This window comes from Hermetia illucens, chromosome 3 (genome assembly GCF_905115235.1).
Source record: "Hermetia illucens chromosome 3, iHerIll2.2.curated.20191125, whole genome shotgun sequence".
Lineage (NCBI taxonomy): Eukaryota > Metazoa > Arthropoda > Insecta > Diptera > Stratiomyidae > Hermetia > Hermetia illucens.
The window spans coordinates 60,385,818-60,529,996 of NC_051851.1; the positions used below are offsets into that span (position 1 = coordinate 60,385,818).

At 40.0% G+C, this 144,179-nt stretch overlaps 1 protein-coding gene across 1 annotated transcript; it reads right to left on the reverse strand.

The window, feature by feature from the left end:
• Positions 1-34,581: 34,581 nt before the first annotated feature.
• LOC119653130 lies at positions 34,582-84,801 on the reverse strand. Its single transcript, XM_038057658.1, has 6 exons — positions 84,334-84,801; positions 47,336-47,644; positions 46,835-46,926; positions 46,654-46,764; positions 46,273-46,569; positions 34,582-36,201 (listed from the first exon to the last, which is right to left on the reverse strand). The coding sequence occupies exons 2-6, from the start codon at positions 47,394-47,396 to the stop codon at positions 35,791-35,793; spliced, it is 972 nt and encodes a 323-aa protein (XP_037913586.1). The 5' UTR covers positions 47,397-47,644; positions 84,334-84,801; the 3' UTR covers positions 34,582-35,790.
• Between the last annotated feature and the right edge of the window lie 59,378 nt (positions 84,802-144,179).

The window sequence follows — 144,179 nt, forward strand, 5'->3', positions numbered from 1 at the left end:
TATAAGGACGCATTTTTCCGGTCTCGACGATCTCTCACCGAAGAAGAAGCTTTACTGATCGAATACCGCAGATTTTGTTTGTTGTTTGTTGTTCTGGAAATATATAAAGACAGTCCTGTAACATTAAACCTTACTGTCAGCAGATAATAAGAAAATTTGACATGGTGCCGATTAATTTATTATAACTAATCTCAATGTTTGTAGACATAATTGGGAACATATACGCTGCTAGTACAGTCTAATGTGAATAATCCAATCAACTGAAGTATTTGCAGCATCCAGTGGGGATTTTACTGGGACTATGAGCTTACCTGTACTGTCCCCCGGAAGATCCCTTATCTTCCGTCCGGTTGTTCTGGATATTGTCACACTTGGTGATGCAGCAATGCCCATATTCTCATTCTTAAGAAGCTTCGCCACCTTTCGCAGTGCTTTAAAACCCGTTGATTTCATCCTCATGTAGTAATGAACTGCTACAGGCTCGCCACGAAAATGTGGTGTCCGTGGCAAAGAAGAAACACCGAAATACTAATGATAGTCCCTGAAGGCGTTTTTTCTATTATTTAAATTTTGGATAAATTTCTCAGAATTAAGATCATCCCTTAGTCGTACGTAAGTTATTGTCACTAGGAAGGTAGGTGGAAGTTCTCTCAATTTCAGCAAGGATAAAGCAGTGTAAATATTAGTAATTTAATTCATTTCACGGACACACGTCATCTTATAATTTTGTGTTAGAAGTGTTATTATGGTTGCGCCGAATTCTGTTTACATTCGGATCTAGAGCCGAGAAAAATCCACAAAAAGTGCTATTTTATCATTCCATTAGCCTTTCCAAAAATGGTTTGGGTTAACTCTTTATGGTGTTTAATTAAAAAAAACCCTACCCTTCCCACTTCTAAAGTGTGTACAAGAATTTCAATTTTTCAGAAAAATATCCCTCACTTCCTATTATCCTGTGAATGTCGGGTGAAAATCTTTTCTGTCCTGAAAATTGCGGTAGAAAGGGATTGTAAATAATTTTATTTATTTAGAAAGGGGCTACGAGAGTGTCAACACATGGAGTCAAGAAGCCCTTACGGGGGAAGAGTCAAGCGAGTCGTCATCGGTAAGCTGAAGCTTCTGTTGTGATTTATCAATTTGAGTCACAAATCATGCTGTCCAGCTTTAGGTCAGCATCGTAAGAAAAACGCCGTCGCACCCTTAAAAAAGTGTTGAATGTCTTTGAGCGGTGGTTGGTTGGATGGTCTTGCCTCCATCCATTTCCCTAAATCAGACCGTAAATCAAATATTTTGTCACCGTTGTACAATTTTATCGGATTTTCTCGGGGCAGATATTTTATTTTTCGCCAGATAAATTTTACCAAGTCAGGATTTTCAAACATCGGACAGATATTGGATTGTAGTTTTAGGATTGGATTTTATTGTTATTTTTGTCCTTGGTTTTTTTTTACTCAGAGGGCATTATTGGTCAGTCTGAAATAACTTTCAGTATTCCGGGTGATTTCTCTTTTTATAGGAAAGTGTTGAGCAGGGAAGCGGATCACTGATTGAAAATTAAATTTTTAAGCGGGCCTAATTGCTTTTAAATATTTCACATGGTCAATATTAGGAGCTCTGAGCAAATCTAGATGAAAGCCGTGTTTTTCAGTCGCTCTACAAATTATCTTCTGAATTAGTTTCCGTCCCCATTGTCGAGAAATCTTTTATTCAATCTCAATATCAACATTGACCTTCACAGTCAACGTAACATCTTTTGTGAGTTGGTCCGATCCATAAATCCTCGTAATTATCCTCTTTATTTGTATTTTTCCGGAAAGGACGGACATGTTGAGACAAAAGATTTTAACACGCTATTCCTTTCCGGAAAATAAAAGGCAGGAAAAAGTCACTTCCATCAGAAATTCACTTGCAGGAAATTGACTGTAATGAAATCCATGCATGTACGCTATTCGCTATATTACGATTCCTCTGAATGATACATTTCTCGGTCGTTGTCTAAGAACAGGATTTCAATTCAGTACATTTTATGCGGATAACGGAAACGATACCTCATCGAAGCTCTTCGATTTTCCTGTCAGTTTTCATTTTAGAATTCAGGAATACATCACCAACGTCTTCTTTCGATATACATGCGTGTTTATATGTATGCCCTTTGAGTCTACGCCAGGATAGATTATCCTGAACCCTAGGATTCCTGTCAGGAGATAGAAACTCCCTAAGCTACTTTAAGGTGGAACTTTAAAAAACCCGACAGTGCTGAATGTATATTGGATTCAGATAAATAATGTACCGCCTGGGGGGTAAATTGACTTGGATTGTGATGATCTTAGTACATCATGGTTACGTTTTATGGTTATGATGCCGATAAATCTCGTCTGCATGAGATGGGAACGTAGATAAAAAATAGAATATGTACTCGTAGAACACTCAAAAGACTAAATGATTTCCAAATCAGATATTTGGAACTTCGACAGAAAACGTATGTTTCCGAACTCATATGACCTCAAGGTTAAAAATATTTGCCTTGGATATACCAGGTTGGGTCGAAGAAACTTCGTGTTGGCTTGGAATATAAAAATTATTGTTTTTTTCTACAATATATTAAATTGTTCATTTGAATTCCAAATTATGGATTTTCAACGATGTGATTTAGAAGGAAAAAATCAGATAATGTCAAGTCACTAGAAATGCTATTTAAAATTCTCAAAAAAAAATGCTAATTTACTCGTTTGTAAGGAGGTATGCAATTACATGGAATGATTCTATACAAAGGGGAATCATAAATTGTCTGTATCTTTAAGTACAGTGTCCTGTCATTTACCTTGATATACTTGAAGTTTATACTATAAGCAAGATTCATTAAAAATAAATCGGGAAATCGGAAGCTCGGCGCTTCAAACATGGAAGGTTTTGTTGATCTTTCATGTAACAATATTCGGATACACGATGGTTTCGTTCATACATAGCTCGTTATGTATATTCCTTGAATGTATCATCATCATCATCAAGGGCGCAACAACCGGTATCCGGTCTAGGCCTGCCTTAATAATGAACTCAAACACCTCGGTTTTGCGCCGAGGTCCACCAATTCGATGTCCTTAAAAGCTGTCTGAGGTCCTGATCTATGCCATCGCTCCATCTAAGGCAGGGTTTGCCTCGACTTCCTTTTCTATCATAGATATTGCCCCTATAGTTTTCCGGGCTGGATCATCCTCATCGATACGGATTAAGTGACCCGCCCACCGTAACCTGTTGAGCCGGATTTTAACCACAATCTGACGGTCATGGTATCGCTCATCGATTTCGTCGTTATGTGCGCTACGGAATCGTCCATCCTCATGTAGGGGCCAAAAATTCGTCGAAAGATTCTTCTCTCGAACTCGGCAAAGAGTGTCTTCTTGCTAAGAACCCACGCCTCCGAGGAATACATGAGGACTGGCAAGATCATTGTCTTGAACAGTAAGAGCTTTGACCCTATGGTGAGACGTTTCGAGCCTAAGAGTTTTTGTAAGCTGAGCTAGGCTCTATTGGCTGACAACAACCGTGCGCGGATTTCATCACCGTAGCTGTTATCGGTTTTGATTTTCGACCCTAGATAGAGAAATTTTCAACCCTCTCAAAGCTGTCGTCTCCTATCTTTATTGTTTTCGCTTAACCAGTGCGATTCGATGTTGTTCGTTCTTTTGGTTTTGGCGCTGACTTTGCCACCATGTTCCTCGTCTTATCTTCATTAATGTTCACCCCAAAATATCGCGCCTCCTGCTTGATCTGGATCTCGGGTTGTTCTTTTCATGATGTCAATATCGTCAGCGTAGGCCAGTAGTTGGGTGGAGTTGAAGAGGATGGTGCTTCTCTCATTTACATCGGCATCGCGAATCACTTTCTCGAGGGCTAGGTTAAAAACCTTAGCCTAAGCCTTAGACCGTTGTTGATGTTGAATGGTCTCGAGAGTGATCCTGCTGCTTTTATCTGCCCTCATACATTGGTTAGTGTCAGCCTAGTCAGTCTTACCAATTTCGTTGGTATACCGAATTCCCTAAGCGCCGTGTACAGTTTTATCATGGTTTTCCATATTCCAAGAGTTTTTCCATCACTTGCTGCAGAGAGAAAATCTGATCTGTTGCTGATTTACCAGGAGTGAAGCCTCTTTGGCATGGGCCAATGATGTTCTGGGCGTATGGGGCTATCCGGCTTAGCAAGATAGAGGAGAATATCTTATAGATGGTACTCAGCAACGTGATACCTCTATAATTGCTGCATTGTGTGATGAGACAGATAATACCTTGTTGCCAGTCGTTAGGCATTGATGCACTGCCCCATACTTTAAGCATCAGTTGATGAACCGCTTGGTGTAATTGGTCGCCTCCATATTTAAATAATTCGGCTGTAATTCAATCAGCTCCTGGCGACCTATGATTTGTAAGCCGATGAATTGCACGGACTGTTTCTTCTATGTTTGGGGGATCTCCTCCAACTCGCCGATATTTTGGGTGTTGAGTAGTTCATCAAAATACTCAACCCATCGCTCCAATATGCCCATTCTGCCGGAAATCAGATTTATCTCTTTGTCTTGGCAGGATGAGCATCGAGGTGTATAAGGCTTTTTCCTGCTGTCTTGTTGGTAAAACTTCTGCGCCTGGTGCGGTTACTCCCTGTACTTTTCTAGTTCACAGACTTGTTGGTTCTCCCAGGCTTCTTTTTTAGGTCTGTGAACTCGGTTCCCTTAAGTAATTTAGGGGAGCTGACGTATGTCTGAATACGGGCTCCGTCCTTACCTGACTGTTGAAATTTGCAAGCATGATTTTAATATCATACTTAGGACAGGCTTGGAGGGTCCACTCAACTGCTTCGTAGAAGGTATTCTTCTCCGACCCTGCAGCCTCCTCTGTAGGGGCGTGAGCGTTTATGAGGCTTATATTTCTAAACTAGCCTCGCAAACGCAGAGTGCATAGCCTTTCAGCCGATAACAGCAGGTTTCATTTATTGCTTGACTAGGGAATCTACTCCGAGCACATAGTTTACCGGCTCTTCTCCAAGAAACCGGTCCCTGTCCATCGCATCTCTTGTAACACTGTTACATCAGCCTTATATTGGGAAAGGGTACAGGAAGCGGACGTTCCATGAGAAAATGCGCAAATCGTTACTTCTTTGTCGTTGCCGGGTTCGTTGTTTTGAAATAAATTTCCCCTTTTGTAATAACCTCGTGTATGTCCTTACATTCAATTACTATTTGATTTCTACTCAGTTTGAGTTCTGTCGCTTCCTCCAGTGGCAATTCAATTTTTTTCCTAGGTCTTCTGATTTTTCGCCTGATTGAAATTGAAGCAGTAAGTCGCTTTTCTGTGGTCGGTTTATACAATTCACACTTTCATCTAGATCCGTCGATGAGGTCTTGGCGTTTTCCAGAATGCTGGTGTATGAAAAATCCCTCGTTATGGTAAGCGCATCGAGTCGACTTCTTTTCTGCAGCTTCCTACGGTGTTCGACTTCAGTCTAAGTGGAACTATCAATGCTCTTGCCGTCTTTTGCAGTGGGAACTGGTAGTCTTCCGTTGGATAACTTTTCTGCATTATCTGGAGGACTTTTTTCCATTTTTTCCTATCGGCTCCGTGAAGGAGATTTTACTTCCCCATTACACTCTTTCAGCCTTTTACGTGACATCATCTACAAGATTGCTTGAACTTCTCCTAGGTTATAGTGCTCTGGGCGTTTACTGCACCACAGCAGTTTTTGCTGATTTTCGTCTTTCTCGTCAATCCAACTCGCAGCAACCAGCCCTAATGGCACGTACCTGAGTCTTAGTCGCATGATGCACGTTATGTCGAACATTAACATACTCATTGACGCCTCAGATTCACTATTTGCATCCTTCACCGGTGCACCTTGCTTAATTTTCTGGCCGTCGTCGGCCTTAGCTGTTAGGGATCGTACTAACTTGGTGCTTTTCTTAAATGGGTCTGTCTGGACACTTTTCTCAGAAGCAGCTATACCGGCTGGCATGAAATTTGATGGGAAGTTGGAAACTGTGAACGCCCATGCGGGTGTATATTCTTCTTTTCACCGAATATAGTCATGTTGGGTGAAAGGTCTTGATTAGTACTTTTTGATGCCATGCTTAGTTTTGACATCTGTTGAAAAGGTGGGGATCGCGGCGGGTGGAAATTGATGATTTCTTTATCGGACCCATTCTCAGAAACTACCCAACCGAAAAAATCTGAAAAAAAATCATGAAGCTGCCCCTATACGGTGTCCACGCCTCAAAATACTCTCCATATTGACATTGCTCAAATAAAATACAGTCGAACCTGGATATAAGGAATTGCAAGGGAAACTCACTTAAATTCCTTATAAACAAGTTTTCCATTTATCCAGTTTTCCTTATACAGAGGCTTTCAGCAAAAAATTCCTTTTATCCAGGTTTTTAAAATCACCTGGTGTATTTAGTATTACAGCAACTTTGAGTTTTCATTTAAATACAAATAAATAATCCGCATGATAAATAAAATTAAAAAGAGTATATCAATATCAAAGATTCTTTATTTCATAAGTCGTCACTGTAATCAGTCGAATACATAAATGGAATGAGTGTCTATCTCATAGATATTAAGTTTTGAAAAAATCAAATATTTTTGTTTGTTTATCAGTGACCACATTTTCAACGTTTCTTTCAAGAGCGATAATATTTTCGAATATCTTTGGTTCGGTTTCACGCTGTTCAAAAAATTTTGTTAAAGTATGCAGTGCCTCTAACGCTTCCCTCTTCTTTACAAGTTTTATTTCAAGAGTATCGCCGTGATCTTCATCACTATCGTTTTCATTGGTGTCACACATTTGGAGGGTGCTCACAATGTCGTCGACTGTTTGCTCTCCTGTAACCTCGATATTTTCATCGACGTTTACATAATCTTCGAAGCTAGGTACCCTCTCACCGGCATTGGAAGTTAATTCAGACCACTCTTGGAATGAAGGCCGTAACTCCTCATGTGAAGAGTCCCATTCGGAATATTGGGGCTCTTGTAAACCATTTATCCTGAACCCTGCTTTCCTAAAACAGTTAGCTATAGTGGTCTGGGTTACAGATAACCATGCTTTTTTCACAAATCTCATTGCGATGAGAACGTTTATTTCCAAGCTACCGTTGCTTTCGAGATTTGTTAAAATATTGCGAACAACCTCCCGACGATAATTAATTTTAAAATTTTGAATCACTCCCTGATCTAGGGGCTGCAGCTTGCTGGTGGAGTTTGGAGGTAGGTAGACAACTTTTATGTGTTGTAGTTCATCTGAGCTGTAATGGGCAGTACAATTATCGATAAAAAGTAAAATTTTCCTATTTTCGAGGCGCATCTGAATATCGATTTTCTTAAGCCATTCCGAAAAAAGTGCTGCAGTCATCCATGCTTTGCTATTGTTTTTGTATTCAACAGGAAGAGTTATCACGCCTAAAACAGAAAAAAATCTATAGTATTTTAACTATCGACTCATAACCTTTATTCTGTTAATGTCATTTATACAGTAACAGCGAACGAAGAATCTTTTACTCACCTGCAAAACATCTGGGTTTCCTTGACTTGCCGATAAGAAAAACGGGTAATTTCTCAGTGCCAGTCATGTTCGCACATAAAAGAATAGTGACACGTTCCTTGCTGTACTTCCCACCATGACACGAAATTCCCTTAAAGGTAAAGGTCTTATCTGGCAAGCATTTAAAAAAGAGCCCTGTTTCGTCTGCATTGAAAATGTCGTTAGGAGAATAATCTCCCAGCAAAGCGGGAAGATCGTTTATCCACTGGCTACATGCGTTGATGTCTACAGCACCACTTTCACCAGAAATTTTTTTAAAAATAAGATCATTTCTTTTTTTAAAGCCATCCAACCAACCGTTGCTGGCGCAAAAACCTCCAATCGTCAACTTCCTAGCAAATTCTTCAGCTTTTTCTTTCAAAATCGGTCCATTTACAGGTACATTCTTGCTTTGGCACTGTTTCAACCACTCCACTAAACACTGTTCCAGATTCGGATATTCCGAATTACGATTTCTTTTTATTTTGCCATGTCCTTCAGAACACTCTTGTTTGATTTTGTCGCTTTCTTTTAAAATACGACACAATGTCGACAGCGGCACGAAATATTCCGCGGATATTGCATTCCGAGTTTTTCCGTTTTCAAACTCCTTTATCAATTTCAATTTCTCACTTAAACTTAAATTTTTTCTCTTGTTTTCGGACATGACAGCCTTTTATTATTAAAAGAAACAAAAGTTATAGCGGCAAAGGAACAGTAAAAGGTTTAATTTGCAAGTGAAAGAATCGTCACCACTATCACCGAGTTTCAAATTAAACTTTGAATAAACAAAAAATTTCAAAACGTGTCACAATAGAAAATTGCACGATTCTAAGAAAAAAAAAAGACCTTCCCTTTTTGTCGTTCAGGGGAAAATTCCATATATAGAGGTCATGACAACTGAATAACATAAAAATTTCCATTTATAGAGGCTCCGGAAAAAAAATGAATTCCTTATAAAGAGGTTTTCTATTCCATATATAGAAGTTCGAAAAATTGAAAAATGTTATTTTTTCTTTGAAAATTGAAGGTGCACGAAAAAATGTTCCATTTAAAGAAGTTTTCCTTATATCCAAGTTCCTTATATCCAGGTTCGACTGTAGTATATTATTATATTTTTGCGGTGGAGAGGTTTTGTTTTACACAAAACCTGAAAACCCCACTTAAATTGAAGGCAATGGGTGAAAATAGGATTCATATACGCTTGTGTGGTGGAGTGTACAAGGTCAGGGCGGTGTCAATATGTGGGCGTTTGTATAGGATTAGCCAATGTCAAGAAGATGCATATTCTCCAGTAGAAGAAGAGCGAGAGAGAGAGATTTGTAATAGATTACCACCGGCTGATTAGGGCCTTCACGTAACACCAAACTTTACATTATCTTAAAAGAAGTGTCAAAAGTTAGTGTTCTATAAGAAAACACATCTGAGACGGGTGAGGTCATAATCAACGGGAAGTGAGGGCAAAGATTAGCGCAGGTATCTTCTCCGTACTTTTTCGAAAAAGAATATCCATCTATTTTCTTCATTATGAAAAGGGGAGAAAGCAAAAATGAGGAAGGATCGGTGACAATTAAGTTCCAGGTCTGTATGGTTTGAACTTGATAGGGAAGTTCTCTCTAAAGAATTAAATATATTCCCGCTCCCCAATGGAAAAAGCAGGAATTGGTAATGTTAAGCAAAGCAAATATAGACCCAAAACATCATATTACTCTATCTGCCAACTGGATATAATGAGGAAGACGATGGAAGGACTCACTGTCAACAGGCTGATAATCGTCGTTGACAACAAAATGATCTACCTTTACGATTTTACTGATTTCTACACGCCCACACTATCGTGGATCGTGACGACGTTGGTCGAGGATTACCTTTCTGTGAGGATTCTTTGAGGCTGAATAGATGCTAGGTCCGGAGGGTACATCATTATAGCGACTATGCCACAATTTTCGGTTTGGCCGATGGAACATGCGAAGAATGCTAGATTCCAAGGAGAATTGAGAACGGTGAACTCATCGCTGGAAACGACTCGTTTAATTTTGGCGGAGGAGAAGGTGGGTGCGTCAGTGGCTGTGTATTACAAAAGAGTATTACTCAAGTAGGACGGAATTGGGGTTGCGGTTATCTAGAAACCGGCAATTAAATAGCTAAGGCTATGTTGAGTTAATTTGACTTTAAGAGAATAGATATAGAATATAATAATAATAATCGTTGGTTCGACAATCCAATTGGATCAGGCTTTTGAAGTATGTCAGAGCACTTGCTTCAACTTTTTAACGGGACAGTACAGGACTACAGTAGGAGGCAATGTGGTCAGCATTGCGCTCTCCCGTGATTTTTACCCTGATTTGATTCAGGTACTCATTCACAGCTGAGTTGACTGATATCCGAGGTCTATTCACGAAACAAATCTCACTGTCATCAGCGGAACCTTGAACATAAGTGGAGGTTAAGCAGGAGTGATGTGATGTGGTGTTGTGTAAGTTTTTAGAACGAAGAAATATAGATTTGATTTACCGTCTGATGATTGTAAGGGCTGTTAGGTCTTCTAGAAAAACACCAGAGGTGGTTGTAGCAAGCATGGTTCCAATCGACTTAACTGCTTGGAAAGTGTGTCTGAGGCATTTGGTTTGAGTTTCTTATATCATTCACTGCCGTTCTACAGAAAGAAAAGTAAAACAAGTCCGAAAACCGGAAGCTGGACGCTTCACGAATGAAAGGTTTTATATATTTCCAACATAAAAACACCCTCTTCCCCCTCCAACTCATTAGTACCTGACACGTAATATACAGGCAGGTCAGAAAATCCACTTCTTAGTCTTAGAGTTTGCATTGAAGCGTTTGTTAGTGATAGTGCGGTTTCCGGTGAACTTGGTAGAATCATGGTTTAGATTATACCCTATATTACTTCACAACTTTCGTTATTCTAGGATGAACTTATGGGAGGTTTTGAGGTCAATTACTAAAAAGTTGGGAAACTGGAAGCTCTAGGTATGGAAGGATTTGTGTGTTTCTTTTATAAAGCCAGTATCCGCGATATTGAACTTATGGGGTGTTTTGTAGGCAATTACTAAAAATTATAGTAATATAAGACCTATAGTATATGCCTTATAACTAACAACAACTCCCTTCCTCCCCTCCCCTTGGTGAAAGAAATTCCCTGACTTGAAGGCTCCCAAAGCCGGAAGAGCGGGAGGGCTAGCCCGAAGTAATGTGTCAAACAGTTCCAGGCTAGTTCTCTGATGACAGGGAGGTGTTTAGTTGGTAGTCCACCAGCGTGCTGTTGCGGGAGTCCAACACTCTGTGCGTAAACGCATTCACCTACCCTACTCCCAAAAAAAAAAAAATATGGTAATAGAAGACTATTATTAATTTATTATTAATATATTTATTTGAACAGACATCGGTATGGAGGGTATTTCGGAGCCTAGATACCATATAGTGGTAACCTTCTGATTTTTTCCGAGATTTTTCATTTGGGTAGCTTCTGAGAATGGGTCCGTAAAAGAAATGATCATTTTCGATCACCTGCACTCCCTACATTTTCAACAAATGTCAAAACTAAGACTGGCTTCGGAAATTACTAACTGAGACATTTGATTTGATATCCAATATGACTACATTTGGTGAAAAAAAAATTTACACCCTCTATTGCTGGTATACCCCCCCCCCCCCCTCCTTAATTCCGACACAGAAGAATTTACTCACTCTATGCGTGAGTGTTCACAGTTCCCACCTTTCTACCAAATTTGGTGGTAATCGCTATAACTGTCTCCGAGAAAAATGCGTGTGATAGACAGATAGAGAGACAGCATCGTGACTAGTTGGGCTCAGGCTACAATATAAGAAGGAAAATACTGCGAAATAATAACTTTCGGCGTAAAAAATGCGTTCAATACTGCAAAATGGAAAAAAGTCATCGGGGCATTCGACAAATTACAGGTCCCGAAATACATTGTAAGCATTCTTTTCCAGTTTCTCCTTGGGGAAGATTTTGCTGAATAGTTGCAAAACAGTGGAGATCGAGATCTACGCAACTGAAGCGATATGGGAGAAATTCCGGCCTTTCACTTGCTGAACATAAAACGGAAGTAGTTCTCATCAGCAAGAGAAGAAAGAACGCAACTGCAACTAAAGCGTCTTCAATCGCTTCAACAATCTCGAGGATACTACCGAACATTGGTGTGTCAAGGCAAAGTCAACGTCTTCTGCTTTCTAGGGTGGTCAGCTCTGTGCTACTCCACGGCGTTCCAGTTTGGGCAATTGTTCTGGATAACAAAGTAAACTGCAGAAAATTAGCAATGGTGCATCGGCTAAATGCACGTCGGGAATGTAGTGCCTATCGGACAACATTAGGAGAAGCAGTATGTGTATTAACATGGATTGCAGCTGGGGAATCTGGCTTATTTCGACGGCACCTGGCACGGTAGGAAAGCAAAAGAGATAGGACGAGTCACAAACTGGTCTTTGGACATATCATACCATTGCGGATATTCGGACATGGTTTGAACGGAGCCATGGGAAACGAAGCTACGAGTTAACGCAATTCTTAAATGAACATGGAGGTTATCATGCTTACTTACATCGATTTGGTGCCGACGAGTCGCCATGCGGCCGAAAATATGCTAATGGGGCTGAGAATGCGGAGCATGTCATATTTGATCGAGATTTACTGCGCACCGGACAAGAATGGAAGCGATTGCATATAGGCGCAAAATATTGTGGAGTTCATGCTGGAGTCAACGGATGCTTGGAACCAGGTTGTAAAGGATCTGCAAGCTATTCACCAACCACTTAAGCAGGAAGAACTACGACGAAAACACGAAAGGGAGAGAACCATTATGACCCGCAATTAGAAGCTGATCCATTTCGCAGCCGGCATGTAGTATAGTGGTAGCTTCGTGATTTGTTTTCTGATTTTTCGAAGAACTAAGTGAGACGTTTCATTTGATGCTTAACGTGACTATATTTGACGGAAAAATTTGACACCACCTGTATCCTTCGTCCCTAATTCCAACGATGGAAGTATTTTATTATTTACCACCATGAACGCCAGTATTTATAAAAATAGCTGTTCAGAGAAAGTGTGCATAATAAAAAACAAGTCGGAATACCGGAAGCTCGCGCTTCGGGTATAAAGGTTTTGTGTTCATCTTATGTAAGAGACGCACATTTCTCTGTCCGTATATAGCTACAAATCCAACATAATCCTTCATATTTTTCCAAACTACGAGACATACGTACATATTAGAGCCATAGATATCACGCTCACCCTAAACAAACAAACTGCCTATTACCTGCTGTACACATATATGCACGTATCTAAATTTATCGTACCCATATTTTCGATTTACGTCTTATATCTATCTGAATTAGGCACTAGCCGCAAAGTTCATTAGCACGCATATATTATATACCTACATATACACATGTCTGGTTGACAAATAACTAAAAAACTAAAACAAAATAATTGGCTGCGACCCAATTCATAAGAATTCATTTCGTTGTGGAATTGACGAATTGATATGTGATGATGACGTCATGCGGGTTGTAAAGTGCACGAAATTCACAAAAAATTGTAAAGTTTCACCCCCAATAACTTTGTTAATAATAGTTGGATTTTCTTCAAACTTGACCAAACTGTGCATTATATTCTTCGTTACACTCATGCCAAATTTTGTATTTCTGGGATGAACATAAGGGGGGGTGCCGGGTAAATTTCTAAAATGTGGAAATATACTATTATTAACCTTATTTGTACAGATATCGGAACCGGATATATTTTGAGGCCTAGATTTCGTAGAGATGCACCACTGTGATTTTTTCCAGATTTTTCGGTTGGATAGGTTCTGAGAACGAGACCTGTTACACTTTTTGTGGGTCATATTTTCAACCCTTACTCCCCTATGTTTCATCTAATATCAAATATTGAACCAGATTCGAAAAGTACTAGTTGAGACCTTTCATTTGATACCCTACTTGGCTACATTCTGTGAAAAAAAAATTTGCACCCTCCATTCACATGTACGGAGAGCCCCCCTTAACCTTAACGTAAGATGGCGCCACTTACTGCATGTAAAGGGATCACCAGATTACATACTCTCACCAATTTTCGTGACAATCGGTCCAGCCGTTTCCGAATAAATCGGGTGTGACAGACAGGCAGACAGACAGACAGACAGACAGACAGACAGACAGACAGACGGACAGACGGACAGACAGACACCGTCACCATTCTAATAAGGTTTTGTTTCACACAAAACCTTAACAAGTGTTATATGCGAATAAATATAGTACATTATTGTAGAGAAAAAAAACACTACAACCTCCTTTATATTGTGGTGAGATCTGTAAGATTTTAGACATGTCAGTAGTAAGAAGGAACGTTTATGGAGGATTTCAGCGAAGAAATTCTATATTAGAACTACTTATACTCAATATTACTTTGAAATAATATAATTTCTGTGAAAGTACTTGTGATAAATTTAATCGTTCTTGCGTTTAGAAATTCAAGATTGAATGACAGCGCTCGCAAGCGTAACTAAAGCGTACCTACTCTTAGAGCTCCATACGAACACTGAACTCTGGTATTACCGTTTTACATTCCCTTTCCTCTAGCCTATATTCTCTTGCTTTAAATACTTCCTTTTTCCTACTTACCGACTAAAACTGCACTAATCCAGTTTCGCGTACATGAAAGCAGAAAAAACTATACTCACGGTTTGAACTAAAAAGGACTCTACTTCAGAAGATTTCGTAATGTAGATAAATGATATATAACTTCAACATGTCACATATGTTCCTCTTTTCTATACACATTCTCCGTTTAAATGATGATCACTGCTGTTTACAGGATGATGCTCTGTCTTGTAGACATTCATACTATCCCTAATGAAATAAACTACTTACATTTATGGTCTCCATCAGGAATAAAAGCATCTCGACGATTTCTTCTCCATCTGCTACGGTTTTTGCTTCATCTCTACCTACATACACATATGGCTTGAATGGTTTGGCATGTATATATGTGCAGCAGTTTTATAATGACTCCTGCACTTGCATCACCTGAGATTTATTCTGCTTCTCCCAATAAGCAGATGTATTCCTAGCTTTCGTATACAAGGGGTATCCGCGTTTCAGATGAAATTATGCTGATGCTGGCTTTAGAGGATATATTTTAATTTAGTTGAGTCGACTGATGGCGTCAATGGATACCATTTTACTCACTTACCTACCCATACTCATCCTGTTAATGCTATTTACTTGGTAAGAGTATTAAGATCGATAGGAAATCTCTGCCTTAGTACCCAGATATTATTTCTGCAGGTAAGAATTAGAATATTGACTGTACCAAATTATGTTTCCAGTACATAATGACGCGATTTCGCCTATTTTCTGAGCTCACCGATTGATGCTTAGACTCCCTACATACCCTTTATCACTTTGATATGAAATACGGAGTATCAACAAGGTGTGCTTATTATACGGTGTTGTTTAAGCCAATGATGAAACTACGGTATCGTTTCATCAGAGCTAACAATCAGAACCTTTGAGTATTGATTTTAGGGTCTATGCTTTTCTGGCATTACATGAAGGGAGGCTACTCGCACTAGAACCTGCTTCCCAAGCTCGACAGATATCTGCAACCCATAACGTTAACGACCACGATGTCCATATTATGGAGTGATTTTACCGAGAAATTCATATTTATAAACTAATTGTCTTAGATTAGTGTGATTTTTAGTCGTGACTTTTTTTTACTTAGAAGCCAAATGCCTTTGATCCTAGCTGGGGCTCAAAGGTGATCATCCTTGCTTTTTAGCTGCCTTATCGCTGACATCCGCCCCATTTAATGAGAGTTTAGCATACCAGCGAGCTAGTTAGATTATACCAATGAGAGTTACTTGGTCCATATCGATGGCATGAAACTTGGATTACTTTTGACCTTCTTATTCTGTTTTCAAACCACAATCGAATATAAAACGCAGGTCTTTCTCCTGTGCATAGAAAGAAATCTCGCCATAATGAAAAGATCGCTTGTCTTCAACAGTCAATTTAGTGCTCTTATTTATTGTTTAGTTTCCGCTGCTGTATTCCTGGTTGTAAGTAATTGAGAATTGCTTACATGTCCAATCACCATTCTTAAATTTTCTTTGTTTACCTAATTTTGCAGTGTAGTTCCCCAGAACAGTGCGGAATTTTGCAACACTAGGCATCCATGGTCATGGACTAGTTGTATTTATGTTCGCAACGCATCAGGCTAGCGGCTGGTCATATTTTGATAGCTGATAGCACCTGCAGTTTCTGCATATCTGGTATTTCCACTTGTAAGGAAATCCTGACAATCTGAGATCTTTCCAGAAAAGTGGATGAAGGGGATGATCCTTAAGATTGAGAAAATGGGCACTCACGTGCGACTATGGTAGGGATAACAGCGTGCTTCCTGCTTTCGCAAAGATAATAACTAAAGCAATCCTGCATCAAAGGACACTGCAAAAGCTTGATTGGTAGAGAGCCAGCTGGATTCCGTTCCGGATCCTCCTGTATTGATCACATCAACACCCTGCGGATGGAACAGTACGCGGAGTCTAGATCTTCACTTCACTTGCTCCCCATCGATTCCGAGAGGGCTTTCGATTGCGTATAGGGGGAGTGTATCTGAAGAAGGGGCATTTAGAAAAAAACTAAAAGCTATTATTAGAGTGGCATATGATACTGCAAAATGTCACGTGCTGCATCAAAGTAAAATTTAACAGCAATTTGACGTCTAAGGCGATGTCCGGCATGGTTGTATCTTGTCATCGATATTATTACTTCGCATTATCGGTGGCGTTCTTCATGCTGTTTTGTCCGTACGACGTGATATTTGTATACGTAGGAAGCGTGGTTTCTGCCGATGGTGGCGCTGAACTAGATGTTGCGCCATATTTAAAAGCAGGAAATGCAACTATCTCAACACCTAGATCAGGTTGAGACTGCTCCATTCTAATGTTTTTTCTGTGTTGCTGTATAGGGGTAGTACATGGAGAGTGACCATCCCTGTTACTCAAGCTCAAGTTTTCATCAATATCTATCTCGGACCCACTCTTCGAAGATGTTAGATGAGTTAGTTGGTCGCTCCAAAAGCACTTGGGATAACACAGTAGAGGGGGGAGTGCGGGCATCTCGAGAAGTCCTGGAAGGAGTTGAAGCACATTTCAGCGGACAGTGGACGATGGTGCGTTGGGCTGCTTGACGTCCTATGCCCCACCAAGGGGTAAATAGAACTCATGTGTCGTTTCAGAACTCCGGATCCAGCTAAGTCTAAGTAGGTTTGTTTTTTCCAAATCGGTGGATTTCCGAGAAGATGAACATGTTTAGACATTGTTACCCAAGCCAGCTATACACGAACTGACTGGCCTGTCAGTTACGTCTAAATAGTCCACAGTACTACTGAATGGCAACAACAGTTGAACCCTAGTCGCCAAAGCGATGCTCGTAAAAGTCATATGGTGAACAGAACACTCACTGACAAGGCGGCCTGTTCATCGAACATCCTAATTTTCCTTCAGATCAGCCGACTGGTTGAGTCGTGTTCCAATCAATCATAGGCCGTCCGTTGAGTCGAAGCTGACAGATCAGTCGGCATAACTTGGAGTTTTTTATTTGCGTCTAGGTAAATGAACGTCGCATAGATCCGTAAAGTCATCGTTCTGTAGAACCGTGAAGAAAAACAGTTGACAATAGAGTTATCGGTAGTATCAACCTGAACATAAAAAAATTATAGAGTTCTTCGAAATTCATCGTTTTCCATTTCCGAAAAAAACAGTTTGAAGTGTATTTACTTATCAAATATGTCGTACCGTGTTGATCCCGTTGATTATCAATCTGGTAGCAGTTAATGTATTGCCCAGGGCATTTTGGATTCCGGAATAGAAGTTATTTTATTTTTTTTGTCGGTAAAGATTCCAAAAGGTCATATCTGCCTGTTGTTTGATTTCAAGAATCTAAACGATGAAAACATTTTTTCCTACTCTTAGGAGGAAGTAGTATAACCTACAATAAATCTGAACACTTACATACATGCTGTAGACTGCACGGTTTGTTAATTGTTATTATTTATTCTAGCAACAGAATTTATTCCAGGAAAAACCTTTGAATACGTGTTTCTATCCTTCTGACCTCAAAGAAGATCGTCATTTTCTGCTTTGCTAAACAATTTAATTAATTCAGTTTTTATTATCATGTCACATAATAACGGTTGGGCTGAAAATTTCGTAGGCTAGCATGGAAAATTTTTTATTTATAAAATTTGATTTTATTTTTCAATATATGTTAGAGAACGATATAACGATCATAGTGGTCATACAATTTTTCGATGTTCTCAGATGTCGATCATTTTGATTCGGGTGTAAAATAATGGTGCCATGTTTCGTCCATTATTATATATCGGTGCACAAATTCAAACTTTTACTGGAGGAAGAGCTTTAAACACTGTTCAAAATCGTCAGCACGCACTTTGAACAGAGCTACCCAAACATTCATGTACGATATGCCCAATACCTTCCTTTGATATCTTTAGAGCTGCAGGTATCTAGATCAAGTTCACTTTCCTGTTATCGGAAATTGTTTTGAGGACTTTTTGAATGTTTCCGTCGGTAAAAGGCTCTTTAGGGCGTCCACTGCGTGCATCACTCTCGGTGCCCATTTCGCCTCTTTGAACTTAGCAAACTGTTCCTGGTGCAAAGTGCAATTAACGTTTATTAAGGCAAGCTGTGGCTTTGGCAGTATTTTTTTAAAGATGAAGGCTAAAGAACAAAGGGCTCACTGAGAAACTTCGGAATACGAAAACACTTTTGATTGAGGAAGATATGGTGTCATTCAGCATAAAAGTCTTGTTCCCAGTATACCAGCAAAGGAAGCGCTGGCATACAATCAACAAAAACGTGGAAATGGAGAAGGAAAGTACGACAACTAGTTTACTTTAAGAATCGACACTTCAAAATTATCGAGGGCGTTAGCACAGGTAATCCATTAATAACACTTATTAGCGACATCTTTATGAAGCGAATTAAAAAACACATACGCCAACTTGGAATCTAGCCAAGGTTCTGGGCGAGACATGTTGATGCCAACTAGCCTTCTTGATCTCACTCATAATCAACAACAGGGGGAACATCGAATTTAACATATAACCAAAATTAACGTCCAATCAGCGAACTATCCCAGCAACCCCACATTACTCCTTTTAAAAAAAAAGTACCATAGAACGCTCCATCTTACGTTGATCTCATCATTATTAAAGGAACGTTTGAACAACCATGGGAACGATCTTATTGAAACTGGGGGAAAGAACGGTTTCGACAAGAATACGATTAAAGGATTAATTATTAAGAAAATCGATAAAAATGGGGAGAAGGACCTGACGACACTTTTCGCACAAGCAGAACTGTAAAAAGACCGCAGGTACCTTCACTCCCACGTCAGCTACCAGGACAAAAAGAAACGCAACATCGAAGTAATCTCTATCAGCAGATCATACCAACTGAATACACGACGCGGAAGCGTCAAAGATCCCAAGGCTAATAGCTAATAAAGCGGAATCTACCAGATAACTTGTATGGATTGCCGAAAATAATACGTAAGACAAACCAGAAAGCTAATAACGACGAAGTTTAATGAGCACTTAAGGAAAGCAAATTTTGCAACAGGGAAAAACAGACCAAATATGTTCTCAAATCAGTAGTAATTAGACAAATCGGCGATGAAAAGCACACCTTAGCTAAGGATAATTTAAGGGTACGGATAAGGAGGTTATTGACTTTGGAAAGCTAGATGCTTTGGAAAGTTGCATAATCTACAGCACACCCGAGGACAAACGAATCAACAGCGATATAAGTAACTTTAAAATTTCGAAAAAATATTGAAAACTGATCGGAACTTAAGAACAAGTCGGAATACCGGAAGCTCGCGCTTCGGGTATAAAGGTTTTGTGTTCATCTTATGTAAGAGACGCACATTTCTCTGTCCGTATATAGCTACAAATCCAACATAATCCTTCATATTTTTCCAAACTACGAGACATACGTACATATTAGAGCCATAGATATCACGCTCACCCTAAACAAACAAACTGCCTATTACCTGCTGTACACATATATGCACGTATCTAAATTTATCGTACCCATATTTTCGATTTACGTCTTATATCTATCTGAATTAGGCACTAGCCGCAAAGTTCATTAGCACGCATATATTATATACCTACATATACACATGTCTGGTTGACAAATAACTAAAAAACTAAAACAAAATAATTGGCTGCGACCCAATTCATAAGAATTCATTTCGTTGTGGAATTGACGAATTGATATGTGATGATGACGTCATGCGGGTTGTAAAGTGCACGAAATTCACAAAAAATTGTAAAGTTTCACCCCCAATAACTTTGTTAATAATAGTTGGATTTTCTTCAAACTTGACCAAACTGTGCATTATATTCTTCGTTACACTCATGCCAAATTTTGTATTTCTGGGATGAACATAAGGGGGGGTGCCGGGTAAATTTCTAAAATGTGGAAATATACTATTATTAACCTTATTTGTACAGATATCGGAACCGGATATATTTTGAGGCCTAGATTTCGTAGAGATGCACCACTGTGATTTTTTCCAGATTTTTCGGTTGGATAGGTTCTGAGAACGAGACCTGTTACACTTTTTGTGGGTCATATTTTCAACCCTTACTCCCCTATGTTTCATCTAATATCAAATATTGAACCAGATTCGAAAAGTACTAGTTGAGACCTTTCATTTGATACCCTACTTGGCTACATTCTGTGAAAAAAAAATTTGCACCCTCCATTCACATGTACGGAGAGCCCCCCTTAACCTTAACGTAAGATGGCGCCACTTACTGCATGTAAAGGGATCACCAGATTACATACTCTCACCAATTTTCGTGACAATCGGTCCAGCCGTTTCCGAATAAATCGGGTGTGACAGACAGGCAGACAGACAGACAGACAGACAGACAGACAGACAGACAGACAGACAGACGGACAGACGGACAGACAGACACCGTCACCATTCTAATAAGGTTTTGTTTCACACAAAACCTTAAAAAGAACTCTTGTTAGAAGTGCATCCAATATAGACCGTTAAGTTCAAGGAATTTGGGCACTGGTAACGAAAGTTCTTATTGAAATCTTTGGGTCAGAAGCCAGAAAGAAAATAAGAATATATGAAAATAGATGAAAATAGAGATTCAAATAGTAAAAAAAAAAATAGCTTGAGTATAATTAAAAAATAGGGAGAGATTTTTTCCAGAAATTGCAGTTTTCAGTTTGTTCAATTGTTATACCCAAGATGCTTTCAAATAAATTCAGTCTTATGGTAGATATTACCTAGTTTCATAAGAAATGTGGATCAATACAAATTGATCCACATTTAATTAAATTAAATGACTTTGTATTAATTTGAATGTTAACTACTTTCACCCAGCAAGCGAAAGCATGAAGGAATGGGTCAGACAATAGTGCTCCTCCTTCAACGATGTGTGAGAGGGTGCGAGACTGACCCTGAAGAGGTGTTGCGAGCTACCACCGTTTTAAAAGTGCCTTCTCTGGCTTCCGGCAGCAGTTAGGCAGCAAAGCAGTAGGAAGACCCGATACGTTGGTAAACTTTCCCCACTATCGGTTTCTTGGACCGGATATTAAGAAGGTTCGGGAACAAATGGGCTGCCGGCTCTACTACGGAGTTGGGGCCGTCACATTACAACCATCGAAGGCGACGTACAGCCCACGGCATCTTCTTCCGAATTGTAGATGAGGTGCCACATTTCTCAGGAAAATTTGCAGCATTGTAAAGGTGCAACTGCACTTATCAGTCGTCGGATCAATAGCTGCAGGATATTCGTATATACCTCATACAAGAACCATGGCTCTGCTACTATGATTGTTCGTGGGGAAATTAGGAGCTTTTCGCTTTTTAAAAAAAAAACTTGTGAAGAACTGGATAAAGGTACAATTACGAGTTTTTCACCATATATTTATTAATATCTTAAGCATACGTAGTAAGCCCGCGTAGTTCCAGCCCGATAGCATAGTTCGTTATTGAAATATAGACCAATTTATACACCCATATCTAAAAAAAGGTGTTTTTCTGCCACGCTAGAGGGCGTTTTGGCGGCGTTTGAAACTTTTTTTTGTGAGTTTTGGTGTTTTTTAAGGCTTTGTCAATGAAAAAAAACTACTGAATGAATTGCAATTATCCTAATTTGCAGACCATAGAAATATGTTCTGAATAAGTCCTGAAAATTTCAAAGAATTTCGTTTGATGGATTTTGAGCTATGGTGGCAGCTGATTTTCAATATGCAGTTTCGAGAAAAACGCATTTAAAAAGGTGAATGCGATTTTTAGCCATAAAATCTTAACTGATCATTAAACTGCTATACCTAGTCCAAAAATCTTAGATTTTTTCAGGAAACACATGTACAGCCTTGGCTTCAATTCACGCTTTATTACGGCGAATGACATAAATCTGGTATGAGAATTAATACGTATTTAACACTATAATTTGCGAACGACTTCGAATATCAAAAAATCTCTTTACCCATATATTCTGCACTATATCTAGATACAATTGATGCGAAAAAAGAGAGACAAGGAGATTTTATAGTGCTCTGCTTACTTCCTTTATGACGTAGACGAGTTATATACAGAGCGGGAAATATACCGAAAGCGGCGAAGAAACGGCAAACCATTTCCTTGAAGTGCACTTCCCAGGCAGCATCCCAAATTTCATCTCGGAGCCGACAAATACATACAGCCCTCAACCGAAAAATTGGACTCTGGAAAGAGTGAAATGGGCATTTAACTCGTTCCATAGATACAAGTCTACGGGTCTGGATGGCATTATTATTGCTTTAAATGCTCTCTCTCCCAAACTAATAGTCCGACAGTCAGAACTGTCAAATTTGTACACGTTTCTTTGAAAGGCTAGGGTTAACTGAAAATCATATGGATTTAATGCTAGTAGCGCGATCTGTGTCTTAGCCTGTGAACTTTTGGATGTTACGTACGTTATATGCATATATACATTTCCATTCATTAGTAACAGCTATTTGATTCTATACCCCCATTAGTTATTTAATCTTAAAAAATCCTTAGCTTCATTGATCTCCCTCCAAGTGTGCCTTTGCCAACACGTTTTGGCCCTAGAATGGATCTGCTGACGATAGACAAGTCTCTCAGAAATTCTCTGATAATATATGAGACTGTAGGCAGGTTGATGGTGGAGGTTAGGTGGCCTAGTCCCGATGGGGCTAATTAGGGTTAGTAAGCGAAGATTTGAGTCACATAAGGGTTCCCTCTCTTCAGACTTTATTTCAATTTTGAATGAATGCTTACAGTGGAAGATCAACAGTATTTCGGACACCTCTGGGTTGTCTTCAATGGACTATGGATGTTTGGGCCTATTTCAACCACCATCCCCGCCATTCCAGCGACTTCTCGAAGCTTGGGACAAACGGTACTTGGAGTGTTAAGGAATGATGGAGCGACTAAAAGAGCAATGTGGGTGCAGATTTTGGATTTAAAGTATAAGCGAACACTGCAACCGCCAATTGCTACAGAAGCAAGTTGGAAAGCTTTATGAAGATCCAGATGAGATTTCATTGGTTCGAAGCGCAGGGAAAAAAAGAAAGAAGTATGTCAAGGTTCTCGTAAATACATGCACAACGTGTCATCCAGTGTATAGTACGTATCTACTTTCCCTAAATCGTCGACATTTCTTAAAACTGATCTGTAAAATTCTTTAAACATTTATGGACAATCCCCTCATCATTAGGTCGTCTTTAAGTACATAAGCACCCTTTTGAAGTTTTAGATGAATGATGCAACGAGTCTCCCATGCCTGTAAACAGGATAAGTTATGCCAACTGGCCCACCTAGTTGGGAGTTGGTTAGAGCTGATAATCCTGCAGGGAAAACTACACCTTGCGGAGGCAAGTCTGTACCGGCAATTTTATTATTATTCTATTAAGAAAAGTTACACTGTACAAGTTACGAAGAACTATTGTGCCCTTTTTTGTGGTTATATTGCACCTATTAACTATCGTATGTCAAGTACGCCAATAACCGTTCGGAATTTTTGATATATTCACTACTTCCAAGTATTTCAATTTGGTATCTCCTAAAGCATTCACATCATCATCAACGGTCCATCAACGGTCCATCAACCGGTATCCGGTCTAGGCCTGCCTTAATAAGGAACTCCAGATATGCCGGTTTGCGACTACGTCCACCAATTTGATATCCCTAAAAGCTGTCTGGCGTCTCCACCTATTCCATCACTCCATCTCAGGCAGGGTCTGCTCCGTCTTCTTTTTCTACCATAGATATTGCCCTTATATACTTTCCGGGCTGGGTCATCCTCATCCATATGGATTAAGTGACCCGCCTACCGTAACCTATTGAGCCGAATTTTATCCACAACCTGACGGTCATGGTATTGCTCACAGATTTCGTCGTTATGTAGGTTACGGAGTCGTTCATCCTCATGTAGGGGGCAAAACTCGATCAAGAGTTCGCAATTTTTCTTGCTAAGAACCCCAGTCTGCGAGGACTGGGAACATCACCGCCGCACTTTTTGCTGGCCACTACATTGAATGCGCCCTCCGTGGGGTGGAACTCATTTTTATTAAAGTTTTGTTTGCAAAACAAAACCTTATTAAAATCGGTTCTATTTCTGTCTGTCTGTCTTTTTTTTTGGCGTTGGAAGGTGGAAAGGTTCAAAACCGACTGCTGGCTCCTGCCACGTAGTTATGTGAGACTTCTACTCATTAAAACCATCTCCTTCTCATTTCAATCTCCCCACCGAACTCATATAAAGTATTGCGTCGCAGGGCTGGATCAACTTTTAACTGCCGCTCATTATGCTTCTCCTCCTTCCTTGTTTTCGTCGTAGTTCTTCCTGCCTATGCTGTTGGTGAATAGCTTGCAGTTCCCTTACAACCTGGTTCCAGGCATCCGTTGATTCCAGCATGAACTTTGCAATATTTTCGGGTCTTAAACGCCTGTCTGCGACCGCTTTCATTCTTGTCAATCAAATATGACTGCTCCGCATTCTCAGCCATGTTACCACATCTTGGGCAGGATGGTGATTCGTCATGACCAAATCGATGTAAATAAGCACGATAACCTCCATGTCTACTTAAGAATTGCGTTAACTCGTAGCTTAATTCCCCATGGTTTCGTTCAAAGCATCTCCGAATATCCGGAATAACCAGTTTGTGACTCGTCTCATGGCTTTTGCCACCCTTCGATAGATTCCCACCGTGCCAGGTGCCGTCGAAATGTGCTGGACTCTCCAGCTGCATACGTTTCGCCGTAGAGTCATCGGCTTTCATTCGCGAAAATGTGTATGGGGAGCATCCCTGCTAGTACATATACTGCTTCTCTCGATGTTGTCCGATACGTACTACATACCCGGAGTGCACTTAGCCGATACGCCATTCTCAATTTTTGGCAGTTCACTTTGTTATTCAGAATAGTTGCCCAAACTGGAGCTGCGTAGGGTAGCTCGGAGCTGACTACCCTAGAAAGCAGAAGACGTCGACTTTGTCTTTTTTTCTTAAGGAGGTGGAAATCTTTAAAAGACTCTGGCCTGGGCACGCCTGAGTGTGGGATTTTTACCCTCTAAAACCACCCCCGATTCCCCACCTGAGATAAGGGAGAGATGGACCTGGTGTTATAAATGTTGATCATTTCGGTTGCCAGGATATCAATCCGCATCATTCCCGAGATGACGAACGCTGCATCGTCTGAGACGGTCCTGAAGGCAGAACATACCCTTAGGAATGTTCTTCTGTAAACCGTACTCAGTTTATGTGTGTTGACTAAAACCTGCAGTGCTTTTCCCCAAACTGGGACTGCATACAGCATGATAGATCTTACCACCCTGGCTATGAGCAGTCTACATATATGCCGCGGGCCTCCTACCTTCGGCATCATCCATGCCTCGTGGTGGATGCTCTTTTATTTTTTACTGTCTGCCAGTCGGTCCGTCTGTCTGTCTGTCACACGCACTTTTCTCAGAAACGGATTTACCGATTGACACGAAATTTGGTGAGATGGTAGGAACTGTGAACGCAAAGACATGCAGTGAGTGATATCCTTCCACGTTGAGATTTAGGGTGGGGGTTCCCATACATGTGAAAGGGGGTGTAAACATTTTTTTCACCGAATATAGTCATGTGGGATATCAAATAAAAGGTCTCGATTAGTACTTTTCCAAGCCGGTTTTGGTTTTGAGATTTGTTAGAATAGCGGGGAGTGGGAGGAGTTGAAAGTGATGATTTCTTGAACGGACCCATTCTCAGAAATAACCCAACCGAAAAATCTGAAAAAAATCATGAAGTTGCCTCTGTATGGTATCCATGCTTTAAAATACTCTCCATAACGATATCTGTTCAAATAAAGTTAATAATAGTATATTACCATATTTTTGGGGAAATTGAGTTAAACCCCCCTGAAGTTTATCCCAGAGTTTTAAAAGCTACTAGTGGTATAAAATATTATATAAAGCATATTATCCCCAAGTTTGATCAAAATCATACTATTAGTAACAAAGTTACAGTAGCTCAAATTTGACTTTACCATGTAAATTTACTGCAACTAAATATCACTATCACACTAAAGTGGCTAGTCAGACATGCTAAATGCATATACATAACGGGCTACGTACAAATGGGATAGTTCTACTTCAAATATACTTACAGAGAAAGCAAACAAAACCTTTCATACCTGAAGCGCTCAGTTTCCAGTTTCCCGACTTGTTCAGTTTAAGCTTTACTAATTTTCTTGAGTTTAGTTTGTAACTTTTTTGAAAAAGATAGTTCGACAGATTTTTGCAGTTTAGAGTAATTGCACATAAATTCATTTTGTTATCGGTTATATTGGTATAATATTTTAGTCATAATTTTTCTACATTATTTTCTGGAATTGGTTCTTTGGTGGCAAACGGGAGAAATTTATAAATTATGAAAACGTGGTTTTCCTATCAATTCGTTTGCAATGAAATATGAATTTCATTTCTTTTGGAAATCATTCACTTTCTTAATATCTACCCCAATTCATTGCATGTAACTTGTTCGCTTTACCAGCAAATGACAAATATTCTCACCGGTTTCAATGGCGCGCCCCCGCAACGTGAACCGAAATTATTTAAAATCCGATAAATGCTTCATCAAAGGCAATAATCCAATTATTATGACTAAATCATTTGGAACAATCTTCGCGGATTCAATTTCACAACTTCATTCATCGCACGGTTCGCACCCCTCTTCCATTATTTCTCCTCGCCCGCCGCCTTTGACGATCTGTTTTCCTTTTTAATCCTACGACCGTAATTAAGTATGATTCTTTTTGTATGCACCCAAATGGAAATTGTTTTTGTAAAATTTGTTTTTGCTATCCTTGAAAGGGGTAGTGACAAATGATGGCTGTTAAGGCATGGTTGCTACTTAACGCTTCACTTGTTCGCAAAGGAAAATAAGAACGGACAAAAATGGGAGAGCAAAATACCATGCAGAAAGAGGCGACAGGCAGAAGGAAAAATATTTTGCAGTGCCTGAAGATTGAAATAGTTTTTTGTCCTTTTACTAAACGGAATACTCCTCCTGAACAGCTTCTATAATTCAAAGTTCAGAATTAGTGAGGCGGAGTGTTTCCTTGTAATTTTCAGCGCTATCCCAGCTCCACTGTGAAAAAGATGAATTGACCTGGGGGCATGACCTGTTAATGAATACTTGCTTCGTAGTACCTGAATGGCATTCAATTCTGTTCGGCACCTTGTTTATCCGGTAAATAAAAATCTGCATGTATACATCACAAACTTGCTGACGTATTTCTGTAGTCTGAAATGTCGCTGGAACTTTCTAATGTTTGCTGCGTCCGTTGCATGCGCTGAGCGGATTTAAATTAAAACCATTGCCCTTGGCGAATATAGGATATAATAGTTGCATGGAGTCCTTGTAACTTTGTATGCAGCATTATAAACGGCTTTTATAAGCATGTAATTGACTTTCTTTCAGATTCCGGGCAAGGAGAAAGCGAAAAGGATTACCTTAGTAACGCGAAGCGTCTACATAGTGCATGATTGTCGCTCTCCTAGTCCGGAAACGATTCCTTGGTGAAGTTATCATTCTGCAGCGTATGCACAATTATGAAACTCTTTGTGAAACTGGAGTTGTTTGAATAATGAAATGTCGTGGATATCTCTCTTGATTTCGTATAGTTCAGATAATCTACATTGTAACCTTGGTGGGATGTTCGGATAGCTATTCAGTAAAGGGACTGAACATTCTATTCCAGAAACGGTTTGGTTGAATAGTCGGTATATTATTTTAATACCTGGTTGTCGTACAAATCCTTCGTTTTGCTGGTTTCCAGGACAGAAATAGGAAACATCTGAACATTCCTATTGGTGCACTGCAAACATTATAGGGGCACAATAGTTACTTTAGGACTTATTATAACATATGCATTATCAATAAGCAGTGGCAATAGTTTCGCTCACTCTGTGCAAACTGCCGTCGAAGGGCAGAAGGTTCTCCGGTGAGATACGTTCAATCATAAAGGTGTTGTCCTTCTCTCGCGAGAATAACGATTGGCATCGCCCCCAATATCACGTAGATCGCTTCGTTGGAATTTCTTCGATAGGCACAACATTTTCAGGGTGCCGTTAAGCCATATTCAACTCCCCATTTTTTTCCTATTTACTTTTTTTCCCAGTGCATCCACCCACACTGAGGCTACATATAGTAGGATCGAGCTGACCGAACATGAAAACAAGGAGACGACGGCTCGTCCTCGGGTAACTTATATTTGGACCATCCTCGCCAGTAGTGTTCCTGTGTTATATGCCCTGGTTGCTGCATCTTTTACATGTAACTTGAAATTTAGCTTCTGATATTGTATCGTCTGTGTCCTCACTATGACCTTAATAGTCCTACTCTTCCTTCGCTTAGTGATGAGTACTTGTTCTATCTTATATACTGCGAGACACAGGCCTGCGTCCTCCAGCCAGGACTTAATGCAGTAAACTGTTTCATTGGCATAAACCTTGGAGGCGTGCAACAACTATCAGCGTAATGTCATCCATGAAGCCGGTGGGTAGAGCCTTGTGAAACTGTGCATGTTATTTGGTATGATCAAGGTCCTTCATCTGAATCGCTGCACAGAAGTCTCTCGATTAAAAAGTCGGCAATGATGCGCACTGGATACTTGAGCCCTCCCAGTTTAATTTGGCATCTAGTATTATGTTCTATCTTGTGGGATTGAAGTCATTCTTCACGTCAAGTGAAGCTTCACCTAGAGGTTAGATTAGAAGGATTAAGGCATTCGCATTTTATGGGGAAAGGGTCGTTAATATTTTGTGTATCGATCTAAAGCAAGTAATCGGTGGAGAGCGTTTGCCATTGATTTTGGACACTGTTTTGCAGGTACTGCCCCATGTGTCCGAATCAGCTTCCTTACACAGCCGTTTTAAGTGTTAACCTTTAATTCTTACTATAGTCACACTCAGTTTTTTCCGCGCCTCTTTGTATTACTCACTCAGTTGCTCGCCTCCAAATCGATTTCTGGTTCGCTGACTGTGTATTCAGGCCTAGAGACAGGTCTTGTGGCATTTCTCAATTTCAGGGTTTTACTAGAAGCTCGGTACTCGTTTCTATTTATGGCATGAACTGTCTATCTGTCTGTGTGTTACACCCGATTGACTCGGAAATTTATGAACCTATTGTTACGAAATGTTGTGAGAATGTGTAGTCTGTGAATCCCTTTATATAGAGCAAGTGGCGCCATTTTGTGTTGAGTTTGAGGGGAGGGTGAAGCTCCCCATATATGCCAAAGGGGGGCGTAAAAACATTTTGAAAATAATCTTATTACTGATACTGAACTTAACATGGAAGAGTGAGGGCCCAAAATGTTAGCCCGAAAAAGTGAAACATGTTTCGTTCTCATTCCGATAGAGTTCATTATGATATATTATCATATATTAGAAACCTTCCTAAAGCTCATCCTACAAGCACTGGTATCAGTACAGGCGATAAAATAGGACGTAATTCTCAAAAGTTTGAAGACATCCATCTATTATTAACAAAGTTATAGAAGGTCGAAGTTTGGCCTTTCATTTCACGTGAATTTTTTGGAGTTCAAGGCGATGACGTCATCGTCATATAAAGTGAATTTATATGAACACCGGGGTCCATGAGGACATTTTAGTTTTGCTTTTTTGGGCATTGGTATATCAACTTCAATTGCTCGAGACAGATATCTTCATCTATATGTGGTGTAATGAAATGTGGTGGTGAAAGGGTAGTATAGGTCCCAGGGCGAAACGTGGATTGGTAACCACGATAGAGCATAAAACCTGGAAAACGCCTGCTGAACCAACAACAACAGCTCTACTACCAAACCCTAGCTCCACCTCCACGGGGTGACCGCTGGGAGCTCTTTCTTAACGAAACGCTGCAGACAGAGAAAGATGAAGGCGCTTAAAAACGGGACAAATTGTACCAACTTGTCCTCCAGGTTGGGGGCTGGGTAGGGCTCACAACCCTATATAGAAAACAATTTCTTAAGAAGCCACAGCAGGAGCCTCGGATTGGACGGATTACAAAACGACGAACCCGGCAACGACAAAGGAAAAGGGATTTGGGCATTTTTTCATTAACGTGCGCTCCCTGTATAGAGACGAAGCTGCTGAGCAGCTAGCCGATACTCTGTCTCAATATAGGGTTGATGTAACAGTGTTATAGGAGATGCGTTGGACAGGGACCAATTTCTTGGAGAAGAGTCGCTACACCAGGAGGGGTATACATGCGCCTCTCCAGACGTGACCACTTTCAATCAAATTGGCCACGTGTTGATCGAACGCCGCCACCTCTCAGCCTTGGTGAATGTCAGAACATATAGGGGGGCCAATATAGACTCGGATTACTATCTTTCTACTACTCCGAGCTTGAATAACAACACTACCCAGAATCCCCTCTGACAATCAGGTGGGAGTTAACACTGAAGCCATCTACAAGACAGCCCTCCGCGACACCTATAAGAGCGAAATGGATGCCCCAATAACCGCAGTCAACAGAGGACCTGGGGATGAAGCATCAACAAATGATCTTCACAACTACCTGAAGAACGTTATCATTGATACGGCCGCAAACATACTTGGCCCCAGCCGCAAAAGGAGTCGAAATGGCTGGTTTGACGATGAATGTAAGCTAGCAATGGAACGCAAGAATGCCGCATACCGAGTAATGTTGCATTCTTAAAGAACACGAGCACGCAAAGAGACTTAACACGAACTCTGTCGAGCGGAGAAGCGACTTTACAATTGGAAAAGGAAGCCTGGGAGAACCAACAAATCTGTGAACTAGAAAAGTACAGCAGCAGGGTAAATCAGCAGGATGAAGCCTTATTCATCTCGATGCTCATCCTGCCGAGACAAAGAGGGAAATCTGATTTCCGACAGAATGGGCATATTGGAGCGATGGGTTGAGTACTTTGATGAGCTACTGAACAACCAGAACATCGGCGAGTTGGAGGTCCCGCCAACTGATGACGACGCACAAATACTGCATCACCAAATATAAGAGAAAAAGTCCATGCAATTCATCAGGTAAAAAATAATATGGCGCCAGGAGCCGATGGAATTACAACCGAATTGGATAAATATGGAGGCGACCAGTTACACCAAGTGGTTCATCAACTTGTGCTGAAGGTATGGGGTAGCGAATCAATGCCTGATGATTGGCAACGATGCATTATATGTCTCATTCATATAAAGGTAGATATCACCTAGTGCAGCAATTATAAAGGTATCACATTACTGAGTAACATCTATCTATATTCTGCGCTATTTTGCTAGGCAGGATAGCCCCATACGCCCATAACATCATTGGCCTATACCAAAGAGGCTTCACTCCAGGCAAATGAGCAACAGATCAGATTTTCTCTCTGCGCAAGCGATGGAAAAACTGCTGGAATATGGATACTAGTTGCACCAGCTATTCATCGACTTTAAAGGCGCTTATGATAGCATAGCCAGGGTAAATAGCATGACCATGAGAAAATTTGGTATCTCGACGAAATTGATAAGACTGACTAGGCTGACCCTGACTAATGTGCGAGGTCAGATAAAAGCAGCAGGATCACTCTCAAGACCATTCGACGTGAATGACGGTCTAAGACAAGGGGATGCCCTATTATGCGTCCTCTTTAACCTGCCTCTCGAGAAAGTGATCCGTGATGCTGCGGTACATGCAAGGGGTATGATCCTCTTTAAGTCAACCCAACTACTGGCCTATGCTGACGATATCGACATCATGGGAAGGACCACCCAAGACGTACAAACTGCGTTCATTCAGATCGTGCAGGCGGCGCGAGATCTTGGGCTGCACATTAATGAATGCAAGACAAAATATATGGTGGCAACGTCAGCACCTAAAACCAACCAACCAACAACATCAAACCGCACTGGTCAAACGGGAAGAATAAAGATAGGAGAATACAACTTTCAGACCGTTGAAAATCTCTCCTATCTAGGGTTGAAAATTACAACCGATAACAGCTACGATGATGAAATCCGCGCACGGTTTTTGTCAGCCCACAGAGTCTATTTCAATTTACAAAAACTATTCCGCTCGAAATGTATCACCATAGGGTCAAAGCTCTTACTGTACAAGACAATGATCTTGCCAGTCCTCATGTATTCCTCGGAATTGCGAACTATTGGCCACGTTCGAGAGAAGAATCCTCCGACCCCTACATGAGGATGGACGATTCCGTAGCCTACATAATGACGAAATCTGTGAGCGATGCCATGACCGTCCGGTTGTGGATAAAATCCGGCTCAATAGGGTACGGCGGGCGGGTCACTTAATCCGTAAGGATGAAGGCGATCCAGTCCAAAAAGTCTAAAAAGTGTCTATGGTAGAAAAAGAAGACGAGGCAGACCCTGCCTGAGATGGAGCGATGGCATAGGTCACGACACTGGACAGCTTTTAGGGATATCGAATTGGTGGACCTCGGCACAAAACCGGGATGTCTGGAGTTCCTTATTAAGGCAGGCCTAGACCGGATACCGGTTGTTGCGCCGTTGATGATGATGTTGATTAGGGGCATCAATAGAAGCTAACTAGTTTAACAACTACCTTTTAGTGTTAATCCTTTCATAATATTTGAAGGTATTATTATAAATATTTTCTCATTGCTCTCGCTTTACCTTTTCTGAATTTTCACGTGTTTGCGTAATAAAACTATTAAATTCTGTGTCTGGAAAAAAAGATCCCCATCATCATCATCATCATCAACGACGCAACAACCGGTATTCGGTCTAGGCTTGAATTAGTGAACCTGGGCAAATCAATCGCGGCGCGTTGTTTTAATCGCCCGCGGTTGAGAATAAATTTACAAGTTTTGTCGGCTTGGAAAAGATCGCTTTTGCATGAGATTTACTGATTTCGTGAAGTTAATCCTCTAAGCAATTTCAATGTTTTCGCAATTCTCCTTTTTCGAATTTAGTTGCTTAGGTTATTGGTAGATTTTAACTATCAGGTAAAAATAAAGTCTTAACGAATCTTTCGGCACAATTTTCCAGAATATTGACTATAATTTAATATATTAATTTCACCTTCAGTGGTACTTTCATCGCAAAAGTCTGGCAACACGTCGCCCTTTAGGGTTTTTTGATAAGAACAATTCTATAATTATAATCAGCTGGACGTCTTTCCGCTTCCCATTAGCGTGTACTATGCTCTTAGCTAGCCTGATTCACCACTGAAGTCCACAAAAAACTTCGTCAAAATCATCCTGGCATTCTATCTCCTGAATATCGCGCGGACTTTGTTTTTTTCAAAACTTTGCATTCCTCGGTCAATTCTTTAATACTTGCGTCCAGGAAAGAATAGTTAACCGAGGTTAAAGCTTCACTATAATGCGAAAACTTCAAACCATTCTAATCTTGTATTCACAACTCCTGAAATGAAGCGCTAACTTCTCCACTAACCTAAAGCCCCCCTCACTACCAACTATCTTGTTATTTACTCCGATGCCACTTCGACAACAGTCTCGAAAGTAGCCATTTTCCTAGCCTGTGGAAAGGGACTGTTATCCCCATTCACAAAATTGGTGATCACTTTCTTGTTGGCAGTCCTCCTATGGTCTTATTTCGCTCCTCCCTTCCTCTGTCCAAATTTTGGGGAGGTGTTTTTGTGATTGGTTGGTCGCCTATATTGGTCATCTCTTAGCGAAAGAGCAAGGTTTGCTAAACGTGAGTGCTCTGCTTCCAAGTTGCTCGATTTTGCCAATTTTTGTATCACTTGTAACATGGCTTACATCTTACCTTTCCAACTGATTCTACCGCGGCTGATTTGATGGCTGCTCATTTCGTCCGTTTCCCAATTCTCAAGCTCTGTTCTGACCTCTTAATTCTTATTCTTAATCAACGATTTGAAAAAAAATATTTCCAAAACGTACCGTTACACAAAATGCATATATGGCAGGGTCAATTTATAAGGAAAACAAGGACAAAAAGTAATATTTAAGAATTTACTATAATACGTATGAACAGTATTAAAAAATAGGTGTTTGGGGTTTCCTGAAATTTAAAAGTGATAAGGGTTTGTGATAAAAATGTCAGATGCGAATTAAATTGATAATACATAAATGAAGATTTGAAATACGCTAATATTCTTATGCTCTATGAAGTAAGGATGGTAATGAAGATTTTGAAAGGATGATAATCAAGGTGCTAAAAGATTAAAGATTAAATGAGCCTTCACGTCAGGTCATTGCAGGACGAAGGCAAAACGAAATATTGTACTTGCTTTGAAATGACAGATGTCGCAAGGTATTCGAAGTATGTTTTTTGATCAGTATATGTTTGTACTTACCTGTCTTCATTCCTAGAAACAAATATGAAATGAGAAGTTCTAAGGAAGTAGTTTTTCTAAAACAATTGATAAATTATTTTCCTTCATTTATTTAATTACAAAAATTTTACACAATATTTTTTCTGATTATTGCAAGACGAGTATGTATTTATGATCTGCGCACTGTACTCTGACTACAACATAATTCTTAATAATTTCTTTTGAATGACGATGCATTTGCTACCATGCTCTGACCTTGTAAACGCATAAGCTTAGTGCATTACTATCATATTTTTTTTATATTATATATTTCCAAATAGATTCTCATACAAGGCCCGATTTACAAATATCCCTAGAGACTATGTCTAGTTTCAAACACAACATTTACCTTTGTTTGCATTATTTTATTTATTAATCTTCAAATTCTTACGCTAAATATACTATGTGTAACTGTACAATTACGTTTTAATTCATTTTGAACTTTTTTTTGGGTTAAAATTTGATTTTTATTTACTGCAGTTTCTTTTTATTCCGGGCCATTCCTAGTGCGAGTACGCTCAGCAGTGTGAACGAGGGTTCTTATCATGTTCAGAAGTACATACATATGAACAAGGACGTCGTATGAAAATAATCTTATTTATCACAAATGTTTTTGAAAAGAAATGAAGGATAAGATGAACATAAAAATTCAACTACTAGAGTGTCTTCCATTTTTTAAGCTCCTCAAAGCCACCATATACTTTTTAAAAATTTTGCAAACACTTGAAATTTAGGTATTCCCAAAGTCTGAAATTGTACAATTTTAAAGAAAATTTCAGTTACTAAATAAAAACTTGCCACAAATTAAATACCGATTTGTATTCAGTTACAACTAATTTGTCGGAACGTAGATTGTCGTGTTTTTTATGCCAGTTAAGGTGAAAACTTAGTATTGTGGTGGTTGAGATATTGATAAATCGTTTATGCTTCTATCTCAGAAATTAATTTAAGATGGAAATTAGTTTGGTAGATATCTAAGATTAATGGGAGTGCGATGCTTTTGAACACCGACAGAGTAGCTCCAATATATAACTTTAGTGCAAGGCTAAAATCAACACGTCCCACGGAGACAAATATAATATCTGAAACTATGGCAGGATGTTATCAATTCAGCTCATGAACTCTTGAATTCGATTTGATTTGGCTCTGCGTTCCTATTTTGATTTGTTTCTATCTCATCTCTACGACCCTCCCAATTAAAAAACATCAGCATTGTAGCAGAATGAACAAAGTCATAACTGATTGCGAAATTATCTAAAGATGAACCCAAGTCTCACAGCATCACAAGGAGTACACTGAAAAACAACGTCGCTACTAATGATTGTATTGTGTCAATTAAATTATGCTTAAATTTAAAAATTAACGATTCTCTGTGGTGGTTTGCAACTCCACCAGTCAGAGGTGAATTGTCCGGGTCTCCTCGATTCCCTCGCTGATCTATGGTGGGGCTGACTTTTCCACCGTCATGCCAGAATGCTTCTCGCGGGTCCCAAAGAACAAAAAGTTCGACTTGAGCTGCTCCTCGGTACAGGCTGTAAATATTTGTTTCACAGCGCACTATCAATTTTCGGTTTGACGGTGTCAAAATATGATTGTCCACTTGGACCAGCAGCTCAGACCAGGATTCCGTCATGCTTACAGCGTTCAAAAAGTCGTTGGTGTCCCTCAATCCGAAATGGGTCGGCTGTTATGAAAAATGGAAGAAGTGATTAGTTTATAAAATATATGCCATGCAAACTTTTCTTAATGAATTGGCGAGATACTGTAGGTGCTTTTACATCTGTTGTTCCTAAAATCTATTTTATATCAAAGCATCCATTTCAACAGTTGCCGCCTCTTGTCCTTTTCCTACTATTTAGAAGACAAAAGAAAACACGCCAATTACGAAAAGCTGACATTGAGCTTGAATACAATCTCCCAAAAAAATGCGAAGACCTTGGAAGGCAAAAAACGTCTAGGTCGGAAGCAAGCAGAAGAACTCTAAATAGAGGCAGTCAGGTGGAAAAATTAATGAAGGATGGTGAAGGTTGTCGGAAAAAAGTAGGTTAATTAAGAATTAATGTTACTAAAGGAGTAGAAATGCTAATAAAGTGTCTAGAAATTGTTGAAAATGTTTGATCCTAGACAACAAATATTCGAATATTCGCATTACCTATTATTAAGGAAATGTATGTACAAGCAAATGTCCGAGTGAGTTGTTTTGGAAAATTCAATGAATTTTCCTTCATGGTTTTGTGACCAGACACCATCACTCGACCAAGTGCTGAGCGCGCTCGATGGATTTGCCGGCAACTTTCTTTTACCCAAACAACGATATCCAGCGGAAAACTCTGCTTCGAAGTTATTAAAAAGAAAGTGAACAGGGACGCAAAGGAAAGTGTGGCATTCGGCTCGAACCGCGTACTGGCGAATTTTTCGAATGTACGAAACGGTAGATCGAGCAACTCGTCGCTGTCGTATTGACATTTCTCGGACATCTAACCCTTGCAGAGCCGAGCCACACTTATCGTTAGTCCGCTAGTTACGAGCAGGCAGTTATCACCAACCGCGCAAAATTCTTCCTGGAAGGTAATCCGCATTGTGTCCGTGAAACCAGTTCAGTGGGAGTCTTAGGACGGAAAGTGCTAACAGCTTCAGTCAGTGGAAAATCCGTCAAAATTTTAGTCCCGACATCACCATTGATACCTGGTATCAATCGCTTCAGTCAGTGGAAAATGCGTCAAAATTTCAGTCCCGATATCACCCGATCGTATCAGTCGCGAAAAAAGGAGCGGTTGGTTCAACGATGCAAGTACGGTAGCAACCAAACGGAAGAATGTTGCATACCGGGCAATGCTGCAATTTCAAAGAACGCGGGCATCTGAACAGACTTATAATGAACTCCGTCGAGTGGATAAACGACTTCACTAACAGAAAAAGGAAGACTGGGAGAACCAACAAGTCTGTGAACTCCAGAAGTACAGGGGACAACTGCACCAGACGCGACAGTTTTACCAACAAGTCAGCAAGAGAAGTCTTATACACCTCCGCGCTCATCCTGTCGATACAAAGAGGGAATTCTGATTTTTAATTTTTTTTTTTTTTTTTTTTATTCAACATTTTAATTAATTACAGCAGGAATTAGATCATTACTAGCTTACTTTGTTACAATTCTTAACCTAGGATTTAAGCGCTAATAGTGCCAGTGCATCTGTGAGCTTTTTGTTTAAAGATTTAAAAATGGCCTCAAAGCATCATTTCTCAGGATTCAGGGTTACACCTGTGGAGATTTAGCACTGCCCGAGCTGATTATGTTGGATATGTTGGTTATGTATCTCTTTTTCAGGCTCCTGCGATAGTCCTTATAGATCTGATATCCAAAGGAAATGCCGACAAGCGATGTTAATATGATTAAGATAAGTTTAATTTGTTTTGACTGGACGTCTACCGGTATTGTCGACTTGTTTGGTTTGGCCGCCACCCATGTTCTTTGTGGTCTGTTGTTTGCTAATTGAAGCGGGTCTGTTCTGTTTAGTCTTATATACGGTCTGCTTTTAAGTATATTTCTTGCAGTTACATTACGATGGGTCTGTAGTTTATTAAGGTATTTACTGCTAACTTTCATGGCCTCGGCCTCAATCGTTGCGATATTTGTGTCACGTTGTATGATTTTATTATGATATTTACGTAATTTGGTGCGCCAAGTATTGCGCGAATAATTTTTGTTTGAGTTCTTTGAATAATCGCTAAGTTGGATTTTTTTGCCGAGGCCCATAGTTGCAGTCCATATGTCCATATTGGTTTTAGTACCGTTTTGTAAATCAAAATTTTTGTTGTTGTGTTCAACTTTGATTTTTTGTTTAGTAGCCAGTATAGTTTCCTAAATTGTATGTTTATTTGTTCTCGTTTTTTGTTAATGTGCGTCTTCCATGTAAGTCGTCTGTCAAGGTGCATACCGAGATACTTGATTACTTTCGTTTGTTGGATTGGTTTGTTATTTATGACAATTGGTTTGCATGTTCTTTTCCTCAGGGTAAAGGTAATCTGTTGGGTTTTTGCTTGGTTTATTTTTATTTTCCATTTATCTGCCCAATCTAGGATTTTGTTTGTTAGTTCTTGTAGTACCCTTGAGGCAGTTTGCGGATTTATATGGGAAAAGAGTATTGCAGTGTCGTCTGCGAATGTGGTTGTTAATATTTTTGCACATGTTGGAAGACCAAAAGTGTATAGTAAGTAGAGAATTGGGCCAAGGACCCTACCTTGGGGCACCCCAGCTTTTATCAGATATTTTCTGCTTAGAGCCTCTTTGTATTTGACCTTGAAGGTCCGTCCTTGAAGGTAACTGAAGAGGATTTTGTGAAATTTCGTGGGGAGGTACCTGGCTATTTTGAGGAAGAGGCCCTGATGCCAAACCTTATCAAATGCTTGGGAAATGTCGAGGAAGAGTCCTATGCAATATTTTTTCTCTTCAAGGGCCAGTTTGATATAATTAGTGATTTTGTGAATTTGTTCAATGGTACTATGACCGCTTCTGAACCCAAATTGATGGTCGGGTATTATTCCATTTTCTTCTAGGGAGGATAGAAGCTTATCTAACAAAAGTCTTTCAAAGAGTTTGGATAGAACTGGCCTGTAGGATGAGACTATAGATGGGTCCTTGCCGGGCTTTGGGATCATTGTAACTCTAGCATGCCTCCAACTGTTTGGATAATAGTTTAAGCGTAGAATTGCGTTGAAGATGTGTAAGATGGTTACTAATCCCATTATAGGTAATTTGTTGAGCATCTTTCCAGTGATACGATCATGTCCTGGGGCTTTATTGGGGTTTATTTCGGAAAGTTTGCTACGTAGCTGGGAGAGTGAGAATTTCAAGGGCCTTCCCTCATGTATGGTCGGTGAGTCTATGTTTGGTTCAAGATCCGTGTCCTCTTGGCTGAAAACTTCGGCTAAGTGCTTAGCAATTTTTTTTTGATTTTTAATAGAATGGGAATATGGGAGCGATGGGCTGAACACTTTGATCAACTGCTCAATAACCAAAATATCGTGAGCTGGAGGTCTCGCCCGAAGAAGCCAGCATGGAAGAAACAGTTTGTGCAATTCATGGGCTTAAACACTATTAGTCGCCAGGAGACGATGAAATTTCAACCGAATTGGTTAAATATAGAGGCAACCAACTACAAAAAGCGGTTCATCAATTTATGATCAAGGTTTCGGACAGCGAATCAATGTCTGACGATTGGTAACGAGGCATTATCTGTCCCATACGTAAACAAGTCAGGAAACTGGAAGCTTGACGTTTCAGGTATGAAAGGTTTTGTGTTGCCCTATGTGAGAAGCAACGAGTGCATGGGAGTTCCGTGTGCACATGATTAAAAATTCCATTGCTCTCTATTTTTTAGAAAGCAATTTAAATGAACTATTTGGTGGAAAGCACTGTGTTGATAATAGTCAACTTCACATGGTTCACACTCGGAGTTTAATATTATTAGCAAATGGGAAGAACTTAACCTTGAACAGATACAAACAAGTCAGAATGCCGGACGTTTTGTGTTCTTCTTATGCAAGAAACTTCAACGGACATTTTTCTATCTGTATATAGCTACAAATTCAAAATATTCATTCATTCATTTTTAAGGTTTTGTGTGAAACAAAACCTTATTAGAATCGAGACGGTGTCTGTCTGTCGGTCTGTCCGTCTGTCTGTCTGTCTGTCTGTCTGTCTGTCTGTCTGTCTGTCACACCCGATTTATTCGGAAACGGCTAGATTGTCACGAAAATTGGTGAGAGTATGTAATCTGGTGATCCCTTTACATGCAGTAAGTGGCGCCATATTGTGTTAAGTTTAAGGGGGGCTCCCCGTACATGTGAATGGAGGGTGCAAATTTCTTTTTCACAGAATGTAGCCATGTAGGGTATCAAATGAAAGGTCTCAATTATTACTTTTCGAATCTTGATATTGGGTGAAACGTAGGGGAGTGAGGGTTCAAAATATGACCCACAAAAAGTGTAACAGGTCTCGTTCTCGGAACCTATACAACCGAAAAATCTGAAAAAAATCACAATGGTGCATCTCTACGAAATCTAGGCCTCAAAATATATCCGGTTCCGATATCTGCACAAATAAAGTTAATAATAGTATATTTCCACATTTTAGAAATTTACCCGGCACTCACTCTTATGTTCATCCCAGGAGTACAAAATTTGGCATGCCTGTAACGAAGAATATAATGCACAGTTTGGTCAAGTTTGAAGAAAATCCAACCATTATTAACAAAGTTATAGGGGGTGAAATTTTACAATCTTTTGTGAATTTCGTGGACTCTACAACCTGCATGACGTCATTATCAATACCACAACGAAATGAGTTCTTATGAATTGGGTCGCAGAGAATTATTTTGTTTTAGTTTTTTAGGTATTTGTCAGCCAGACATGTGTGTATGTAGGTATATAATATATGCGTGCTAATGAACTTTGCGGGTAGTGCCTAATTCAAATAGATATAAGAAGTAAATCGGAAATATGGGTGCGATCAATTTATATACGTGCATATATGTGTACAGTATTCGGTAATAAGCAGTTTGTTTGTTTAGGGTGAGCGTGATATCTATGGCTGCAATATGTACGTATGTCTCGTAGTTTGGAAAAATATGAAGGATTATGTTGGATTTGTAGCTATATACGTGCGTTGTGCGTTGAAGTTTCTTCCATAAGATGAACACAAAACCTTTATACCCGAAGCACGAGCTTCCGGTATTCCGATTTGTTTCCTTGTAGTTTGGAAAAGACATAATTACATGTTACAGCCATAGATATTTTCCTCACCCTAAACAAATAAACTGCCTATTTGCGAATACTGTACATATCTATGCGCGTATATAAAATGATCGTGTTGATGAATTGGTATGGGATGATGCCGTCATATACGTCGTAGAATGCACGAACTTCACAAAAAATGGCAAAGTTTCAATCCCTATAACTTTGTTAATAATAATTGGATTTTTTTCAAACTTGACCAAATTGTGCATGTTATCCCTGACACCCATGCCAAAATTTGTTCTTCTGTTATCAACTTTATTTGTACAGATATTGGAACCGAATGTATTTTGAGGCCTAGATTTCGTAGAAATGCACTACTGTGATTTTTTTTAGATTTTTCGGTTGGATAGGTCCTGAGAACGGGAGCTGTTACACTTTTTGACGGTCATATTTTAAACCCTCACTCCCCTATGTTTGACCCGATATCAAATATGGAAACAGTTTCGGAAAGTACTAATTGAGCCCTTTCATTTGATGGCCACATTCTATGAAAAAAATTTTGTACCCTCCAATCACATGTATGGAGAGTCCCCCTTAAACTTAACCTTAGCCTCACTTGTTGCATGTAAAGGAAACAACAGATCACACGGTCCTGCCGTTTCCAAATAAATCGGGTGTGCCAGACATAAAGACAGGCTGACAGACAGACAAACAGTAAGTAAGACAGTGGGAGAGTAAGCCCCACGATCTACATAAGAAGATCGAGTCATCACTGGCCAAAGTAGCGGAGGTAACGGTAAGGACTCCTTGCTAATTGAATGCAAGGACCTAAACGCAGTCACCACAAAAGTGGAGATCTGCGAGGCCTTAAAGATTCAACTCGGGCTAGATTCGATCTTTGAGTCCAATGTGATAAGGCTCTGTAATGCATATGGTGGTACTCAGGCGGCCACAATAGCCTTACCATTCAAAGCAGCAAAAAAGGCTATTACTGTCGGCAAAATACGCGTCGGCTGGGTCAGCTGTCGACTGCGAGAACAGATATCGCCAAAGAGGTGTTTCAAATGCCTGGAATTAGGACACATTTCGAGAAACTGTTCAAGCAAGTTCGATAGATCTAAGTTGTGCCGAAGATGCGGAGAAGAAGGACATATTGCCAAAGAGTGCAATGCGAATCCTAAATGCCTGCTATGCAGAGAAACACAGGATGTCGACCACATTACAGGCAGTTACAGATGTCTGGCGTTTAAGAAGGCGCTTTCAGCTTTTCGTAAATGAAGTTTCCCCAGCTGAATTTAAACCATTGCCTGGCAGCTCAGGAACTGCTTCCCAAAGCGTGCTGGAAAATGAAATAGACGTTGCCAGTATATGTGAATATTACAAAGACTTCCATAGTGGTTTCTTTGTATCAGACAGAAGCGGTAAAGCAGCAATCTTGACTTGCGGAAACCGAGCAATCGAAAACACGAGCAGTAGGCCAGAAGATGGATTCACACGAGCCAAGGTAGGCGGTATTCATATATTCAGCTGCTATGTTGCGCCCAGCCTCACGCTCGATGAATTCGCACTGATGGTGGAAAAAATTAGCTTCCGAAGTAAGCCGCCACAACTCCAGCTTGGGCTGAAGATTGGGGTACTCGCGAAACAAATGCTAGAGGCCGCATACTGCTCGAAGTATTTTCACGTCTGAATGTCGTTCTGGCAAATACTGGCGGTGTTAATATTTTTCAGAGACGGGATATGGGATCGGTGATAGACCTTACGTTTGTTAGCGATACATTATCTAAGGTTCTCCAATGGCAGCTGAGCGAGGAATATACGCATAATGATCATCAGGCTATCATCTTCCAGATTGGGCGTATGACAGGAGCAAAGCGAATCAAGAAAACTACAGTATCGGGTTGGACATCCAAAAACTTGATAAAGAAATGGTTTTCTGCAGGTAGAGATGCCGGTGGGAAATGCACGAGAAAGGGTGGCACCACAGGTTCTTGAAAAGATACGAAAAGCGCCGCACGGTACTCAAGAAACGAATGCCTAACTTCTGGTGGAATGACGAAATCGAAGAACTTCGGAAAGTTTGCCTTAAAGCGAGAAGACACAGCCAAGGTAGCAGAAACCGGCCTGAGTCTGAATAGTTGCATAACCTAAGAAGGCGAGGAAAGAATTTCAAGCAGCCATCTCTAGAAGTAAAAGTGAACACTTCAAGAGGTTATGGAAGGAAGCGGACTTCGACCCATACAAGGCAGTTATGTCATAAATCAAGGGCAAGTGCTCACCGCCGATCACCAACCTTAATTTATTGGGGGATATCATTAGCACTCTCTTCCCGTAAGTTTCAAGTGAACCGAACCTACCCATTGTCTAGATAGATCACGGTGAAGTTCCCGAGGTAAGCGCTGAAGAAGTCCTGAAAGCCGGCATTCCGAATAAAGCACTGAGAGTGGCCATCGAAACAGTTCCAAGGTGGATCGCAGAAACATTTACGAAGTGCCTCATAGATGGGATTTTCCCGGAAGAGTGGAGCTTGTGTTCATCCCGAAGCCAAATAAACCTTTAGGTGATCCTTCGTCTTATAGACCTATATGCCTGCTAAACGGCATCGCAAGCTTTTCGAACGGACAATCACAGAAAAGGAGGGTGGTCTTTCAGACAGGCAGTTTGGATTCCGAAAGACAAGATCTGCTGTCAATGCCACCAGCACGGTGACGGAAAAAGCAATCGAATTTCTCCGGGAGAGGATATTGTGTTGCGATTCGGACGATGGACCTAAGATGTATACAACAACCTGCGGGGTTCCACAAGGATCAGTCCTCGGTCCTCTCCTGTGGATAATAATGTATGACGGAATTTTTAGGTTACAACTACCCAAAGGAGTGACAATCATTGGCTTCGACGACGATATTGGGGTGACTATCATGGCACAAGATATTGATGACATTGAGGTACTCACAAACGAGGCAATTTTGGAAATCAGGTTTTGGCTAGAGGAGGCTGGTCTGACACTCGCCGAGCATAAAACCGAGGTGGTCTTGATTACCAAGCGGAGGATAAAGATCAGGATTGGTGAACACATCATACAGTCGCAACCAACGCTCAAATACCTAAGAGTCATGGTTAACCACAGATTGAAATTCAAGTCCCATTTTGAAAATTTAGCAACCAAAGTTTCCGAAGTAGTTGTTGGGAAGAATGTTACCAAATATACGTGGTCCCAGGCAAAGCCTTCGGCTCCTGATCTCGAGAGTTGTCAGCTCCATCTTTCTTTATGCAGCTCCAGTCTGGGCATCGTCTTTCAAGTTGGAAACAAATAGAAGAAAAATCGCAGCCCATTCCCATTGAGTGCATTGCGAACGTCGTGCACCTACCGTACAGCTTCAGAGGAAGCAGCTTGTGTGATAGCAGGCATGATTCCCATTGACATCTTGGCTAACGACGATCGACGCCTATGTAACCCATCATAGGCAATCGGCCAGTCCTACACCTATCGTCGGCAATTGGCATGAAGTGAATCTATTTTGGAATGGTAAAAAAGATGGAATGATTTACCTAAAGGACACTGGACACACAGGATTATTCCAAATGTCTCTAAATGAATTAGACGAAGGTACGGTGAGGTTAGTTATCACTTAACTCAATTCCTAAGCGGACACGGAGGGTACCTTGCATACCTTTATCGGTTCGGGTGTGACGACTCCGTATTGCCCGACATGCGTGATGATTCCGGAAGATGCGGAGCATGTTGTTTTTAACATAGAACGGAGGCGGAAATTGACGCCGGGGCACGGTTGACACTCGAGAATATTGGGGAGAAATAGATTCTTCATAAATGCGACTTTAATATTTCACGCGAATGTCAACCATTCTCGTTAATTATGAATTCAGCATCTTATTTTCATCGCTTTAGAAGCAGTAAATACGCGTGTTAATGGCGAGATTTTTTGCACGAAGTGCACGAAATATTGTCCTCTATGCAGGTGCAAAATTTGGTGGTCCTAGGATGAATTTAAGAGGGGCTTTTCAGTCGATTTCTAAAAGTTGGTAATATACTATTAGTAAGTTTATTTAGGCTGATATAGGAATGGGATATATTTGGAGGCCTAGACTTAATCTAAGTACACTTTCCTGATTTTTTTTTTTCAGATTTTTGGGTTGAGTTTTCTGAAAACAAGTCCTGCCTCACTTTAAATGTGTTCATTTTGACTTCTTACTCGCGCACTTTACAATTCACTTCAAAACTAATATCAGTTTCGGAAGTACAAAGCGCGGCCTTTCATTTGATATTCTACACGACTATATCCGATGAAAGACGTATGGATGAGGATGATCCAGCCCGGAAAGTATATAAGGGGAATATCTATGGTTGAAAAAGACGACTGGGCAGACCCGACCTGAGATGGAGTGATGGCGTAGGCCAGGACCCCAATTAGTTTTTAGAGATATCGAATTGGTTGACCTCGTCGCAAAACGGGGATGTGTGAAGTTTATTTGGTCAAGGTTAAGCCGGATACCGGTTGTTGCGCCGTTGATGATGATGAATGAAATTATCAAATTTCCATTGTGGATGCCAAGCTTCTAGCGGTACTTGGTTTCGTAGCGGGGTTGTTTAGTTGAACATTTTTTGATCTGGTGATCTGCTCTGCCGCTGATATATGATTTCTTTAAAACTCAAAAATTTCCTGCACCTGGGAATTGGGTATCAAATTTTTTGCCTGTGGAATCGTGATCCTCAAAGGTTTGCTTTCCTGTCTTATCTTTGAGTAACCGTGAAAGTTCGTCCATTCACGATACTAAAGTTACAACGATAATGTAATTTCATCCTTGATTTTATTCCATCCAAATGCGCTCGCATTTGTGAATTATGTGTAGACGACGAATTTTCCTAATCATCACTTACGTATCTTTCAACGAAATTGTCTAGTTCTACCATCAAGACTAACCCTGTTTGGGTGAAGCTTCCGTGGAATGGCGGATTATCTTAATCTAAAAAATGTTACATCGAACAACAATTTGCACTTACCGGCAACTTAATCCCATTAACGAACCACGTAAAATTCACAGCTGGATGCGATGGGCCGGATGTGCAATGTGCCTTGAATGTTTCATGCCTATTCACGAAGCGTTTGCTTTCCATGCCTGTCATCCCTTGAATTGTGATAATTGGCTCCGATTTGGGTAAATCGGCAACTAGCATTGTTCCTGAACTCGATTCCGTATGAAATAGAGGCGCATCCGCTGATACTTCACACATATAACTGCCCGAATGGCTGCGTGTTACCGAGCGTATTACTACCCTATGTTCTGTTGATTTTTGTACCTGAAACAGGGAATGGGAAAAGTCATAAGCTTGCCAGCAAAAAGCGATTTCCTTGTGTATATACGATGGATGTAAAAAACTCACATCGACTGGAATGTCGAAAACTTTAAAAACCCTGGTTGGTGGTTGCTCTTTCGGGACATATCGATAAAATTCCTCATTCTCAAAGTACCATCGAACGGAATACAGCGCTGCCTGTGAAATTGAAAAAGGAGGAATATCAATAAAATTGTATTACCGGAAATCATGTCGTTTGTTATCTTACGTTTTCCAGGTCATAGAAGCATGAAAGCGTCACCCTATCACCCACCGCTACTGCTTCCGGTACGGAGACGTGAAGATCCTTTAAGCATATTACTTTAAAGAGAAAGGGGAAAGGAAACAGATTTGAGTTCGAGGGGATGTAAATTGATAAATTCAAATCAACATTATTGAACTTGTATGGCGACACCCCACTTTGGGTCTTGCGTCTTGATTTTCTCGCGAAATTCGGCTCATTTCGAGGCAAATAATTCAATAAACAATAGAGAGGGGCGAGAGGAGCAAAAGTTTATTTGCCCCGTTTAGATTGAAGTCAAAATTCCGAACTCTGCTCCTAACTATGAACTCTCTACCGTTACATCATCACTTCACAATTCTTCCCATAATAGAAAAGGGATAATTCCCGCATCCGCTTCTTTGTGGTTAGAAAGGGTCTTGGTAGGAAAATTTCCGCCAAAAAGCCTTGGTTGAAAAAAAAACTGTTTCAAACTCGGGGAAAACTCACCTTGTGCAAACAAATTAAAAAGCGCGAACCAGTTGAAGGGTTTTAGTCCTTTGCTTTCCATTTTTTATAGAAAGGTATATCGTCAACACGTTTTCCTGAATCCGAGGCCGATGATTTGCTTGTTCTTTTCCATCTCTGATGTAACTTCACAAGTTGGAGTATTTGCCGAACATGGTGTTCATGAATCTGCTTTGATTTCCTTGATTTGCAATTCAGGTGATGTTTAGTTGATTAGTTAAAGTAGGTTTCGTGTTGCTTATGACTTTTGCTCCTGTTACATACGTTTGTAGGCAATCGTGTTTATTATGTCTGGAAGAAAAAAAGGAAGTCGGGTATTCATTAATTAATTCAAGTGATTATTCAATTAATATATGTTTATACTTTTGTATATATGGAAATAAAAGAATCGTGTTTTGAATTAAAGAGCAGAATCCGTTTACTTCCAAAGTCGGGCAAAAAATAAGTTCAAAATATCCTAAAAAACGGGCGAAAGACGTGTCAGGTGTGGATTGTTTTCTGTATTTTCCAATGTTAGGAACTTTGGGTGTTTGACAATTCTATACAACTAATTTGTTGTGCAAAGTACTTTTCAAATATTGGCCCAGTTGCGTTAGCATCTGATATAATAGTGAGAGTTGACCATTATATCATATATCAATCATGCTGAAGTTCAATTTTCAAAAGAGTAAGAGTACGTAATGTAGTATAATGGAGAAAAAATTTAGAAACCCCACGTTGTAATCATTGGCAGTTCTTTTTTAAGGGAAGCAGCACTTGTGTTTAAAGCCGAGAAAAACCGCGCTTACTGGTCCTGAAAGTTGGGGGCTGGAGAAGAGATCGATGATCTTATTTAGGAAAATACTTTCTACTAAACCACGAAAGGGGGCTCGGCTTGAACAGGAAATACAACGTGCGTTTCCACAACGAATTATGATACGTTCATCTATAACGTGACGGAAATCCTAAGACCGAGAATGCCAGATGCACAGTCAGCAACCTAAAATACTTGATGCCTTCCCAAATTTGCATAAAAACGGAAACATGACCTGCCTTGATCGAGGATATCCTGATTCCGGATGTGATTAAGGCGGATACTAGTCCAAGCATCATCTTCGTCACCATTACCGGGAGGCGCCGTTCATTGTCTTTTATGGAGCAATTTCATCATGCAGTTTTCCATTGGTTGATAGCATTGATCCAAGATATTTAAATCGCTCAATTCCGGGCAGGCTACTGCTATTCCCAATAAAAGTGCCTGTTTCATTGGGGTCGATCATTAAAAATTCTGCTTTATTCAGATTCAATCTGAGACCGTGTTGCATGAGGCAATCATTCCATTTTTCGGCTAGTTGTTCGAGATCAACTCTGCTGTGAGATCCCAGGAAAACATTATCTGAATAAAGCAATGTAGAAGGTACGGGACGTTTGATGTGCCGTATAGTAGTGTCCAAAACAAGAACAAAGAGGAGTGGTGAGAGGGTATTTGTTTGGTGAACACTAACAGAGGCAGAAAATGGTTTTGATATAGCCGGCACATTTTGAGCTTAACTTTTTGGATTGTCTTATAATAATTTAACCCAGCGCACGAGTTCTGCTGGCACTAAGTGTTGCCGCGAAGCATACTACAGGATGCGGCAGCATAACTTCCTTTTTTCAAAACTCAATAAAAACTATTGTATGCATCGGAAAATATTTATTTATTTTTTAAAATGTAGGTACATGTTTAAAGTTTTTATTTACATTGTTTTGAAGATCAAATCTGTTAGGTGACGTATACATTGCGTAAACCGATTTCTGGCGTTTGTCATGACTCTTGTTAGCATAACAAGTGTTATGTTGGTAATTTCTTCTTGGATGTTGGTCTTCAAATCTTGCAGGGTTCTTGGACGGTTCACATAAACATGGGATTTCAAAAAACCCCATAGAAAAAAATCACAAGGGGACAGATCGGGAGAGCGTTCCGGTCATTCCAAATCGCCTCTAATTGAGATAAGGCGCTCTGGAAAGTGTTCCCTCAAAACAGCCATCGATGCTCTTGAAGTGTGTGCTGTTGCACCATCTAGTTGGAACCAAGTGTCCCCCAAATCCAAATTTTCTAACCGTGGGAAAAAAAAATTCTGTAGCATGTTTACATACCGGTCCGAATTCACTGTCACTGTAACCTCATTTTCCTCAAAAAACCAGGGACCAATAATTCCAGCTGAGGAAATTGCACACCACACTGTGACTTTGGGTGAATGCAAAGGCTTTTGATGCAATTCTCGAGGGTTGGTGTCAGCCCAGTAGCGCATGTTTTGTTTGTTAACCGACCCACACAAATGAAAATGGGCTTCATCGCTAAAAAAACAATAGCACCCTCGGGAACGACATCAAGAAGAAGCTCACACGCGTTCATCCGAGAATTGAAGTCACGTTCTGAAAGTTCCTGCACTATCGCCATCTTATAGGGATGAAAATGAAGATCATCACGAAGAATTCTTCTCACAGAACGATCGGATAGTCCAAAGGCAGATGCGTGTTTGCGCACAGAACGCCGTGGCGATCGCAACATTGACGCTCTCACTGCTTCAATGTTCTCAGGTGATCTAACGGGCCGAGGGACTCCAGTTCTTCCTTTTGTCGCACTTGCAGTTTGTCTGAATGTAGTGACTCATGTAACAATTGATTTGCGGTCTGGGACGGGAGCCAACGGGGCTAAATTAAAATGACTCCGAAATGCAAGCTGTGTTGCAATAACCGAACATCCACTTGAAAAGTAAACCTCAACGGCAAAGGCACGCTCCTCACTATTCCAACGCATGATGGCGACTGAACCATGTCGGGACAAAACTTTACAGTATCCCCTCTTGAACGAAACCACTAGCGCTCCGCTATGACATGAACTAACTGAGTGGCGCGCATTTTAAAAAAGGAAGTTATGCTGCCGCAACCTGTAGATCAGTTCATGTACCACATGGTCAAAAAACTTTTCTAAATCCTGAAATGCAACGTGAAGATGGCGTTGCTTTTCACGGTGTTTCTCTATGAGTAACTGCGCAGCGAGTATTATGTCAGTAGTTCCGCAGTTCTGGACAAACTTGGCTTGATTCGCGCTTATTTGAACCGTATCGCGAATACAGTTCTCAAGAACGGGTTTAAAAATCTTCATGGTTTATTGACAGTAACCGAGTCGGACGCTAATTTGAACATCCAGGTGGACTACTGTCCTTATTCTATATTAGAACGCCAGTCAGAAGGTGTTCTACTTTCCTTAACAACCAGATTGAAAAACTTACTACATAGGGTCTCAGCTCTTTGCTTTCTAGGTCAAGTCCTGTTGCTTTCTCCGATTTCATTCGTTATACTGCGGCGCTAACAGGTGGAATTGCTCCAAATGTCAGCAGTGCTTGTGGAAGACGAGAGTTGCATAAGCCGCTTTGTGGATTGTATTTTTAACTTGGTTTCACGATTTTCCTACATTCAGAAAAGTTTGTGATCATATAAGTGGGGTTATTTCACCATTGAATACGCACTAGGCAAGTATGTTCCTCATGCTGTTTTATTGGTGGCTTGATTCGCAAAGCAACGATCAACGGTCGAGGTGCTATGGTCTCATACGGAACCGCGTTTACTATTTCCGCTATAAAATTTAGGGAAATGAGGCGTTTCATGAACCATGTATTAAAGAGTGCAAGGTCATGGGTGTCCGCAAAATCGAGTATGCGCTCGTGGTCCTCATGTCCCCCATGGCACGTGTTGCTGTCTGCCTTTTCATCTATATGACCAAAGGTCGCACGTAATGACGATATAGTCGTTAACAGGTACGTTACTGGTCTTTGTATTGAGAAGTTGCCACAAGCCATCCTTCTTGGCATCAGGTTGACCAGTTAGTGGTGCTTATACGGTGAAGAAGTGAATCGTGCGATCAGGTGGTAGTTTCATAAGCCGGTCATCAAATCGTCTGCAACAGTTAATCACGTTGCAAAAACTACGCTGACAAGGAAATGATTCTTTGGTGAAGTGAGGCTATACCATATTCGCAGTAACCGTCCAGATTCCCCCGGAACTTCATGGGTTCGATTTTGAAAATATAAGAGATACACATTCGAAGCAGCAGAATGAAAAATAAACAAGTCGGAATACCGGAAGCTCGTGCTTCGGGTATAAAGGTTTTGTGTTCATCTTATGGAAGAAACTTCAACGCACAACGCACGTATATAGCTACAAATCCAACATAATCCTTCATATTTTTCCAAACTACGAGACATACGTACATATTGCAGCCATAGATATCACGCTCACCCTAAACAAACAAACTGCTCGCACCCATATTTCCGATTTACTTCTTATATCTATTTGAATTAGGCACTACCCGCAAACTTCATTAGCACGCATATATTATATACCTACATACACACATGTCTGGCTGACAAATACCTAAAAAACTAAAACAAAATAATTCTCTGCGACCCAATTCATAAGAACTCATTTCGTTGTGGTATTGATGATGACGTCATGCAGGTTGTAGAGTCCACGAAATTCACAAAAGATTGTAAAGTTTCACCCCCTATAACTTTGTTAATAATGGTTGGATTTTCTTCAAACTTGACCAAACTGTGCATTATATTCTTCGTTACAGGCATGCCAAATTTTGTGCTTCTGGAATGAACATAAGAGTGAGTGCCGGGTAAATTTCTAAAATGTGGAAATATACTATTATTAACTTTATTTGTGCAGATATCGGAACCGGATATATTTTGAGGCCTAGATTTTGTAGAGATGCACCATTGTGATTTTTTTCAGATTTTTCGGTTGTATAGGTTCTGAGAACGAGACCTGTTACACTTTTTGTGGGTCATATTTTGAACCCTCACTCCCCTACGTTTCACCCAATATCAAATATTGAACCAGATTCGAAAAGTAATAATTGAGACCTTTCATTTGATACCCTACATGGCTACATTCTGTGAAAAAGAAATTTGCACCCTCCATTCACATGTACGGGGAGCCCCCCTTAAACTTAACACAATATGGCGCCACTTACTGCATGTAAAGGGATCACCAGATTACATACTCTCACCAATTTTCGTGACAATCTAGCCGTTTCCGAATAAATCGGGTGTGACAGACAGACAGACAGACAGACAGACAGACAGACGGACAGACAGACACCGTCTCGATTCTAATAAGGTTTTGTTTCACACAAAACCTTAAAAAGCTCCTATTTAGGCGATACATCTGGAATCAACATAGGCACAACCGTTCTAACGGCAGCAGATTTCGAATGATTCAAGTAGCAATGATACTGCAAATTATCGGTGGAAGTATTATAATTTGTTTTGCTTGGGAAAATGCGGGACCACTTTCAACTAAATTAACCAATGGTCACACGCACTTTCTCGGAGGTGGTTACAGCAATTGACACCAAATTTGGTGAAATAGTGGGAATTATAAATGCTGACGCATACAGTGAGTTACAGCATTCTATGACGAATGCTAGGCCCTTATCCATGCAAAAGAAGGGTGTGCATTTTTTCCGCTAAATATAGTCGTGTGGGGTATCACATGAACGGTCTCGGTTACTACTTTCGGAAGCTGTTCTTAGCTGTGACATTTGTTGAAAAAGTGGGAAGTGCGAGGGGTCGAAAATCTCACATTCTCTTATGTAGAGGATATTGAAGTAACCTGCTTGAACGGATATATAGGGGGTAAATAGGCAAATTATATCAAGTTGAAGATAAATCCTAAAAGAATTGGAAACTTCTCGGCTAACCCCTTATCGTACCTTTTCTCTCACTGCATGGCAATGTAAAAATGTGCTTATACTTGCGCAATAATCTGTCAGATTTGTTGCGCCCAGATAAGACTGGGGAACCCATTGCCATATAGACTAAAGCTCCTAGGGTTTCAACCTCAGTGTCTGCTGTGTGGACATAATCCTAAGGTCCTCTTCACAAACACATTGAATTGTGGATCACAGTCATAGCTTTGCTGGAAGCAGCACAGCGATACAAGTTAGTTATGGTTCTGGGTTCATGCCAAGAGCTCTATCTAATACTTCTGTCGTAAATTAGGGTTGCAGCATTCTAATTACAAAACCTCAACATTGTGATCTCATCTATATCTTAGCAGATTATAATGATCTCCTGCATGTTAGCCCTATGTCGGTTCCACATCCTAACGACTTTCCGAATTCGTCCGCGGCTATATGCTGGGATTTCTTGAGTCCCAGCTTAAGATCTCTTTTCTAGAATTGTTGGTTGGTTCAAGCTGGTAAGTTCGGGGTCTGCCTTCACTCTCGTGTGAATGTCAGTAAATGACCCTTCACCTCGTTTGGAAATGATAATCAGCTCCGGTCTTATCTTTCTTTGATTATTCCGTTACCGAGGTGCAACCTTTCTCTAGGTTCCCATATCTGGTTTGAGAGATCCACGCCGTCGGCCTCACGTGCTCTAGATTTTTCATAGTAGAACCCTCTTATTTTTTGGGGGTGTGCTGCCTCTTGATTCGTTCAGCTTTTCGCGTGGCCTCTTCCCCAGTCTCTCTCTTTTCGTGTTTTGAAAAGCGTTACCCATTTTCGTTCTGGACTTTGCGGTACGCTGAATGGATGCCTGTTATCATGGCCCTTATATTTTGGTAAATATTCCTATGCTCCTTTACGAATTCAGACAGTTCCATGATCTTTCTACCCAGAGCATTAAAGACAGTTTCGAATTGGTTGCTGCCTTCAATATCGCTCGAGTGGTTCGGGGGCAAGGTTTCTTCCTCATCGAACACTCTCGCTACGCTTGTGCCCATGTGGGGGCGTATTTGTGAAAGATCGAGCTTCTTTTGAACAAATTCGTCGATGGAGCCAATTTGCCCTCTTAGAGAATATGCTCCAAGGGAATTCTTAAAAGATTTGTGTTTGATTCCAGTTATTCTAGTTACGTTCCTTGTGGTCTTAATAAGAGTCGGAGGAAGATAAGACCGGGGGCGATTATCATTTCCAAATGAGGTGAAGGGTTATATGCTGACATTCTCATGAGTGTGAAGGTAGAGTCCGAACTCATCAACTTGGGAGATAATGTCAGCCCCATTGGATGGTCCTAGAAAGGAGACCTCCCGTTGGAGCTCAAGGAATCTAAGGATATAACTGCGAACAAATTCTTGAGCCTACTCGAAGGAGTCAGCAAACGCTCAGGAAAGTCTACGGAACAATACAAACCACCATCATTAGCCTACTAGTAGAGGCAGCACTCAAATTGTTAGCAGCAAGGAAAGTAAAAATAGGTTATGTTATGTGTCAGCTTAGAGACTAGGTGGAATTGGAGTAATGTTTTAGATGTCTTGATTTCGGTCATATTACGAAGGCATGAATCAGTCCACATGACAGGACGAAGCAATACAGGAGATGCTGAGTGAAAGGCAATATCAACAAGGACTGCGGAGCTAACCCAAATTGCTTACTGTGCACAAGGAAGGATGGTACGGACCAACGGCACATTCCAGGTAGCCACCTTTCTGCCACCTTTTACCTTCGAGCCATACCCATAATAAGAAATATTCCCAGTCCCTAGCATCATATCGCCCTATCTGCCTGCTGGAAACAGTGGGGAAGATGATTATTTACAACAGGCACAGTTAAGTCCTTGAGGGTTTAACGTGAGCATTTGTTTGGATGACTTAATCCCACGGTCTTCTTAAGACACGGATTGATTTTGTGACCACAATCAGAGCCTCGCTGAGACAAGGTACCAGTCTATACCAAGTGCATGACTTAGAATTCATACTGGTAGATGTAAGACCTACCTAAATCTCTACCAAACTAAGGAGTACGGCACCTGTGTTGAAATGCAACACCACGCCGAGGACCGAAGGTCTCTTCTCGCTTGAGCATAACCAACAACCCCCATGAAGTTCCCACTAGGGAGTCAACCGCAAATAAACGAACTGTACTCACATACAACGGGAGTTCACCCGAAGTATGAGAGTCCAGGGGCTATCTCGGTTCCCATGGTACCAGTATACCCCTGGTGAGTTTTCGTGCCCAATTTGCTACTTCATATGAGTCCCAAACTCGGCAAACTCGGGTCTGATCGCTCTGATTAGGCCTCTGGAGCATTCGCCTACTGCATCACGCGGCAAGCCAAAGGGAGTACAGCGTCTCCTGGTGCCACCACTACGGAGGTTCTCCTCGGCCACTTGGTTTTGGTTTGGCCGACAGGGTTGCCGTCTCGTCTTCCTCACCGCCACCTCTGAGCACCAACAACAGGCATAGTTGAAAACAGCAATGGCTCGTTGAAGTCCCAGTTTGATTTCCGACGTGCCCACTCTGAGGTCGATGCGTAGAACTACGGAATGTGCCAAGGTCAGAGTCGAACGAAATAGAGTTCGAAAAAAATAATTTAGCTTTGGCAAAGATGTTTCTTTATTTAAATGGTAGGGAAGATAAATTGGTAAACATATTTTTGCCACAAATCATAATTTACTCACAAATAAATCCCAGATTTGCGGGGCAATGGCTTTTTATTTTGTCCAGTTTATTAAATGCTTTGTGTTTTGCTCAATTCAATTTGAATTCAATTAATTTTTTTGAAAATTCATATTTCAAATTAGTTGGCGATTAAGTACTTTTGCCATTTATTTTCAAGCTTGAATGCTATATGCAATAACAAACAACCAATCCCTTGTGACGGGAACCACTAATTATAATAATCATTTCAAATAAGTTTAGCTGTAATCTCTATTTATTTTTTGCCGGTGCTACACATTGCTATTTGCATTATTCAGGCAATTTCATGAAATATCTTTTCCACAAAATTTTACCCTGATACTTTTACATTTTCTATAAAATGCAAAACAGAATATAACATGGGTATTCTGTTGTGATTTGTAGTTTGAGCAATGCAGAGTATTTTGAATGCACATCAACGTGTTAAAATAAAAATCAACAATCAATTTGGCGATGTCAGTTTCATATTTTGCTATTGACTTTTAGTCAGTTATGTGGTATTTGTTTTTTATTCAAATTTGCATTTTCATTTGGAGTCATTTGGTTAAATGATAGTTTAAACTATTTTATGTATAGGAAATTTCAGTTTTCAGCATTGCAAGTTGATTGAAAATAGATAGGGTGGAATGACGTCCTACATTGGGCGCTAGGTTGCTGTAGATTTTTGTTCGTTTCGGGATAGTAAGGCATAATGTATTCAGTGTAGGCAGGCGGTTATTTTGGCACCCATAAATCTATATAATATTTTTTTTCGTTGAGCATCAGACCAACAGTAACGTTCACAGCAATAATCATTTAGACCAATACTTCCAAAGCAAATTCAACTCTACAAAATCTATTTGATTTTTTCATCCCATCAATTTTTATTCAACATTCTGAAAGGGAAACCTGCAGCATCGTAAACATGTCATGTCTGATGTCCCATAAAAATTGCTGAATTCAGCATAAAAGCTAATGTTGTAAAATGTCGGCAATCGTAGGAAATCTTGACTTTAATATATTAAATTTGTTCCTGAATTTAAGTTGATTTGATATCTGATTTCCTCAAAAAGTAAGTCAAGTCTTTAAAGGTTTTTATCGGTAAAGCGCTTATGCTTCAATCGGAAAATGCTTACGTTGATAACATCAGATTTGATTTTATTGATTTTATCTAACATAAAATGAAGTTGTGACTGCTATCTGAAATTTGGGATTTTTTATTTGCTCCTTATGAAGAATATGTTTAGCACAATTTCAACTGCGAAGTAAATACATTTAATATAATGAATTATAAGAATAAAGAGTATATTTTTAGCAGCGGACAACTTTAAATTGAAATAAAGCCCAGAAAATTGTTTTTCATATTTATAAAATTATTTGTATTTGACAGACAATTTTATAGCATTAATATTTGAATATTATTTCGGGCATGCGATGCCACAACTACTATGTATATGACGTGATCTGAATGTCAAATTTGCATACACTTTTCGCAGCAAATAAGACCATATTTCGGCAATGACGGGTAGAATGGTGACTTCTAGGTACTCAGTTGTTACAAGCTTGTCAGCGTAGACATGTAACAAAAGGAGTCAAATCATAAGAACGAGGTGGGCAATTAACAAGTCCTTTTCGTAGAATTAATTAGTCATCAAATGTTTCCTTCAATAAATTTCTTGTCCTGCTAAAACCATATGTAAGCAACGTTATGTATACGAGTTTGGTTGTCATTTACTTCTTGGTGGGGTATAGCGTGTCAACCACAATCAATCGTTCGCGGTGACCTGAAATGGCCTCCAGCTTCCGCCATGACTTGCGTAGGCGCCGACGCTTATCCTCTACTGTTCTGCACCAAGTGCCCTTGGGGTGACCCAATCGTCGACCATTTTGGAGAGTCGATTCCACTGCATGGCGTAGTCCGCAATGCAATTGTCACCCCTGCTTGATGTGTGACCTATTGGCCATCATTTCCGCTTTCCGATCACAGTGCGTACGAGTGAGAGAGAAAATGCAATGACCCGTCAAACTGAGAACCTTTGTTTTATTCGTACTTATCTTCAGTCTAACTCTATTTGCCCCTCTTTCCCAATCTACAGCCATTTGGCCAAGATCCACGACCCGGTGAGAAAGCACAGCCTCCTCAGATCTCAGATGAAAAAACCTTGGTTAGGTTTTCTTCAATGAAGAATCTGCACACCCAGATTCGCTAAAGCTTGCGAACGCAATAAGCGGAAAGCCATTGAGTAGGCTATTTACGGGGATAGTACAATGGGTCTAACAATGGCCTGAGTGCTAGTAGCTACGGCTTTCCCCAGTAAACTAAAGTTGAACTACTTGGAATTTAATCAAATTTGGATATTTTATTAGGCATATTCCCAGCAACTTTTGTGAATTTTTTTTGAAAAATTTAAGTCTAAAATAGAAGAGTTAAGCAACATTATTGCGAACTAGAGTTCTGTGGAACGTGTAGCTTTTCATTCCACATTACTAACTTAACACTAACTACTAACAGGTCAAAATGGTCAAAATTAAAAATTTTGCAAGTGTTCAAAAGAATATTTAAATTTTCACCATTTTTCTTTCACCAATTATGTGAAAAAGCCACCCTTAAAAGTATGATCTCATGCCAAATGTTGGTTCGTATTCTTGGTAATTTTGTAAAAAATCATACCTCAAAATTTCATAATGAATGAATCGGAATTGGAATCGAAATGTGAACAACATCATTTTGAGAAAAATTGCAATTGAAAAACAAACTGTTTGAAAAATCCCGTTTCGGATGAGAAATCATTTTTCACTCTTAATTATGAACAAAGTCCAGTTATAACAAATGCAAATGCACTCGTATAAGCGACTGATGACAAGTATTTATACGAAATTGCGAAAGGGAATAAAACGGCTACCTTCTAGACCGAGGACACTGAGCCTGTACTCGGTAATTGTTCGGTTTTGCGCCCATAAAATCTAAAGGACCACGAATTTCGCTTTGCAATTTATGCAGTGTTTTCTGGGGTAGCTAAGTGAATGATCTATCAAATAAAGAAAGGAGACTCTGCAAATGGTCTAATGTGGTTTCCTCCCTTAAGTCCAGTACTAAATCAGGGAAAGTTACGTTTGCAAAGTCAGACCACTTGCCTTTTATTACGCGGCGAGTGTTACTAGAGTTCCAAGGATCTCGAATACCATTCTCTAATATAGTACAGAATCTGATATTCAAGATTGAAGGTGTTTATAGTTATTCAACTCCAAAATTTGCGAGGGAAGGGAATATCGTTAGTAAATTTAGTAATCGTTGAGTTGGTAATTTTTTTCAAGTGAATAGTGCCAACTTCATGGAAGTAAGGTAAACAAAGTAATTTGTACCGTTTAATGAACCAGCAACTGTTATAAGAAATTCAGTACAATAGTTGTTACTTTCACCAGGCATATACAGTTCATGGCAAGCTTTTCATCATACTTTCATTTCTATCCAAGAACAGGCAGTTTTCCTTTAGAGACATACAAAATTTCACTCGCGTTTTCCATTTTACCACGTTGATTTCTTTAGGGAGTTTAAATTGCCTGAAATTCAAGATCATGTACTTTTTAAAGGTTGGCGCTCAAGCAACTTTCAGATTACTTCGTCAAGATATTGCAGGATCTGAATTACCCAGAAGTAACTATGACCTTGAAAGGGATTCAAGAATGCCAAGTAAGATACAGTCTTCGTTATACTGTTCTGCTTGGGAATAATCACGTGACTTGAGATACTTCCTTGTGGGCAAATCTTGTTGTAGGATGGGAAATGGGAAAGTTGTTGAAATTTAAATGACTTTTGCCACTGAATAGCGATATGGTGTACATAATAGTACTTAAGTATAAACTAGATGCATGTTAATTACGTTCGGTGGCCGTTGAATACGTGGATATTACTTAGGTCATACAAAGTGCTTCCCACTTCATGAAAATGCTAATGAAATTCGCTTGATATTTAACCTGAAATTTGCTTGCATCGATTCTACCCCAAATAACACATTTGACGAATTGAATTATATCGTACGAACTTATTGCAATTAGAACAAGAAAAGATTGAATGAAGCCAAGCAATAAAGTTAACTTCTACTTCCTCCAACACATTATTTGCACTTTTGACACGGAATATTACCCAGCTTTCAAGGAGCTCAACAAAGAAAATAGATAGTTGAGCCATTAAGTAGTTTGCTATTGCCTTTCAAAACTCCTATTGATTCATTTTTCATTCACAATGGTGGGATCGTTGCAAACTATTCTTTCGTCTTCTAACGGCGTGACTGCCTGTTCTCCCATCCTTGCCTGTATTTTCATTCTGGAAATGGCTTTCCCGTGGCTCAATGAGAAACTTTTTTCCGTTACATATCCAAGTATATTATATAACGAGCTTTCACTTTAGTTTATGTTGTTGTGCTATTATTGGACAACAAATCGCTTCGATTGAAGAAGGATATAATATGTGCGAGTATCTGTCTTATAAGAGCGGAGGGTTATTCGCATCATTTGTTACATACGATTATTGCCTCTCATAACTTAACTTTTATTATTTTGTCAACAATTTCCTGTTATTTTCTATTACGGCGATGTAATGTAGGATAATATTTGAGAGAGAAATGCTATATTGTATTGATATTCCGGTTTATGTATTTTATGTATGTGATTACTTAAAGCGACTTTCGAACTGAATGAATTAATCTGAATTGCTTTGAAGTTTGGCTATGCTAATAGATTATTTACCTATTTGCTTATGCTTGAGGAACTACTTCATTACCAAGTGCGTACTATCCAAACATCATCCACTTTGAAGGCATATTCCGAAGGTCTATAATCCAGAGATATTAATTTGATCGAGTTTATCCTACGTTTAACCATTAGACATAATATCTATTAGTATATACTAAATATGCACACATATGTAGGCACCAGAATGGCAGAATTGTATTATAGAAAGTGGGAAACGCCCGCCGTCACAAGTGAAAGAAATACTTGATAAAATTGTATACCCTGGTTTGGCAACAGCATTTTAAAAGAAATGTGGGGAATTAACCACCATATTTAGAAGGGTAAACAATAAGAGATCATCCGGTATGGATGGCATTCCCAACGTGGTCGTCAGGCATTTACCAGACACTGCCATTCGTAATTATTGCATCTTGTTCAATAATTTATTGAACAATTCCTTCTTTCCAGGACAAGGGAAGAAAGTTCCCGATCTTAAAGAGAGGGAAGGATTCATCAAGTACTAACAGCTACCGCCCAATTAGTTTGCTGCCTAACATCAGCAAGGTGTTTGAGGTTTTGGTATTGAAAGCCCTGAACAGGCATATCAAGAGGAAGGTATAACTGTCGGATTTCGATCTGGACATCTAACAATAAATGCAATAACGAAGGTAACCTCTGATATTTGCTGGTGGATTAACAATGTGTGTAGGCGTTTGCCTTATACACATGGAGAAGGCCTTTGATACCATCTGGTTGGATGGACTGATTTTAAGGCTCCTGAAAAATGAGTTTCTCAGCCACTTCGTAGCAATTATGTGTAGTATGCTGTATGGCAAGTGCTTTGTCATTACGGACAGAAATCTCACTACTAGTAGAGAATTTCATGTTCTGAATGGATTACATCAAGGGACAGTGACTGCGCCTACACTTTTCGCAGTATTTGCCGGCGAAGTACTCAACTCGTTCGAGTTTAATAAATCTCCTAAAAGATAGTTGGTTGCCTTTGATAGCCAACGATCTGATAGCCTACATACCACACAAGAAGGTAACTGAGCTGCAAGTTGAACTTCAGAAGATGTTCAACGATATTAAGTTCTTCACGAACAGCTGGCGGATGAAAATCAATGCGCAAAAGTGTGAAATAATTCTGTTTCGAAATTCCTTGGCGTACGCCAGTAGGAGCTTGAAAAGGAATTGGAGAGATTTCCACATTGTCGCGAACGAGGATAGTTCTGAGCGCATTCCTCATAAGAAGTGCGTTAGATGCCTGGGTGTGCGTCTTAACGAACAGGTTAAAGTCGCGGTAGAAAGCCCTCGCAAGGTATTCATGTCTCTTCGAAGGTTAAGATTATTTGCTATCTTACTTTGGTTAGACTACTCCTATCTGGTTTATTGGTCTATTGAATGCTAGCCAAATGGAGAAAATAAGGATCTTTGAAAGAAAATGTCTGCGTGCTTGCACGGGGCTTAATAGGACTGCTTTGTCAAACTATGAGCATTATGTAACTAATGAGGTGATGTATGTAGCTGCTGCTGTGCCGAGAATCGGCACAGTTATCATTAGATTGATTCGGAATTATATAGTGCGATCTGTTTCACATGAATGGAACCCTTGGGTTTCGCAGCCGTTCTACCCAAATGATGGGTATTTCGAGAAAACTCTCACGACAGGCTTCATTTCCCCTAAGCGTTCGTGTATCTTGACAGGAATGGTCTAATTCTTGATTCTGCCAGTGATCCGGATATGTATCATATACATAGGCGGGCCACGGACAAAAGGATAGAACTTGACTGTAGGGGCTCCGCAATTCGATAGATACTCTAGAGCAAGAGCAATTGATATTAAGCGGGATGAAAAAGAGAAATCCTGGTGCTGGTGGCTGCGGGATGCCGGTTAGCGGCGGCCGTGCTCAATTCTGCCATTTGTTACTTGGTGGGGATTTGTAAATATGTATATATTAAACAGGTGCTGCTTTTGCCTCTAGTTGTAACTTATACATACATATGTTATTATTCTTTGTCCATTTGTTAATATTAAAATTATTATTCTTCCTATGGATGTTATTGTAAAACAAAAGAAAAAAATATAATATATAAGGCGAAAAGTAAATACAATAGTTTTAAGAACAATAATTTGAGTTAGAAGAATAATTTGAAGCAATTAAATATTTATTATTATTTCTTTATTTTTTTTTTTTTATTATATTTCTTTATTTGCTACTAAGGTCAAGAGAATTCTGTCGGGTTTTTTGACCATTTCCCGACAACTAAAATCAGATTTTTGTTTCTCACTGTTTCTCTTCTCTGTCTATAAATCGTTATCCAAAAATTTTGAGAGCCCACAGTGGCCATCATATTTAAGTTATTTTTGTTAAAAGATTGTTTTTTTTGTTCATTTTTTCAATCTATATATTATTGTTACAAAACAAAACAAACAAAAAAAAACGAAAAAAGGACCAGTGAAAAATTTCAAAAAAGTCTACTTTTTTATTAGCTTTCTTCTCCTTTCAACCGCAAGTTCTCCGCCCGCTCAATTTAAAATATTCACGCCGCTGACGCCAAGCTCAACACCACAATTGCTCCCCAAACTGGTGTGGTTACCTTAAGGCACAAGAGAAAGGCAAGGTCTACAAACATATTAAGCCTTTCCCCCATGCTGTTCTGAAGGCCATTGAGTCCACCTGCAGAGACCTCACTTGAAAGGACCTACGAGTTGATGTGGTCTACTGAGAAATATTACTTTGGAATCGCGTTTCTTTAGAAACTTTTTGATCTGGTAGCTGATTTGAGTGTGGATGATAGGTACCCACTGTTTTTTGTCAAAAATATTAGCTCTCAATGTCAACCAGACATCCGTTGAATTTACCTTCTTCAACCAAGGAAGTCTGAAGAATGTCACCGATAAGAGAAAGAAATAATGTCGACCACATAACACATCCTTATCGGACTCCGCTTTGGATATTAAATTCCTCTGAGATTTTACGTCGTGAACACTCCAGATACATTTCCTGTTGACGTTGTCGAAAGCCTGTGTTCCAATGATATGCCAGTAGTAGTAGTATTAATAAAGCCCTCTTAATTTCTGAGATATCTGAGTGTTTCATGGACAGCCAGACTATAGTGGCTCATCTCTCCTTTCTCGAAAGGGCAGGGGATTGTCTGTGACAGAGTCTCATTTACTTAATTATTATTGTTTAAAGAATAAAGAATAATCTTTTTTCAATTGCCTTTGTATGACCCCATTTATTATTTTATATCCTCTTTTATTTAAATTGGTGAGGAATAGACCAGCTTACTTACTTAGTTACCTTCCATCTTGGCTTTGAAGAAATGCCTGGTAATTCTTCTGTCATCAATAGAAGAGAGCATGGGTATCCATATCTAAATTCTTTAATTTGAGGATTCATCTCCACTACTCCTTTTAAACCACACGCAAAAGGGACATCTCTGTATTAAATGACCGGAAAATGCCGACGCATAGAAGGAACTCCGTAGGCCCCGTCTCACTGACATCAAAACCAGAAGAGATTTTGGACATCCTCGAAAGCAACATTCGGGTCACGAGTTTTTTGGCTGCATGGAAGCAGTCTAGCCTGCATTTTTTTATTTGTCTATTATATGACAAATTCTGATGTGATGCTAACGCCTCATGTTCAAGATGCGTGAAGTTTTGTATACGGTACGTGAAAGATTGAAGTGTCCAAAAGGATCCATCTGCAATGCCGAGCTTGGTTAACACGGAGGCATGTAAGTGCATATCAACAGGAAACTTGAGAAGACTTACATGCTAATGGACCTATATCAGCTTTAGCCGCTTTTGTTTGTTTTTAAAGTTGGGTGCTTCTATTCCACTGTATGGACGATTGCCCTCAAATCCAAATACTCTAAAATTGGTATAGTTGAAACTGCCACCTACGTGGCAGCTCCGATTTTGAACAATCGCTACAGTACCATCTTGGCAATCCAGGCAGAGCTCTGGAAAACAGTGGCCCCACAGAGGAGGAATGGAGAATCTATCAACTAAGCACACCCCAAGACTGTCCTGGCAATCGAGGAAGTCCGAATCGCCATCAGGCATGAAAGTTATTCAAGAATGGAGCTGGATTCTGTTGATGCAGGTTGTCTGTTTACCCCTGGAATGTCACAATAATGGTGAGTGTCGTAAATCAAATTTGCCGTCATAAAACCTCTTTTAACAAACTTGAATTAACTTTTTCTCAAAACGCCTTTTTTTAACTTGTATATACTCTAGCCATAAAAACCTGGCAAATAAAATTCAGAAATTTTTCCAGGATTAGACTTAACATTCAAATTCAGTTTGTCTGTTTTTTAAAAAAAATATTAAACGTTCTTACATTTGTTACCCTTATAAACTTTAGTTTGCCGTTTGCGTTGAGAGTACTAATAAAACTTTTAACTCTGTTTCAGAACCTCTGTGTGGATGCGAGAGCGTACACAAGAAGGGAAAGCAAATCTTGCTTTACCAACTTTCCAAATTAAGAAGGAGCGCTTCAAGTTGGTGCTAGAAAATTGATTGCACTTGATGCAAAATGCATTGTTTTGTATTGAATATTATCAGTAAAGTTTTGGTTAATTTTCGATCAGTAGTTTTAAAGTTATTCATCCCTTAAAATTAGATCAGGGCCTTAAAGTGTGTTAGAGTACTTCATCCCTTACAATACCCCGGTTTTAATGCCTGTTACACTGGTCTACCTAAGCATCCCTCCACTCCAGAATCAAATTTCTTTTGTCCGAAGTAAATTAATTTATCCTTAAACACCAAGTCAACGTTTGTGATAAAAGTTCAGAGAACGCACACTAGTTCAATGGAGGAAGGATTATCTTCAGTCAGTTCACAAATCAACCATAATCGTTTCTTCTCAGGAAGAGTGGATATTGTGTGATTAATTTGTGATCAAACATGTAAAAGGTCTGAAATCGAATAGGGAAAACTGGAAGCCTGACTATGGTCGGTCTGTTGGTAGCAATGCTGCCTAACTCTATAAGAAAACGGGGGAGGAAAAGTCGGCAGAAGGAAATTTCAGCCGCAACAAGGGAGGAGACTACAGGCTAAATCTTGTATGGACAAATGTATCCATGTAAATCAGACACTGTGATCCTGGAGAGATTCCCAGCAGACGGTAGCGGAAGGAACTGCGAGAGAAGGCTTCTTGGGAATTAGGATTGCTAAACCAGGGTGGCAATTTTCACAGAAGTCGGATGCAAGGAAACAGGACGCTTGAGGGAAGGTGGAGACAAATTGGTAATCCCGATGAGACCCATATTGCAGCACCTCCTTCAGTTTTCAGCAGTTTTCACATTAGATTACACTTTATCTTCAAAAATAAAGACAAACAGATAAACATAAAGACAAAGACTACACTTATGTTCATGAACAAATTTAGTTGTTAAAGCCTCTCCTCCTTCACAGGCAATAAAGCTGAGAAAGCTGCAGGGCAATCCTTACATATTTTAGGTGTTTCAGGGTTCGGTTTAACAAATTCTTTAGTACTGCATCAGTATAGGGATCCTCAAGACCTCAAAGTTGTTAGATGCAACTATGCTCAGAAAATTCTAACTGCAGGACCTAGTTATGGTCATCTTACAATAGCAGGCCTGCTTGCCTTCGACACAAGATCTAAGGCAGTGTATGAAGAATCAATTCTTAATTAGCTGTGGTGCGAAGGCTCAACATATTAATTGAAGGAGTAGCAAATGCTTTTCAGGAGAAAAGCTATTTGATTTTTTCACTTCAGTTGTGCTTACGACTTTCAACGTAAGATGTGCCTAAGCGTTCGTGGGACCAAGAAGAAGTGAAGTAATTGACCTAAGAATCTGCATTTCAAAGTTGTTAAAGTTGACTAGAGACGGTGCTGGACAAACTTTCACTGTGAAGCCACTGTTACTTGGAATTCAGACCAATTATTGCAAGCGGAAAGACTGTAGTAAAAAAATGGACTCAGAAAAACGGATTGGCCAAAGTGCAGCTCCCACGCAACTTAAAACTGCTTTAATGACAAAAGATCAATCGGAAACTCTGAACCGCACACTTAATGAGCTTTGAAGAGGTTTGTCCCATTACCCGAGGCAAAAGTGGCAAAGCAGATCTCTGGGGTAATCGAGTACTTACAAAACTCAGGAATTCAACCAGACGGTCACTGCATTATGCTTATGAAAGAGGGTCATGAAATTTTCGAAGCAAAAGGCTGTGTAGAGTCCTTAAAAGGGATAGTCTGGGCGAACAGTTGACAGAAGTGGTAGGGAGTGATTAGGTTTATGCAAACCTTTCAAAACGAAAGTTCTGGAAGGGAAATGAGAAAGCGAGAGTTTCTATACCGTCCTTTAAACTCGTCAAAGTACGTACTATGGATGGTATATATCTAGCGATGCTAAAGGTGGGGCAAAAGGCTCCTAGGAAGCTTTCTAAGAAGCATTTTTCGAGGATGTGTTGCTCTGGCTAGGTGCCTATATATTGGCTGAAGGTTAAGCTAGTCTTCATGCTATGATGGCAATTAAATTCCAAAGAACCTCAAACAGATTGGCTTAACATCATTCTCGGTGAAATATCTAGCGAGACTAATCTGTCATCACATTCATGAAAAGGTACTAAGGTCCCACTCAATAAATGAAAAGCAACATGCTTAACAGTCGAAAAATGCCTGCGAGTCCGTTCCTCGCCCATTGCTTTTTCAACGATAGGGGACACAACTCTGACAGACAAGGGGGGGGGATGGGAATATTTCTGGCCATTGTAGGGCCTTTCGCCGTGCCCCTTTCTACATACCGACTCTCTGCCGGTACCTATCAATAGAAGTAATGCTATTCTGAAGGAGTTATGCTGTTGTCCCTTCTACGATATCTGCCAATACTCGCTCAAACTTATTTTGATGTCATGGTTAGGTTTTGGACAGTAAATACAATTAGGGCTACAATGGTATTGTTCACAAAAAACAGGAAAATGTACGGTCTTTATCTCCGAAGAGAGGTGAATTATCATCTTTACCATATCCAGGATCGATGCGGGGATGCACCGATCGTGAAAAAATTACGAAAATGGCATTTTCGCTGTTATAGTCACGTAATTCGCGCTGACCAGAATCCACTTGTCAAGATCGGTCTGAACATGGAAGTCGATGGTAAGCAACCAAAAGGCCGACCGAAACAACCACTTGATATGCTGGATAGGGATTTGAAAGTCTCGCGGTTGCATCCAGATTAGGCTTTTGGTAGAACAAAATGGTCTAATCGACCACGACGAGCCGACCCCGCTTGTGAACAGGACAAAGGCAAAAGAAGAACATAGTGTGGTGGATTAAGATGGAACGAACGATTTTTTACTATAAAGTAACCTCAACCTATGTGTCAGAATATTCGGGGTGCCATGAATACGACATTCGGCGTCACAATTGCAGCCTTTGGATATATATATATTCAGAGTATTACAATGTGAGCAGCTCATAGACTAATTCGTCCAGATGCTGGGGAAACAATGGGTGTGAGATGCACAGAGCATTGGGGGCGATATTGGGGGAACTGAATCCAGTCCTTTTACTGCTTTCCGTTTCTAGAATTCCCTTACATATGTTTGATAGAATATATAAAGTTATGCGTAATCGTAGGCAAACCCAGAAAAATGCATGGTGGGATATGCTGAGGTTTTCTACACCAACGGATCAAAAATAGAAGAAAGTTCTAGAGCAGAAATCTACCTTTCGGATAAAAACGTGAACTGAGCTTCTCCTTGGGACAATATAAGGCGGTGTGAGGGGCATGTGATACTAGGAGCTGCGGTCCGGGTGAATGGCGATTGAATGAAAAGCGCATCGCTATTAACGGGAATAGTCAAGCTATACTAAGGGCGCTGAGTAGTTCTTTGACACCCTTTGAAAAATGGTTCAGTAATGTAGAAATAGTTTTAACTGTAGATTTAATACGGTGGAACTACGCGAGTCTCTGTGGTGTGTTCTGAATGTTCAGAGGCTATGTCCGAGCCTCAGCTAGTTCCTCAGTTGAACTGACTTTTGTATTGCCTACAGTGGCTAAAGGAAGGCAAACTATTTATCTAGCACACCGTAACACGGTACGCTTTTATTGATGCTTTTCAACACTAGTTTCCATAAATTCATTTGTGTAAAAGCGGCTAATTCAAGAGCTTAAACTACCAGCATATTGATTTGTTATATGCTATCGAAGCCGTTAAACCCCGTTCTTGAATGGTGATATGGAGAGATTTCTAGGTTCTCCTCGTTATATTGACAGCAATGCTATAACGGCTAAGTTAATCATAAGAAGTGACCAGCAAAGTGAGAATACACTTTAGTACAATGCTATGAAGAGAAAGTTTCCTCTGCGGAATATTAATATTTCTTAATGCTAAGAAAAAAAGGACGGGGATAACAGAAGGCTGCGATATTAACGCTCACTGATTTATTGGGATAAGAGTCATTGACCCGGTTGAATCTTCAAGTATATCGAACGGCTTTTAGCGGTGTATGGCGGGTACCTTATATACTTTTCAAATACAGACACATTGCTTTCTAATAAATATGGAACTACTTCAGCAGCTTCATTTATCTGCACTGAACACCCGAGTAGTTGTTTCTGGGAGGCGCATCATATCCATGTCAGAATTGAGGAAGCAACCCATATGATCACTGCTAATGTTTGATATAAGCATTTTAAGAGAGTTACACTCTTTATAAGTCAAAGAGAGAAGGAGATTACTGTGGCGGATTTTGCATTTAGTAAGCCAAGTAGTAAGTAAGTAATTAAGTAAGATAAGTAAACACAAGTACAAGTACATTGCAATGGTCTGCGCCTAGTTCTTGGGTTCACTCTGCCCTTCCAATTGACCATAACCAATCTAAATGGTCGTCTCGGCCAACTCCAGCCAAAATAAGTCACTAAGCTTGGTCAACTGAAAACTGAAAATGGTAGTTTTCAAGATGGAGTTGGAGAACATAATTTTAAATGAGAAATGTAGCTTACAATTGTAGCATTTAATAAGAGGACCGTGTGAAAATCTTTTAATAAATTTTTATTTTTTTTTTTGCAGAAATATTTATTGGTAGATCTTTTCTTTTTATGAAATAAAACCAAAATTTGACTTTTTGGCCCCAATAGGGCGGTAATATGATCGTCTGGCAGCCGATGCTAAACAATACTGGTAACAAAAACTGTTAGTAAATATAGGTTCAAAGGCCACGAAACCCGAAGCTATAATCTACCGGAGGGGAGATGAAGCGGAAATAAGCTAGCGCTAACTGTATAATAATAATAATAATCATTGGCGCAACAATCCAATTTTATGAGGCCCTTGAAGTGTGTTGGAGCACTTCATTCAAGACCGTAACAGTACACTACAGGATTAGGGTATCTTAGGAGGCAATGTGGTCAGCATTGCACCTGCCCGTGATTATTACCCAGATTTGACTCTGGTACTCATTTACAGCTGAGTCGACTGGTATCCGACGTCAAATCCCACTGCCAGCACTTCTTACTTAAACTCGAATAAGTTATTTTTCGAATTGGAGGAGTTCTAGAATCAGCTATTTACTTGATGACGAACCGAAGCAAATGTTGAGCAATTTTCTGGTCCATGATCTGTTTTTTTGAGCTGTGCACACAATTTTTACGTTACGTTTCGTCCAGGGCAGAGGCAACGCCCGCGGATGACGGATTCACGACATTGGATATTCGATGTTATGCTGACATTTTATCTCTTAGGTAGTAGCAAGTTGACCTAGTATAACTTGTTAATGATATTAGTTCTTCTACATAACCTTCCATTAGAGTCTATCCTACTACTGCTACTGCAAAACTTTCCGGATCTGGGATGAACTTAAGTGGAGTCGGTAGTAAATTTTCAAAGTATAATAATATACTATTCTTAACTTTATTTGAGCAGTTATTATAACGGAGGGTATTTTGAAGACTAGAGCGTGCACAGAACATCATTACCTTTGTCAGATTTTTCGATTATGTAGTTTCTGAGAACGGGAGTAATTGACTTTTTTTGGACCATCGCACTCTTCGCGTTTACAACCAATGTCAAAACTAATAATTCGGAAAGTACTAATCGAAACGTTTCATTTGATACCCGACATCTTTTGCATGTATAGTGACTTCGCGGTAAGTTCAACATGCATCAATATAATACGTCTCATGTGTGAGAGTTTAGAGTTCCAATTTTTCTACCAAATTTTTCGTCAATAGTTTTAACTGTTTCTGACAAATGACTAAAAAACTAAAACAAAATATTTTCTTGCGACCCTCAATCATATGAGTTCATTCTGTTGCGGTATTGACGAATTGATATCTGGTGATGACGTTATAAAGGTTGTAGAATGTATGAAGTTCACAAAAAATGACTAAATTTCCAATCTATAACTTTGTTAATAATAGTAAGATTTTCTTCAAACCGGACCAAATTGTGCCTTGTGTTATCCTTTACATTAATTTTATACTTGTGAGACGGACTTAACGGGGTCGCCGCGTAAATTTCTAAAATATATCGGGACCTAGATTTCATAGAGATACATGACTGTGATTTTTTTTTCAGATATATATAAATATGGGACCAGTTTCGAATAGTACTAATTCAGCCCTTTCATTTGATACCCCGCATGACAATATTTGGTGAAAAATTTTACACTCCCCTTCACATATATGGGGAGCCCTCCTTAAATTCAACACGAAATGGCGCTACTTGCCATAAGTAAAGGGATTCACAGGATTCACAGACCTCACCTTCCAATCAAATTTTGTGACAGACAGATATTGAATCGATTTGAATAAATTTTTGTGTTTACACAAAAAATGTTAAATCCAATAAAAATTGGAGAGGAAAGTTGTATTTTAGAACTATAATTACCCGCACGGGATCACATATTCATTACTGCAGCCCAAAGTCTAACGTCCATCTGGGAATAAGAGGCAAAAGATAACAGATATATTTGTATCTTTTCTTACGATTTAATTTAAATTTCACTCATATTAGTCCTTTTATAAAAACACGGTTGATCGATTCTATGTCGAAAGTCAGGTGGTAGGAGAGGGTGAGCGAAATAACTCATGTGTTCACCAGACAGGCGCTGCAATATGTTATTTGCAAAATGTCCTTCGAATCACAATGACTTCACTTCTCGCATCAGTGTAAATGGAAGTGTATGTAGATAACTTCAATATTTGATTTCTCGCAACTTTCGTGCTGAAGGGAAATTTCTTGGAAATTTTCGCAGCACTGAAGAATTTTGATCAAATCAAGAAGCGCTCCTATCGCTAAAAAGAACAATTTTCATCATCTTGGCAGCAAACTTCTCAAGGTCGTATACTCACACATGTCATGGAAGGAGAGATCGCCTATGAATGTTGATAAATGCTTAAAAGCCGGATTATATGTGGGAAAGTCTAGCTCCGTATATTAACAAATTCTTCAGACTTTTGTTCTTTATAGGAATGAAATAGAGGCTTTCAGTAGCTTTAACAAGGACATTAGAAGGGATACGAAAGTGGCAATTACACCAAGAGAAAAAAGGAAAGTTTGCACTTAGAAAATTTGCTTTGTTCCTTTCTTCTATTCTTTCTAAGTTCTTTTTTCTTTAGGAATAGAATAATTTACTTTTTATGTCATTACAGTCAATAGTAACTATTGTTTAATATTCTCCTTCACCTTAGGTAAGTGGGCATAATATAGTGAGCAAAACTGAAATCTGGACACCGTCGGACTGTAATGTACATAAAGCCTGTTTGACACAATGCAGAGAAAATTAGCGAAAAAGGATCAAATAAAACCTTTACTAAGGGCGATTTACGAAAGAAAGTATACTTTCGTAGCAACATTAAAATCCGGACAGAAGTAAAAATTCGTAATAACATCGATAACTCGAAAAAATGACTAGTTAATACTCCGTATGGACACTTTTAGCATCATATACAGTCTTCACATCCCAGTGGCATGGATTAGACCAAACATTAGACATATTCGTCTCGAATTTTTTCTATTATTTGACAAAAAGCTCGATCAAGTATTTTTTCCTCCAAATAGGTCCTTCGATTCTAGAGAGGTTTTAAGCAGTTTCGGACAATTGAATATCTTGAAAATCGGTGGTAAAGGGGAGGAGTGCGGGGTTGGAAAGGGGCCATTTACTTCAAGGACCCCCAAAAACTTGAATGAAATTACAATGGCCCACACACATGGTACCTATGCCCCGAAATACTCTCCGTTACGATATTTACTCAAATAGCGCAAACAAGGAAAAGATAAAATGGTGCGTTTAAAATTTTTTGACTTTTTTTGAAAGCTATGTTATTAGCAAAAAAGTTAAATATAAATAAAAATTCATAATTCTGGTACGGACTATAACTATATATGTAGATAGTTCACAATCATATCAATTAATCTAAACAAGTCGGGAAACCGGAAGCTGGACGCTTCAGGTATGAAAGATTTTGTGTACCCTACCTTGTCGGAAAATTTTGTGGTGCAAGAATGAACCTAAGGGGGCTTTTGCAGCAAATTACAAAAAAATTATATTAGATTATAGATATATTATTAACTTTATTTGAATATATATCGGTATAGAGGGTATTTCGGAGCCTAAGCGCTATATAGTGGCAGCCTGTTGATTTTTTTCAGATTTTTCGGTTGGGTAGTTTCTGAAAATGGGTTCGCTAAAGCAATGATCACTTTCGAACCCCGTCCTCCCCGCCTTTCCAACAAATGTCAAAACTACGGCTTCGGAAAGTACTAATCGAGACCATTAATTTGATATCCCACATGATTATATTTGATGAAAAGAAAATTACACACCCCTTTTGCATGTATGAGGACCCCCACATAAATTCGATCTCGAATTATGTAACTCACTGTATGCGCGAGTGTTTACAGTTCCCATTTTTCCACCAAATTTGGTATGAATCGTTACAACCGCCTCTGAGAAAAATGCGTGTAACGGACAGACAGGCAGATAGACAGTATACGGATTTTAATGAGATTTTGTTTTACACAAAACCTTAAAAATGTAGTTTCGAGAAAATGGCGTTCCGCTCTAACACACACTAACTGAGCTTGTAGTTCCATATAATATATGGATTCTATAGATAAGATAACTAATCGGCCAAAGATAAAGGAGAGATAAAGGAAGATAAAGATAAAGGAGGAGAATTTGAGGCAACTACTATCCTCACTAAAACAAAAATAAAACGGTAAGATAAAGGGAAGAGATAAAGAAAGTACGGTTGGAGTTACTCTATTATGCATAATTTTATTTGATCTCTTTTGGTGAAAGGTCGAGCAACGGGTTGACCAAGAAAATGAATTAAATATCGTCAAAAAGCAAAAATGATGGTGCTAAGTAAAAGGCCCTAACGTCGACACGTTAGGACGGGCTGCGGTCCTGTCGACAAATGACAACAAGTACGTTCATACTACACATTCGTACCCTCACTGATCACCTTGAGGAACTCAGAAGAACCCTTCGACAGAGGCACATCGATATTTATGTTCTGCAAGAAACTCGATGCGGTGATGGTAAAATTGCGACTTAGAACTCAAACGCAGTAAAGATGGTTACAAGCTTCTGTATTTTGATAGTCCACCCTCTCAATATGGTTTCAACGTTTTCATTTAAATTGGTTTCCGTGATACTATTGAAGAAGCCATGTGATATGATGGCCGGCTGATGAAACACTCTATTATATTAGCTGATCGTACTATTCAGACAAGTCGACCTGATGTGGGGTCTGGGGGATCTGGGAACTTCTAGATGCAAAGATCTGTAAGGTGCCTGCTGATGACTATATCGTGATTGCGGGCGATATTCATGCTCATGTGGGTGAAAAGATAGACGGCAATGGGTGCCATGGGGGAGAAAGAGTGTAAAGCACGCAATTAGGGTCTGTATAGTCGATTTTGCGGACAATCGTAGTCTTGTACTTGTCAATACATCATCATCAAACGATTGTATCTTTTTTCCACATTTTATAGTGGGAACAGTCAAATGCAAATCGATATGTTCTTATAAGATGCTGACATTTTAGTACCGTCTCTAACTGTAAAGCCGTTCGCTATGAGAATATCGCACTTCAAAACCGTCCGTTGATTACTGATGTTTCGAATCAATGTACCAATAAAAGAGCGTGAGCAACGCACTGACCCGCTGCGATTTAAATTGTGGCGTTTCCATGAGAAAAAAGAGTATCTCTCGCGATTACCAACCACTACGGATGTGGAAGTATCGTAGAATAAAGTTGAATATACGATCCACAAAACGGCCTGTACGATGAAAAGAAACGAGTTAACGACAAGTTTCTCAACGATAAAGCTAGCAGAAAGTGAAGAGCATAAGACTGTGGTTCAACGAGTTCTCAAATCACGTTATTGAGGAAGTTAGAACACCATCTGACTGGCAGAAAACCCGAATATTCAAATTACAGTGTGAGCCGATTGGGAACGTATTTTTGACAACCGTATTTGCGACGCCCTTCAAATAACCGTGAATTAAGCAAGATTTTTCAAGATCTGCGGAACTACTGAGGTAATACACGCTCCGTGGTTACTCATGTTTAATCATCGTGAGAAGCATCGCTGCCTTTACATTGCATTTCTGGGTCTAGAGAAGCCGTTTGATCGTTTGCCACTCAAACTCAATTGGTATCTTCTGCGGCAACACTTAGTATCAGAAGAACTTGTGGGCGGGGATAAATTGCTCTACCATGACCTAAAAATTAAATTTCGAAATATGGCGGGTATATGAAAACCGTTTCGTGCCTCTGTCGGTGTTTATCAAGGAATGATTCTCTCACCGACTTTCTTTGTTCTTGTTATGGACATTGTAGCACGGGACATCGAACGTCCAGCACCTTATATACCGCTTTGTACATATGATGTTTTACTAACGTCTCATAGTAAAGTTGATCTCGAGGAACTTGTTCAAAATGGAATAATGGCTTCAAGCAACGCGGGCTTAGATTGAAACTGAATAAAACTGAATTTTTGATGAATGGTCCTAACGAAATAGTGACTATCATTGTCAGTGGCAGTGACGAGTACACAACGATCTAAATATCTTGGGTCAACGTGATTAGCCAATCAAGAACTCATGAGATTGCATTAGCGCAATCTGAATGAATCGGTGTTCTTTGTGATCGAAATATCAACGAACGTCTTAAATCCAAAAAAAATTACTGCCTTGTTGCCTTCTATGGTTTTGAGTGTTGGCCGACCATAAAAGATAATAAACGGCGCTTTGCAGTAATGGAGACGAAGATGTTCGATTGGAACAGTATGGTAACACGCATGATTTGATTCGAAATGTGGGCATCCGAATTCGATATGGGGTTTCACCAATCCAGGAAAAATGGCATTTTCGATAGTTTAGTTAGAATTCACTTTTCACAAAGTGCATGTAAGCATCGAAGTTGATGAAAAACGACCAAAAGGCCGGCTGAAGCAACGGATGGGGATGGGGAGCCTCGTGACTGCTTGCGGGGTTTATTTCCATTCCCGAATTGCTTCCACATCCGTTTACAGTTTTCTATGATATTCATACCTGCCAATTCCGGAGGCCTGTCCAAACTCGAATAGTTCCTAAGAAACCGCTTCCGTACTACGCCTGCTATGTGTGCTGAGGAATGTTGGAAAGATCACTTCTTTTGCTTCTTCCGAACTTCTCGTCAATGTTAACTTTTTCCCGTCCCAGTATCTTCTATTTATTGGAATCTCAGTTTTTCCCTTGATATAGTGAACAAGTCAATTGGAAGATGATAAGAAATTGCAGCCCATATCATAGCGGAGCCCATTCGGTTGTGCCTCCTCGCAATGTACTTCGTTTCCTTCCTAAGATCATGAAAGTGATATTGAAAGCCATCTGGGTCGTGGGAGAATATTTTTTTATAGCAGAATGTTACTCTTTGCCATTTTGTGCTCCTTACCGAGTACAGTGAGGGCCGGTTTCTTCTTGAAGACGACATGGCTTGATTCTCACCGAAACCTTTATGACATTTACTGCAATGTGTCTTGTAGTCATAGACAAATCCACCGCTTCTCTGAAAATTTGATGACTTCCTCTACTAGTTGTCGATTTCTGTCTTCCTTTTTGATTTTGCCATAATTCTCTAAATCTCGTAAATACGTGCGTGTTTTCCAATTCCGCGACTTCTCTCTTTGAATAGATCTCGTCTTTGAGTACTTTAATAGTGGATCTTTCTTCACAGATTACCTTACCCTTTCAAGTCTGTTTGTCGAGACGAAACTTCCCAACATTCCTAATAAACTATTGGAAAATAAAAAGCTTAAGGTTCTGAATCTAGCTTGTAAGCATTTATAGGCCAGTCATGTATAAAGAAAAATAGATATTTTCGGTTTTTTGGGAACAAAGGATACGACAACCACGAAGCTGAGGTTGTTCTAGGCCAATATTCTCTATGCGGTTTTATTTGGGAGCAGCACATAGAAAATAACACCAGTTCTGGCTACCTCATAGCTGTAGTGTGACTTGAGAAATCTCGACGGAAGAACTATGTCGGGTACAGGTCAGATGCCGGTAAATGTGTTAATTATAAGGCAGAAATGGCAGTGAATAGGTCACATGTTAAGAAAGGTTGACAACTCAACTATCCCAGAATGCTCAACGATTGGGTCGCTCTAGAAACATATGGCACAGAACCGTGAAGGAGGAATGAAGGCTTCTCGCGATCTGGAATTGGTGTCGATGGCGCGTAGGCCTGATGGGCTCCATAGATATACATCACAGGTAAATTTCCAGTCAACTTTTTTGAAAATAAACGGTGAATATTTTTACTCTTTGTTTTTGTACCTGAGGGGATTGACACATTGCCTGCGGGTGCCGTATATGCTATGGCGTATTCCTAAGAATTTTTTGTTTGTGGATAAAGAGCGCTTGCTTTATTGTAGACATTTATGCTTTTGCCCTCACGTGGTCAGGATTTAAAAAGTTAGAAAGCAATTATTCATGAGTTTTTTTCATTGAGAAATTATATTAAAGTAATATATATTTTTTAATACCTTCATACCAACTTAAAATGAAGCCGCCACAAAGAAGGGTTACGCTTATCACCGCATTCAATGTGTTAGTAAAGTAAACTTTCAATCAAATTCTTGGCCATTTGAATTATTTTCTTCGTATTTTTATTTGTTAAAATTGTTTTTATTTTGAATTCACAGCAATTCAAACTTTTTTTCTGGCCACTTGAGTTTAAAATTATAGTGAACCAATTCCAACATTTTACAGTTCTCCTTTTACCCCGACTTTTTCCAAAAATGTTGCTCCTTTTTTGCCAGCTCTGTATTACTTAAAAAGTTGTTCAAAAGATTTCTCTTTTTGTCACCAATTTTCCCAACTTCCCGATTGCCCTAGCTTTTATATCACTTTGATTTTTCATGATTTTTGCTCCAAAAACTTGGGATCATGAATTTTACTTTTTCTCTGAATAAGAAGTAACAGGGATGAAGGCCTTCAATACTTTTCGAATAATTTTTTGATTTTGTGGAACTTTCTTTCTTCTTTATCTTCTTTTTCCGAATTTAGGAATGAGGTTGAAAAACACGGATTTTGCCCTTCCTTTGGAATATCCATAATTCGGGTTGCCTACCCGAAGAGAAAAGTATTGCCGTTTAGGGTTTGTTTTACACGGGTATTCCATTTTGTGTGATCATTTCAATTCTAAACAAGTGGGGAGCTGGGGACCGGCTTCAGATTTTAAACCTTTTTCATACTATGTATCAGCACGTGGCAATAATGATAATAATCGTTGGCGCGACAATCCAACTGGATTAGACCCTTAAAGCGTATAATAGCGCTTCACTCAAGACCGTAACGGTGCACGACGGGACTGTAATACACTATATGAGGCAATATGGGCGGCATTGCGATTGCTTATTAACCTCATTTGCCTCAGGTATTTATTCACAGACTTACAACCACAATACAAATCCACTAGTTAGGTTTGAACCGCGACCTTCTGTTTTGCCTTTTGGTCTACATAGATGTACCTAAGTCTACAAAAAAAATATTTTATATTTTTCAATGTCCAGTTCAGTAGCAAACATAATTATAATAGCATGAAAAACACTAAACATGTAAAGCTCTACTTGTACGTTTTGTTCGGCCTATCAGTTAGCCCGCAATGCACCCGGGGGGGTGCGTATATTTGAACGAATATTCATATATAAGCATATATGTGGTAGATCTCAATATGGATTTGTGCGGTAATAAATCGAGTAAGCAATCAATGGTGCAAGATTGTTATGGGTCAATGCTATCAGCCAATAGAGTACTGCGTTGTGAAATTGTATTTATTTGAAATCCCACAAAAAATGAGAACCGTCTGTTTCACAGGGAAAGTAGAGTAGTCATCTACATCGGTTGCCACTCTCAAACCTAATACTATTCTCTACCCAAACAAACGTTTCACACTATTCATGACCCTACCCTCTCTGCTTAATCCTTTTCCCATCCTTATTCATATTTATCGCCAACTCTTTTACAATTACCGACAGCAGCCACTGGAGCTATTTGTTAAATTTTCTTCAGGCATTCATCCATCTGTACACAGCAACATTGAAAAATTATTAAGTTAGGTTCCATAGTTTTACCTTAAGATTAAGCCAGCCGCTAAGGTTCCCGTCAGGTTAAATTAAGCATCTTTTAAATTACCGTGTCCATATTTATCAACAAAAGGTGTTGGTTAAAACGTTGTTTAACATTGTATTTGCTAAAACGTAGATCCTCTGCGAGTTGCGATGATACCCTTAATGATCACATCATCAGGTATGCTCAAGGCGGTGGGCTGGGTCCTATCATGTATTTTATACGGCGGATCTTTTATTAGCGGAATAACGACTGCAGTAACTGTTACTGGCCACCCAAATGCAGACCAAAAGCTAGTTTCTTTGCAACCGAAATACGGGTAGTAGAAAACTGGCTTCAGATAATAAGAAAAAACTTCTACTCTCTAAGTTTGCAGAAATAACTTTTACTTGGGGAAAAGAAGATTGTTCCAACCAAATGAAATGCCTGAGAATCTCCGTCGATAAAAGCTTCACCAAGAACCGGCACATAGAGGTGAAGAAATATCTATTTATTCATGTTGAAAAAAAAGTAATCCCTCTCCTGGAATTAGTCACCAGCCTATAAAGGTGTCAAAATGTGTACGCATATGGAATTCACATAAGGAACTCCGCAAAATCATCTAACGTTAATTGTTAATTCAGTCTAAAATTCTCAAACAAATTGTTCGTATTTCCACAAATCCGAGCACCATAAAGGTTTAATAACAAAAAACTACCTTATTATGGGAACGAAATATGAGTAAACTTTCATACTATTCGCCTACCTCGGCAGCCTGCTTGAATGCATTTCTTTTTTGTTAGCCTAAAACTTTTTATAAGAAATCTAAGCGACAAATTCAGGCGTTAATCTTTTTGTTCTGGACTTCCAATGTCATATCATCTGCTTTTATGAAACCTGGCTGAATCGGCTGTATTTGAAAGCTATTTCTTTTTTTGCAATGGTAGAGACCATGCAGTAGTGGTTAGGGCAACTGGTGCTATTTAATCATTTTTCCGTTCCTAATCCATACTTTCCAATTTTTCCCCCTCTAAACGTCTCTATTACCCTTTTTCTGCTTGTCAATGCGTTACCTTCTGTATATGTTTTTTCCGCTTAGTCCCTCTCATAAATAACCGGAAGCCCTAATCACCGTTTTGACTCGCTTCCATTCATTACTTGTCATTACTTTAATCATCCCATAACTGGGCCAATGTTAGTGGTTCAAACTACCCGCTTCAACTTTCATGTTACTCGAAAATCGTTCAGCATTTGAATTACCAAATACAGTTTTCGCTCCATCAACTAGGATTCCCTATTCTCACACCCTTAACGTATGACCAATATTCCCCACTTTTTATACCATTTTAATGAACTTCTTCCTTGTTGTGTCATCCCACCTCCAAGCCCCTAAACTCCTGCCAAACTTGTTCTACCACTGATGTCTATAAAGAACTTGGTCAAGGAAAAGGAAAAAATGGCAGCCTTTTTTGCACAATATTGATTTCGCCCATTTCAAAACATAGAGTCTACGGTATTAATAATAAGTGTCGAGGTCGCATTGACTGGTAGAAACTTCAAGCCCTTTTGGTCTTCTATCAGTAACTCCATCCGCTTCTTTTATTACTCTACTTTGATTACTTCACCTCAATTACCTTTTCCTACTATTTCCTTCATCGAGTATCTCATTAACAATCTTGACGTCACTTTTGGACCCAATGCCAGGCTTCTTTCTACTAGAATCAACCAATGCACTTCCCTTTCACGCATCTAACTAACAAAAAAACATTTTCAAATTATTAGGTATTGCTCCTAGGACCCATGGTTATCTTGTAGAAGTCTGAAAATACCGAACCGACATTCGCCACCCTTGCGCCTAGGCCTAAAGCGATGTTGAAAAAGATGCACTGGTAACTTATTTTGAAAGCTTTTTTACACCCAACCCAGTGAAAAACAAAATTCAACTTTCGCGATGCTCACCTTCATCTGCCAAAACGAACCTCCGCTTCAGAGTTAAAAATGCTGCTCATATTATCAGAGAACTCGATCCTAAAAAACATGTGGCCATTAAAAAATCACAGGAAAAATGGTCAAGGAGCTCCTTTTACATGCTATCAAGCATCTGATTGAGATTTTCAACGCGATGACACGTACTGGCCACTTTCCGAACATGTGCAGAACTTCTTTTATAATTACGGTCGCAAAACCGAGAAAAGATCCGCGGCCCTATAAGCCTGTATTTAAAAAAACTGCTGACATCGAAGATTTTGTCGATCCTAGCAAGCCGACCATCAACTCGTCTACCGAGAAAAGCATGGCACAAAAAAACAGGTTCACCGTATCATTTCGGCAATACGACAAGCTTTCAGCCAAAAAAATATTGTTCTGTTGTTTTTCTCGATATTGCCCAGGCTTTCGACCGAGTGTGACACAAAGCGCTATTGTACAAAATCCGAGAAATTACCCAGCAAATATGTATGATATCTTGAAGTCCTATATAAAATATCGATCGTTCCGATTAAAAGCTTCACATCCAAAGATCATCCTATCAAAGAAGGTGTCCTCCAGGGAAACGCACTAGGGCTATTATTATATCTAATATATGTGCCTGATCTGCCAGTTGATATCTGATTATATCTATGTTCGCGGACGACACGGCGGTACTCAGCTCTGATAAAAACCCTGAGGATGCCTCCAAATCCCTGGAATTTTTTTTAGAGAGAATTCGCGCGAATGAGAGCAAAAGGTGTCACGTTACAGTTACTCTGAATCGGAAGACATGCCCGCCCATTTTGTTAAATGGAATCAACATTTCAAAAACTGACAATGCCAGATATCTTGGCTTTCACCTCGATCGACGTCTCACTTGGAGAAGACACATCGAAGCTAAACGAACGCATATGTAACTAAAAGTAAAAAGTGTCTACTGGTTAATTAACCGAACTAGAATTATCACTAGATAACAAGTTACCAAGTCTATAATTAAACTTATCTGGATCTACGAAATTGTGGGTTGCAATAAAAATTTCAAACATCAAACTGCTCCAGCAAACCTAATCGAAGATCCTTCGAATAATAACAAATGTTCCTTGGTTGATGAGAATAGCAGCTTACATCAAGATCTAAAAACTCCTCTCGTAGATGACGAAATACTTAATCAAACTAATAAATATGGACAAAAACTAAAAGACTACCCAAATATTTTTGCCAGAAATCTGTTAAATACTTCTAATTGAAATTGTCAAAATTAAACCATCCTTTCCCTTAGAATACTGTTAAAGCTAGCCTCTTAATAGTCAGAAACTCCAATCGCCACGGAGGAATTTATGTTTTTTTGTTAATCAATAAGGTTCAATTGTATATTGTTATTTCTGCAAAAAGCGGAAGATACAATAAAAAAATAAAGTTGCAAAAAAAAGAGAAAGCTTGGTTTTGTGAAAAGTCGGTCCATTACTTGAAACGCCGGTTTAGTGGTCAAGTGCCTTACTATCTGCATTTTCCTTATTTTCGTGACCCGCTTTATGGAGCATCTCGAGTGCTGTGTTTATAGAAATATAGACAATACGGTTTTTGAATAGTAAATTATGTTTCTCATTAACTTTAATAATAATTGCATAGACTTCTTTTCAATTTGCGGATAGATAGTCAAATTACGACTTTATTCCACTATTTCGACTTGTGATAGTAACATTTCTCAGATATCTACATACAACCACTTACTATTTCAACCAAATGTTCTCTCACACGTGCTAATGATTGAGTGATATTAGCCTCCACAAATGCTATTCCTCTGGACCATAAATTCAAGGAAGAACAATTTTCGACAGAGAGCCTAAGTTTCCATTTACCTCCTCCGTTATTACCGGTAAAGCCAATTAATTAGGAGAAAAATATAAATACTGGAAGTAACTGTGAGATGAAAGAATGAAATTTGTATTTCATCTACATACATATATATAATAGTTAAGTGAAAGCTGATTGTGGGAAACCACTAATGAAATGCAAATAACCTGTGATAATGTGATAAAATAAATGTAATTCAAGGGTAGTCATTATTATCTTGAATAGCATGAAACAACCTATGGGCAAGAAAATGATAATTCTCCGTACTCGAGGACAATGAAAGGAGCCAGATGCACTTATATTATACCAAGCAATTGTACAATAGTCAGCCTCCAGTAATTCCTTCTCAAACTGATTTTATGATTGATCAAAAGTTTAGAAGGAAATAATCGGTTGTGTATTTGAATTAAACATACAAATGATTTTAATTGTATGTTTGGACAAACTTATTAATATTAGAGTCCAATATTTAGAAGACGGATAAGAAACCCTCCTTGAGTTTATTCCTGTAACCAGTTTTGTATCGACAATAAATATTATATCAATAACGAAACTAACAATTTTGGCGCGAATGGCATCATTATTAACAAATTTGCAGGCTAGATAGCATCCCAGAAGATAGAACTCTTTCTTTAGGTAGATATCTAAAAACCAAAACTGTGGACTATTTCACATAATAGAATTGAAATCCTTTTATCCTCGCCCACCTTAAACTTAGGTTGGATTTTATGTGTTTCTTCTTCTGAACTTATCCGCTGAATTCTCATGGCAATATTCTTAATCCAACAAAGAAAGTATCTAGTAATTCCATGGATATATTACCATGTGAAATTAGATTCATTTGTTGACTTTAGTTAACGTTTCCAATTCCCTGTTTCCGTTCGTATCCAATTCTTTTTGTACATTCATTCCTCAGTCCAACGACTTGAAATGAGAAATCCTTGCATTTTCATGACTGTATCAAGTTGGATTATCTGTTCGTTCGGGACAATAAATTTCAAAATAGTATTCGTAATCAATCTGCTTCAAGTAGAAACTTTTTGTGAGTTTCCAATATGTAATTTCAATTTACGCAAAAAGAACAACTTAGCTCCTTCTGTGATGTGGAAAGTTATTTGGATTGAAGGATGCACAGTGCAGATCCTAGACTAAATGAAGATTAATTAAAATATGAAAATCACACGCTTTAGTAAAGCTGTAACATTACACCTTTTTGATGTTTGCAATAGATAAACGAATATCAAAGTATTCGCATTGAAATTCAGTGAACCGTTGTATACAATGGATTCACTAACCTAAGGCGAAAAAGCCGAAAATATCTTAACTTAGGAAGGTAATGCATGTCTTGTTTCTAAGTTAACATAAAAGTGATTACATGTGTATATGGTGGAAAAGATACTCACATTTACGAATGATTACACTCTACTCCTTTTTAATACCTGAGGGTATATGGTTTTTCTTTCATTAGCGTTGCCTCTTACAAGCGAACCAAAGTATTTTTGTTTCTATTTTTTAGGGAGCTTCACTTTCAATTTTGGGTGAACGCACTTTGAAAATTCAAAAGAAATACGATTTGGATATTTATATTTATTTTTGAAGTATAGCTGTATGAATTTTTTTTAAATTCACTTCACACAATTTAAACCCGAAACACTGTTTCAACTACCACTTTCTTCCTAGTTTCAAAGGTTTCTTTAGATACAAGAAATATTCAACCAGAATATCCAAAAATTACTAAAAATCTCATTTTTGCCACAAATCCACATAATTAAGTACGGAAAATAAACAACCGTTAAGAGGATTTATATCAATTAAACAATCGGTTAGTTGATGAAGAACCAGCACGGAGTTGATAGGATGTCGCCATATAGTCCGACCGTCACTTTTGTACTAAAAACACAAATACTACCAATCATCTTTGTTAGGGCACTTCAGCAGAAGTTTTTCGGAAAAGCTATTCCCAGCTGTTGCCCGAACGTTTGCTGCGCGAAAATTATAGGTAAGAATTGTTTATCCAATTTTATGCGCAATCGTCGCCCCCAGGCGGAGAGAACAGGATTTTACCCTTGCTTTCTATGTGGAATTCTAGTACGTTTTACACGATGAAAGCTTTGGAATTGGAATATTCCAGGAATACAAGAAACCTCCGACTAACAATGCGTAATCCCCCATGAGGTTATTTTGCGTATTTTAATCTTGAAGATTATTAGCACGATTGCATTTCAAAGGCTTTGGGAAGAATAGTGCTTTTGTGTGCCTTGGTGACCTTGATTTAGTTTCAGTTAGGTGGTTGGGGTGGAATAAAGTTTAAGGATTTTCATTTCTTTTAACAGGAATTCTTTGATATGTACACTTTTAGAAGAGAAATTTTTACTGTCTTGGGGCAATACAGGTGCCAAGAGGAGTTGAATTAGTTTTCAGGATTTTGTGGCATGGTGTAGTGTTGAAAACGACTCTTCTGGACTTCTCTTGTCCTGACAGAAAACATTAATTTGACAGCCAAAATTATTTTTATTCAACTGGTTATTTTTTGTCTTATTGCAGCCGCTTTCTAGAGAATTTCTCAAATGCTTTTTGTTTCTCGTTTTTTATTTTTTGTCATTTCATTTCAAATGGAAAATATAATTATTTCCATTTATAATCTGTAATATTCATTCACTTATTCTTGCCAATCTGGAATTAATAGGAATTGTCGATTTATGTCTGCTTTTACTTTCCTGTGTTTACCATAGTCTCTTTATACTTAGATCCGGTGTACTCGCCTCTTCTTTGCGAAATTCTTAAGCATTTTCTGCCTTTGCATCAAGGAATAATTATACTCTTCAATTGAATCTTGATCTGAGAAAATTCACCTTTTTGTTAATATCGTTCCATTTGATTTTGTTGACTTATCTCATTCCTGGGAAAGCAATTGCTTCAGAACCTTATGCGCATTTATTCAAAGGAAAATTGTCAATGATGGCCTCCGCGAATTTCAGAGATTTGGAGGATAAGATTTCAAATCTACAAAACAATTGAACACAATTCTGGCGCCTGAGAACTTCAACGTGTTTTTTCAAGGGTCTTGGGGTAACGCCCATCCAATTTCCATATTGTTGTTTAGATGCCTTCTAACTGAAGTATGTAAATAACCTACATTGTGGGGATTGAAGCATCTACGGGAATATTTTGATATGTGGATGTCCTTCTTTGTGTCATACCCTTGATACTATGAAAAGACCTTTTTTCAGAGATAATATTAAGGTCAAGTAGGTAGAGCATTTACGTCATTGCTATATCCTTTTACCTGGCAGATTATATAACGGAATGTTCCATTCGTTTCCAAAGATACAAACAGGCGGATTGTGTGGAAGCATTTTGTTGAAAAGCTCAAAGAATAAATTATCACTTTCATTTTGATTTTGTGGTCGTACTTATTTGTTTTCGTTGTAACCCTTGGAAATGATTCAAGATATGAGTCAATTAACAAGCGTGGGCTCTATCAAAACTGAATTTTCTGCTTGTAAATACCACTTCTAACTAAATTAATTTATGATCAGAATATGTTTTTATTGCTTTCTATTGGCGACCCAACAAATAATTGTGTTGGGAAGGTTGCCATTAGATGTATAGGAAAGTTTTCTTTTGGGTTCCGTAGAAAGTAAACATTTGTTGTTATACTGGGACTTACTTAGAAATACAATATATGTTTAGGTGTCTTCTAAGATACCTGGTAAAGGATCCACTCTTTTGCCGATAATATTAGCTTATTGACGGCACCTAAATCGTTATGCCACGTCGAATTAAGGGGGTCATCCCATGTGAAGGCCGTTTTTTGCCTTTCTTTGAAAAATTATTTTGGAGGATTGGATAAAGATAGAAACGTGATTTTTTCACCATATATTTATTGATATCTCTAGTATATGTGATTTTTCCGCTTGATATCATAACCAGTTTTTGGAATAAGTGTCAATTTATGCACCCATCTCCAAAAAAAGGTGTTTTTCTGCTGCCAAGTTTAGACAATTGATTGGTTTTACATCTTTTTGTATTTATACCTGTGTTCGAATTTATAAGGCTCAGGTAAAAAACTAATACGTAAAAAAAGATTCGATGCTCTTTCTCATCGAGTCCTCTAGCCGCGGCTGCAAACTCCTTATCTGTTTAACACTGTAATTTCTGAACGACTCGGAATATCGGAAAATCCCTTTGCGCACATATTCTCCACTATATATAGATACAATTCATGCAAAAAAAAATCAATTTCTTCCACCCGACACACGGGATGACCCCCTTAAAGCTCCTAATTGGATATATAAGGTACTTGTAACGGTCTATATCTTACGTGAGACCGACCGGCAGTCGAATTAATTGTAGATGTGAAAAGGGATCATGGATACGGCTACAAATATACTTGGCCCCAGCCGCAAAAGGAGTCGGAACGGCTGGTTTGACGATGAATGTAAGCTAGCAACGGAACGGAAGAATGCCGCATACCGAGTAATGTTGCATTCTCAAAGAACGCGGGCAGGCGCAGAGACTTATCACGAACTCCGTCGAGTGGAGAAGCAACTTCACAGACGGAAAAAGGAAGCCTGGGAGAACCAACAAGTCTGTGAACTCGAAAAGTACAGGGAGCGGCCGCACCAGGCGCGCAGGTTTTACCAACAAGTCAACAAGATGAAGCCTTATACACCTCGTTGCTCATCCTGCCGAGACAAAGAGGGAAATCTGATTTCCGACAGAATGGGCATATTAGTGCGATGGGTTGAGTACTTTGATGAGCTACTGAACAACCAGAACATCGGTGAGTTGGAGGTCCCGCCAACTGAAGACGACGGACAAATACTGCCACCACCAAGTATGGAAGAAACAGTTCGTGCAATTCATCGGCTTAGAAATCATAAGTCGCCAGGAGCCGATTTACAGCCAAATTGGTTAAATATGGAGGCGACCAGTTACATCAAGTGGTTCACCAACTTGTGCTCAAGGTATGGGACAGCGAATCAATGCCTGACTATTGGCAACGAGGCATTATCTGTCTCATACATAAAAAGGGAGATATCACACAGTGCAGCAATTATAGAGGTATCACGTTGCTGAGTACCATCTATAAGATATTCTCCGCTATCTTGCTAGGTCGGATAGCCCCGTACGCCCAGAACATCATTGGCCCATACCAAAGAGGCTTCACTCCAGGCAAATCAGCAACAGATCAGATTTTCTCTCTGCGGCAGGCGATGGAAAAACTGTTGGAATATGGACAACAGTTGCACCATCTGTTCATCGACTTTAAAGCCGCCCATGATAGCATAGCCAGGGTAAAACTGTACACGGCCATGAGGGAATTCGGTATGCCGACGAAATTAATAAGACTGACTAGGCTGACCCTGACCAATGTGCGAGGCCAGATAAAAGCAGCAGGATCACTCTGAAGACCATTCGATCAACAACGGTCTACGACAAGGGATGCCCTATCATGCGTCTTCTTTAACCTGGCCCTCGAGAAAGTGATCCGTGATGCTGAGGTAAATGCAAGAGGTACGATCCTCTTCAAGTCCACCCAACTACTGGCGTATGCTGACGATATCGACATCATGGGAAGAACCACCCGAGACGTACAAACTGCCTTCATCTAGATCGAGCAGGCGGCCATTGGCGCGAGATCTTGGGCTGCACATCAATGAAGGCAAGACAAAATATATGATGGCAACGTCAGCACCGAAGACGAATCAACCAACAACATCAAACCGCACTGATCAAACACGAAGAAGAATAAGGATAGGAGAATACAACTTTGAGACCGTTGACAATTTCTCCTATCTAGGGTCGAAAATCACAACCGATAACAACTACGATGATGAAATCCGCGCATGGTTGTTGTCAGCCAACAGAACCTATTTCAGCTTACAAAGACTGTTCCGCTCGAAACATCTCACCATAGGGTCAAAGCTCTTACTGTACAAGACTATGATCTTGCCAGTCCTCCTAAGATGGAGCGATGGTGTAGGTCAGATCGCCAGACAGCTTTTAGGGATATCGAATTGGTGGATCTCGGCGCAATACCGGGATGCTGGAGTTCCTTATTAAGGCAGGCCTAGACCGGATACTGGTTGTTGCGTCGTTGATAATAATGATGCTGATATGATAGAGAACGAAGAGCAAACATTTGAATTACAATTTTGTTGCTTTTGTGTAACATACTCTGATGTTTTGTTTTATAATGGGAAAAAACAATGCCAGATTACTGATGGGAAACACAAAGACTCAGCATATGTATTAGGGGAGAAAAAAAGAATGTAAAATTTTCAATTATTACTAATTCCAATAAAATAAGAATGTTTTTTATTTAAAACTAAATTATGTAATTTTGTACATTTTCCCCCGTGTTGAACCTCATTCAAATAAAGGCGTTGTGGTATTTAGGGTCCTTCGATATATGCTGGAGTCAAATTCAGAAGATTAGTCTTGCATTTTTTATGGGTAGCGCGTACTTCTGATGTTCGTGTTCAATGTTCGGGTCAGTATTTGTCGGTGATTTACTATTTATGGGTAGTGGAGCCAAACGATGAATAGCCCTGGTTAAGGGATTGGAAGCAGTTTTGATGTCAATGATTTGTACTAGACCGTCTTTGCCGGGATAGGTACAAATGACTCGACCGAGTGGCCACTTCATACCTGGTTAGTTGTCATCCTTGATGATGACAATTGTGTCGATCGGAATATTTCGCATTGCTTTCTTCCAGTCATAGCGGTATTGTAGAAGGTGCAAATACTTATTGGCGCCAATCTGTGGTTAAAACCGTTTTCCTTGTTTTTGCGTCCGAGGCTGCTTGCAATAAGGAAGTTCTCCAATAAGGAAATGACCTGATGTTAAAGCTGCTGGTTGTTTGGATTTGAGGGTAGTGACGTCAAAGGCTTCGAATTAAGTATTGCTTCAATTTCAACTAGAACGTTTCTAACATTTCATGAATTAACTGCAGCTTTCCTCCGAAATGGGTTGTTCTGGGTGGCATGCATTGGAAGCCAATACCTTTTTCGTTGCATTGTGAAATGATGCTATTTTGAGCAAACTCTGAATGAAGTAACTCCTTAAGCTCCTGCAGTTGATTTTTTGCACCTACGAAGTTTGCTGCGTTGTCACAGAAGATTTTCTTGGAATAAACCCGTCGTGGAATCAATCTTTTAAGCACGCCTAAGAATGCTTATGTTGATAAATTGGAGACAACCTTCAAGTGCGCTGCCTTTGTTGCAAAATAGCAGAACACTGCTATGTGCGTTTTCTGAGGTCTCTTTCTCGTAATGTTGAAGTGATAATAAACTGGACTGCAGAAATCGGGTCGGGTATTTACTAAAGGCCGTGTTGACTGCACTCTGGGTGCAGATAGATTACCCATTTGTTGAGAAAGCAGTTTAGGATTGGCTCCTGTGTATATATATTTATGCACAACTGATCTTGCCTGGGTTTTGCCTTTTGTGCGCATGACTTTTGTGAATGTCTTCTAATATCAGTTTGGTTATACCATCTGAAGATAGGTCGAACATGGGTTGTTTAGCATCAAAGGACAATGCTGCTGTTTCAAGCCGGCCTCTAACTCTTAGAACGCCGTGTGCTTCTAGAAATGGAGTGAGATAGCTTAACGGCGTTGATAATATATTATAAGGCATGCTGTCGCTCTTCTTGGCTTAGTACCAAGTTCGGAGTAGATTTTTCCCGAAGTTTTCTCCTACATCGTATCATAAAACGTAGAAGGTAGCCTGTGATGCAAAGTAGTCTACCAAAGGAGTTCCTATGTGGTATTTCGAAAACCACACTTGTTGAGAATGTTGTTACCAGAGATATCATTTTGTGTTCAGTATCATTTTCCACTGTTGCAACTTTACGTGCTGCTGGCCATCCTTGCTCATTACTGTACAAAAACACAGGCCCGAAGACTACAAATTATAAGCACTTAATTTACTTCAAGGCATCGGTCTGGTGAGAACATCAGCAAGGGGGGGGGGGGGGTCATTGTGTTATCGACATAGCAATTTTGGAGTATTGTTTCTGATGCGTAAGGATATTTGGATTGCCCCTCCTTTGTGAGTTTTTCCAAGAATTTAGTCGCAAGGCATGGTGTTGATCTTGTCCCATATGTGACAGTTGATATTGTCGTATGATTTCTGTTTTCTGGATAGAGTTCAATCTGACGATACAGCTTCTCAATGTTTGCTGTCATGACATACCTCGGTTACCTGAAACGGAGAAGAATATGGAATAGTTCGTCCTGGATGGTTGGATCCTTGAGTAGGATGTCGTTGAGTGCGACGTTGGAGCTAGTTTTGGCTGATGCATCAAACACGACTCTAACCTTCGTCGTGGTACTATCTGGCTTAATGGTGCAGTGATGAAGTAAATAGTAGTGCGTGCTAGGAACCTTTCTTATTTCCTGCATGTGACCTAAAGCCAGATACTCCTTCATAAATTTAATATATTCCTTTTGTAACTCCGGTTGATGTACTAGCTTGCCTTCTAAAGTGTGGAGTGTGTCCACAGAGCGGAATGTGTTCCGTGATTGTTTCTCACTGGGAGATAGGTGTTGTTTAACTTGAGGAGTATTGTCTAAACGCCAGAAGCGGGTGAAAACCCGTTTAGATGGAATATCCTCCTTAATTTCGATTCCACACGTGATTTTGTCACTGCTAGTGGTTCCGCTGATTCCTCCTAGAACAATCCAGCCTAACGAAGTATTCTGAAGGATGGGAAGGTTGTTGCCTAACCGTATTTGCCCTATCGACAATAGTTGGTAATAAAATTCTACACCAAGAAGTAGGTTTACTCGATCAGATCGATAGAAGTGAGGATCAGCCATCTGTATGTTGTGTGAAATCTGCCAATTGCTAACATCAATTTGTTTTCAAGGTTGTGCAGGAATTATGTGAGGCAGTATGAACAAGAAATTCACTCGTGCTGACATTCATATTCAATGCCTTGAATTTTAACATCACTCAACTGCTGATATAGTTTTTAGTTTAGCTTCGTTTGTTGCAATGTCAGTAAGTTCCTCTTAAACATTCCGTCGCAGTGTGTCCAGAATGAAGACAATTGATGCATCTGGAATGTTTTCGAATCAGGTTCAGTCGATCTCCAAGTATTAAGTTTCTGAAATGATTTGCAATTATATAATGGATGCATGGCATTGCACATTATGCACTTGGATTTGTCAGTAACCGCTGATGTTAAAGATCTTACTGGTAAATTTCGCTTCTCTTCATTGCCTCTTATGTTGGCACCAAGAGCTTCCAATGACTGAAAACGATTCTCCAAGAATGTCAGAAACCCGGTTAGCGACTGCAGTTTTCGCGGATGAGCTAATGATTGCTTATAAAATGTGTGTTCTGTCCAGCTCTCGTATAAGCAAGTGTAATACCAGAGAATCCCAACTTGAGTATTCTCGGGTTGTGTTAAAAAGAGCTGGCTGCTGCGCTTTCTCTATCATGCGTAGGTTGTGGGAGAAGCCTAGTGCCGTTACCAGCAATCTGCGATTTTCGGATCGGTCCGTCAACAGGTGCCATGTTGAATGATGGTTCTTCTCTGCTAACGATAAGTGCTTCACGAGGGCTTCGGCTTCTCCAGATAAATTCGCTCGTATATACCATAGTTTTTCGCACGCAGGAATGTCTTGCTTATGGATGATTTCCATAAAAAGATCATGAAATTGACACCATTTGAGATAGATCCTATCCAACTTAGGAAGGTCTATCTTAGGTAGCTTCGTTTTGATGTTGTTAGCATCTGTTTCATTTGTGAAGAGTGATTTAGTTCGAATCGCTCCAACTGTTCAGATAGCCAAATAGTCCAGTTTAGAACTTGTTCTTCTAGTTCACAGAACCTATTCTTCTCGTAGCCAACTCCTCGGAATCGTCGACTGTCTTATGCACGTTCCTATGAATCTCTTCTATCGGCTGCCAGTAGTCTGCTAATGTTTTGCGTTTGATTTTGTAGAACGCCTTTGATTGACAGGGAAGTGTCATCTCTTGGAGGCCTTGTAAGTTTTAATTGCCCTTGGATAGCGTTAAATTCCCTCAGTGATATCACTATTGAGTTATCTTCTTGACTCGACTTCATTGTTGGTTCATTTGCATCCTCTACTGGAGAAAGCAGGCTCAAATGTTGGATGAATATATCGCGATAGGTTTGGTACAACTTGGCGCTTGAATTGTAGTAGCTGTTGGTGAAGTACTCGTGCTAAGATTTGACGTCCGGCAACTATTTGATTCCAGCGTCCGTCTCTTCGAATATTCTCCAGGATGACTCGAGTCGTTGCAAGCGCTCTTGAACTTTTCCTGCGGAGCTTTGTTGAAGTTGGAGATAAGTTGGCGTATGTCTTTTCCAACTATTTTCTGATCGGCTGCTAACTGATCCATGTCGACGAAAGATAACGCAATAAAAGGGTCATTCTAAGGACTACAGGTCCTGTCTTGTCCTCTCTTGCATAAACGGCACGTAAACCGTAATGCCACTTCAAATTGAAAATCCTAATTGGATATATAAGGCACTTGCAATCGTCTATTACTTACGTGAGATCTGCAGTCGAACTAATAGAAAGTATTAAAAGAGAACATGTTGAACAAACAAACAACACAAAATCGTTCCCACGCAAGAACTTCACACGCCTAATGGATATAATTTCTGTCTTAAATTTTTCAATTATTACTAATTCCAATTAAATAACAATGTTGTATATTTAAAACTAAATGGCATGGCATTGATTTATGATTTGGCAAACGAATCGGAATAGGTTGCACATGAGCTGAGAACTTTGGCATTCTGTTATCTTAGTATCTTAGTACATGAGAACAACATTTCATGGAAATGGCTTTCAGGTTAATGTTACAGCTGCCTCCGTCCCGAAAATACCCTTGGCAGGCCTGTAAAGCTATGTTCGAAGCTGGCGTGCAGGCTCGGTTGAGATGAACTCCTGGCTGAACAGAAATTCCCATAAGGATTTGTATCAACCCACGCGTGACCTCTCTGCTCGCATAGACAATCACGGGGATCACTTAAGGAGACTGCATTTTTTAACGGAGATAGTGGCTTTCAGCTGGGACCCAAACTAAAAAGATTACACGAATAACAACAACAGAAACAACAAACACAACGACACATCCGACAATAGCTGGCAATTTTAAAAGGAACAACAATACACCACATTCACTGCTTCTGGCAGCTAAAATGTGAGATTCCACTATACATCCTTTTGTAAGAAGCGTGACATTACGACTGAAAATTTAGAGACAGACACTCTCCCAATGATTAAGGCGACTGGAAGTGAAAAAGAGAGTGACACCGGAGAGGCTAAGAGTACTGGTAGCCAAAAAGGAGAGACACCATTGAATTTGAGTTCGAAAAAGAGGTCACGAGAAAGGATGGTAAACTCCGAGCTGAATGACACCCCTTTTTCAGGGGAAAAGGAGGACGAACTCTCCAATCTGGCATAAATGCAAGCCATATCACCGCCGGCACACAGCTTTTAGGGATATCGAATTGGTGGACCTCGGCGTAAAACTGGGATGTCTGGAGTTCCTTATTAAGGCAGGCCTAGACCGGATACCGGTTGTTGCGCCGTTGATGATGATGATGATATTACCGGAAAGGATGGAGCTCATTCGAAAGGCAAGGGTAGAGGAAGAAAGGCTACTCAAGAAGTGGGGTTGATCATACATAAAATGAGGGCTGCTACCATCGTCCTGCGAAACATCTCCATGAATGTCAAAAACGGAATAATGGAGATGGAAAAACTGCTGGACCTCATTGCACAACAACTCCAGGATGACAACCGAAGAGGAGTTAAGGAAAAAACACATTGCTAGTGCAGTCCCTAGTTGTACGAAATGCGGTGCCCTTAGCGCGTCAGAGGAGGAACAAACAACCGACAAAGGGGACGCCAACAGGGACGTAGCGAGATGAATTCCGCGAGGTGGTAACAAATCGGACCAAGCAGCGTCGAGAAAAGGAAAAAACTCATCAGAAACAATCTAAGTTGAATAGCAATGGCAGTGGCTCCACTGTAGAAATCAAAGTCGACTACGACGGCAACATCAACGCCAAAGAAAAAGAGAAGGGGCAAACCACGGTCAGAGCCTATTCTTATCAAGCCGAACAAAGGGAGGTCTTTCGCGGAAGCTGTTCGAAAAGTCCGCAATAAAGCCAACCCAGAAAACACTAGTTCATTCAAGAACGAGCCTTATCACTCTCGCTTGTAATACGTCGGCTCCCAAAAGGAATCTGCGTCAACAGTAAAAGGCACGCTGCTGGTTGGAGCTAATCAACGATGTAAATCGAGAGCCAAGGGGCTGCGGGTATAAGCTGGTTACCGAAAAATTTGATTACCCTGCCCTATGGAAGCAACGAAGATGGAAAAATGGTGCAGGTCATTTTTCCTGTCCACTCCATCTGATCTGACGCTGCCGATGAAGGAGTAAGTACTGAGGAATGCTCATTCTTCACTGCAAAGGAACTAGAGGAAACAAAAGAGCACCAGGACAAGATAGTTTTCCCAGAGAAGTGGGGAAATTTGTATGTAGTGAATTTGTTACTCGACACATTTAACGCATGTTTGACACCGGGTGGCGGTGACTGCGACCCTAGACGAAAGAAACTGGAAAATCGTTTCCATACTCCAGACTACCGCCATCGCCATCACCTTTCAATGGAAAATTGTCCCGCGTCCTTGGATGCCATAATTGAGGCCATGCTGCAGAGCGGGGACACATGGAACCGAGCGGTACGTTACATTCAAGGAAGTCTTAAGGCGAAAGAGAGGAAGATGCAAAGGTAAAATGCCAGCATAGCTGAGACTCTCTGAAACCACAGGGTTTTGTTTCTATACTGAATAGGCCTGGCACGAGGTAATGTCTCAAACAGTTCCGGGTGAGAGTCCCAGCCACTGGGGGGAGGCGGGGGGTTAGTCGGTAATCTGTCCGAATCCGGAACTTTAAATCCGTTTCACCTCCCTACCCAAAAACAATGTTTTGGTATAAAACGAAACCTAATTAAAATCGGTTTTTCGTTGCTCTGCCTGCTGCGCGCATTTTCTCAAAAATGGTAACTGAATGAAATGTAGATCTGAAAAGCAAGTTGCTGGACGTTTTGTGTTTAACTTTTATGAGAAACTTGCACGTTTTTCCACTTGTACTCAGCTAAAAGTTCTAAATGTTGCTTGATATGTCTCCAAACTCCAACTTCGTCGATCATCTAAGTACACTTTATAATATGATGATGTCATTGCTTCAAACTTTTCAAAATTGTACTCTATATTGTGCTTTATACCTATTTTATAGGATGAAGGTAAGGAGGTTTTCGGTAAATTTCTAAAATACAGTACTGTGTTGTTATTAATTATATGTTGGAAGAGGTTGATATTGGGTGTATTTCAGGGCCTTTATTTTATATATATATAAATCACTTCGGTTGGATAAGTTCTGAGAATGAGACCTATTTCGCTCTTCTGGGGCAAACATTTCTAGTCCTAACTCCCCTGAGTTTCATTTGATATCAGAAATAGGATCATTTCCGAAAAGCACTAATTAATCCTTTTCATTTGATATCCCACATGATCATATTCCATAAAAAAAATTTGTACCTCCCATTTCGCGTGTATGGAAGTCTTCCTTAAGCTCAATACAAAAACATTCAACTCGTTGCGCGTGTAGCGAAGCCAAATTTCGTGATGATAGCTCGAGCGGTTTCGGAACTTTTTCTTCAGCCTTTGTCCCGTTCACAAGCAGGGTCGGCTCGTCGCGATCGGTTTCGCCATTTGGCTCTATCGAATGCCTGATCTGGATGCAATCTCGAGGCTTTTAAATCCTTTTCGGTCGTATACTATCGACTTCGATGTTCAGACCAATCTTGGCAAGTGAATCCTCGTTAGCACGAATTGCGTGACCATACCATCAAAGACGCCTTTCTCGCAACTTTTCCAGGATCAGTGCAACCCCATAACGATCGCGGATATCCTCATTTCGGATGTGATCAAAGCGTGTGACGCCACTAGTCCAACGTAACATCTTCGTCTCCATTATCGCAAGACGCGGTTCATTGTCTTTTATAGTTAGCCAACATTCAGAACCATGGAGAGCGACAGGACGGACAACATTGCGTTAAATTTTAGATTTGAGACGTTCGTCGACTCCATCCGATCATCATGTTTAACGACATTGTATGCATTTTCTTGGTCGGCCTGTCGCGGGACCTGTCACCAAGAGAGATCAGGTTATTTTTGTTTTACTGAGGATAGTACAGAGTACCTTGTCTCAAACCCTCTTCCTTGGGGCTTGGGACCAGCATACTATGTTAATAGCATGGCAGAGTTCAGCGATTTCGGAACAAATTTCGAAAGATAAACCTGCCACTGTACGGTCTAGGCATCGAAATCCCCCCATGTTAATATTAATAATAGGGTATTGCTCAATTTTTGGAAAATTGACAGGAAACTTCTTAAGTTTATTCTGGAAGAATAATATAGGCTGTGCTATGCTGTGCGGTAATGAAGGCTTAACTATCAAGTTTGGTGGAAATCGTCCTATTACTAACTAAGGTATAACAAGTTGAAAGTGCGGATTTGCTGCAATCTAAGGCTTTGTCAGTAGTCAACATTACACTAAAGTGAATAGTCTTATATAAAAAATACATAACGTTTCATATCCTGGATCGTTCAACTTTCTATTTCCCGATTTGTTGTTTATTGCTTGATATTCATTTTTGGACCTTACTACTGCATAGAGTCAAATCTACAGCTAGCAATTTAGCAGCCAATTATTTTATTTTTATTGTTGTATTTTCAGGAAAGCAAAATATGTGTCCTTTTGCAAACGATGGTATTGTCAGTGGTTCCTGACCAAACTGATAGTACAGCTGAGATACTACTGCCTGACATTTATTTTGAGAAGCGGATAAGCGTGAGAATAGACAAGTCTGAGGCTTAAACTCAAAGGAGCTGTTCTGGGAAAGATTAAATGAAAATATTAAGGAAAGCATGAATTGAGTTCAGAGAAAATTCTGTTGTTCTGGAAATATTTATTATTTTCGAAGGCAAAAGTATGGAAAAAATGTGACCTTTATATTTCCATAAAGGAATTATTATTATTTCTACGATTTTTTTTAAGGTTTAAAAACGACCACGTATTAATCAATATACAAGCGTTTCCACTTTATAAAGAAATATGAATAAAATCCATACCATAATCTGCTCATTTAATTGATGTTCTTTCCTTTAACAGCTTACATCGTCTTTGTTGAAATTAACTCCAATTACTTCACCGGACCTTCTATTTTCAGAGATGTGCGTGAGTGAAGGGCAAAGGATATGCCGTTTTCACTTTGTGTTCACAAAAGTATCTTATTATTCACGACAAGAAATGTCTTATTATATACATATCTTAGCATAAAAACTTTCAATACCTTCCATGTTTCACAAAGCAGCAACCAAATAATCCCTGTTTTGTTAGATAGCTGCTCACAAGCGTGGGCCGTACTCAAATCGTTTCATAGATATGAAAAGCATTTTTTTGAAGGCAAGTGTTTTGGATTTAGGCTCGCATTTTCAGAAGGTTTTAATATTCGAGAATATTTTCTGGAGTTTATGGGGTATGACCTAAATTGTGGACCACGAAGCTGTTACAAGCTCATTTGCAATCATATCTAAATTCTTGGGAATTTTCCTACTCAATTAATGACATATCCGTGCGCGTCCATGAGCTCTGGGATCAGCGAAGTATAAGTCAGGCCTTAGGGAACCGTTCTTGACAATTCCGGCCCGTTTCCATGCGCTGGCAAAATCCCATGCAGAATAAACATGATAAGACAAACAGAAAATTGACGAAATATTACGGACAGTTGACTGCGTTGCGTTTGGGGGCAGCGATCAGCATAAAAGGCAATGATGGCTGAAATACCCGATGTGACACGATGACGCCGAAATTAAGAGGAAGCCTTGCTAAATGGCAACTCGAAGCCTAGTTAGAGCCGCTAGTCTTGAGCAGGTAGATTCGGGCACGAACCAAGTGGAAGTGCAGTCAGCCGTCTTAGCTAGAGGCGAAGGGGAAAGACTCATTAGGAAATACACGGCAGTGGTGTGGCGTGTGCGGTTGACAACGTTCCTCTAGAAGAATTTCAGCAAAGGCGTCAAAAACGAGCTGATGGAATTGGAGGAATAACGGAACCTACTACGTAAAAAGAGGGGGAACATGCGCGGAAAGCACAAACAGCCGCATTTCTCGCAGAGAACACTGCAAGCGCCAAACGGGTCGGGTATAGTCCACTGTAAAGCAAGCTGGGGAAAAGCGGAAAAGGGAAGACGTTATCGAGTACGCTTCGATCTGAGTTTAGGAAGCGTTTGACTTCGTGTTCCCGTGTAAGGCCAGTTGTCTGGATTCAGTGTATTGTGATAACGTTTTTTAGCGTTCACTTTGCGCCGAATGAGGCGATGCCATATTTTCGGTGCTGCAGAACGCCGTTTCGGGTGGAGGAGGGGCAAACCCTGGTAGGTGGTTATTTTAATGCTCAGGCCCTTGAATAGGACATACCTCGGCTGAACACCCGAAGCAAACAGGTCCTGAAAATCATCATCATGAACGGCGCAATAATCAGTATCCGGTCTAGGCCTACCTTAGTAAAGAACACCAGACGCCCCGGTTTTGCACCGAGGTTAACCAATTCAATATCCCTAAAAGCTGTCTGGCGTTCTGACCTACGCCATCGCTATATCTCAGGCAGGTTCTGCGTCGTCTTCTTTTTCTACCATAGCTGTTGCCCTTATAGACTTTTAGGACTAGATTATCTTCATCCATACGGATTAGGTGCAGCAACCCAGCCCATCCCAACCAATCAAGCGGGATTTTATCCACAACCAGACGGTCGTGGTATCGTTCATATACTTCGTCCTTATGTAGGCTATGAAATCGTCCATCCTCATGTAGGGGGTCAAAAATCCTTCGGAGGATTCTTCTCTCGAACGCGGACAAGAGTTTGCAATTTTTCTTACTAAGAACATAGCCCTTCGGGGAATACATACAATACTGGCAAGATCATTGTCTTGTGCAGTAAGAGCTTTATGAAATATGTTTTGTAAGCTGAAATGGGGTCTGTTGGCTGGCAACAACCGTGCGCGGATTTCATCGTGGTAGCTGTTATCGGTTGTGATTTCCGACCCTAGATAGGAAAAATTATCAACGGTCTCAAAGTTACAGTCTCCTATCTTTATTGTTTTCGTCTAACCAGCGCGATTTGATGTTATTCGCTTTTTGGTTTCTGGCGCTGACGTTACCACCATGTACTTTGTCTTGCATTCATTAATGTGCAGCTGACATTTCGCGCTCGATCTGGATGAAGGTACTGTACATCTCGGGTTGCTCTTCCCATAATGTCAATATCGTTGGCATAGATTAGTAGTTGGGTGGACTTAAAGAGGATGGTGTTTCTTGCATTGACATCTGTATCCCGAATTACTTTCTCCAGGGCCAAGTTAAAGAGAACGCATGATTCTTCTTGTCATAGACCGTCGTTGAAGTTGAATTGTCTCAAGGGTGATTCTGCTGCCTTTATCGGACCTCGCCCATTGGTCAGGGCTAGCCTAGTCGTTCCTATCTATTTCGTCGGCATACCGAATTCTCTCATCGCCATGTAGTTTCACCCTGGCTTTGTTGTCATAGGGAGTTTCAAAGTCAATGAAAATATGGTGCAACTGACGTCCATATTCCAACAGTTTTTCCATCGAATCCATCCATCCACCGAATTCTCTTATGGCCGTGTACAGTTTTACCCTGGCTTTAAAGCTCAATGAATAGATGGTGCAACTGTTGTCCATATTTCAACAGTTTTTCCATCGCTTGCCACAGAGAGAAAATCTAATTTGTTGCTGATTTGCCTGGAGTGAAGCCTCTTTGGTATGGGCCAATGATGTTCTGCGCATGTGGGGTTATCCGGCCTAGTAAGATGGCGGGAAATATCTTATAGATGGTATTCAGCAACGTGATATCTCTATAATTTCTGCACTGTGTGATATCATCCTTTTTATGTATGGGACAGATAATGCCTCTTTGCCAATCGTCAGGCATTGATTCGCTGTCCCACACCTTCAGCATCAGTTGGTAAACCGCTTGATGTAGTTAGTCGCCTTCATATTCAATCAATCCGGTTGTAATTTCATCGACCCCTTTCGAGTTAGGGTTTTTAAGCCGATGAACTGCACTGACTGCTTCTTCCATGCTTGATGGTGGCAACATTGATGCGTCGTTTCCAGATGGTGATCACAGTCGATATTGGCAACGCTATATTTTCTGATATTCATCAAGGCTGAGGGGTGGCCGCATTCAATCAGCACGTGGTGAATTTGGTTGAAAGTGGTCCCGTTTAGAGCGACCCACGTATGTTTGTTGACCGGTTTCAGCGCAAACCAAGTACATCCAACAACCATTTCGTTCGGTAATGCTAACTGAATGTGGGAGCTGACGTATTCTTTGAATACGGACTCCGTCCCTACTGGACTCTAAGTATGCTTTTGATATCATTCTTGAGACAGGCTTCGAGGGTTTGCTCAACAGTCTCGTAGAAGGTATCCGACTCTGCAGTCTCTTCTGTAAGGGCGTGTACGTTAATGAGGCTTATATTTCTAAATTTGCCTCGTAAACGCAGAGTGCGTAGCCTCTTGCCTTGCCTTCTTCATTATTTGGTTGACTAAAAAACTTACTCCAAGTGCATGGTTTACCGGATGACCACTGTAATATACGGTGTAGTGACTCTTCCTCAGGAATCCGGTCGCTGTTCAATGCATCTCTTGCAATGCTGAACCATCAGCATTGGGTCTGTACAGGCAGTGCACGTTCCGTGATGTATAGAGTCAGCCCTACTCAACCCCCAAACTGGAGGACCAGTTGGTATAATTGGTCCCGTTTTTAGGGGCGTGAAATTTGCTTTCATCTTTCCCGCTTGCAGTTGTTCGTTAATAAAGAGCTCCCAGCCATCACCATCTGGACGTGGGGATAGGGTTTGGTAGTAGAACTATTGGTGTTGGTTCAGTAGGCATTTTCAAGGTGCTTTGCTTCATCCAGTGTACCAATCCACGTTTCGCCATGGGGCCTATATCACCCTTTCATTTAAATGGGGAATGCCTCAGCTAGACTCCAGACGATAAAACAGATCCTGGAAATAGCGGCGAGAACCGGGCTCATAGTTTGAGCCACAGGATCTACGCCAGCGCCCAAGTTGCGAAAGAAGCATCCCAGACATAACTTTTGCTTCGAAATCTCTGACACCATCGGCGGGTTAGTGAGGACCTCTGTGGGACCCAGGGATTATTGGAAGACCCTCCATTCTAAACACCGATCACATGGAACTCATTGTATGGGCATTATTTCACAGATATCCCGTGCGGGTTCATGTAAACAGGGCGGAAAGCGTCGATAGTTGCCCTCTTTTCACAGTGAGTGAGCTGGAAGGCGCCAGCTCCTGTTGGTATCCCAGCAAAAGTTTACAAACTGGTTTTCCGCCAACGTCCAGACTGCTGCTCGGGGCATTCAATGATTGGTGTGGAGGGCCTCATCTTTGTTACAGAAAAATAGCGAGATTCGCGCTAATCAGCAAAGGAAAAGAGACTGAGCTGCCGTTCGCATATCGACCGCTATGTATGCTTGACACGACCGAGAAAGTGTTCGAAAAGCTCATCTAGAGTAGAGGTACATTAGAAAGTTCATTTCCTCCGCCAAGCTGTCTTTTATGGATATTGAGGGATTATCTGATTCCCTGCTTTATGAGACGCTAGACGGGCAGAGGAGAATGGAGATCATGACGGAAGTAGCACAGCGATCCATCCTAAGGTCGGACCTCATACGATAGTCCGTTAAGACTCGACATGCCAGAACACACTTACCGAGTGGCAACTCTTTTGGCAAAATGAGCAAAGAGGCAGATGGACTGCTCGGCTCAACGACAATTTAGAACTGTAGCTGAACCGAACGCATGGTGAGATTGATTACTGCCTTACCCAACTTCAAAGTGGACATGGAGGTTTTTCACTTTTACCTGCACAAGATTGGGAAAGCCCGATATCCTAATTGTGTGGTTTGCAATGGAGTGGTTGACGACACTGAGCACACCATTTTCTTTTGTGAAAGATAAAGTCGCTTTCGTCTGCAGCTTTATGTATACAGAAGGGAGCTCTCTGCAGACAACATTGTCAGAGAGATGCTGAGGAGCGCTGGCAGATAGAGTCGTGTTGCGCATTATGTCTGGGCTCTTCTTATTGCGAATAGGATTGACTTCGACCGGCGGTGGGACCGGATGGCAAAGGGTTCCCTGAACTACAGCTCCTCCCCCTCCCCTCACGTCGGTGAATGGACTTGAAGGCTCCCAAAGCCAGGAGAGCGGGAGGGCTAGCGCAAGGTATCAGACGGTTGCAGGCTAGTTCTCTGATGTCAGGGAGGTTTCCAATACTCTGTGCGTAACCGCATTCACCTACCGTACTCCCACAAAAGAAAATACTTTTGTTCTACCTTTCCGCACCAAATATGCTACATATAGGTATGCTTATACTTATAAATATTAATGTTTTCATTATTTTGGTTACGTTTAAATACATTGGTAAAAATTATCCTATTCACCAACGAAAATTGGAAGAATAATTCAAAAATAATATTAGCGACATTCTTTTGGTCGAAATGTGAATGATAAGAACTATGTTAATCCAGACAGTAAATGCTATTTGATCTCCGGTATTCTAATCTCCCTTAAGCTAAATTAATTGCGAATAAGTTAGTCTCTGATGGCATCATCCTTAATTCGGCAACTTGCAGAAATATATAGTTATCAATTGCCTTCGCCCCTCCTTATGTTTAATAGCATTAGGTGTTTGTTTTTCACCCAAACATATTCAATTTTGGGTAGCATAGTAGTGTAGTGTAGTACCTGCATGAAAATAACTCCCTCATAATTCATTATGCTGCATTTAACTAATGTGATCCTAGAGTAGGTTACTCATCATACCCTCTCCTAGTAGCACTTACGATATATGCATTCTGTCCAGAAAGACCCTCTGATACTATGTACTACTACCATTTTAGACCCTGTCGGTACTCAGAGAGTGCATCGAAAGTATAGAATATTTTGCACATTGAACCAAGCTATTGTGTACTCCTATCTATGAAATTCAGATTCTATTTGAACGAAATACGTTTGAACTTTTTTCCTCTTTAGTTTTTTTCTTTTTCATTCTTCTCAACGAGCAAGGATGGTTCAAAGCATCACTGGGTCTAGTAGCCCCGATGTCATAGCAATATACCCGTAGCATAGAAAACAAGAGGAAAAACAGTACACGGTGAATCCAGTATGAAACGCGGCGAGACCCTGAGGATATTTTAGCGGATTATATAACGTGCCACCGAGTCCATTAAAGTTTATCATTGAGGGCTCTCACGGGTATTTTTATCAGGATGTAAAGCTTTTGTTTGTCTTTTACACGAACGTGTGTATTTTCACTTTCACAAAATATACCACGTTTTGAAACATTTGTTCCTTGAAGCATTCATATCTAGGTGGCTGGCATACTTTTTTGTTTGAAGGAGAAAGGAGGTCACAGACGTACATATGTTGACATGAGTGCACACAACACAAATGGAACATTAGGCCTCCAAATGACACTTTTATCTCGTTTCAATTGCTATTTTTTATTCGAGAGGGATGCCATTGGAACTCGTACTTAATACCGAGTTATACCATGCATTACAGAGAAAAAATGAAAACAACAGTAACGATACATCCTTTCATATTTAACTAGAGAATGAATAAAGGGGACGCTTTCAATACTAAAATATATGAATATTTATGAACGAAATGGTTGATCCAGACTGGTTTTTTTGTACTATTCAATCAGGCATCACCGTCACCCTTTCCTAATTTTCCAGACACATGGTTTCCCTTCATGGCTTTCAGCTTTTATAAAAGTCCTTTCATATTTCCAAAAGATATCCGATGAAGAACAATTTCGTTCATCAACAAACATTTTCGAAAAACCTTCTCATTTTGAGTTCAGGATTTAAAAGGTTTCTGGTAAACAAAAAACATGAATTCAATTGATGTTCCGTCATAATTTTTGCTTTTATAAAAAAAAGTTTGTAGAACGCAGTATTCGAATACGGATTCGCGTGATTTCTGATGCTATGTGTACGAATGCACCACAGGCAGTGGTGAAAATGTGCCCTTGGTGGATATATTTTTACATTAATGAATACGTTCATGATGAATAATTTGATTGCCAGGTTGGGCATCGATTAAACTGCACTCGAATATGTGAGGGAAAACGCAGTCTTGGAACATTAGTAAGAAGCTAGAAGCGTTCTGCCGTCCCCACCGCCCTATCATGTGTACCTTACATTGTCTAAACACAGTGTGTTTGTTTTCGGCAAACCGGAGTGTAAAAACTTCCTACGACATCAGCAGAGACCGCTAACGTGCATCTGTCAATCGCTCACCCCGCGGAACTATCGTTAGGTATTACTTCACGGGGCTGATTAGTAATTATACTGTCATTCCTGTATGGCTGTCGCTCGCCTTCCGTTTTCCGCTATACCGAGCTCTTTCTGCACATTAGTTAGGAATCTCAATAATTCCTGCTATTTGTCTTCCGAATGAAGGATTCGCTCCACCAGACGATGCACGCACAAGTGTATGCATCGCCACCCATGTGTGTGTGTTTGTTTGAGGTGGGGGAGAGGCAAAGCCTCTGAGCACTAACACCTTAGTGGTCCATCGAGCTCGATTCCTCCGTCTAACGGAATATCCCGGATTCGTTTATCTATCGCAAAAATCTGATGTCTGATGCGTCCATAGGCGGGGCACCCAAATGGAAAATGTTCAGTGGATTCCGCTTCCTCATTACGGAATGGACACGTATCATCTTAGAAATTCCTATTCGGAATATATGCCCAGTTAGTGAATTATGCCCAGTCAGAATGCCCACAATACTTTTGCAAGTCTTCCAACTTCTCGACAGGATAAATTTTGCAGTATGTTTGTTTGGTTCTGACAGGAAGAGTTTGGCCTGCCTAGCAGCATTAAGGCTACGCCATCTGTCACTATGGGAAGCTTGTTCCCAGTTGTTGATAGCAGCATCAGCCAATGCTACTGACACCCCAATTGCTGGTTCTGGTCCGGACATAGGGAAAGTTGAAGCCTATTTTGCTAAGGTATCCGAGATTTCATTTCTTTCTACACCACCATGACCCAGAATAATTTCACCGAATTGAATCTAGAAACAGAGTTGAATCGGTCGGGCAAAGTATCACACAATGACCTCAATGCAGCTTGACTATCGCTACAGATTGCGATGCGCTTGCCCTTCAACCGCTCGTCACTCATCCAGGTTGCCACCCTTAGGATTGCATACACTTCAGCCTGAAAGACCGTTGTGTATTGCTCCAAAGGAAAGGCTCATTTTTCGCTTTTATTCAAGAGGTAGACTCCCGCTCCAGAACCATTTTCAGTTTTTGAGCCATCGGTGTAGAAGACGTCACTATATTCGGACACGTAATCTAATGGTTCGACCCAATTTTCTCTTCTACCATATCTTCACATCTTCAGCGAAAACTCTTTTGTTTCACCTTAATCCACCACACCACGGATGCATAAGCGAAAATCGGTCTAATGATAGCATTAATACCTGGGCCGTATGTCCCTATGTCGAGGTAAAGGTCCGCCTACACAGCTCATAAGCTGTGAGAGCTCGTTTCATCTTTATCTTTACATGTTTGTTCCAAAGAAGTTTCTTGTCTAGAGTAACTCCTAGATATTTCACTACTTCGAAGAGTTGAAGGGTTGTATCCGTCATCTCTGGAAGATAAAGACCATTCAGTTTCTTCCTTTTTGTAAATAATACCATTGTGGTTTTACTGTCAATCAAATCAGCTGCCCGTTGTGTATTTCTACATACCATTCTGATATCTTGACCAACAGCCAACACAGCCACGTCATTCGCATAAACTAGAACATGGATTGGCGGATTTTGCAGTTCGCATAGTAGTGAGTTGGGGGCAGCCTTTCGTCACTTTCGTCAGTGCAGATCAACTTTATTAGAGTTCGTCAACTCCATGCTCCCTGGCGACATCACAGAGCTTTTGGAACGGCGCACAGTCAAAACCCCCTTCAATGTCCATGAACACCCCCATAGCGTAATCACTCTTCAGAGTTGCATCCTGTATCTTTCAAACCAAAGCATGAAGAGCAGACTCACAGAAGTTTCCACGTTGGTAAGCATGTTGGTTTTAATTTAGTGGGTGCGACCTTAGCGCTTTCTCGCGAATGTGATGCTCAACCAGTCTCTCTGGACATTTAAGCGAAAATGATATTAAGCTGATTTGCTTGAAGCTCTTTAGATTTGAATACTCATCTTGTGCAGGCTTTGGTATGAAGACTGCCTTCACTTTCTGCCAGGAGGAAAGCACGTAGCCCAGGAAAGACATTCTCGAAAAATATTTCTTAGAAGTTGCTCCGAGTACTTTATACAGTCCTTAACATCGCTGGGTAGATGCCATCCATGCCAGGTGTTTTGAAGTGTTCAAATGATAGTAGAACAAAAAAAGTCAAGCGACGACGGCTTTACGGTTTCTTACCAGGGCAGAGGCAAATCGTCAGACGCTGCCTCACCTCTGCCCTGGGAGCAGCGTGACCGTAGCGGGGTTACGGCAACACCCTGCACTATTCCACATGACGTCACGCACAAGTGATCTGTCCTCTTTTTCATACATTCAAAATTGCATATTGTTTTAAATTCACGTTAGATTGTTTATCGTTTTAAATTCTTTTCTATTCTTCTGCCGGAGTTTGTTTATTGAAACATAATATCTATCTTGTCTTCAACAACCGTTTTATCTTGGATTGAAGCATCAAATTATTTTCTAATGTAATTTGAAATTTATATTTTGCTATTTGAAAATGCTGACAAAACAAAAAGTGTAATGTTTAAGTGCAGAATAGAATTAGAACACTTCGTGTCAACCTTTAGAACAGTGTAAACTTAAAATTTGGTAGAAATTCAATTTAACGAATAAAATAACTTTCTTTTACTCGTTTGTTTTTCATTCCTTACGTTCTCACACATCTGAGAACACAACTGGCGCAGTCGGTAAACTTTTGAGAGTTGAGACTTTGCATCGTCTCCGCGAAAGGCTGAATTTTAAAAAAATTCGCCTCCCACCATACGTTTGAGTGGGAAACATTCGGTACACGCAAACGGTCCAACCCCGTCTGGTAAATCCAGCGGATTCCCGAACTGGGAATTAAAATAAAGTGCAAGGATAAAAATTGTAAGTCTAGTGCAGACTTTAAAAAAAATCGCACAAAAACACCAATTATAAGTCCAGTGCAGACTTCAAAAGCCGCACAAAAACACCAATTATAAGTCTAGTGCCGACCTTAAAACGTAGAAACTGATCCTCAACGGTGGAGCTTTAGTGCAGAGTGGCGAATCTTGGATTGGAATCTGGAATTAGCGAATCTGGAAATTACGAAGGCCCAACAGTTCCTGCAGCGAGACCAGGGAATTTATTTCACAGTAAGTTAGTTATAGATATATTATATATTTTAAAATGTCCACACCAGGTGGTAGTGCAGCCCAGCTTCGGGCAATGTTAGCAAATAATTTAAATACAGATACAGTGCAAAATAGTTCGGAAGAATCGAGTACAAATTGTGCTAGTGTCCCTGAGAATATTTCTCAATTTCAATTATCATTCAATGATATTTTAAAGGAAATCAGTCGGCTGGACGAATTTTCCAATTCGCGTAACGGTATTTCGTTACAGGCTTTCTGTAACCGTGTTGATCGACTATTAGAATTTTGTGAGTCTGAACCACAAAAACAATATGTCGAACAAGTGGTCCAAACGAAAATTCGTGGCGAACCACAACACATTTTAGATCGTTTTCCATCAGCCAGATGGCAACAAATTAAACAAATTTTATACCAACACTTTGGTATTTCTCAACCATACCATGCTCTAATTAACGAAATGAGCTACGTTAAATTCAATACCGATATTGATAAAGTGTACACGGAAATTAGTGATATATTAAACAAAATTAATACCAAATACCTTCAGGACCCTCAAAAGGCCCAGTTTCCTCACTTTCAACCGCAGTTTAATGAAATTTTCGCTTTGTCTCGTTTCAAATCTTGTATTCCGGAATACAAGACTATGTTAGTTGAAATGCGACAATGTGCTACGCTCTACGATGCGTATTCCGTGTTAAAACAAATTCAACAGCTACGCGATAGTAGCTTTCCTAAAAATGTTGACAATTCGTTGGAAAGTAAAAACAGAAATTTTGTTAAACAAAATTATGTGCCACAACCTAACTTTCAAAATAATACTCAAAACTTTCCTGCCAATAATAACCACTCTAGTTCTAAAGTAAACCTTTCACAACAAAAACAATACCGTTCTACACAAAATAATAATCAGCAATATATGAACAGTGACCAAACTATGCGAACGGCTAAACCTAATAATTTCGGAAACAATAACCAAAATTTCGATGTAAGTATGCGCACAGTTCACACTAACGAGGTAGAAAATTTTCCAGTATCTGCCTCGGAACCGTTCGAAAACTTACAGGATGGGAACTTCCCATAATTCCCATCACAATAAAAAACAAAACTATTCGTTGCTTAATTGATACTGGATGCAATACATCCCTTCTCGATAACAATTTGTTTCCGGAATCATTCTCACACAATCTCGAAAATCCAATGAAGTTAATTAGTCTTCACGCTAACGAAATCATACACAAAGGGATCTGGACAAACTTTCCGGCAGAGTTCGATCTGCCTAAATCCAATATCCAATGGAAACTAACAAATTTGGCAAATCCCAAATTTGATGCCATTCTTGGACAAAATGTTCTAGTTCCAACTCGTTCAGTTATTAACAATATTGATGGTTCCATTACTATAAATAATAAAAAGGTTCCGTTTATGACTGAGGATCAAGATCCTGAAACAGTTTCTAAAAGTCTTCGTCTTAGTTTAGAGCAACTTGCTCCAATCGAAAGTGAAAGCAAATCTTTAATACAAACAGATCACCTTAATTCCGAAGAAAAAGCTGAATTACTTAAGCTGTTAAATAATTATAATCATTTATTTTACAAAGAAGGGGACGCCCTGACTTCAACTGATGTCGTTACGCATCAAATAAAGCTTACTTCTGATAAACCTATTTTTACCAAAATTTATAGGTTGCCACAAGTCCACCAAAAGGAAGTGGAAAAACAAATCTCTGAAATGCTGAGAAATAAAATAATCCAACAATCGGATTCTCCATACAATGCACCACTCTGGATTGTGCCTAAAAAGGTAGACAATTCCGGACAAAGCAAATGGAGAATCGTAACCGATTATCGGAAATTAAATAGTATCACAGTTAGTGATAAATACCCAATCCCGAATATTGAGGATTTATTCGATAAGTTAGGAAAAGCTAACTATTTTACAACCATAGATTTAGCAAAAGGCTTCCATCAAATTCTAGTGAAACCGAGTGATCGAGCGAAAACTGCTTTTTCGACACATAATGGACACTATGAATATTTGCGAATGCCTTTTGGGCTAAAAAATGCGCCCGCTACCTTTCAACGGATGATAAACACCGTTTTGAAGGAATATATTAATAAAATCTGTGTCGTCTATTTGGATGACGTATTAATATTTAGCACGTCACTAAAAGAACATATTGATTCTATCCGCAAAATATTTAAAAAACTGGATGAACACAATTTAAAAATTCAACCAGATAAATGTAACTTTTTCACCTATCAAACTGAATTTCTTGGCCATATTCTCACAAGGGACGGCATAAAACCGAATCCCGAAAAGCTGAATAAAATTCAAAATTTGCAAATTCCGAAAACTATAAAAGAATTAAGATCATTTCTGGGCTTAACTGGATATTACCGGAAATTCATTCGTGACTACTCCGCGCTAACAATCCCTATGACCAGATATCTTAAAAAAGGTGCCAAAATTGATGTTAACAATTTTGACTATTCAGAATGCTTCACTAAACTCAAATTAATTCTTACAAATCCACCAGTGCTAAAATATCCAGATTTTAGTAAAACTTTCACTTTAACAACCGATGCTTCTCAATATGCATTAGGTGCCGTGTTGTCCCAAGACAACCATCCAATTGCATATGCTTCACGTACTCTAAATAGTCATGAAAGCAATTATTCCACAATTGAGAAAGAGTTGCTTTCTATTGTTTGGGCAACTAAAAATTTCAGACCATATTTGTATGGTCGCCACTTTATTTTGGAAACCGATCATCGCCCTCTAGTGTGGCTTAGTTCATTAACTGAGCCCAACCAAAAATTAATTCGGTGGAAACTCCGACTCAACGAGTACGACTTTGAAATGCAATATATTAAAGGAAAAAATAATTTGGTGGCAGATTTCTTATCACGTTTAAAGGATGACAAGGTCGCAGGTGACGAGGTTCACACGGGCGAAGAAATTCTAATACCTTTTCAGATTGCACCTCAAATAGTAACTCGCCACAACCCTGATGAAACCCTTCAGGAAATATTAGACATTTGCAGGGAACAAAGTACACAACTCCCTGAAGATATCATCGTGCCCATTATACCAGATTCATTGCAAGGGCAAAACGGAACAGCTTTCGGTCCACCAGAAATTGATAATAGTGTTACTATTCATTCTGAACCCGAAAACCAAAACATCCTAATTCCAATAAAGGATGATTATGTCAATAAATATAAATATCAACTGATATTATCCAATAGAAGTTACCCTAATCCAGTCAATAAGACTCGCATTCAAATTAAAGAAGAAGATCTCCACTTGGGCGGATACATTTCTGAACTAATTTCTAAATTACCACCAAATAAAAATATCGCTATCTATTCCGATCTTAGTGATCATCACTATAATATACTGCAATTGAAATTAAAAGAAGTATTTGATAATCACTATAAATTTATCAAAGTATCTCGAATGCTTCAAGATCTCCAGTCAGAAGACGAGGCAATCTACCAAATACATATGTATCACACAAGAGAAATAGGTCACGGAGGAATCGAAAAAACCTTTAAAGGAGTCAGACAACTTTTCTACTACCCTGACTTACAAAACTTAGTTACTCGATATATTAATAATTGTGATACCTGTAATAAAGTCAAACATTCTGCTAATCCGATTAAACCAAAATTTAAAATTTCGGAGACTCCAGAAGAAATCAACCAAATTTTTCATGTTGATATATTTTTCATTGACCGTATGAAAATTGCAACGTGCATAGATAAATTTTCGAAGTATGCATCAGCCATTATCATACCTGATCAGTCCAAACCTTCCTTGAAGGAAGCGTTACTATTTTTTTTATCTAGTCTCGGTAAACCTAATAAGATTGTTGCTGATAATGAGTTCAACAGTTTCTTTATAAAAGAACTTTGTAACAATCATAACATTCAAATACATTTTACAAAACCTTATTCTCATACAGGTAATAGCGATGTTGAACGATTGCATCAAACCCTAGCTACCAAATATAGAGCAACTTCTTCCAATGAGTCCTCTAAATCACGGTTATTTACTTCTATATACTTTTATAATCGCCAAATTCATTCATCGGTTGATGAAGAACCTTTCAAAATCCATCATGGTTTGGCAAATAAAATGAAAATTCTCGAAACCATGAAGCGGAATAAAGAAAAATCGATTTCAAAACAAAATGAAGCTCGCGAGACATATATCGAATCTAGAACAACAGGCTATGTAAAAACTCCTGAACGTACTGCTAAACATCTACCTAAAAATCAAAAACGAAGTTTGGAAAATGTAGCACTAATTAACATAAATCGTCCAAAACGTTTTGTCATTGCAGATGACACCAATCTCGAAACTTCTACAAGGAATCCTTTTGTTCCTAACATTACGGTTAATTTTGACCGACATCCAGGTTGAAAAATTAGAATCCGACAATGGAATTATTTTGATTAAACGACAACAAACACGTCTAATAGCGGATCAATATCGCATCTTTCATAAAATAAATCTAACTGATTATTACAATACACTGATGGCACTATCCCAAATTCAAGTCAAAATTTCTGACAATGGCTATAAATTTATAACCGAATACTTCTCTGATTTAAAGCCACAAATAAATGATTTACTAACAAAAATAACTTTATTACAACGAATTGACAATATTGATCCGGAAAAAGCACATAACATTTACAACTTTAATTTTAACCGCACAAGGCGAGGTTTAGTAGATCCCATCGGAGGGTTATACAAATTTTTATTCGGAGTTATGGATAATGACGACAGGGAGGAAATTTTGGAACATTTAGAGGTCGTTGACAAAAATGAGAAAAAACTGGCCAGCCAATTGAACAAACAAATCAAGAATAATGACATTTTTGAGAGAAATCTTGAACTTCTTAAAAACCGTACTGTTCACATTCAGGATCAGCTGAAACAATTTTCCACCTGGACGACAAATCAGCTAAATAACGTAAACTTGCAAATTTACTATTTAAAATATAAAATCACCTTATTTGATCTAACGTACGAAATTGATAAAATTATTGATAACGTGAACGCCGCACGTTTTAAAATAATGTCCCGTTCAATTTTAGACCGCATAGAAGTCGAACAAAATTCAATAGGTTTCTATGAATTACAAGAACTATCTATTTCAATATTCGCAAAAAGCGGCGAAAATATTTTATATATTGTTTTTAACATTCCTATCTTTTATAAGGCACCTGTATTTACTTATTATTTGCGCACTATTCCCATTAATAATTGTACTAAGTTAGATATACCAAACCAAATTGTAATCAGATTCAAAGATCAATACTATCCCGAAAGCAAATATGTTAAGGAATTAAAGACCCCAATTAACTGCGAACACACTTGCAAACTTATTAAAGTAAGCAATATTACTTCTATAGAAGAAATCGAGAAAGGCATCTTATTTGTTGAAAATTTTATTGGTGAAGTAAAACATAATTGTAACGAAAAACCTTTCAAAATCAATGGTAATTTTGTAATAAATTTTAATAATTGCTCCGTATATTTAAACCAAAAATTGTATACAAATAGAATTGTACAGTTCGAACACAAATTAATAATGTCAGCACCAATTTTCTTAAATTATACAAAACACGAAGTAACATTTGAAGATATAAAGTTAGAAAATTCGGAAAAACTTGAAGAAATAAAATTAATAGACTTCAATCACAAACGAAATATGCTTATTTCCTCTATTTCCACTGTAGTTTTTATTATTGTAATTCTCGTTCTAATCTATTTCTACTTCAAATTAAAAAGTAAAACAGTTAACGTAAACGTAAATGCATCGGCAGAAAAACTTGCAAAAAAATTTGATAAATTGGAAAAAAAGCGAATTAAATATGAAAATCGTAAGAGCCAAATTCTTCTGAACCAGGAGGTTCAGTCTAACGGAGGGGGGGTTACGGCAACACCCTGCACTATTCCACATGACGTCACGCACAAGTGATCTGTCCTCTTTTTCATACATTCAAAATTGCATATTGTTTTAAATTCACGTTAGATTGTTTATCGTTTTAAATTCTTTTCTATTCTTCTGCCGGAGTTTGTTTATTGAAACATAATATCTATCTTGTCTTCAACAACCGTTTTATCTTGGATTGAAGCATCAAATTATTTTCTAATGTAATTTGAAATTTATATTTTGCTATTTGAAAATGCTGACAAAACAAAAAGTGTAATGTTTAAGTGCAAAATAGAATTAGAACACTTCGTGTCAACCTTTAGAACAGTGTAAACTTAAAATTTGGTAGAAATTCAATTTAACGAATAAAATAACTTTCTTTTACTCGTTTGTTTTTCATTCCTTACGTTCTCACACATCTGAGAACACAACTGCGGCTCGCAGATGTTGAATGCTCCTTTATATAATTCGTAGAACACGACATGCCTACGAATTATATTGAGCGCAAATCCGCCTTATTGACCAGAGCTTGGTCAGAGTAGTAGTAGAACAGCTGACGTCTTTTCATTGGTAAGAACCGCTCTCTCAATGTCCCAATTCCCCTTGCAACACCCTTGTGTTGAAGGGTTTGCATAAATCGTTAATTCACTTCTTCCCACTTCTGAGATCTGTTCTCCCGGGTGGTGTACTTTAAGAGAGTCTGTATAGACTCACCTCTGGAGTCCAACTTGGTCGACTCATCCTTATTAAGGACTCTACATAGTTTCCCTTTCACTTCCCAGTTCTTCACATTATGCTTTAAAACAGTCTCGTTTCGAAATTTTTACGAGCTTTCATCTTTATTGCTTTTGCAAACACGATTTAGAAGTCGTTTGGTTGATTTCATGAGTCTCTGCAATTTTGGCTTCCACCATGTAATCGTTTTACCAGTTTGGCCTCGGGAAATAAGACAACGCTCTTCAAAGTACTCTAAAATTATGCAATTCAGAGTTTTCAATTCATCTTATATCGTCAAAGGAGTCCTTAGTCGCCTAGGGAGCTCAACTTTGTCGGTAAGAAGTTCATTGAACTTTGACCAATTCGTTTTCCTAGGATTCCGTTTTTGTATTACAGACAAGTCGCCTGCAATAGTCAGATTAAATTTTAAGTAACCGTGATCTGAGAGTGAGAATTCATCTAGGACTCGCCAGTTTTTAATCAACTCTAACAGCTTTGAAGTGTAGATTGTAAGGTCAATCATTTCACTTTTTCTTGGCCCCACGAACATAGGGGCGTATCCTACGTTCACGGTCATCTGACCAGCTGAAGTGATAAATTAAACAGCTTCTCTCCTCTAGGATTGCATTTGCCACTGCCCCAATAAACATGCTGAGCATTCGCATCACAACTTATTAAAAGTTCAAGGCCATTTGATTCTGCACCCACTACCAAATCCTTTAGTTCTTGCGTCGGCGGAGGGCACAAAGAATCACAGGGTAACTAAGCGGATGCAACTATGATGTTTCTCCTCTTACTCTTAACCTGGTATTGTAAGTTGATCGCAACAAGCTCCTGGGAACAGAATTGTCTCAGCATGCTTGCCCCTAACAATTTTCACTCAGAGTCTCGGTCTCGAGGATCTTTCATCGAAGAAGGTCCTAGTTCCTTTGTCTGATCCAATACCACAGATTCCGTCAAAACAAACCCATGGCTCTTGAAGTAGAAATATATAAGGACAGTCCTGCAACTTTGCCAGCCTTGCCGTCAGCAAATAGGAAGAAGCTTTGGCATGCAGCAGGTTGATTAGACTAACTCCTACGTTTGTAGCCATTAGAGCAATATGTAATATGAAAACTGCCGCTAACTGAAAAGTCTGCGGATCTTACTGGGGTTACCAGCTTGTCCTCACTTTTCACAGAAAGCTCCGCTTTCTCCGCAGAAAGCGTCTGATTTCTCTGGATATCGCCACACTTGGTGATGTATCAGCGTCCATGTCCTATTCGCAAGAAGCTTCGCCTTCTTTCGCAGTGTCTTCCGTTGTCGTCGGCTTGGAGCCTGTTGGGTCCACATTATCAGTTTCCCTTTGTTCCGTTTTCCGAGTATAGGCGGAGGACAAGGTTCTGACAGGCAAGCCTGTAGTCTCTCCGCCTTTGCGGCTAAAGTTTCCTTCTGCCGAACCTTTCTCTCCCCTATTTTAGAATAGTTAGGCAACAGTGTCACCGCAGTCGGATTTACAGTTCGTCTCATTAAGGCAGTTGCTGTACGCTCCTTTCTGGCTGACCACACCGGGTGTTGGTTTTCCGCTGAAGTAAAGAGCCTTTCACAGATTTCTCTGTGGGAGAATGAGATGCCTCCAAAATCCGCGCCTCGGACACAATCTGATTTCTCAAAGTCGAGGGTGGATTCGAAGCCTGTGGCTTCTTACCACTTGTTCCCATTTTCATATGCTTTTGGACACCCTTAGTGTAGTAGTAAACTACCACCTACCAACTACCACTAACTACTACCTCCTAATATTTCATTCTCTGCGACTTCTTCGTCGCCTGGGCTGATTCGGCATGTTGACGTCGTGATGTCCACATTTGTGTAGATATTTTCGGTACCAACTGTGAGTAGATGGAAACTGCGTTAGCTGGTAACTATAAGCCGTGTGGTGACGATTGATCCACATACGGGTGATTAAAATCAGCTTATGCGTCCATCGGGCTTTTCTTGATCTATCCCATCAGGTTTGCCATGTAACCATTAACAATGCCCCTTTCTCGCTCTTGATCAACTGCACAGCGCCTTGCGTTGTCGATCTCCTGAGGTAGATTCGTGACATCTCGTCAGCCACGCTGTTTACTGGCAACAGCCCGGCTATATAACGAACGCCGCATCGTCTGATATAGTTCGAATAGGCAATAGGCTTCTTCTGATTTCATTAATCGTTAATACTGCAGCCCATACAGGAGTGCCATGGAGCAAGACTAAGCTAAGGACTCGACATAGCAAAATTCTGCTGACGTATTTGGGTGCGTCAATATTTTGGCAGCATTCCCGACGTACTCTACATGTAATTTGAGTTTGAGCCTAATGGCGAGCATCACACTTAAATATTTAACTGCCTCCTTGCTTTTTTTGTTTTGACTTTAACTTGAATTTTGAAGTATTGCCAGAGTCTCCCGCTTTGTTATCAAAACGGCTTTTGTTTTGTGATTTGCGAGCACTAGTCTACGCAATGGGCGTATGTGTTTGAAATGTGGGAGAGGCAAAGCCGATGATGCGTGGCTGTGGTTGACGTGGTATACCCTACCAAGGAGTCAATGGCAACCATATTATCGATGATTTCTTTCATGCTACCTAGTCCGGAAAATGCGGAGGGGTTCAAAGGACGACGCCAATATGATTGCGTTATGCTGATGATATTTGCATGTTTTTTCACCGAGTCGTGATCTTGATTAAATGATGGCGAATTTGACTAAAAAAGAAGCAGAGTGGGTCTGAAATTAATAACAGCAAAAACCAAGGTTTCTGTGAAGGGGGCATTGCACTCATTCTATCAGTAGTAATAGGCAGAGAATAGAAGTAGTCGATGCCCTCCAATGGTTTCAACGTCCTCAATGTTTTGTGATGAATTAATAGCGTTAGATTCACAGTTTTGTAGAAACACTAACATCAAATTGCAATTGACCGCCACTGTTATAGAAAGGTTCTAAATTCATCAACGCATGTCTTCACTGTTTCATCGCGGTACGCCAGCACGATGACATCTCTGATAAAAAATTAAGTCAGCACACAGTGGTTTGGTTCGGTGGAAATCAAGACTTGAATGTCAATATTAAGCGAAAGTCGATATTCTTTACTAAATATACACACATAGTACGTGCTACTACTAATGGGACAAATGTCCACTCTAATCACTTTATAAACTTGTTTAGATTTTTCAGAGAACGAAACCTATTTCACTTTTTGGGGCTCAGATTTTGAACCCTCACTCCCCTGCGTTTCGCTCAATATCAGAAATAGAATAGCTTAGAATAGTACTACCATTCAAATGAAAGGCACTAGCCATTTGATATCACCCACCTCCGTATTCAGCGATAAAAAAATTTGCACCTCCTTTCGCATGTATGCGAGCCCCACCTTAAACTCAATAGAAAACGGCGCCACTTGCTTTATGTTAAGGGAATTCACAGACCACGTGTTCTTACCAAATTTGGTGAAAATAGGTTTAGTCGTTTCTGAGTAAATCAGGTGTGACAGGCAGACAGACAGATGGAAAGACCGACAGACAGAAGGACATTGGATCGATTTTAATAAGCTTTTGTTTCACCTAAAAACTTAAAAAGGGGACAACTCCATTGCTTGCTATGCCATGCAACATAATCTATTACTCCAGAGTGACAGACGAGAGAATTGTCCTAGAAACACGTGACGCAGAACAGAAGACGAGCAGCAGAGACTCCTCGAACAGATAGGTTGGGAGCTTGAACATATTTCTATAAAATAGCAGCGATGAAGATTAGGTATGTTTGACAAGTTATACCCTCTTTACTGGGTAATGACGACCATATATGGTCATATATATCACCAAGAACGCTACTATCTAAGATTGAAATAAAACATTGTAATTTAGCTTGTTTTTCTTGGGTGATGTATTCTACGCCATTTATCATTAAAGAGTATCTCCTTCAAATGGCCACTATGGTTCTTCCGAACACAAGTGCAACTTCAGGTTGAAAGAATGTTGGGTTTGTTGATATACCTGTGACCTAACCTTGTCCCACAGAAAATAGTCTAATGGTGGTAAATCACACGACCACGAATTAATGACTCACCAAAATTTCTGCATACATAGTAAATCCATTGTTACGACCGCAGTGTGGGGAGTTGTGCAGACTTGCTAAAAGCAAATATCGTCGGCGTCAATATTACGTCATTCCGAGAAAAAATATGTAGGTCAACATTGAAGGATACCGGTCTCTATTCACAGTTACGGCTCGTCCTTCTTAAGTTTTGAAAAAGTATGATCCAATGATGCCACCATACCATAATCTACACCAAACAGTGAGTTTCCAGGTTCATGAAAACTTGAGGGTTTGACTGACAATAATATCTACAATTTTGCTTCTTAAGAGAGCCCTTCAACTAAAAATTGATATTATTTAAGAAGATGATTTTTCCATGCAAATTTTGATCAGTTTCTTCCATCACCTGGTACCTGGGGTCACACAGTCAAAGTAATCGATCATTATTTTGCCTTCGCCTACTCAGAAGACAACTATTATTGTTGATTGCGGTGTAGTTGAACTGATTATATATTATATTCGTTGCCAGCCAGTCGAAAACTTTTGGCATGATATATGCTTGAATTGTATACCGCCACACTGACGATGACGAGACGGAGAAAGTTGAAAAAATCAACGAAACTTCCATGGGTATTATTACGGCTTGTAATGACTGCATGTGATCGTCCTGCCAGAGGCGACCAAATGGAGAGAGCCATCACGAAAGTTAAAAATAATTTGGTGAAATCGACCATTTAAGTCCGCCCACAAATACGGCTGCTCCGCCAGAAGTACTTCATCAAGATGCACTTGCTGGCCTCTATGCTAGCCAAACACGGGTTTGTGGGTGGTCCTTTGAATTTTGCAGTTGCTAAGTGGATAGGACCTTGAAAAACAACAAAACAAGGAACATCATGGGAGCTTATCGAAAGATTTACTTGCGAATTAAAAATAGAAATTGGAAATAAAAAAAAAATAGCGGCTCGAACTCGTGTGGAGCCAAATAGATTCGGATCCGAACGCCGCGGTTTAGAGAGAAGATCCACGGCGAATCATATCTTCAATTGACGCTTCTCCTACCTCAGACGTGCAATAAGGCGCGGGTTCGGCATCCTCAGACCAATAAATCTGGAGGATGCCTCTTGATTATGGTGAGTTTGCAGGGTAGAGGTGATGTAATTAAGCACATGTATTCTACAAGATAGCAAGTTCGAAGCATGTACTAGTTTAGTATAACTACTATCGATGAACCCAAAACAATGTTGACAATTCTTTCGGGTCGCGAATACTGGTCGTTCATAATAACGAAGCCAATGATGGGGCGCCTCATACGAACCCTTTTTCACAGCGGGTCTGTCTTTGGTTCAAAACTGCCATTAGCGGAACTCTGCAGACACTTTCGAATCGGTTGCAGTAACTGATTCGTTTTTGGACGGAATTGCAAGACGAAAAAACAGTGTACATTCTCAAGTAGTTAATTAATAAATTTACCAGACCCATTTAGAATTCTTAACCAGGAGCTTCTTTGGCTTGATCAAAGGCACTTTGCTCTTAACGCATTCAGACGATATAGTGAAGATAATTTTCTTCTATAAGCCTGAACATTAAGGACTTTTGTCCAAATGGGTGTTGCGCATAAGAAAATGGATGAACACGCTCTGGTTTGCAGCAGCCTCCTCGGCGATTTGCATTCTCCAATATTAGGCATTATTATGGTAACGTAGCTACAACTTTCGTTGCTTTCTCGCCCGCATAGCTCAAGTGTTCCTTGAAGGTCAATCAATGATTCAACATAAAGCCGAGGTATTTGATTAAAGGCTTGGACTCTATCATATGCTGCCTCACACGAAACCGTAGATTTTCTTTCAGTTTACGGCTGGTGACTAGTACACCTTCAGTTTGGTGTTCCGCTAAATCTAATCCATATTATGCCAACCAATCGTTGATCAGCCTAATCGTTGTCTCACATGCGTAGATAAATTCCTCGAGGTGTTTGCCGCCTACAACAATTGCGATGTCGCAAAGCTGATAGGGGTAGCTTGTCGCGGAAGTTTGATGCGCAGCACATGGTCGTACATCACATTCAACAGTAGTGGGATCAGCACTGATCATTGAGATACTCCGTCGGTTATCAAATATGGAAATGTGGAGGAGCTTTCTATCCACGAAATAATTCCTGATGATTAGCTGAATACACGAGAGTCTGTCTGTCCGCCTGTCTATCTGTCTATTTATCTATCACACGCATTTCTCTCGGAAACGGGTATAATATATACCCCAACCCCATAAATACCCAAAACCTTTCATACCTGCAGCGTCTAGCTTCCGCTTGACCGACTTGTTTAACACTGTTTTAAAATGAAGGAATGTGGGATGGCAAATGGGAAATTATAAGGAGGCAAATGGAGGCAGTGGAAGCAGCATTCAGATCACACATCACCATCTCAATGACTTCTTTAGGAGTACTAAACCATAATGCCGTAAGAAGGAAAAGAGTTCCATCATCTGACTTCTGCTAGGCCTAGAATATCCAACTTATATCCGCAGAATAGTCGTTCAAGTTATAGAAAGCAAACACTGTAGGACTCTCAATATCGTTGTGGAAGAGCGTGTGGATATTACAGAAACCAATCATGAACCATCTATAGTTAAGAGTTTGTGGTCAGTCTCTTTTCTAGGCATTGTTACAGCTTCGGTAGCAAGAAATATTTGAAATTTTCAGGGTGTTAACCCAAAAATATATGTCCTTTTTAGCGCCCTTTACAATTAACAAGCAATATTGTGAGTGTAGTTTTAAATTCGAACCTAATTGGTTTGCAATAGGTCAGTGTGTTTCAGTAATTTATAATGACATAATGTGCAGCAATTGACGACCATCCTGAGGTGCCGGAGTCGGCTAATCTAAAAATTTGTCGAAATAAAGCATGCAAGTCCGTCCACAAATATTGAATCTCCACTGAAATGTCCTTTGCTAGACAGGCTCGCCAATGTGGGGGTCCTGTGGATATTTCAGTCTCTCACGTGCACAAAGCTTCATGTGCCCCTAAACCGGTGTGTGGGTCTCCACTGGAATTTCAAAAATAACACAACTATCTAGATCGGGCGCGAAACTTCCCAATGATAGCACCGTGAGAGGGGAGATAAACGATGGACCATATCTCAACCAATACCTGCCTGAGATGTTCCTGAGGCGCGACATTTCTGCCCTGCCTTGGAATCCTCAGGCCATAATATTGAAGGATATTGTGTACAATTATACAATATACAAAGTGTACTCTAGTAAAAGAAACATCAATAAGATCGTTTCCCTTCGTAGAATAGCAGAATAACTAGTAAAAGTTCAAAGGAAAAACTATGATGGACGCCTAGATCCAGCTTCAAGCTGTGATCTCCCTTAAGAATAAAAATTACTTGCCCATCCGTTCCTTATTCCATACAGTGAGAGAAGATAAAAACCGAATCACGGCAAAGGCCGCCCCAATCTAATCCCCAATCTGTTTGAAGAGCGAGTCTACACTGATGATGAATTATTTGGACAGCAGGTCCAGCTTCACGCTACAACTCTCCCTTTTCAATCCACAAGGTTCTCTTCAATTTCTCGATAGAAATAAAAACGCTAAAGTTGATTCCTGGTTTCAAGGAAAGGATCAGTAACCGCACGTCGAAATCTAGACAGAATTGTCATCGATATAAAACAAATAACGTATGTTTGGCCCCACGTTGGGCGCCATTTTCAAAGTCTCATGTGGGGATTCGGGGGGATTCGGCGAAGTGTTCAGAGGCGTGCGTATCGTTGGAGTTTCAGTGTTTTTGGCGGCCTTTCAATTTCACCAAATTTTTAGGTTTTTGAATAAATCTTTGCTTTGGTCATCGCAAAATCATTACAAATCGTTATAAATTTGTTTCTGAAGCTGGCATTGCCTGTCCGATAAATAAACCATTGACCATGCTTTGCACCTAATGACAATATTTCAGTGTTCATGAGGCCATCAATAAAACTGGATCATCAACCACAATAAAATTAGGTTGATCATTGTCAATCACACACACACTAAAAGAGGAACTATTTGACGAATATTCCAGTCTACTACATTTCGCAATACAGGGTCGTGTTTTCGAAATTGAATACTGTGGATTATAGCAAATTATTGCCCTGGTCAAATAGCAAGTCAAGAGCATATCTAGGGAGATAAGATTTCAGGAATTGAGGACTTCGATGACGGTGGTAAATGGGTAAGAATTAACGCACTGAATTTCCCTACGTTGGTACTAAATTTGATGGCGCCAAATGCAATGTGCTAGGTCTGCCTTCGCTGATTTGTCCAAAATTCAAGAGTGCAACGGTCTCAACGCCATCATCAAGTTGAAACTACAGCGTGCAATTCCTTTCTGTGCGGCTATGTGGTAACGATGTTAAATAAATTTTGTTGATGCATTATGGCTCATTTAAATTTCCACCACATACTTTTTCCACATACATAAATGCGGCTCATTGTAGATTAAAATCATATCGAAATTCGATCGATCGATCGATAATATGTTTTTGCTCAGACAGTCATTGAACCACTGTAGCTATAACTATTTCCTTTTCATGGCTCATATTAATGATCGCCTATACAGTCAGTTAGTTGCATGTCCTGGGCCGAAAGTGTTTAGAAAAAAATAATGGACTCCAAGTCCCCTGAGATGCGAAATGAATCAAACAAATTATTAATTACTACTTCAACTTCTTTATTCACGGAACTTCCTATACCGATTTACACGAATCTACGTAGTATTAGGTTGTTGCAAATGGTTTTGGTAATAAGATTTGAAACGACTGTAAAGCTTACAAAAATTTATTTACTTAATCAAAATAGGTGCCAGTCGATTCAAAACACTTCTCCCAATGAGATTCAAAGGCATGTATACCAGTTTCGTAGAAGTCCAACTTTCGGGTGTTGATAAATTCGTCGAAGGCAATTTTGACAGCCTCTTCGTTCCTAAATATTTTTTCCGCCAAAAAATGATCAAAATGCTTAAAAAAGTTGGTAGTCGGTTGGCGAAAGGTCCGGTGAATATTATGGATGCGCAGAGTTTCATACTGTAATTCGTTCAACTTTTGAACCGTTGTTATGGCTACATGGGGTCGTGCATTGTTCTTAAGGAGTATCACACCATCTTTGTTGACTAATCTCGGCCATTGTAAACTCAATTTTTGGTGCATTACCTCGAGTTGGGCACAGTATTTCTGTGTATTTTTCGTTTCTCCTGGTGCCGAAAAAGAATAGTGGACAACTCCAGTTGTAGACCACCAAAAAGTCTCTATTACCTTCTTCGGATGGAGGCTCGATTTTGGCATATGCTTCGGTGGCTCATCAGCATCTAGCCATTGCGTTGATCGGCGACGATTGTTGGATAATATCCACTTTTCATCACACGTAATTATTCTGTGCAAAAGGGGATCGCTTCTGTTGCGGGAGAGTAAAAAACTGCAAATTTGAATTCGAAGCGCCATGTTTTGCTCCGTAAGAGCATGCGAAACCCATTTGTCGAGATTTTCCACCTTTTCAATTTGTTGCAATTGCCGGGAAACGGTCGAATAATGTACGTTCAGTTGTTCTGTAACGTCTCTCACAGACTGACGTGGGTTGGATTGAACTAGCAAACGCAGCTCGTCGTTATCAATCGATGGTCCTGGATGTCCACGTGGCTCACTTTGAAGGTTTACGGCGCCTGACCGGAATTTTTCGAACCACCACCCTGTGGTTCGTTCGCTTACCGTATCAGCTTCAAATGCGCTGTTAATGTTCCTGGCTAGTTCCGCTGCTTTATGACCAAGTTTGAACTCAGACAGAAAAAGTATATGTTTTGGGTGTTTGACTAAATGCAGGAGTATCTATACTTCATTATCCGACACCAACAGCGCCAACTGGTGAAGGTTTGATACAACAAAATCGCAACTAACTTCACTTGATTGCCAAATCGGTCATTTCATGTGCAACCTAATAATACTCTTTCCGAGAAGTTACGTGGCAGGCGTATTTATGATTTTATTCTGCTGACTTAGCGTCTGCGTTTTCTTTAATTATAGGATGTTGCAATTTCTCACGTCTGCGAGTATGGTGTCGCATTTCTTGGTGTCATACTGTTCCATACCAGATGTTACCTGATACATAACTAGCTTGTCAGGTGTCAGCTGCAATTAAGTATTAATGGTATTGAAATTTCCAGTGTATTCATTATTATCTTCAAAAGTTAACAGCAGGAGCTGAATTTTTTCGCGAGAAGCTATAGTTAAAACAATGCCACAGGTTAAAACAATGTCATATTTGTTCACAAAAAGAATCAAAAATTACCTGCATGCTTCCTCCTTGCAAACCACATATCTCTCCTTGGTACTAAAAGTGTTTTTGAGCCACCATTACTGTGATGTTACTCTTGAAAATTTGCTTAGGAATTACTGCAGGTGCAGGTTGTGTATGGTGGAGTTTTTACCTGTACTACCTTAGCCTCGCCAATTGGCTCCGTATGGTTCCTCCATATAGGAGCTCTACTTCAATGTCGACATGGCACATGGAGTTTGACTTGCTTCATCTTGCTTCTAAAGACGCTTAGCAATCGCTTGAAAAGATCTTTATATTGAGCAATTAGGAGGTCCAGCTTTTCCCCCGTGTCCAACGCTGTCGCTTCGGAAGGTACAGTCTCACCATGTGTTCCCTTGATATTTCATATCGAGCACATGTCGACAATTCTGCATCCTTCCAGCCTGACAATTTAGGGACTAGGGTCCTACGGCATTACTCCGTGTTCTTCGTTGGGCAGCCCAACAGGATAAGGGCGAAACGTATGCCGCAGCCTGTATTGACTATGGCCTTCGCAGGAAATCAATATTGAGCTTGATTCCACTGCTTGACTTTCCAACTTCTCTCCTGTTTGGTGTAGTCAGCTAGTTCTCAGTATTGTGGAGATATGCTGTAAAATACTGTAAACTTATTCACTTTATCATCGCCTACTATGTATTATTTTCTCTAAAAATACTGTAAACTTATCATCGCCTACTATGTATTATTTTCTCTAAAATACTGTAAATTGATATGTACCGGCCTACTAAGTATAGGTAAAAATTGTATAAAAAAGGAAATATAAATTAAAAATACGTAGTTCGTTGGAACTATCAAACTCAAGCTTAACGTGTTTCATTCTGTGGAGTCCAAGCAATTCGCTGCTCCCATAATTTACACTGCTTGATTAGGTCATTGTGGAGTTCAGGCAATTGCTGCTCCCATAACTGGTTAGTCTGGAGTTTTGGCATTTAGCTGCTCCGACTAACCATAATCTAATCTAGAAAGAAAGAAGAATAAGGTATTGCCAAGTGGACTGGCAACAATCACATAAGGTGGCACATCACAGGGATTGCCAAGTGGACTGGCAACAACCACATAAGGTGACACATCACAATGCCTCCACTTGATGGACCAGGTTGTGTGCGGTATGGGATCCATCTTGTTGGTTGTTTGTGCTTTTTAAGGTTTTGTGTAAAATAAAACCTTATTAAAATAGATTCAATGTCTGTCTGTCTGTCTGTCACACGCACTTTTCTCCAAAACGGTTAAACCGATCCGAACGAAATTTGGTGGACAGATGGGAGCTATGAAATCTCACGCATACAATGAGTGGCATAAATTTAGGTGGAGTTTAAAGGGGGGCTCCTCATACATGCAAAGGGGGATTTTCACCGGATATAGTTGTGTAGGGTATTAGAGAAGAATCTATTTATCTGCAGCCCTTTTTAAGGTTTCGTGTAAAACACGTATATGAAATCTAATCTTCGAGAGATGTCCCATTCCGGTATCTGCTCAAATAAATTTACTAATAGTATATTATCAACTTTTAAAAATTGACCAAGACTCCCCTTAAGCTCATCCTAGGTGCACCGGCATAGAGGACAGTCTCGTGCATACACATGCCAAGTTCCATGAAAATCAAACTATTAGTGTCAAAGTTATAGAAGTTCAAACTTATCAATTTCGTACTAACTAACAGCATCCTAAGCCATACAAATAAGATGCTGACGTCATAATTAACGAGATTAATTGAAATTCGAGTGAAATATTAAAATTCCAGTCAAGAAGAATCTAATTCTCCCTAGCCCTTTTTTATATTTAATGCTGGTTAAATTCTTGGCATTTGCTAATAATATTAAACTCAGGGTGTGAGGCGTATGAGGTTGACCATTGTCAACACAGGACTTTCCATCAAATGATTTATTTAAATCGCTTTCTAGAAAATAGAGGGCAATGGAATTTTTAGCTATATTACACGGAGCTGTCGTGCACTCGTCGCTCCTCACATCTTTTTCTTTTTCTTCAGCCTTCAGTTCACAAGCGGGGTCGGCTCGTGGTGATCGGTTTCGTCATTTTATTTTATCAAATGTCTGATCAGGATGCAATCTCGAGACCTTTTAATCCCTATCTAACGTATCAAGCCACCATTGTTTTGGCCGGCTTTTTGGTTGCTTACCATTGCTTTCGATGTTCTGACCAATATTGGTTGTTGAATTGCCGTTAGCGTGAATTACGTGACCACACCATCGAAAACGCCTCTCTTGCAGTTTTTCCACAATCGGTGCAAACCCGTTCGATCGCGGATATTATCATTTCAGACGTAATCGAAACGTATCACGCCACCAGTGCAATGCAACATCTTCGTTCCCATTACCGCAAGACGCCGTTCATTGACCTTTATAGTCGGTCAATACTCAGAACTATAGAGAGCAGCAGACGGACGACATTGGAGTAAATTTTAGATTTGGGACGTGCGCTGATACGTCAATCACAAAGAACACCAGTTGGGAAATGCCACTTCATCCAGGTTGCGTTAATGTGTGAAACAATTTCATTACACAGTTCTCCATTGGAAGATAGCATTGACTCGAGATATTTAAATCGCTGAGTTCTGGCAATGGCAGTAACCTGCCCTTCGAGATATTTAAATCGCTCAGTTTTGGCAATGGCGGTAACCTGCCCAGAACTGAGCGATTTCAATATCTCGGGTCAATGTTATAAACCAATGGAGAACTACGTTATGCTCCTCACTAGGGAAACACAAAACCTTTTATACCTGAAGCGTCAAGCTTCCGGTTTCCCGACTTGTTGTATTTTTTAATTTCTGTACTCATTTGGTTTCGATGAGTGTGGGGATATATATAAACCTCTGAGAGATAGGTTGGCTTTTGGAGAGCTATATTCCGCATTAGTCTTGGCGGATTACAAATGAATATCAAAGAGAGATAGGTTGGCTCTGAAGGAGCCATATTCCGCATCAGTCTCTCGAGGTGATAACGTTTAATACGGTCAATGTTCGCAAGCTATCGTGCAGTTAAGAATAAGCTTCACTAAGAATATGTGTCAATACTTTTAAGCAAAAAAGGAAGATTGGAATAAATTCCAGAAAATGAGATTTCCACTGCAATATCGCATTAAAAAAATCTATATTTACTGACATTTAGGAGAATAGTTCGAAACCTTCAAAGACCATGTTGTTACCATCCGCATAATCTGAAATGTAAGTGGCATATTGCACATAAAAAGAAAGAAAACCTTTTTCGCACACAGCATGTGACCGTCAACATTGAAAGTCTATTCCTCAAATTTCACAGAGAGTACTCTCGTATTTCGGAACAGGAAGCTTACAAAAGCATGTTTACTTTCCATGGTGATGGATTACATCGAAATTCTATTTTATATTCTCGTTTTGAATGCGGTAAACCTGAACGATGTTGTTGATGTCTGATGCCCCATGTACGTTGGGAGGAAAACATCATTTCATTCGGTTCTGAAATTCAACAAAACCAACAGAAAGGTGAAATGTTATATAATTGAATTTCAACCAGAAGACACAATAACATTCTCTCTTTTTCCTCTTTTCTTGGCAACAATTTTTTATTTCGGAAGGGGTTGTTTTATTTTATATTATTGGCAACATTTGCGAAACGTGAAAAATGTACTTGATGCGAATTTAACCCGTTTTTTGAGTGAGATGCTTCCAACCATTCGATTGGAATGCATGGAGTGAAACTTAAGTGGGTTTACCAAAACATATACATTGTGTTCGACTGCAGTATGTATCCCAGAAATTTAAAGTAGTTTTCTAGATAATGAAGGAACTATGCATATGTTCGGCAATATGCAATCAATTCACATTTCACTGAAACTGCTCTTCAAATTTTACATAAAAAATGTAATTATTTCAAATTCATTATTCAAACTTTTCGAGGATTTTTGTAGGGGCGAATTGCTGGCAAATTGCAATTTCGGTGATTATTTTATCGCCGAAAGTGGAAAACTTGGAAAATGGGTGGAGTTTTGGTTTATGCTGTCTACTACTGGAGGACTAAGGCTGGCTTGTGGAACGCAATATGTAGCCATAAGAGACTGTAGAACATAACATGTTGCATCCCTACGAGAACTTTTGAATTCGGCTTTGACGTATATGGCATTTTTAGTGAGCGCAGTGAACAGGATTATGTAACCAACATGTGGTATTCAGAGTAGTAAAACGACTGTCAACAATCCAGACTACAGAGCGTTTATTAAAATCGCCTTGTGCAAGCCTAATCTGGTCTGAGCAAATATAATTTTATTTGGGTCCTGCCTTCATATCCACTTGATGGTAGACCGAAAGAATTAGGCAGAAATTAACCCCCCCCCCCCCCGCGTTTTTGGCAAGAAAGGCGGAGAAAATGCAAAAATGGCTTCATTTGATTTTTCCAGTCATATAGAATCATTTACTTCACCACGGAATCCGTGTAGCCACATAAAGCATACTTCATCGCTTTCGTAGAATGAGAACATAAGCGAACTAAGCTGGACGTTCTGGGACTAAGTGAAGTGAGATTACGGAACTCCGAAGAGTACCCTTCGAATTGTTATTGACGACTACCGAAAAGTTTCTGACAGTAGCTTGACTACACTATTGCGGTCTAGATTAAGGAGTGTCAGTATTGTACAATGCTGTGAACCAACGAAAACTTATGATATAATTAGAATAAATTGAATGAAGCGAACGTGATGGGTGATTTGAACGCCTAGGTGGGCAAGGATTGCCCTTGCTCGAACATGTGACAAATGCCAGGAATTGCTTGACAAAAAAATGAGGCATACGGGGAACATTGAACTGCCAACATCAAAAGAAATAGAGTCAGCCATCAAATGTCAAAAAATTACATGGTCCCGGCGCCATGATGGCTTATTAAATCAGGCGGTCCATGCCTGGCTATCCATAATTTAGTTCTCTTCATTTAGAACGAAGCACAGATTCCTCAAAAGTGGCTAAAAAATATGATATGCTCTATCCACGAAAAGGTGGCATGAAAATATTAGAGAAGGAATTGGAATATATGCCGATAAGACCTTTGGTAAATACTGAAGAGGCTTTATAACTAGAAGATAGACAACTGATCAGTTATTTAGAATCAAACAGGTGCTAGAAAAACACTGGGAATTCTATATCGACATTCATCAAATATTCTGTGACTTGAAGCAGGTATATGACAGTCTTGCCCGAAATGTACTGAACAAAGTAATACTTGATTTGGGAATTCCAGCAAAACTAGAAAGCCTTACCTCAATAGTTTAATACAAAAGTTGCCTATAGATATAAAAGGCATGTTGCTTCAGAAATCTTACCTAGTCGTCATATATGCTGACGGTATGAACAACACGACCTTGTATTTCACTCCCTTCTATTAAGGAGATTTTTATAAACCTCGACAAAACAATAATTGTTGTTGGTCTATGAATTAACGAAATCAAGACGTGAATTATGATGCAAACAAGAAAAACGTCGGCCACAAGGCTAAATATAACGTGACGAGTACAACTTTCCAAATGCAGACAATTGTATATACATAGATGTACAAGTAAGAAGGAAATAAAGTGTACGAATTAACACGCCGAATTCAGCACGCAAATAGAGCCTTTTACTCGGTTCTATCGATTTTAAAATCATGCATAAGAAAGTAAAGCTGCTATGTTATGGATGTGGAACATGGATCATGGAACATGGATATCAACTTTTGGAAGACTGATCCATACCTTCGTAGGGAGGGTTTTGAGGCGAATAGTAGAAGCCAAAGAAAGAACATACGGAAGGTCGCGGTTCAAATCTCACTGGTGGCAGTGGAATTTGCATCGTGATTTAACGTCGGATACCAGTCGACTCAGCTGTGAATGAGTACCTGAGTCAAATCAGGGTAATAATCTCGGGCGAGCGCAATGCTGACCACATTGTCTCCTAGTGTATCGTTACGGTCTTGAATGAAGTGTTCTAACACACTTCAAGGCCCTGATCCAGTATGGATTGTTGCGCCAACGATTATTATTATTATTATTAAACGAAAGAACAGCCAATTGCGAATTGCCAATTACGACTCTAAAGTCTACAAAATAATTAAACTTAGGAAGTTGAAATGAGTTGTCTACATTCGGTGGTGATTGACAGAAGACAGGCCGGTTTCCGCTTTGCATCTACTTGCATTGGCTACATCAACACCCTGCGGATCATTTTGTAACAGTGCACCAAGTTTACATTACCGTTTCATCAGCTTTTCGTCGATTCCGAGAAGGTTTGAACAGCGTCTGTCTGCCTGGAGCGCTCTACATAAAAGCGGCATTCTGGAGAAGTTAGCATGAACGAGATGATCAGAAGACGGTGGATATGTCACCGGTTAAGTAGAGGCGATAATTCTACTGTTGGCTGCACTACGCCGTGGAATCCACTATCCCAAGATGGTCGACGATTGGGTCGCCACAAGAGCACTTGGTACAGAACAGTATAGGGGAAATACGAATTACTTGGGAAATCTCTGGGGTGGAGGGACCGATAACTCTTACGGATTTTTATTAACGTGCTATGCGTCATTAAATGGTGAGTGGCAAGCATATTCGATGTTCTGCCCAAGGGCAGCGTGGTCCATCAGATTGAGAACTTTGGTTTGGCTGTCCGACTCTGCTTCCGTCCTTTTGCATAGTTTTCCGGCTGAAGTCCATGATTCGATGAGAAAACCGAGTAGATCAGATGTCATCAGAAAAGTCGAAGGGTTTAAGACAAAAAATCATGATTCACAGCACCGGATCGTTCGGATAAGGTAGCGTGAAGAAACTTTTGGATAACATGAAGAAGTTAGTCAAATTACTCTGAGATTTTGTTCCGTTGCGGCATATGACATTTTCGCTGCTGTGTATCTCTCTGAAAGTAGCTATTAATTTTTACGAATTTCACACTGAGTATAGCATTCGGAATAGACTCTTTATTCCAGCTGTTTAATGTTTTCTCGAAATCAATGAAGAGAGGGTGGAGGGCTATCAAAACTCTGTACACTGCATTACAATGATTTGGTCTTAATATGATCGGTGCAGGAGGATCCAGAATGTAAACTAGCCTGCTGTTTTTCAATTAAGTTTTCAAGGTATTCTTTGATATATTCCGCGATCAATGTGGCTATTATCTTAGTGACAACATGAAACACTTAAATACCCTCCATTTATCGTCCGAAAAAATTTAAAATTTTCAAGATCAACGAATGGGTGGAACCAGGAGCTCTGAACAGACTACAGAAGCAGCAAAGAAAGATGTCAATCCGCCTGCTCGGTGGTTACAGTGCTTTGCGGGGAGGGATAATATCCTTCATTCTATTTGAAGAAGCAGTCGGTTTCCCCATGTTCACCGGATGTTATATGATTTAGAATTGTGGTGAAGTTCTCCCTCCATATCTTGGCTGGCCGTCCATTGCTGGTATAGATGTCTCTCCTGAATTGCATTCAATTGCTTATACCTCCTCCTTGTTTGGATCGGAAGTCTCCGTAAGTAACTAGCATTGTGTTATAAAGATGTTCCTTGTTTTAGTACGGGTCGCACAGACAGTTTCCAGTTCAAAATTGACTATCTTTAACACAGACACGGCAAGCGAATCAAGCAGCTTCTGAATTAAGTATACAGGATGCGGCAGCATAACTTCCATTTTTCAAAACTCAATAAAAACTATTGTATGCATCAGAAAATATTTATTTATTTTTTATAATGTAGGTACATGTCTAAAGTTTTTATTTACATTGTTTTGAAGATCAAATCTGTTAGGTGACGTCCCCATTCTCCATATATTGCGTAAACCGATTTCTGGCGTTTGTCATGACTCTTGTTAGCATAGCAGGTGTTATGTTGGTAATTTCTTTTTGGATGTTGGTCTTTAAATCTTGTAGGGTTCTTGGATGGTTCACATAAACACGGGATTTCAAAAAACCCCATAGAAAAAAATCACAAGGGGACAGATCGGGAGAGCGTGCCGACCATTCCAAATCGCCTCTAATTGAGATAAGGCGCTCTGGAAAGTGTTCCCTCAAAACAGCCATCGATGCTCTTGAAGTGTGTCCTGTTGCACCGTCTTGTTGGAACTAAGTGTCCCCCAAATCTAAATTTTCTAGCCGTAGGAAAAAAAAATTCTGCAGCATGTTTACATACCGGTCCGAATTCACTGTCACTGTAACCTCATTTTCCTCAAAAAACCAGGGACCAATAATTACAGCTGAGGAAATTGCACACCACACTGTGACTTTGGGTGAATGCAAAGGCTTTTGATGCAATTCTCGAGGGTTGGTGTCAGCCCAGTAGCGCATGTTTTGTTTGTTAACCGACCCACACAAATGAAAATGGGCTTCATCGCTAAAAAAAACAATAGCACCCTCGGGAACGACATCAAGAAGAAGCTCACTCGCGTTCTTCCGAGAATTGAAGTCACGTTCTGAAAGTTCCTGCACTATCGCCATCTTATAGGGATGAAAATGAAGATCATCACGAAGAATTCTTGTCACAGAACGATCGGATAGTCCAAGGGCAGATGCGTGTTTGCGCGCAGAACGCCGTGGCGATCGTAACATTGACGCTCCCACTGCTTCAATGTTCTCAGGTGATCTAAAGGGCCGAGGGACTCCAGTTCTTCCTTTTGTCGCACTTGCAGTTTGTCTGCATCTAGTGACCCATGTAGCAATTGATTTGCGATCTGGGACGGGAACCAACGGGGCTAAATTAAAGTGATTCCGAAATGCAAGCTGTGTTGCAATAACCGAACATCCGCTTGAAAAGTAAACCTCAACGGCAAGGGCACGCTCCTCACTATTCCAACGCATGATGGCGACTGAACCGTGTCGGGACAAAACTTTACAGTATCCCCTCTTGAACGAGATCATTAGCGCTCCGCTATGACATCGACTAGCTGAGTGGCGCGCATTTTAAAAAAGGAAGTTATGCTGCCGCACCCTGTACTTTCGACGGATTTTTCGAAGTGCAATAGTGCACTGTTAATTTAGGGGAAAAATGTTTTCCAGGTTACAACCATCTAGCCTCAGTGAAGCTCAGAAAATGTAGCTTATAACGAATATTTTGAGTTATTAGTTAGTCCCCATCCCAAAAAAGGAGTCATAATTTCAGCGGGGGATAAGATGTATTAATTAATAGTGAACGCAATTAAAAGGCATGAGCTTTTTTCACCTAGTCGCTAAGATATCTCGATGTTACCTCCTTCTTTCTCAAAGGGGTTCTAGTGGAGATCACTCCATAATTTATTGTAAATGTTCTTTGCAGCGTTGATGAGTACTAGCAATTATGTACAGCAATATTTCTACTTATTCTAATTATTCAAATCTCTCTTGGTAGCAAAAAACTGGAATACATAGTGTTGTAGTTTTTCTTTATAGAAGTACGATATGAACAGAAGAAATAGTTTATGAAAACTGAAATAATTATCATGTAAACCTTCGAGCTTTAAGGAAGTAGGAGGTGGTAGAAGAAATGAATATTTATTTTACTTTGGCTTTTTTCTTCGTTTCAATTTTAAAGGGTTGTGAATTATCAACTTCATAATTGGCAATAGGTCCTAGTTAAATACACTAATTGAGGACTCTGCCGCTCTTCTCTCTTCTCTTCCCATGCCTGCCTTCTTTTATGTAAAAACATACACACCAAAAGGTATTTCGACAATAAGTTTTAGACATTGAGGTGCTACCGAATCTGAAGCAAAATAAGCGTTGGATCACAGTACGATCCGCAGTGAATTTTCATTTCTAGTTTATTGAGTATTCCGACTTGATGTGCGCACTTGAGTTGTTATTGTTCTTTTATTGCTCTTTGGTTTGTGTTAGTAACTTTACGCGGTATCTGTCACAGACAATAATCTCGAACGCATGATGTAATGTCAATGCACCTTGCAATAAACACATGGAGATACATGATTCGTCATCATCAACGGCGTAACAACTGGTATCTGATCTAGACCTGTCTTAATAAGGAACTGTAGACATCCTGGTTTTGTGCCGGGGTCCAACAATGCCACTTTCGGTCTACCAAGGCATCTTATGAGTTGCCTCCGCCCTGGACGAAACCGATTGTCATCAGCTGTATGGCGTCCTGGCCTATGCTCCACTTCAGACAGGGTGTGCCTCGTCCTCTTTTTTTATACCATAGATGTTGGCTTTATAGACTTTCCGGAATGGATCATCCCCATCCATACGAATTAAATGACCCACCCACTGCAACCTATTAAGCCGGATTTTGTTTACAACTCGGCGGTCGTTATACAGGCTACGAAATCATCATCGGGATATCGCATGTTCTCATGGCCGTGTTTAGTTTTACCCTGGCTATGTAATCATAAGTGGCTTTGAAGTCGATGAAAGATGGTGCAACTGATGGCCATATGTCAACAGTTTCTCCATCGGTTGTTGTAGAAAGGAATTCTGCTGCACTGTGTGGTGTCTCCGTTTTGCGTATGGGACTAATGCCTCATTGCCAGCCATTAGGTATTAATTTGCTGTCCCACACCTTGAGTATCAGTTGATGAACCCCTTGGTGGACTTGAGCGCCTCCATATTTAACCAATTCGGCTGCAACTCAGTCGGATCCTGGCGACTTATGATTTTTAAACCGATGCAGAATTTGTCCCAATCCATCGTTCCAATGTGGCCATTCTGTCGGAAATCATATTTCTCTCTTTGTCTGGGCAGAATGAGCACTATATAAGGCTTCATACTGCTGACTTATTGGTAAAACTTCTACGCCGGTACGGTGCGGTATGCAATATTCTTCCGTCCCGTTGCTAGCTTCGTTCAAAAGGAGCCCTCCACATTTTCTAGCGCTAGCACAGTACAAGCATTTTCGATGGGATATTTCAGTGAAGCTGCACTTACAAAGGTATTAGATCTGCTCCTTTAAGGTTTGGCAGTTTTCTGTTTTTAACCTATTGTCCATGTTCAGTCCGAATGGTTATTCTGGCTGCATCCAATATTTCCTTTCATTAGGCACCTCTGTGATCCATGGGGTTGACGAAGTAGTAGTGTTTAAAGGTTGACGGTCTGAAAAGAAATCGTTATATAAAGACCGCAATGGGAGGGTTTAATCCAGCTCCGCCTCTCCCTTTCTCTTGGCACGAGTCCTTAGGATTCAGGCGAACGGAATGGATTTACGGACCAAACCGAAGGAATAATAAAGGCCTTCTGAAAGTTGCGAGACTATAAATAGATAAAGTTTGATTGCTGCAACAGGAAGTCCGGAAATGTTATCTGTTCAGGATTCAGTGGGGATCGTCTTTATTGAAAAATTTACCATCGGCGGTTCTATTGCTTACGTAATTATCTGTTTTCAAGTCCAAAGTTGTGATTCTTTCCGGTCAATTTAGAGTCACAATTACCCACCACAATTCATGCCAAGAACACGAGCAATCGTCGACATGATTCTGACGCCACAAATAAGTACAATATAAAATTGCTTATCCATAATTGTATTGGTCAGCCTCCTACTAACAATGTGGCGGCTGGAGCAGAAATCACAGAACAATAAAATTGCTCCCATGCCGCCTATAAATCTCGGCTAAATAACAAGCCAACTCCTAACAGTGGAGTCCATCTCAAAAAATGTACTTTCGTCGTTTGTTCAACAGCAAACAATTGTTGGAGTGAAAGTAGCTGTTGTATAGAAATTGCTTGGCAGTAACGAAGGAATGACCCTCTATGAGGAGGGTGACATTGTAGCTGAATGTCTGCATTTCTGTCATGAACATAAACTAATTCTGAGAAAGAGAAATACGATCATAAAGCATAAGAGCCGAAATTGCTATAAAAGTGTAACATTTTTCTTAAATGACTTCGCTGAAATTGCGGAAAATTTCCTTTTTGTGTGTGGGATGACGAAGTGTTTCATGGAGATTTGTTGGCAAGTGTATTTTTGGAAAGCTACATTATATTTGATTAGTAGGTTGTTTGGCGTAATCATAGGAAGTCAGTGGGACAATCTGTTCTGGTTCATTTATGTAATCTGATATTGGGCTCATTGAAGATAAGATGCCATAATTGATCAGTGGATTTGTCTTTTTGACTCGTTTTTGACCTACTGGGATGGATTTCAAAAATATAACAATGAGACTACCAAGATAGGTTCTTGGAAGTGTAGACTGGCTCTGAAAGAGAGTCATTAGAGAAATGGGATACTCGCCTTTGGTATTGAAAAAGAAAGTATTATTATCAGGTCAGCTCAGCAGTTACTTTATAACCAGTAGACTTTTCAATGGCAAATTAAAGCCAGAGAATTGATTAAATTCGCAGTTTTGAATATCTTCTTCCATAGTTTCATAGGAGGAAGAATTCCATAGTGAAATCAATTAATAATGAATTAGTACAGCTTTAGCAAGGGAAGAAAGCCGAACAAGAATAGAAAAAGAAACTTTAAGAAGAAACAAATTAGGCTTGTACAGACGATCGTGTTGAATATTTAGGAATTCGCGCCAGCCTACGGAAATAAGATCACGCGAGCTAAACCTGAAAATGAAAATAATAACATGTCGGAATACCGGAAGCTGGCGCTTCGGGGATTAAGGATTTTGTGTTCAATCACATTTTTCTATTCGTATATGGCTAAAGATCCAAAATATACAAGATATACGTACATATTACAGACGTAAATATTATGCTCAACCTAAACAGACACACATTGCCTGCTACCGAATACTGCGCTTATACATGCACGTATATACATGGATCGTACACATATATCCGATTTACTTCATGCATAAAAGTATACATACATATGTACATATAAAGTACGCTTGTTTAATGTGTAAACAGATCTATCTGAAACAGCCCGTGCAGTTCATGGGCTTAAAAACCATAAATCGCCAGGAGTTGAGGGAATTACAGCGGAATCGCCTAAATATGAAGGCGACTAACTACACCAAGCGGTTTATTAACTGATGCTGAAGGTGTGGGACAGCGAATCAATGCCTGACGACTGACAACGAGGGATTATCTATGCCATACATAATAAGGAAGATATCAACCAGTGCAGCAATTATAGGGATATATCACGTTGCTGAATACTATCTATAAGATATTCTCCGCTATCTTACTAGGCCGGATAGCCAGAACCGTCCATCCTCATGTAGGGGGCCAAAAATTCTTCGGAGGATTCTTTTGTGGACCGCGGCCAAGAGTTCGCAGTTTTTCTTGCTAAGAACTCAAGTCTCCGAGGAATATGAGGACTGGCAAGATCATTGTCTTGTACCGTAAGAGCTTTGACCCAACGGTGAGACGCTTCGAGCGAAACAGTTTTTGTAAGCTGAAATAGGCTCTGTTGGCTGCCAACAACGGTGCGCGTATTTCATCGCCGTAACTGTTATCAGTTGTGATTTTCGACAGATTTTGCAGTTCATATAGTAGTGAGTCAATCAATATACCTCCGACGGTCACTTTAATGTCCACGAACATCACGATCAGGTACTTACCTTTCAAAATTGTATCCTTTATCTTTTAAACCAAAGAGTGAATCGCAGGCTAATGTGGTAAATGTAAGCGTGTTGGTTTTTATTTAGTGGGTGTGGTTTTTAGTTAGTTGGTGTGATCTTAGTGCCTTCTGGTGAATGTGGCGTTCAACTGGTCTACCTTAACCTTCCGCCAAGAGGTAGGCATGAAGCTCAGAGTAAGGCATGCTAGAAAAATATTTCTCATAAGCTGCGCTAAGTGTTCTTTTCACTACTTTAGCTGGATTGGCTGGATGCCATTGATGTCAGGTGTTTTGAAGTATGCATAGGGCAGTAAGGCAGCTCGCGCTTTTCCCAATTCTTGTTGTAATATTTTCGTGTTGAAAGGTTTGCAGAGACTTCCAATTCTTTCCGTCTCATTTTTGTCTATATGGACTCAAATCTTTAGTATTTTTGAAAGTTCTATCCGGTTTTCTAAGAGACACAGCCTACAAGTCTCTTGAAGTCGAGTCGTTCGAGTTTGTCACAGTATGATCTAAGGGAGTTCGAACGTTTGATGATTTACGCCTCTTATATTCAAGGTGCTAGTTCTATAAGTTTAACCAGTCTTCATCCTTATTGCCTTCACAAGCACAATCTATTCATCTATTCAATTTCCTGAATTTCAGCAGTTTACGTTTCAACCAGGGAGTCGTTTTTCCGCGTTTGCCGCGGAAAATTCTACATAGGAAAGTATGCGCTTCATCTTCCTTTCTCCAAAGGCATTCTTTAGTCGCCTAGGGGAAGCGCTTGAGGCGAAGAAGTTCATCGAACTATGTCTAATCCCTTTTATTGAGATTCCCTCTTTTCGCCTTATGCTAAATGCTAAGTAACGATGATCTGAGAGTGAGCCTTCGTTCAGCACCAGCTTAGCATCAGCTTAAAACCTTTGTCGACTCTGGATTGGATTCGTCGATGCTGACTGGAGAACTGGCAGGGATGAACGATCCTGCTCGAAATATTTGTCAATTATCGAAGATCCCTTCGGGCTTTTGGAAACAATATCCTTACAATTGTAAATGAAGAAAGGTATTGTTTTCTTGTACAACTTTCAGGATGGCATGTTAGATGGCACGAACGATTTTGCCACTGGCTGGTGGCGATCTTTAGGGTGGCAGTCTGTGTAATTGATAAGGTACTAAAGGGTAGGGGCATTCCCTTAGTAAAAGATGGTTCAATTTTTCTATGCAGTGACCAGAACCACCAATTAGAAAGTCAGTAGCGTTGTATAATAGGCTTCTTCTGTGGCGCTACAATCCGATGCCGATGCCGATGTTTTGTGTAAAACAAAACCTTATTAAAATCGATTCAATCTGTCTGTCTGTCTCTCTGTCTGTCACACGCATTTTTCTCCAAAACAGCTAAACCGATCCGAACGAAATTTGGTGGACAGATGGAAACTATGAAATCCCACGCATACAGCGAGTGGCATAAATTTTGGTGGAGTTTAAAGAGGGGCTCCCCATACACGCAAAGGGGGGATTCAACAATTTTTTTCACTGGATATTGTTGTGTAGGGTATCGAATGAAAGGTCTCCATTTGTACTTTCCGAAACTGATATGAGTTTTGGCATAAATTGCAAAGTGCGTGAGTAAGGAGTCAAAATGTACGCACTTGAAGTGAAACAGGACTCATTTTCGGAAACCACCCAACTTAAAAATCCGAAAAAAATCAGGGTGGTGCGCCTAGGTGAAATCTAGGCCTCAAAATATGTCCCATTCCGATATCTGCTCAAATAAACTTACTAATAGTATGTTACTACTTTTTACAAATTTACTGAAAAACCCCCCTTAAATTCATCCTAGGACTTCCGGATTTTGTATCAGCATAGGGGACAATATTTCGTACATATGCGCTAAATTTCATGGAAATCAGCCAATTAACGCCAAAGTTATAGCAGTTCAAACTTAGCAATTTCGCGCAAGTCTACCGCTTCCAAAGCCATGCAAATCAGATGCTGACGTCATAATTACCCGGAATAATTGATATTCGCGTGGAATATTAAAGTCACATTTACGAAGAATCTATTTATCTGCAGCCCTTTTTAAGGTTTTGTGTAAAACACTTATGTGAGATCTAATCTTCGAGAGATGTCCCATTCTGGTATCTGCTTAAAAAATTTACTAATAGTATATTATCAACTTTTAGAAATAGATTAAAAAACTCCCCTTAAGTTCATCCTAAGTGTACTAAATTTTGCACCGACATAGAGGACAGCCTTGTGCATACACATGCCAGGTTTCATAAAAATCCAAATTTCAGTGGGAAAGTTATAGCAGTTCAAACTTATCAATTTCGTGCTAATTAACAGCATTCTAAGCCATACAAATAAGATGCTGACGTCATAATTAACGAGAATAATTGAAATTCGAGTGAAATATTAAAATTCTAGTTAAGAAGAATCTAATTCTCCCTAGCCTTTTTTAAGGTTTTATGTAAAACAAAACCTTATTAAAATCGATTCAATGTCCGTCTGTCTGTCACACGCATTTTTCTCCAAAACGGCTGAACCGATCCGAACGAAATTTGGTGGACAGATGGGAACTATGAAATTCCACGCATACAGCAAGTGGCAAAAATTTAGGTGGAGTTTAAAAGGGGACTCCCCATACATGCAAAGGGGGGATTCAAAAATTTTTTTCACTGGATATAGTTGTGTAGGGTATCAAATGAAAGGTCTCCATTTGTACTTTCCGAAACTGATATTAGTTTTGGCATAATTTGTGTGAATAAGGAGTCAAAATGTACGCACTTGAAGTGAGACAGGACTCATTTCATTACGCAGTTCTCCATTGGCTGATAGCGTTGACTCGAGATTTTTAAACCGCTGAGTTCTGGCATTGGCAGTAACCTGCCTTCCCTCAGGGGTCGTTAGCGATTTTTAAACGGGTCGCTTACGATACGGGGTGTGACGTCCCCGAGGTGCCCGAGTAAGTAGTTCTGCCCCCTAGCTGGCAGCATACCTGCGTCCTAGGTAGTAGCCTCGAGAAAGCTTCTCGGTGAAGAGTGAACCGCGAATGACCGGTACACGTCGGGACACACTGGGAGTCTCCGGAGCCGTCGACAACTCTCTGTCGGCGTCGACGGGGTGATGTGAGCGTAGCTCTGCCAAGGTGGTAGTTGCGACGTGTATCAGGAGCCAGCCCCTTCGGGACCCTGGTCGGGAAGTGTGCATTGAACCGGTGTTAGTAGACCGCGTTGCCCCGAGCGAGCGCTGATCCGTCCGTGAATTCCGGGATCAGCTAAGCGTAGGTCAGGCCTCAGGGAACTGGGGTAGGGGCTGTGTCCCCGAGGGTATACCCGTTCTTGACTATTGCGGCCCGCTCCCTTGCACACGATGCGCTGGTACCTTTTTCATGGAGAACATTCTGAAAACTATAAAAAAAAACGACGAAACAACAGACAAGGAGGAAGAGCTGGGTGCGTTTGGGCGGAGCACAAAGATGCGTCGTTCACCGCAGCGACCAGTGAAAGAGGCAACGAGGGCTGATATACCCGATGAGACACCGGGGCGCCCAAATAAAGAGGAAGCCTCATCAAGTGGTGCGACTGACCGTGCGGGGATGGCAACTCCATTACCTTGCAGTGACCCTGTCCTGGAAGTAAGCTCAGTGAGAAACGCTAGTCCTGAGCAGATGGATTTGGACACAAATCGAGTGGAAATGCATTCGACCGTCCTCGCTAGAGCCGAAGAGGAAAGGCTCATCCGAAAGTGCGCAGCAGTGGTGAAACGTATGCGGTCGGCAACGTTCCTTCAGAGAAACGTCAGCAAAGGCGTCAAAAACGGGCTGATGGAACTGGAGGAACTACTGGACCGCATTTCCTTTTATAGACGCGCGTGGAGAGCAGCGGAAGACGATTGTAGAGCAGAAACAGTCGCACTCCCCGCTGAGAATGCTGCTTGCGTCAAACGGACCGCAGATAGCCCTCTGCAAAGTGAACAGGGGAAAAAGCGGAAAGAGGACGACGTGCCTGAAGGAGACTTTATCGAAGTAGTCTCCAAGGCCCAAAAAAAGAAGGCGAAAAAGGATAAAAAGAAACAACGGACTCCGGCGCCAGAGACACGTCTGTCCAAAAACAAGGAGGCTGCCAACCCAAAGCCAGTAGCGGAAAAAACGAGGAAACGAAGAAGGACTAGACCGTCGGCTCTGCTCATTAAGCCGACGGAAGGCAAGACATTTGCGGAAGTCCTTAGTGAAATCCGCTACAGGATGAAACCCGAGGAGAACGGAGCAGAGGTGTCTTCGATACGGAAAACGAGGAGTGGTGGAGTTCTCGTCGAACTGGGCCCAAAGACGACCAACAAGAGCACGTTCTGCGAAGCGGTCAAGGGGCTATTGGGGGAGAAGGCCCTTGTTTCCAGCCTAGAACCCATGTGCTCTCTGGAAATACGGGATCTTGACTGCCTCACAGAAAAGGTCGAAGTAGAGGAGGCGCTAAAGCTTGAATGTCCAGAGGTAACCAATGCCCGGGTAAGTATTACCTCTGTAAATGCTCGAGGCCAGAAGCTTGCCGTGGTGGATGTCCCCGAGCAATATGCGAGGAAACTCCTTAACAGCGGGAGAATCAAAATCGGATGGGTAGTATGCAGGGTACGAATGCGGATAGTCCCCACCAAGTGCTACAGGTGTCTGGACTATGGACACACAGCAGCAGCTTGCAAGGGTCCGGACAGGAGGACAGCATGCCGGAGATGCGGCCAAGCGGGTCATCAAGCGAAGACTTGCAAGGAAAGCGAGAGTTGTGTTCTCTGCAGGGATCGTGGCGCATCTGGCGAAAGCGTCGCACACACTGCGGGCTCGGGACGGTGTCCGATCTTCAGGGCGGAATTGGAGAGGGCTAGGGTGCGAACGCCATGATCCGCATTTTGCAAATTAACATGCACCGGAGTGCAACCGCTCACCAGTTGCTAGCGCAGTTCGCTGCGGAAGTAAATGCTGATCTAGTGCTGATTAGCGAGCAATACCGAAACAAGGACCCGTCCTCATGGTATCTCGACTTATCGGGCACCGCTGCCATCTGGGTTCGGGACGACGTTCGACTTCGTGTTCTTGCCGAAGGCCGGGGGGACGGATTTGCCTGGATCCGGTGTTTAGGGATAACGTTTTTTAGCGTTTACCTGACGCCGAATGAGTCGATTCCGGACTTTCAACGCCGGCTTGATGCTCTGGA

What these genes read in the sequence shown, in the direction of transcription:
- LOC119653130 (XM_038057658.1), bottom strand. Translation starts at nt 47,396, where the DNA reads ATGGAAAGCAAAGGACTAAAACCCTTCAACTGGTTCGCGCTTTTTAAT. An exon ending in GCTTCTATGACCTGGAAAAC is followed by an intron (nt 46,765 to 46,834) that starts GTAAGATAACAA and finishes TCAATTTCACAG; the next exon opens with GCAGCGCTGTATTCCGTTCG. An exon ending in TTTTCGACATTCCAGTCGAT is followed by an intron (nt 46,570 to 46,653) that starts GTGAGTTTTTTA and finishes TCCCTGTTTCAG; the next exon opens with GTACAAAAATCAACAGAACA.